The sequence below is a fragment of the Chamaea fasciata genome, unplaced genomic scaffold (genome assembly GCF_029207755.1).
Source record: "Chamaea fasciata isolate MVZ Bird 193981 ecotype frontalis unplaced genomic scaffold, bChaFas1.0.hap1 SCAF_4, whole genome shotgun sequence".
NCBI classification, from domain to species: Eukaryota; Metazoa; Chordata; class Aves; order Passeriformes; family Sylviidae; genus Chamaea; species Chamaea fasciata.
This window is the reverse complement of record NW_027094089.1, coordinates 46,024,337-46,168,515: the sequence shown is the minus strand read 5'-3', so window position 1 is coordinate 46,168,515 and position 144,179 is coordinate 46,024,337. Positions and strand designations below refer to the sequence as shown.

Genomic DNA, 144,179 nt, shown 5'->3' with positions numbered 1-144,179 from the left:
GTTTGAGAAAACCCTTTTTTAATCTTATGATAAGTCTAAAAATATATTTAGCACTCTAATTTTTACCAGTTCAAGTTACCACTCAAGCATTATAGAAATAACATTTCTTGTGTACTTCCAATCCTTTCAAGTTGTGGCCTATTTAATTATGGTAAGGCCATATGCCAAACTCTTTGTTCTCAGAGTCACAGGTCCCCAGAGGGCCCTTGGCTATGACCACCAGAAATCAGTGCTGGACCTCTCCAGATTTCCCTCTCTTGATATCCACCTAAGAGCAATTTATGATTCTGCATTTCCTACCAGAAGGCCTTCCTAATGTGCAGCTTTCTTTCCTTTTGTTCTACCTGGATGAAAGGATGCCTCAGCATTCTCTATCTCCTTTCCTGCTGTGCAAGTTACTGTAAGGTAAGGAAGCACCGACCAAGACTATCATGGTTTACGTAAGTGTTTTTTATGGTAACATAAACAATATTATTCTACCCAGAGTGCCAGCTGCATGGAAAGAGAGGCACTGAGTGAAAGAAATGAAGGTACAAGAGTGGGAAAACAATTGATTCCTAACACTGAACAATTCACCAAAAATACAACACCTAAGCTCTTTTAAATACGGGCCTCTCCGATGTTACAATATTATGAGACTAAACTTTTGATCATATTTCTCAGAGAAAGAGACATGTATTACATTTAGGGTGATTCCAGGCCACAACTATTATCAGGGTAGACATTAGGATCATCATTAGGGTTTCAAGGAGGCAAAGAAATAACAGGTAATATTCACAGGCATCCTAATTTTTTCTGTCCTTTGTGCAGATTGAGAATGCTAAGATCAAGTTTCAGAGGCTTCAGAGATACAGCATTAAGAATAAAACCAGTTGTAACTCTGCTAAGGGTTCAGGATGGAAAATATGGCTGGGATACAGGGGAAGGAAGGACCTGAAAACTGATTGGAATACATTAACATTTTGAGCTTGATATTGTAGCAAGTTTGTGGAGCTACTTTTAGGAGTCAGGGAGATGAGGAAAAACAAGAGATATAGTGAAACTGGGGAATTCAGGAAGTGTCAGCTGTGCTGTGCTGAGAGCTACCCTGAGCTTGGGTCCATATTTTCTGGTTCAAAAAATTGGTGATGTTATAGTACAATGATCAAGCATCTTAATGTGAGTTAGGCAGCTAGAACTGAGTGGCCACCTCTGATGAAAACTCTCAGGACAAGTTTCCAAAGGGACCTGAAAAGAAATAAGCATCAGTTACAGGGATGCTTTTATATCCTCCATTCTAGTGGTCTGTTAGCTATGTGTGGGGGGTTATAATTAGAATTTAGACTTCATAAAATTGGTTAACTGGGGAGACAGATGTGTTTAGAACAATTGTCCAGTTATTTTTTTTCTTTTGTGTTTATAATGGGATTGGTGTCAAGAACAGGACACTAAAAGGTTGAAGCCAAGAAGGCATTTCAAATTGCCAGAAAATCATGTTTAGAACTACTGGTAGTCACTTGGCCCCAAAATTACTTCTGAATCTGGATTTCATGTGTATGACTTGGACAAGTATCAGGTGTCAGGTGTTGGTTTAAGTAGATAATTGGAAGAAATTTAAAATAGGTCACTAGGTTTGTGGGAAATCAGTATCACCATTGTGCCCAAGGTATTATTCACTGAGGTTGATACATACCTGTGACATAAGGTTCCTGTTAGTGTATTCCTACTTAGTGTTGAAATTAGCAGTTTTGTGGTATTTGAAGGAAGAAACCATCAAGGAAATGTTGAGTTCTTTAATGTCACTGAACTGGAGTTTCACTTGCTAAAAATCCTCAGTGCAGGATGATGTTGAGGTTTGAGTTTCGCAGAGATCACCAGACCAAATGTAAAACTGTTGCTAAAACAAGGGCTGTAATTAAGGTTGAAGTTCAGGGTGGGATAAGAAACATGGAAAAAAAAGAAAAGTCTAAGAACAGTAGCCCAAGTTAGGACCTTGTGTGGTTTACTGCATATTTTTATCTCCTGGGTTTGTGGTGTGGGTGAGGCTTTGTCCTAGATTATTGGTAATACTCTGTTAGAAAAAGCAAGATAGTGAAAGACTACAAAAAAAGAACAAATTCAGAAAACACAAAGAGAAAAGGACAAACAGCTCATGGACAGTGTTTGAACCTTGGCCAATGTATTCTTCTTGCCGCATTCTCCTACTCTGAAGCCTAACCCTGGGCACCCACCACCCTCCCATTAGACCCATAGCTCTTCCCAGTTCTCTCTTGGTGTTAGTTGCCCAGGCAGGGACAATCCTGGGCTCTGCTGAGGAGCACACCCAAGGCAGATTGGAAGGGAAATATATTTAATATTCCAATATTCTCCAAATATTTATGGATTAAAAGTAGTAAGCAGACAAACTCTTGCACTATTCCTCAATTCTGTCTAATTATGTGTTCTCTGCTTCTGACTCCAGTTAAACACTTTACTTTGATTTCTGATCCAAGCTGTAAATTAACTAGCCCATCATTAATTCGATATGTAAAAACACTGGAAGACAAGTGCTGAAGAAGCTTTTATCTTAATTAAATGGCCGTTAGGTGTGATGCTGATGACACTTGGGATTTTTGTTTATCACAGTCTTAAACCAAGACATAACTCTCACAATACCTAGATACAGCTTTAGTCTCAAGACAGCCAAGAATCTCAAGCCTAAAATATGACAAAGATCCTTTTGGACATCAATCCTCAAATTCTCATTGCAGACCACTTAACATCTTTTCGTTACCAGAGCCTTTGAATAAGCAGTCCAACATTCTGAAAATCAGAGTTAAATTAACATCAACAAAAGATGTCATATGTAAAAGGGATTTGAAACAAATGTTGGGACAAATATCCCACCATGCACCCCATTTCTCCTTATCAGAAAAGTACTTGAAAGTGAATGCTGGTTAGACATCCCAGTTTTGCCAATGAATGACAAGTTTAAAACTGAGATCCGTGTTGTGATCAATCACAGATTTCCTTTTTTAACATCTTCATGCTTTACAGAAATGTTAGCCTTTATCTGGGTCTCAAAGCAAAGGAGGACAGGAAGTTTGAACTATTGCATGCACTCTTGTAAGAAACAGACCCCAGGATATTAATATAATCTTTGCATTGACTTGAGAGAAATAGAACACCGGTCTAAGGTTTTTGTTATTACTTCCGCAGTCCAATAATACCTAGAAAATCTAAGTTTAAAAATTAATACATACACCTGTTCTGCAAACAATGGTTTCTTTAGATGGCAGATGGTGCACTGGACAGGTAAAAATATTTGGGAATTTCTAGCAGGGAGGATGTATTTCCCAGCCTACGTTTGGACATAAAACCTGGGAGCTTGAAAAAACTAAACATGTACCAAAGTCCATGTATGTGCATGATCTCAAATTCATCTGTTTTATCCTGCATTAACTAGAACTCCGATTTCTCATAGACTGAACCTTAACTTTAATTTGAAGTTTAGCCTCCATAGCACCGAGACAACTCCTAAGCTTCAGGTTTGATACTTGAGAACCAGGATAAGTGAAATGCCATTACTGTTTCCGCAAACTTTGAAAAAACTTCTAAGTCTTTAAGGGAGGAAAAAGCAATCTAAATCCTCCAGAGGCAAAAAAAACCCCAACCAAGCCAAAAAAAGCCAAGCCCATAAGATGCATGTCAAGATGATGTGCAGGAGATTAAAGGAAAGTTGTGTTCCTTGGATTCCTCACTCTCATTTCTGTCCAACAAAACCAGTGAGTCCTCCACTGGGTCCCATGTGACAAGAAGCTTTCGTCCAGCCTCAGCGGTGGGGGAGTCCCTCAGTTTTGGCTGCCAGCATGGGTGACACATGCTGTGAGCAGGCATTCTCTACATCCCCACAACAAAGCGCATTCCCAGCTGGATTACTCATACTCCACTGCCTTCTGTTTTTCTTCATGTGCACTCATTTGCAAGCCATTAAACAAGAGACACAAAGCTGTCTGTAAAATTCGGTCACATGTGTGTTGCCCTGTCAAGTCATTGGGTTTGCCAAGACCAGGATTTTCCAGCAATCACAATGAATTTTTTAAAACTCCATCCATGACAAAATTAACAACCACAACAATAATGGGGGGAACGGGAGGTAATAAAAAAACAACCCATCCCCCCAATCCAAAAACCTGTGGTGCCAAGAAGTAAAGATGAAGTTAGTATCCTGTGTGACCTTTTTGATCTAGTGAAGTATTGCTCCTCACCAGGACATTTAATTTCCAATACAAGCTGATGTTTCTTACTCTGTTTAATTATTTTCTAGCTAAGATGCACGTGGAAAGACAGTTCTATTTTTGACAGAATATTGGTTATGTGCAGCAAAAAACATGTAGGCTGAACATGAACTAAGCCCTGGGATCAGAGAGTAGATAAATATTTACCCAAATCATATGTTAAACTGGCCACTGCTGACAATTCACCCAGGACTTCAGACTTTGGACGTACAGCACCTCTTCCTTTCCATGAACTGCACATACTTTCTGAGGTCAGGGATCTGTCTGGCTTTTGAGAAAACCATGTCAGGTTCAGTGGGTAAAAAGGGTTCTGGAATGGCAAATTCCCTTAGGCAGGAGAATCTTAAAGGGAAGTGAGGGAATGAAAGCTTGCAAAAAGGATATTGTAGGAATATTTTTTGTTTAAAAGTAGAAGATATTTGCCCCTGATAACAGGAAATTTACCCTGATAAGTGTGCAAATCCAGGCAATCTATCTGTGAGCACTGCTGGAAAGTGCCCCATACAGGGCAAAAGGGCAGAATGAGACAAGTCAGAGGTTGTTCTGAGACACACCTGGGAGATTTTACTTAGGGGTGAAGGAACATCCTCAAAAGGGGAGCAGCATTGTCATCCCTGTGTACAGATTTAGATTTCACAAGAATTTGTGGGGAATTCATGTGTTAATCTAATAAATACCTTAGGAAAATAAAACTTAGGATTGCTGTCATCCTGTCCCCTTAGGGTTGCTGTCATACCGCACCAAAAGACTATGAGACTAGAAGTGTGGTGGGAGCATTGGACAGCAGGACCAATGCTGGTTTTCTCAACGAAGGTAAGGTAAGAGCAATCAGTAAAAGTCTCAGCCTGCTTTGCTCTGAATGGTTATGTACTGTCTCTGTGCTGACTATGAACAACACCACAAAATTACTTTTAAGGACAGCAGTCCAGAACCTTAACACTCTGTGCCTGTTGCATTGCACTACAGCCTTTCCCCTTTTCCACCCATCCGTTGTCTCTGCTGCAGCACAAATGGAATAGGAACACAAGACAGAAACAAGTGAGGTCACAAGTGATTTATCCTTCCTTTCTGTGGTGCTGCACTCTAGCTGCTGGGACCAGCAAGAGAGCGCTCTGACAAGATCTCCATCAGGAGCATTCTCTGGAGAGCCAGAACTAGCTGTTTCATATGAACCTGGGTCAGATCACAACCACGGGCAGAATTCATCTGAAATTTGAGAAGATGTTTAGATAATTTTGATGACAGATTCAGCTGTAGGAAAAATTAAAGTCTTGCTTGGTTCTCAGGTGTGCATGTGAAAACCTGCATTGGCATCATCCAAGAAAGAGACAAAACAGAACCACCAATTTAGTTTGCTCCTCCCAGAGCATGGGAGCTGAACAGGCATTTCAGCCTAAGCAGCAAAGTAATAGTCTGTTATGAGTGCCATTTTGATGCTGCTTTACACCACAACAACACAGACTCCGAGCTTCAGAAGGCTGAAATGACTCCTTTATTTTTGGAATGTGTCTCCCCTATATATTATATTCACAGACCAATTTGATTGGTGACATGAAGGCAAACCTCTTCCCCCACATTGGTCAGACCAGAGGGACATCAAGAAGTCCCTCCTGGGAAAATAAATGAATAACAAAGTTACAGTTTACAAAAACACTTATCTTGTTTACAGGAAATTCCCTGGGAAAAGAATTTCAGAGAACCAAAACATCTCAGGCACAAAACCAAGGCTACACCATTTTAATTAGCATTAATGTTTTTTTGCCTTCATTCTACCTGTGAGATACATTTGTTCTTTTATAAGCTAAGGACATGAGCTTCAACTGGGAGATCTATGTAGCAGGACACAATGTACACATTATTGGATCTGGGTTTTGGAGGTAGTAAGTTAGTTTCAGCTACTGCAGCTCTGCCTCTGTCGCTTGTCCTAAAGTTACACTGGGATAAACTTGGGTCAGTGTTCTTAGCAGTAACGTTTACATTCCTCTGTTATATGATGGATGGGGCTGGAGGCATAATACAAGACATTTCATTTGCTCACTGATTATTATTTCATGGCTTTCCTTTGCTAGGCAGAGGTCTAGGTGGAAAAGCCAGGCAGGGCTGAGCCTACTGCCACTTCTAGCTCTCCCTGGATTTGGAGCAGCTCTGAAGAGAAGGAGTTGAGGTGGTTGCTGAATGAAAAATTCAGTATGATTCAACAATGGGTACTCACAGCCCAGAAGGCCAACCATGTCCAGGGCTGCATCCAGAGCAGTGTGAGCAGCAGGGGAGGGAAGGGATTCTGCCCCTCAGCTCTGCTCTGGTGAAACCCCACCTGGAACACTGGATCCAGCTCTGGGGCCCCAGCACAAGAAGGACATGGACCTGTTGGAGTGAGCCCAGAGGAGGTCCACAAAGATGACGGCTGGAGCACCTCTCCTATGAAGATAGCTTAGAGCATGGGAGTTGTTCAGCCTGGAGATGAGAAGGCTTTGGGGAGAACATTTAGCTTCTTCCAGTATATAAATGGTGCCTACAAGAGAGCTGGAGAGGGACTTTTGACAAGGGCATGTAATGGTAGGATAAGGGGTAATAGCTTTAAACTGAAAGAAGCTGGGTTTAGATGAGATATCAAGAAGAAATTCTTGACTGCGAGGGGCTTGAGGCACTGGCCCAGGTTTCTCAGGGAATTTGTGGATCCCCTGAAGTGTCCAAGAACAGGTTGGATGGGGCTTTGAGCAACCTGATCCCATATAAGGTGTCCCTGTCCATGTTGAGGCAAGTCCGAACTAGATCTTTAATGTCCCTTCTAACACAAACCGTTCTATAATTCTATGATTTTGGAAGGATGAGCAAGCAGTTAGGCAATACCACAGTGTACCTGCAGTACCTCTGCTACAGTCCTGATTTGTCAGACTGCTCTGGCTCTGCCACAGATGTGTGAAACCATGGGAGGATCACACACTCCTTGCTGTTGCTACTTAATTCCTGTTTTACGACACTGAGCTTTGAATAGCCTTAGCATTCACTACTGAAAATGTTTAAGGAATCCTCTGGTTGGACAGACCATTCCACAGCCATTCTTCCTTCCAAGGGAACATTTTCATTATTTCCAGTATCTATGACAGAGGTCATCTTCCCGTGCCATCAATAATAGACAACAACTTGTTTTCTGACTTTGGAGAGCCTGGAAGAAATCTTTATGTATTTCTTAGAAATCTGATAACAGAGTTAGCTTCTAAGCATGAAAATACATATGACCTTAAATGTCATTGTGGAATATCTCACAGATATTAAGCACAATTGCTGACTCCTGTGTGTAAGTATTCAAAGGGTTCCATGTGGAGCATGACCTTTCTTGGGAGTGATTGTGCAGATTGCCTGCGTTTCTGTAGTTTCCTGTGTTGTGGTATTGAAAGTCTGGAAATGTAACTAAAATACAGCAATAGATTTTTGGTGAAAGAAACCTTCTATGAGACTAAAACAGTGTCATGAATATAGCTAAAACACTTCAACAGGGCAGAAGACCTGTGTCAAAATGTCTTACTGTCATATATGTATTTTCTTTGCTGCTGCTCAGAACAGAAGCCTGACTACATGCATGCACATACATACACATATAGACATCTGAACACACAAATGTTTAATATTATTTCATCATGAAATAATAGCAAACATGCTACTCTTATCCATGGGAAGATGGTCAAATCTGTTGCCAGGAAGAGGAAATGCTTTACATGTAGGAACTGTAAGATGTACTTAGGAGTAAATCCTGTATGTCTGGGTGTATCTGAAGTATGCAGATTTCCAAGCAGATTTTGCTGTCACCATGAGCAGTAGTAAAAGTTCTGCTAATAGGAACAGGATCAGACAATGATGTCTTAGTATTTTGAGATTTACAGTGTACAGGGTCTGAAAGAAAATAGCTCATCTTTACTACGTGAATTTGGATATCATGCAGGCAAGAAAGGCTAGAAACTACCTCTTGTGCCATTTTTTTGTGTTCAAACACTAGTTAGAGACAGTCACTCCAGACAAAACACAACCCTTTTAGGATAAGATTGGAGGAAATGGTTTTGTCTAAAGTTTGTCCTCTGGTCCCCAGAGGACTATTCTGAGAATGGTTATGAGTTTTAGGGTCTCCCAAAACTGATCCAGAGAAAGGTTGATCATCGCTTGCTTGGATCTGATTGCATTTGTTTGACATTGCATAAATTCTTGGGCAGCTGATAAAATGCCATGGCTCAAAATAGAAATTTGGCAGTCAAATGAAACGGTTTGTTCCCCTGAAGCTGTTTTACAGGGTAATTCATGGTAACCATTGAGAAACCCACTGAAACCAACTCGTTGAATGTGTACCTCTCCTAGAGATAGTGTATATTTATGAGTCTGGGTCATATTTAGAATACAATTCTTTTAGTAGGATGGTTACAAATACAGAAAAACTGTCTTTGGAGAGATTCAACATGACTTGCCAAGCCAGGTTTTCTGAAACTGCAGAATGATGATGATGCATAAAATATGCCTATCCATTACTAAACTTGTGTGTGACCTGTGATGTCCTCATAAAAAAGAGCTCGATGGAGGTGCATTTGCAGAGCTCAGACACCTAAGCACCACTGATCCATGCTCTGGGAAGGCTGTCAGGAGCGTCCCAAGGCATCTGGATCTTCCAGAGGGGAAAAAAATCAAAGTTTTGTAAAGGATTTCTCAGTTGTTCTTAAGCTGATTTATAATATTTTAGCTTATTTACCATCTGCAAGTATAGAAATCTTTCTTTTTTCCTAATTTTCATATCTTACAAATTCTCCTGCTATGTTTTCTCCTGGGTCACTTGATAGTTTTTATGCCTATGGTAATTAAAATTTGCACATATAAACTTCTGTTCTGAAAATGAGAAATAATACAGGAAAAATGAACATGTAGATGTAAACAGCCATTACATTTTTTTACATTTTTCAAATAATCTCCATGGGAATTTTATAACTCATTCAGTTTTGAAAAAGTATTCCCTTTTCGTCTTCTGAGCTTCCCTCTACAATTACAAATTCAAACCAGCCATTCATAATGTAACTCACATCTGAAAGATCTTCATTTTCACATGTAAGGCAAAAGAAAATTAACACTCTTCCTTCTGGTTGTTCAGTACATTCCCACATGTATTAAATATGTGTGGCATGTCCCACCAGCCAGCTGTCTTTCACATAATTGTGTGTGTGCTTGGAGCCACTGCTGCTAAGTATGTGTTACCTCAGTGTGACTATACTGATGGTTCACTGGGAGGGGTGGCACCTCTTATTAGACAAACACATCCACTGGTGACCAAAAAACAGATCAGGTGACGGGCACACAAACTTTTTCTATATGTCTGAAACCAAAAGAACAGATTAGAAACTAAACATACGTGGAAATTAATGTTCCATTTCCATAATTAAAGACATTTTGTGTCTGTGGCAAAGAGTGATGTCAACAAGTTTATAGAACTTTTAATGCCTGGGAGGGGACACAGAAAGAGAAGGGATTAATTTTTGCCTCGAGGCAGCCATTTCTAAAGTTTTATGTTTTAATATATTTTTAATACAGACTTGGGAAGGCTACAGTAGTGTAGCATACATTCTGCCTGAGACAGTCCAGTGGCTTTTGTGCTCTGAAACACATTTGTTTTAGGAGGGAAGCTGAAACAACACAAGCCGATCAGATTATGTCTCTGGATAGATCATATATGTAGGAAATGGGCCATTAGTCATCATTATTCAATGATCTTTGTAGGACACGCCTTTCCCTTCTTCATTAAGGCTACAGGTTTCGTATGGCACATTCACTTCTGCACCGTCCTGGGGTCAACATTCCGGCAGGGTAATTGGAACCAGCTGTTTACCTACAAAAAAGACAGAAGGAAGAGGTCACATAAGTTCAGTTTTTGTAGCCAGAGACATCCCTTTGGAGATAAGGATGGCTTTGACAGTGATATTTACCTTCTATTTGTCATTAAAACTACTGAATAATTTTATTTTCCTGGACACCTACAAGGTCTAGTGGCCCTATTTCTGTGAAGAGTGAGTGCATTTAAAATGCTTTTGGCAATCAGCAATGACTTTTTTTCCCCTCCATAAAAGCAGACCAGTGTAACTGCACAGTCAGTGCAGTTAAATGATTATATATGCAATCATTTTCAGGAGAGGTTGAAGAATGGGTTAGCAGTGAAAGAAGACACTTCAAACTAAACAGATTCAGATGGGTGACAAATCCCTCAAATTGCTTGAAGCTCAGGAAGCCTTGGCAGAAATGTGCTTTTGCTTCCTCACTTTCTGAAATACAGAGACAAACAAAAGCCACAGGAAAGGTTGAAAATATTACCTGGCTTCTCCTGCAGACAACCAAGAATGCTTAATTTAGAGAAGGTGCAGTTGCACATAAACCTTCAAACCTTTCACCTAAAAACCTGAGACGTGAAGCCTGCCTAGGAGGTGGAACAGGGGCCTTAGCAAAACTGATGGAGTGGCTTTGAGAGGCAGTAGGAAGGAAATTGTGGTTTCATTGCTCTATGGGGAAGCAACGGCAATTCCACTGCAATATTTTCCCCCAGTGACTCCTTGGAACTTGCAGGGGGTGTCAAAAAGGGCCAGGATGTTTAGAGTGAGTGAAGGTGCAGTTGGTTGGTCTGAAACCCCACATCTCAAAAACCTGGGGAGAGACTCAGGATCTGGGAGAGTGGGGAAGAAATGCCTGAGAGTGGATGCAATCTGAGCTGCAGCAGCAAAACAGGAGAGAAGAGAGGTGTAGCCAACATTGTCTTGCCTGTACAGAGGAAAGCACAATGAGCCTCAAGCAGCTCTTAAACACTAGATTGGACCACTGTTGGTCAGGACTAGACCACTCAGAGCTGGGAGTGATGCTTGTCTGCCTCTGAGGCAACAAAGTTTTGGTTAACAATCATGAAATACATGCAGATGCCCACAGCATAAATCAGGAGGTTTTTCAGAGTTAGTTGGGTTCCTTCCTGTCAGGCACTCTCTGAAAGTGACTGGTCTCTTCAATAACTATGGTGGCCTCCTTTTTAATTTAGGAGGTTACCTTGTGTCCCTACAAGGGGACAAAACATTCCATGTTTTAGTGACGAAGCACCACTAGTGTGCAGGTTTCTTTAAGATTATATGATATTATCAGAGTCCTTAATGTTATGACATTTGTTCAGGAATCTTAGGAAACTTCTAGATTAGTCATGTGGAAACTTCTAGAACTCGGTCATGTGGAATTATAAAGTAACTAAAATACTGCTAGTAATTTCAACAGTCTCTGTCCTTGGCACTTTCAGCAAATTACAATCAGCAATTACTTCAGTCTTATTCAGCCCCTTACCTAGCAGGAATTTCTGATAGTCAGCACAAACTCAGCTTTAGACAAGCAACAAATTCCATGGGAAAGTTAAGAAGCCACCAAGCTTAACTAAGGTTTTTTTCATCACAGCAATACAAGCAACAACTTATGCTTTGAAAAGCACATGAGCTATGTCTCCAACAACAGGCCTGTGTTTGATCCACTTCAGATGCTGCTTGTGAACTTCAGCAAAGGTATTGATCCATTTTTGATTTTGTGGCAGCTCAAACACAGGGTATTTCTGTATCTTCTCTGCTTTTTTCCTTAAACACTTCTTACTTAGCCAAACTTCACAGATTGATATCACTCTGTAAATGAATTCTGCAATGTTTTAGAACCACTCTGTTGTCTTTGTGTGTTTTGCATGGAGAGATGACAGCTGCACATGCCTGGGACAAAATAGTTCATGCCTATGAAAAAGGCAGAAGGTGATGCCAGGAGAGAAGGGCAGTGGCCTGAAAATACTACATGCAATCCAAGCGAGAAGTTAATCAAACCAAATATAACAGTTTCTAGATGGCCCAAATATCTTTCCAGTATCACTGAGGTCTGCCCATAATTGGCCTGCACCAGATGATGAAACCATAGGCAATGACATTGAACTGGAGAAGAGGGGCTTGCAAAGCATTTACCTGCCAGGACTGGGTTATTAGAAACAGTGGTCAATGTGCCAAGGGATGCTGACATGAAACTTACGTGTTATTACTGAGTTAATGATATTTCCCAGAAATGGGAGAGTGGACATGAGTAATACCCATTGAAATCACTTAGATTATCTGTTAAGTTGACTGGTGCAGGCTACATCAGTATATTTTCTGACATGCCTTGTTGCATCTCTCTTTCTTTGAAGAAAAATATGGGATTATCTGTTGACCTAAATGATGTATGCCAGCAGTATTTTGATACTGTATGTGTATGTTAAGGAGAGGAAAAGTCTTCAGCCTGGTCTCAGCTCTGTGACACATCCCACCGCAGGAGGTCCCTTGAGCACTTGCTGATACTGCAGGTGTGCCTGAGCACAAGGGCAGAACAAGCCCATGGTAACACACACTCCCCCCTTAAGAAATACCAAGATAGTTTATCTACAGCAACCTCTAACTTAAAAGCCTGCCTGATAGCACTTGAGGAAGGAAACAATGAAAGAAATAGTGTAAAATATTCAAAGCACTAGACAGGAACTTCAGAAGTGGTTCAAAGCATGTTCCAATTACAATGGAAGTTCTAGAAGGAAGTGAATGAAAGTAACTACTCTAGCATCCTTTAGATAGTCTGCATTATTTCAGAAAAATACATCGAAGCTATTTCTTTTAACTAAAAATAATAAGATTCCAGGGAAAGAAAACCAAAACCAGTAGCATCAGCAATGGAGGAAAAAAAAAAAAAAAAAAAAAAAAAAAAAAAAAAAAAAAAAAAAAAAAAAAAAAGGAGGAGAGGACCTAAGCCTAGCTGAAGTTAAATAAACAGCATAACCTGGGCTTTGTTTGCAATCCTGGAAGACTGAACATAAGCTAATGTAATGTGTGTAATAACTGTTTAAGGGTTTCATGAAATAAGGGGTTTGGAATAAAAAGATAATGTAAGAGTAGAAGTGCAATAAACCCATGGAGATCACTTAGCTCTGCACTTGAACTGCTGAATGCAATGAATACTTTATCAAATCTGGGACTGTACTGGATAACTCAAAATGTTATTCTGTAACTAAAAATATTCCATGTGCCTCTGTGCTATGTCAGAGGTCAAAAATTATTTACTGTCTCTTTAAGACCTGTTGGCTGAAAAGGGAATTGTGGAGGTCGGGAAATGTCAGGAACTTTTCTGAGGTCAGGATTGCTCAGGCAGAAGCTCTCTTGCCTTTATCTTTCACTCTTGTGGGGAGGCTGGGATGGTGCAAGGCACAAGCCTGTTTTTCCTCCTTCTGGTCTCCCCAGCAGGTGCTTCAGCAGGCCTCCAAGCACCAACCAAGGGGCTGAATTTGGCAGTCCTGAACTGTTTCAGGCAGATTCCATAATCCCTGTCCGCAGCCTTGAGCTGGGGCCATTCCGGGCCAGGCTGCTTCTCCTTGGTGATGGGTGGGACCATTTCCTTTCTCCTGCAACAGTCCAGCAGCCCTGCAACGACGGTGCCAGCAGCTGCTGGGTGCAGCTGGCCACGGGAGAGGCACAGAGGTTGTCACTGCCATGCCACTCATTCAATGAGTTCTTCTGTCCCTGACTTCCAGACACCTGTCTGTCAGCAGCTTTTGTCAATAGAGAGATTGACAGACAACAGCTACCACCAGAGAGGTTGAGGGGGCATTTCCCTGGTCTTGGACTCCAGGTTTTCTTTCTATTTGGTCCTTGTTCCCTGTTGTTTGCTTTTGGGGGGGAAGTGGGAGTTTTTGTCATCGCTGCAGTTCATTCTCTCTCTGCTCTCTGGCTCCACTCAAGGCTGTCTGTGGAGGCTTCTCCACCACCTTGTTTTCTTTGTCCCCGGGAAGCCTGTGAGAACTCACCACTTTGTATCCAGTGATTGTTTACTGCTATTTTGCCTGTTTGTTATTTGTTTCGGATTTTTAGTAAACTCCTAATTTTTTCACTTATATCTTCTCACATTCGTCTCTCTCCTTATTGGTAAAAAGGGGAGTGGTTAAAAATAAAAGGGATGGTAAGTAATTTTGGAGTGTCTTCACTTCAATTGTATTAAACCCAGACAGGCATCCACTGTACCCTTAGAGCCCAGAAATATTTAACATGTTTTCCATATTATTATCCACCTGAATCCCTGCTATGTTTTGTGGTGTTGTTCATGTCAGATGTTTAGACCATTGCTGTTGCTTCCTTGTGACCATCAGAGAGGTCACTGCCAGATCCACAGGTGGCACAGCTCCCACTTGTCCTGCTCATCAATGTCTTCAATGCAACATTTCATAAATGGGTGGTGGTGGTTGTCATCAGGACTGGATCATGGACCTTACAAAGCTGACAGATGCTACACCATCTACCTGGGTATGAGCGATGTGATTTTGGGTTGTGTCTTGTAGTTAAAACATCTTACAATGTTTTTTACACTAGGGTATTGATAAATGCAGTGAAAAGGAGAGAGGCTTTCTGCACTACCTCACACAGGAGCCTTTTGTGTACCTGGAGTTACTTTTACTTTTCTGGTGAGCAATGGTACGAGTTGTGGGATCAGAATCCCCTGTGCTCAGTGGAAATTTCCCATTTAAACAAAGGCATTTTTGGCACTGTGACCAAAGGAAAGTTTCAGCCTGGGAGTATATGCAAATCCAAGATGGAAATGGAATTAATCCTTGGCAAATTATGTTGCCCATCATGACAAAAGCTGGGAATAAAAAAACCCAACAAACCCCCCAAGACTTCAAGAGTTGCAACAGTTTCCAAGAAGCTGTGCCTCATTGCTGTGGACCAGTGTTGAATGATGAGGTTGTCAACCACATACATTTTCTTGAAAAAGTCACTGCCATCAAGGCTTGTTACCTGTTGTGACATCAGTCAAATACCATCACCACCTGGGGCCCAAGGTTCTTTCTCTTTATTCAGTGATAATGGTTACCCCACTATTACCCCATTACTAACTAAATGGTGCAACAGGCCAGGAGGTCACACCTCACATCCCTTAACAGAGGCTCATGTGCCCTTCCAGCCATTTCTGCACTGGAAGGAAATCAGTGGCCTCATGCAAAGGACCCTTTTAACTGAGTGGTTGTAGTCAGGGACACCAGAAGGCAAGAAAAGCAGATGGCAGCTAATATGTTCCTTTGGTCTCCCCAGATTTTTCAAGTTTCACTCTATCCAACCTGCTGGAGAAGACATAATTCCAAAACACCACAAAACCCTGAACAAAAGCCTCAGGACAGCTAGATAGAAGAAAACATGCTCAACAACTTTTGGTACTATGTAGTGACTTCCTTTCTCCATTTTACAGTTGCTAGCCCTGCAGCAATTGCTTTACTCACACTTTTAGCTTTTTTCACCACCGTGAATAGTAGAAACTTTGTAAAAATGCATTTCCTGGGGCTTCATTCATGTTCATTCATTCCGTGTAGCCTCAAGGAAACAGTTGCATGAGATGGAGGATGAACAAGAGAAATACAACTATTTGATAGAAAAAAAACACAGGGAAAAGAATCCAACAATAATGTAAAATATTTCGTTTTCTTTTCATTTTCAATTTGAATTTTAGAGTACATTTATTAACCACTTTGGTCCACTGCTGTATATCATTATGAAGACAACAATGCCAGCAGCAGTGCACAGTCTTGTGCTACAGCTGCCTGTGAAGTTCAAGAAACAACTTCATGAGCGGAGATGGGCTCAGGGCTGTGTACAGTAGTCTAGAAAAGGTGGAAAACTTACTGGTTTTGATGACAGGCAATCAGCTCAGGATCACAGCACCACAGAGTTCTTCTGGTGAAATTACATCAGTCTAACCAAATCCATTTCTTACTGTGTCAAAATGGATATAACGCATTTGTGAGATATTTAACTTTCTGCAAGAGTTGTTCAAATAGATTTGGATCTAAAACAAGCCCTAAAAGAGATGTAGTCTCAGTGGGGATTCTTTTTTATGATATGATCTAGGAATTGCTGAATTTTCTGAAAATATTTCTTAACAGGTCTGTTGAGTTTTGACCAAAAAGCTGCAGGACTGAGATGAGACTGATGTCTCCTGATTTTTTTGGTGCCCCTCTTAGTTTGTGTTCAGTCTGAGACAGTCAGGACATGAATTGATGAAGTCCTGTAGTTGCACACGTGAAAATAAAGGGCACTTTTTGAGATATTGAATTTGGTGGTAAATTTCTCTAAAAGCTTTGGCTTACACAAGGACTGTCATGATTGTTTTATTACTCAGTGCCAGATTTGCTATTCCCTTAGCCCATTTGATCTTAATAAGACTCACATTGCAAAAACATCATGCAGTCTGTAGGGAATACACACAACCTTGCATGTTTATTTAAGGTTAGTTACTTCAAGACCACTTAGGATGAGGAGAAAAAAGAAGGCTTCATTCCTGCATGTGCAAAAGTATAGGCATATACAAGATGTGTTATGAGATTAAGGGCATACTTGGAATTAATTTTCTGCATTGCTTTGAGAATATTCTGTGCTGGTCTTGAGGAGTGCTGCTGCTGATGTCATCTGCCACGAAAGCACAGCTGGAGCACAGCATGAAGGGAGCAAATCCCTGAGACAGAATCACATTCTTAGTTTTTCAGCCACAGCCACGTGTGGTTTTCTGGCAACTGTGCTGTTTTGAAGAAAGGAAGTTTGTTTGGACGCAGAGACACAGATCTGCCCCCACACATAAGAGGGATTCCTGCCCAAAGGCAGGGTGGCTGTCAGAGCCAGCATGGCACAGCCATGCACTGGCTCTCATGCCATGGCCAATAGGGTCTGTCTGCACCTGCACACTGACCTTGGCATAAAAAACAAACATTTCTTGTGTCTGCATCACAGAGGTGTCTCTGTACCTGAGCAGGACAGAGGTACAAATAAAGCACATGGAACAACAGACTGAGAGAAGCAAAAAGGTGAGGAATGATGCCCACAGTTTAGCAACAGGAAGGAAAGGTTTTGAGTGAAATGGTATCACTCTAAGTCCTGCATATTTCCTTGAACCATAGGTTAGGAATCTGAGCTCTGAAGGATGGTAAAATCCGTACTTGACATATAAATCCTAAGCCAAGAACTCTCTGTGATAGGGTAGATCCTAACAAAGGAGTAGAGAGAAATACCTGGTTGAAATGAGGGCTAGCTGTACTCTGAATTTTCATGGTTTAAAACTTGGAAAAGGAAAAAAAAAGTATCAGTTTTAGGACAGGCAGAGCTCAGTATAAATCAGAATGAATTAGGCTCTACATTTATTCAGGGCAAAATCAGTGTAACTTCAATTAAAGCTATGCCACTGTAAGTGAACAGCAGTTTTCTAGTGTTGCCTCACATCTTGTTGATGAGCAGCACACACGTTTCCTCTAGCTCCCTTATGACACTGCTGTATCCTGAGTCACTGTCTGAGTCCCATCTTCTTAAGACTGGACTTCCTCTAACCCCAGAGCAATAAAGAAGCTTTGGCCCAGGAGTCTATTAATAATGAAGTGATCTTTTCAGAAGTGGGGGCAATTTCCTCCTGCTTCAGCCCTTTCATCTTCTAGAACTCAGGCTAAGCATTTTCCATACTGTAATGTGAAATGCAGTTAAATTCATGATGTTGCAGATATCTTTACTCATATTGATGCGGAGTTATGCTTTCTCTTTCCCTGTTCCTTCATAAAAGAGCAGCAGGTCATCTTTATTTACAGCTCAGCAAAGGCAATGTCATTTTTCAATTGAAATTTGACTGCACTGTGAATTGTTTTGTTCTTTTTTCTCTTTCTTTTCCTGCACAGCTGGAAATGAATTCCTCTCCAATCCAGGAGAAGAGTGGAGAGAGAAAAAACAAACCTGGCAAGGACACTGCTTGTTCTAGATAAAGGGAAATAAACTGAAGTTAAACAAGGCAGCGCTGCCTCTTCAGGGTTAAGCTGACAGTTGTGTCAATACTGGACATGTGCAGCAGCAGCTGAGGTGTGGGGAGCATTAGCTAGAAAAGTTCAGCAGTTTGGTGAGAAGGGGGTTGGCTGCTGACCAAAGGTTTGGGCACAGGGCTGTGAAATGCGCACAAACCCTCCTTGGCCTAAAATGGGGGACAGAGAAAAACACCCTGGTGTTTCACACAAACCATGGGTGACCCCTCCTTTGCACTCACTAGAGGTGGTGAAGCTGTGTCTGGATGTAGTAATGCAGCCACCTCCCACCCTCCCTGGGAACAGGGTAAAAATTACAGCTCACACAAGGCATGTGACACAACTGCAAATGGTGAGAACATACACTTGAAGTGAAGCTGAGATGCACAAGGCTCCTCCTGAAACATAGTTTGGTGCGGCAGAGAAGCTCAGAGCGTGACTCAGACCCTGCTGCTCCCCATCACCACCATTCGGGCTGCAGCACGGCTCTGCAGGCAGCAACAGACTGAGTCACCAGCTCCCCTGCCTTCATGAAGCTTGAAGGGGAAGAAATTAAATCCGACCACGAATCCAGTGAGGTTTTATTGGGGTTTTGCTTTTGGAAAATATGCTGTGGGTTTCTGTTGGGCTTGAAGCTTTTCCACAAGCCATCTCGGCAGCTTCCCTGCCTACTTCTCCAGCCCACTCATTGCATGTATACGTAGCTTGAATGTGCATTCTGCTACCAGCTCAGAAAACATAAAGATTCCAATTATGGTTTTAAACTTCCAAGCAGCAGAAGCAAAACCAGAAAAACAGAAGTACTGCCTTCAATACCTTTCGAGTAGAAGCTGTTTAGAGTAATGTTAAGTGACACCAGTTGCAAAGATTCCCAAAGGTTAACCACACACCTCGTAATTGCTTTGAAATTCTCCACAGCTACTGCAAGAGAATTCACATCTGCAAGGGCTGATAGAAAAGAATCTGAGGAGTCTAAAAGAATGAAAGGCAGGCTAACAGAATGGGTAAAACATGTAGCTTTTTAGGCAGGACATGGTACTTAACAGAAAATCCTTAAGGTTCCATAAAGCCTAAAAAATACCAACCCATACTTTCAAATGCAAAACTCTGGTGTTTTCTTCTGTTTGGCAGCAGACTACGTGGTTACTAGAACACAAATCCTCTTATGTTAAAATAGTCATAATATTGATTAGAAGCTAAATGGAAAATGCATTACAGCTCTTTGTCGGGAAAATTTCCTCACAATGAATACTTGCTCTTGAACCCCACAGTCGTGTTCTGTGTATGATGCTTCCTTAGGCTGATGGGTAGAAATGGCACAAAAAGAAAAGAAAAATAGCATAATATAAGCAAGACTCAAACACAGAGCCTTGGTTTAGCCCCATCTCTCCTGTTTGGGCTATTCCAAGCAGTGAAAGGAAAATTAGAAAGTTTAGAAGGAAGAGATTGTCCATCCTTCTTATTTAGGCATTTTCAGAGATTCTATATTGATTTACTTGTTTAGATAAAAATACCCAGCAAGTAACACTGGCCCAGGATTCCATGCAGAAAAAACATACAGAAAATGAGGAGAAATAACCAGAAGTTACAGATGCAAGTCTTTAATTAGATCCACTGCAATGCAAAACTCTTTAACAGTCAAAGAGAAGGGGTCATCAGTGAAATCTTGAAAGGGAGCGAGATTCTCACTTGAATGGATTATACCATGAGAACATGTTCCACTATACAATGCCTTCTTGTCCTTTGATACAAGTTTCTTCCCTTGGTAGAGAAGAAACTCCATTCATTCATATTTAACTTTACACGGTCATTCATAATTTCATCTACATTCTCACACTTATTTATTCCTCAACATATTTGTCTTTTTTTTTTTTCCAGAGCTTTCCAACAAACCCCTGTTTTCCATTCTCAAGTACAACAACATGCCAACAAGCCAATACAGCCATATAATGATAGCCATGACTTAGAAGAAATCTGGCAATCACTGGTAAGCCTGTAATAGGCATCACCTGAATGTCAGGCTATCAGGAAAGGATAGGTACTTGCCCCTGTGACCTGCATGTGACTGCCACACCACTTGTTTAGGGCCCAAAGAAACAAATTTACACTGCACTACTGCATGTAAAAATGACACAATGTGGTGGTTGGGGATTTTTTATTCTTCACCCATGATCTTAAAAGATCACCCAGATCCTCACTGCATTTGCAAAAGTGCTTTAGACCTATGATTCCACAACTATTTCAGTTTGTATCATCATCCAAATCAGCAGTTTAGCAGGTGAAACTGTTCAGCTGTAACAAAAGCATAAAATAAGTAGAATCACCCATGTGTGTGTGTGCAATGAGGTATTTTTCTATTACCAACTGCATTTCCAGTTTGCTGTCACTGTGTGAGGGCCTCTGGATTCACTTCCAGTAGAGAGCAGAAATCAACACGATGCTCATCTGGCACAAATTTGATATCCTCAGGTTTTGCCAGAGATGCTCAGAAGAGATGTGCCCAGCCCAAGATTTTGGATCCAAAGGTGATTTGAGAGAGTTTGGTGTTGCATATGGTGTTAAATTCAGTATTCACAATTTCTCATTCAAACATCAGCAACCTTTGGGAATGTTGCACTTGATTCCTATCATCCAGGTCTCTCTCAGCTGTACAGTTCCTTGTTTCCAGAGAACTGAAAAGCTTTTTTTTTTTTTTCCTTTTTTTTTTTTTTTCTTTTGAGAGAGCTTATTGCAGGTAATTTTTTTTTAAGTTCTTAGACACTGTGCCATTATATGGTCTGTATAGCATACTGTTCAATGCCACCTTTCAGGAGTATAGTATAGCATGTAGATCCTAACTAGTCAGAAAACAAAGGAGTTACATTTCAGAAAATAGTGTTTGTGCAAAGCAAGTATTACAGGGGCACAAGCATTTTTCATGCAAACTATACTTCCAGAAAGCAAAGTTAAAATACATATGTGAGAAACCCCAGTTTGGGAGTGAGTTGTATTTTGAAGGCATTCTTTTTCCTCTCCTTTTCCCAGGAGATCCTTTCCCCATATATCTTTGCTTTCATCTCTTGCCTACTGATGGTGACCCTGTCACCCTTGCAGCAGAAAAATAAAAAAGCCCCCCAGAAGGTGTTATTTCTACCTCCAAGAACCAGTGATGATCTCAGAGAGGCCCAAGATACTCACAAGGCAGCAAATTCTCTCACCCTGCTCTCTGAAAAATGTTTCTTCTATAATCTGGTTTAAAAATATGCACAAAGGGTAACATGTAGCTTGTAGCACATAAAAAAACCCTGAGTCTGTAAGTAAATTATATTTCTAAAAACGATCATAATTTTCTAAATTTTTGGTTGTTATCCCTAATATTGTGTATTGTGTATAATCTAGAGTCCCTGTGGCCCTCGGTTTTACTTTCTCTGTGATCTCAGTCTTGCAGGCTTCCTTTCACCAGAGCACTCTCTTGTTTAGGCTTGGAAAAATGTGGGATGAAAGATGAACCTATGCATTTGCTTTGCAACTTTAATTTGGTGAAATTCTGAACTGCATCTGTTTACTTGTGGTAATAGTGGCTGATGAAAAAAATCAATAGATGAATACTTTCAGCATCTGAGGTAAGAAAAGGCCTTCAAATAGGAAAGAGAAGAAAAAAAGCCTCTAAAATGTGTCTAAAATAAGAAGAGAAATGAACATTTTTCTGTAGAATATGAACTGGATTCCCCAGTTAAAATGAGGAGGAAGCATCACACCCTTCAATAAAAATTCTTATTTCATTATTTTATAAAATAGTTTTTTCTTACATGCAGCTAGTCATTGCATATCAGATCAGAAGTCATTATTCTCATCTGTAAACAGAGAACTGTCGTTCAACAAGACATTTTGGAAGGAAAACTGTGAGAGAGGTCTTCAGCTCTGTTTTTATGACTAAAAGCTTATTTCTGACAAGCTTGATTGGCAGTGGTGTTCAAGATCAGGATTGTCTCTTTTGAAATACTTTGCAGATGTGTTTCTGGGGGCAGCTGCTGTTTGGAAAGAGGGGAAGGGGAGGCACTGCTCCCTCACACCACACACCCTCTGTCCTTATCAATGGCCTATAGATCTCAGAATCTCCATCCTCCAATTTTGCCAGAAAAACCATAGTCAGAGGTGAGTGTGGAAGAACTCTTTGCCCACATTGATTCACTTGGGTTAGTCTACTTGTCTGCACAGAGGAGAGCAAGGGTTGAAGGTTGCAGATGAAAACATCTCTGCCTTGATATTAAAGCCCACAGAAGCCACACTGGCAGAGGAACTGATACCCAATGTGACCTGAGCTGTTGATGTCTCAGACACACAAGACTTCCCTTTGTGGTGCAAAGTCTCATGCTGCAGTGCAGCTGTGTGTGTGAGAAGTGCACTGTGGCCATGTAATAACCATAAGCAATTGCTTGGTCATACATCATTTGACAAATGAAAGCCATTTTTGTTGTCCAGTGGTACCAAGCAAATGAGATGGCAAAGTGCTTTACCAGATGATGCTAGTACATTTGGAAACTTGAAATGTCTTATAGAGTCTGAGAAAATTTACCAATTTCATGGAATGGGCTAAAGGAGGGAGCTGTGTGACATTATGTGTCTCTATCTCCTTCTGTCTCAAAGTCTTCCTTCCTGCCTTCCTGCCTTCCTTCCTGCCTGCCTTCCTCCCTCCCTCTCTCTCATAGTGGCTGTTAATATATAAGGTTATATGTGCTTAACACCCTGTGCACAGTTTTCTTCCTTGGCTCACACCAGGTAACAAACTGGTCGGTCCAAACCCACACAAGTTCTGCTGCCGGCTTCTCTTGCTTCTCTGCCCCTTCTGATGTATTTCACCCTTCAGGCTTTCTTCTCAACACAGGACTGGATCCATGGCAGCCTCCAGAGGAGCAGGACTGCCTGCCAGGCTCTAGGAGCCTTCCAGCAGAGGTTATTTGCAGGGGAGCAGCTTTTGTTCCATGTGCAGGAGCAAAATGCCTACCTGCCTACCTCCTCAGGCAATTAGCATGGCAGTTATGACAGTTGTAAGGGGGAGCTTTTTACAGGGCTAGAGTGTTCTTTAGCAGGGACAGGCCTGATGACAGCAACCTCAAGATGTCTGAAATACCACAGGGATCCTCTAATGGGATACAGGAATGCCTTTATCCTCATTGACTGGCTACAACTGGAAAGACATATGATTTTAATTTCAGCTAGCTCTGCACCATTTCAGAGAGATATTTACAAGAGTATAAATAGACAGAAGAGCTCTGCAGTCCAGTTCATTGAAGTACCCCAGAGCATAACTCCCCCCCACCCCTAATGCTACAACATAGGACCTACAATAACACCTGATGGAACAGACTAAAATAACCACAGAAAGATTTCATGCTTAACATATGTGATTTCATGTACTTTTTCCTGTCTGAGTGCATTTGTGCCTCTCCACTGAACAGCCAGTGGAAGATAAATGCTGAATCAGGCATCCACAAGGGTTTGGTTAAAAAAACAAACAAACAAACAAACAAACAAACAAAACACCACATAGGCTGCCTTCTGGCCTAATAATTTTGTTAGATCCTATAATGGATATTTTACTTGCTTGTTGGTTTGCTTAATTTCTTTTTTTTTAAGCAAGTGTTCTTGTAGGGTTGGTATGGGATTGGAACACCATGAGTATACCAAAGGAGACAGCTGAAATAATATTCACATTCCATGTGGCCAAAGAAATGATAAGCTGTCTTGAGGAAGACGGCCCTACTAGTGCAGACCTGAAGGTTTCTGAGTACTGTAATGGTAGAAGAGAAGCAGAAAGTAAGTCAGTAACATTAAGAGGATCCCAATCTGGAACAAATTGGACTTACTGCATTAGCAGAACAACTACAGAAATGTACCTGAAGGTCTATAAAACTCCCCAGGAATAGTTTGTCACTGGTGTACCTCCTGGTGACCAGAGCAGAAAGGATGCCATATGCTTTGTGAATTAGTCCTCTTAGCCAAAAACAATGCAGAAAGGGAAAGTATCTCAGTCCTGTGAGACATTTTTCAGATTTTTTTTAAAGGGTGGGGGGGTTTTTTGTTTGGTTTTTTTTTGTGTTGTTGTTGTTGTTGTTATGGTGGTGGTGGGGATTTTTTGGGGGTTTTTTTTTTGTTTTTTTTTTTTTAACTGGCTGTGTTTTGTCTATGTAGCCAAAATCTACAAAAACAATAAATCCCATTTTTAAATAACATGTTGAAAGCACTGGTCAGCTCCCTCACTGTAGGACTTTCCAGTTTTTCAGTCATGGCTGATACATCTGTGCAAATATGATATGGCTTTCTTGTTATGAACTGAACATCATTTAAAAACAAACAAACAAAACCAAAAAACAAACAAACAAACCAAAAAAAAACCTTTTAATTTTATTTTTTTTTTAATCTGGCACTGGAGAAACCCAGTGCTTCAGGGGGAAGACAAGGCTCAGTCTGAAAGCTCCTACTGGACACTACGGAACTTTGCCTCTGGCTGCTGTCTTGTTGTTTGGAAATACATTTAATTGTCCTTAAAATTTATTATGAAGAATATCTTGAAACTGTGAGGCAAGAAAAAGAACACAGCAGGAGGACATTTGGTTCATACATCCTCTAAGTAGCCTGGCATTTTGCAAAAAAATGCAAGCAAACAAGGGAAAAGGGGATTTTATTGGTCTTGAATTGTAAAGATATCCTTTTACATCTCCCAGAGCAGACTTGCCAGCACACTGTTCTGTCTTTCCTTATCCTTCTTTTACTCTTTGTCCCTGGAAAGAAGACTAAAAGAGCTATCTATCAGCCCCTTGATGCCACCCCACCCCCAAGCTTGGCCACTGCAGCAAAACTTGATCTGATGCCGTTGGTCACTGCTTTCTGTTATAGAGGTCCTGAGCCTCCATGCAGTACCTAAAGAGGATGACATGAAGATTGTACAGGGGCAAGGCACTCACCTATTTTGTGGATTTGTCTGGCAGGGCTCTTACCATTCAACATTCCCATTTTTGCCTGTGTAAGAGGGGCAGTTGTGCTGCTCCAGTGCATGTGGGGTTGTGAGTTGAGTAACATTGCAGGCATCAAAGCACTCAGGCCCTGAAGCAAGAGAGGTCACAGTGCTTCAGACAGGTCAGCTAAGTTTAAAATCTTAAGAGAAATTTTATATTGTAGAGACTGATATGGATAAATAATGAATGGCTGTAACTTACCTAGATAGGGCAGTGTCTCATGTCCAATCTGTCCATACAATAGGGAGCAAAGCAGCAACATACTCTTTGACATGTGATGTCACAACTTAGAGCTGTAACTCAGTGGGAGGATCACTGTGGGAAGTTTGGTTATGCTTTTGTTTTGTTTGAATGTGGAGATTGTGAATGTGCTGCCTTATGCCCACTGCTACATATGAGTGCATTCAGAAACACACTTGTGTTCTAAGGAATGCTGTGTCTTGTCCAGCAGAGCTTCGGAGTCCCAGCTACTTCCAGTAACCCCATTCAGCAGGCAATAAGTATACAAGCGATACTAGAGAATTTAGTTCCTGGAAGTATTGAGTTACTGTCACTTCACAGTTAGTCAAATTTACCTTCCTGAAGTCCTACTGGAAAAGTCAACAGAGTGTCAGGGGTTTGTTAGCTTGCATTCTTACAAAGGATTATTTGGCAAAGCACAGCACCAAGCAGGTGCTGCTTCCCTTAGCCCATCAGTACTGAATATCAAACAGGAAAAGACGACTGAGGTTGACTTAATATAGTGTTCTATTTGCCATATTGGTAATACTTCAGTGAAGACAATGTTCTTTCTCAACAGTTAAATTGCTCTATTATCTGAACACCAACTACTGCTAAAAACCCAAACCAAAGTCACTTTAGGCTTTCACCACTCAAAAGTGTCAACTTTAGCCACAGTAGTCACAATCAAAGAAGACCCTGAAATGAAGGCACAGTCATCAAGATATCAAGAGAATATATTTGCAGCACTCAGGTATAGGGTCCCTGGGTGCAGGGAGCTGACTGCAGAACACGTCCTGCAGCATTTAATGGTGGATTGCCAGAGAAAAGCACTGGGTAACAACAACTGGGTAAAAAACTATGAGGAGAAGTTGTTTTTGGAGGATCCTTCCTCAGTGCCTGATCACAAAGCTAGAGGGCTATCAGATGGCCATCCCTGAAAGCCATTTAAAGGAATTTAATTGTCCAAGACAGGAAGCACACAGATCTAGAAGACAGAGGACAATTATTTGCACTGGCAAAAATCTCCATTGTAACCATTGAAAATTAACTCAGGAGCCAACACAGCAGAGCAGGTTCTCATGAGAGTGTAGGAGAATAGACACACCAGATAATCAGGCGGTGAAGCAGTGGAAGCACAAAGAAGAGACCAGAACAGCCATCACCCATGAGAACAATGCCACCAAAGTATGGCAGGTCTGGGTCAAATTAAGGGGGCAGCAGTAAATCCCAGTATAGTTTTGGACACAGTAATTCCTGAAAATATTAAAAAGGAAAACCCTCCTTAGGTATTATCTACATAAGAGCGCCACTTATAAATAAACAATATATTTACAGTTTATTGAAGTAGAAGCTATACAGTGAAAATTGGACTTCAGTTAGACAAGCGACCTCAGATGTCATGAGCACTGTACTCATGAGGTTTCTTAGGGAGAAGAAACCTTTATTTTCCCACAGGGTATGTAGATAGCACCCTGTAGGCTGAGGCTTGGTTACAGAGCAACAAGAAGAGCTACCCGACTACTCAACTGACCACAGAACAAAACTCTGTTGTTGAGGATTAGCACAAACCAAAAATTGTGGTAAACACAGATTCTTCCTAGGGGAAAAAAAAAAAGGAGAAACTAATTAAATACAGCTGCTTGTGATAACACAAATCAACAATAATGATTAGACAGTGAAAAACCTCCTCTCATCTGGAAAAATGTTCTTCTGACCTCAGGTTCACTGCATGCTGAGCTTCTCATCAGCAGGTACCCTGAGACCCCTGCTACCTTTCAGAAAAAGATGCTATGGTATACAGAATAGTCATCTTTCTTCATATTTTTAAGTTTCTAGGAATTTAATTACTAAGTTTCAATTCCTTTTGTTTATAAAATTGTATTTACTAGCTATTTTTTCATTAAATACTAGTATTCAATAACTGTAATCATTTTGTTGTGCTCCCCAATTATCTTTTCTAGTTAAGATGTTTCAAAGTCAGTTCATTAGAAATTAATCATAGAGTATTTCAGGGGAAACCAAAATTAGGCTTATCAGTGAAATAATGAAGGTGTCACTGCTTAAATGATGGCTGGAATTAAGATTAATTTGCAACTTGTGAAGGTCAGGGCTGTAGAGCAAAATTAAGCGTGCCACTGCAAAGCAGATCCACATTAAGCTTACCAGAGCAGACATTAGATTTTGCAATGAAAAATTAAAGATTTTGTGTCTCTATCTCTAGGGCAAGCATAAATTTAGGAAGAGAGTTCAGGAAGAAGCAATCAGCATGCCAGTCAATAGACTTCACAGAACAAGATTTTAGGTCTTACAGTAATAAAATTAGGACCTAGGGTAGGAACTCCATTTGAAAGGTCTAGCATTAAGTTTGTAGAAGAGAGCATGCCAAATGAATGTAGTACAAAGCTGCACCATTTTAAGGGAGGAACTGCAACAAAAAGAAGCAAACTATAACACTAATAGAAATATTTAAGGCAGAAAAGGTAAGAAAAGACCAGAAAAGGCAAGAAAACAAAACGCAAGAAAATAAAAAGCAAGAAAAGGCAAGAAAAGAAAAGGTAAGGCAAGGAAAAGGCAAGGCAAACCAAGGCAAAATGAAAAAAAGGAAGAAAAAATTCAAAAAGAGGTGAAAAGGGGAGAAAAGAAGTCTACAATCAGCCAGGGAGCTTTCAAAAAATATGGAGTTAGAAGCCAAGGTAAACTCTGTACCACTGCTCCAAAAAAACCAAAGCAAAATAAACTCTTCATCATTCATAGTCTGTAAGAGTTAAAAAGCTTTCAAAATGAAAACATGGCATTTAAAAAATGGAAAGGTTACTGAAATGAAAACAACAGGAAAGTTTTGAAAAGGGATTTGAGCAAATTGACAAATGACAAATCTGTCAGTCAGCTGTATAGTGCATAGGGTGGTGCTCTGGAACATCCCTGACAAAAGCAAATATGTTTCCACACCCCTCCTCCAAAAATTTAGGACAGTAGATTTCTTCCCTAGAGTTTCTGAGAAACTTCTCAGTCTTCTATTCATCAATCAGGCAAGGGTTAAAATAAGGGCTGTATTCAGTGAAGCTGAAACAAGGGGATGTATTCATTGTATTCTGCCCTGTCCCAACACTCTCTACACTTGTAAAAGCTCCCCTCCCTGTGTTTCATAGCTCCCTTTAAGTACTGGAAGGTGCTATAAGGCCTTCCTGGAGCCTTCTCATCTCCAGGCTGAACAACACCGACCCTCTGAGCCTCTCCTCATAGCAGAGGAGAGGCTCAGAGGGAGCCTCAGAGAGCTCCTCAGAGAGGAGCTCTATCTCTCTACTCATCTTGGTGACCTCTGGACTCACTCCAACAGGTCCATGTCCTTCCTGTGCTGAGACCCCAGAGCAGGATGCAGGGTTCCAGGTGGGGTCCCACCAGGGAAGAGCAGAGGGGCAGAATCCCCTCCCTTCCCTGCTGCCCACGCTGCTTTGGATGAAGCCCAGGACACGTTTGGCTTTCTGGGCTGTGAGTGCTCACGGCTGGGTCATGTCCAGCCTCTCATCCACCAATATCTCCCAGTCCTTCTCACAGGGTTGCTCTCAATTAATTCTTGTCCCAGTCTGTACTCATGTTTGGGATTACCCTGAAAACAATCCTTCAAGCAGAAGAGGTAGAAACTTCATTGTACAGGATGCAACTTCAATTCATGCAATTCTTAGCTCAGGATTTATTTTTTAATTTACTGGAGTGATATTTAAAGAATAATGGCAGCAAAAAGGAGCAAGCAGTAAATCCACGACAGTAGATTTCTGCTTCCAACAGACAGAAATTCAAATTTCATTAGAGATCACTGTATTACATCTGAGTCTAAGCCGACTGTTAGTCCAGATACATTAAAGAGCAATCAGAATAACAATAGTAATGATGTCACAGGAAGGCAGAACCTTTGGTTAAAAGTTTGGGCTGAGAAATACAAGTGATCTATAGAGAAGACTATGCCAAACTCCTTTGGCTGACTGGTTCTCAAAGTACATTCAGAGTAAACAGTTTTTTACTATCATATGTTTACATTTGAGTTTCCATTTGAGTTATATAAAATGAAGACGTTCTAAGAAAGTCACAAAAGTTAAGCTGTGGCAGTTTCCAGGATGGTGAATTTCTGTCTGAGAATGAGATTTTTGCCATGAGAAATCCAGGAAAGTGAAAACACACAAAGTGGAAAAATTCTCTTTTAAAAAATATATCTGGGACAAATGGATTATTCCCATGGATTCCTATGGAGCACCAAATGGGTACACTGTGTACTTCCCACAAAGAACTCCCTACACCTCTTCTCTAGACCTCTAGAAGCAGTACTGCAGTCAGGTGGATGGCATTATCTACCTCGATAAGGACAAAACTTGCTATTGGTGAAGTATATCCTCAACAGAAGAAAAGGCTACACAGCTTCATAATTAAAAAATGACAAAATTTCCAAAAGGACTGGATCTAGTGTTTGCTTCATGTTTCCTGAAGCTGTCTTCCACCTCCAAAGCAAACGTGATTAAGGTGGTTATGACGTGTCTGCATGCAATTTGCAGAGCAAACTGTTCTTAGTTGCCTCTCTGCCAATCTGTGACTTCAGAAGGTTACCTTATATTTATATTTAGCTAAGACATGGAAGCTCTGTTGCACCAGGATTTACATACTCTCAATAACTCTGCAAGCAATTACGTTGTTTGCTGTGTGACTCAGAAGGTTAAAAACACAGGTTTTTCTTATTCCTGAAGCCCATTTTTTTCTCTCATAGCAAAAGCAAAATTTTTAACTCTTTATCAATTGAAACTGGTCCTTATTATATAACTAATGCCTTTATTGAGCAAAATACAATTTCTTTTGTTAGTGTTGTTTATTCTCCTCTTGACGTGGAAAATTTGGATTGGATCTTCAGAGTAATTTTTTTGATACTGAGAGAAAACTTCCACCTAGGGATTAGAATGGAAGGGCTGTATATCCAGTTTAATGAAGAGGTCCCCTTACAGTTTGCATCTAGTATCCACTTGAGTCCAGACAAGTCGAAAGGGGGGCTATTGTTGTAGAAGCTAATTCTGTTGAAAAGATTTGTGCCATACACACAGGGAAGATAATTTGGATGGAACAGATTTTTATTTTCCAAAAACCACCACTTTTTTTTTTTTTCCCTCCCCTTAAAAGCATCTCATGTGACTAGAACCCTGGCTGTGAGCTTTTAGGGCTAAATGGGAAGCATAGTCTAGAATATATTAGTCATGAAGCTGCTCAGTTGTGGATTGTGAGTATTGGTGAGGTTGTTTTTTTCCATGCCAATAGTTTTCTCAGTTCTTTTTGTCTAAAGCATTTCTTAGATAAAGGTTGCAATTCTAGAGTGCCTCCGACTGGGCAAGACTTTAAGTTAATATTGGACAAAGAGGACCCAGGGAGCTAGAGAGATTTGGACTTCTAACAGGAAGAAGAAACTAAATTTACTCAGAAACTTCTCATGCTGAAATTCTTGAACTCTCCTACAGTTTTCTTAATCTTTTGAGTAACTTCAAGATGGGGATTTGAAGATAGAGAAAGGAATTGTTTCCATTAGGCAGGAGCAATTTTTGCTTCCAGACAAATTAGTCTTATAGAAAAGCCCAATAAGGAAGGATTTATTTGCATCACTCCTATCCCAACTGCACAGGCTAAGAGATTCTGTTAGGCATCTGGATATTTAACTGCTTTTCCAAACACAACTCAAATGTATTGAGGTTGCAGATTACTCCAGACCATATACAAATCACTGAAGTCAGATGGAAACTTTCTTCATTCCCATGTTTGCAATTGCTCCATGTCCTTACGGAACTATGCAGCAGTAGGACATTAAATGGCATGAAAAGTATTTGTGGAACTGTGATTTGTTACACTTGTTACCTCTGACCTGCTCATAATTTATTCTGAAGGCATAGAGCTCACTCTTATTCATGGCCCTTTCCTGTGGCAAGAGTCTTTGTCCTGTGTTTCACTTGCATGCATGTCTTATTTTCCCAGTACATCAAAAATATTGTTCACCAGATGCAAAAATATTGGAATATCACAGTTCCTGAACAGCATCACATCCTTTACTGAGGAATCTCTCTCCAGAAATCATACCATCCTTTCTTTGGTTGGAATGTGACTTTAGTCTGGAACATGAAAGAATGTCATCTCCATTCCTTCCTGCTGTGCTCCTGGTCTCAACTTAGACTCATGTCAGGATGCTTTAGTGAAAAAAATTTTTTTTCATTTGCTTTCATTCTATCCAGCACTCACAAGACACCCAGGGTAACCCAGAAGGAGCCATCCTCAATTATTTTTTCTACCTTGCTGCACAATAGGTGCTCTGAAGAATACGCTGTAAGTCTTGGCAGTGTTGCTGTGCAGAGCTAAGAGCTGGACCTGATGATCCTTGTGGGTCCTTTCCAACTCAGCATATTCTGTGGTGTTGTGATTTTGTTACTTTGTTCATTAAAAAATCAATCAAATTAATACCAAAGTGGCTGTATCACTTTGAGATAAACAATATCCAGAGAAACAGGCTTCTAGCTTCTTTGTGCATTAAAATGTTTGGACTTGTTTTCATCTTCTCAGTTCTGAGAATATAAAGTTTTGGCTGATGCACATGCTCTTAAGATACTATCCATCTTAGCAGATGAAAGGAAGTAAAAATGACAACTTCTTTGCTGGAGGAAAATGACATATGTCATAAAGGACATAAAGCACTCCACTGAGTGGAAAACTTCTTCATGCTAACAACTAGGCACCTCTTCCTAACCCAGTTTTTTATCAGCTAAAGAAAGTATTGCTAAGACACAAGCAGTTTTAACATTTTCCTAGTGCCTTGGAATCTTCTTTTGATTCATTGATGGTACAAAGTTTCCTTGCAAATCTGTTGTGCAGAAGCTGCTGAGGTCACGCCAGTACATCAGAAATAGTTATGCATGTATGCAATAGGCAGAGCTTTGCTCTTTGGACTGAAGATAGAGGCAGAAAGGAAGGAATGGCTTCTTTCTTCATGGGATGAGCCAGAGATATGATATTACCCTGTGTGCTCCTTATGTTCAGTGCAGGGTCATGAGTGACAAACAGGGGGCTCTTGTAGTGTTATTTGCATGAAGAACAAGTAGGAGACTTCTTTATATGACTTCTGTTAGCAAACTGTAAGGAGATTTCCCTTTAAGAATCTGGGTTCTGGAAGATACAAGGAGAGGCTGAAAAATTCAGACCATTTTCTGTTCTAAACAAGAATTTCCTTCCGCTACCACTACTGACTGATTAAATACAATGGTTAAATACAGCAACCCAGCTGTTTGGAGTTCTAAGGATTTATAGGATTTAATTAATTTTGGGATAGTCAGTTATACAAGTGCAACGTATAAGTGATAATTAGTTGGTAAAAAGCAGTGAAGCAAAGCAGGAGTTGCCTTTCCTTCTCCCTCTGCTGACAAGCTTCCATAAAATGAAAAGACTCAAGGCTGAGGAAATGTCCATTACAGAATGTGCTCACCTTTCCTTGCAATACCATGCTCGTCCCACTAAAGCCAATCGGTGGTTTAGCGGTGTATAAGTGTTGGAAATACAAATCCTTGCAATGGCAGCTCTGCCTGTTGCTTCAGCAAAAACAGAGCTTTCAGTCCTAAGTGTGACCCCACTATTCCCTCAGAGTCTGCTGCCTGTATCACAAACTGACAGAAGAAAAATATCCATCAAGCAGAACCACCTCCCACAGAAGTCCATATGTTCAACACATGCCTTCCTGCCTCACCCTTTGAAGACTCTGCTGGGAACATCTGTAAATGTTTTCTGTCCATATTTGAGGAGGTAGTGAATTCTCACTTCCTTGAGTCAAACCCTGCAAACTCTGCAAGAATATCAGCCTGCTACTGACTTAGACCTCCAGTGTTAAGCAGCACAAGCAGAAGGGCAGAAATAACCTTTCCCCAAAACTATGGACTTCATTACAAATACCAGTGTGTTAATAAGAAGTTAGCTAACTTGGTGCACTGAAGTGATCACAAAGTATATAAGAGAAGCTGACCATCACATCCTATATTTGTTCACCTGTTCTGTGAATTTACAAAAAAACTACTCAGAAATGCCACATTGCAAAATGGATGAGAAAAGGAGTAGTATGGATGCAAAAGGACTGCATCTGTGACAACAGTGGTCTGTAGCCTAGCTGGCTAAAAGACAGGAGAGGAGAACCATAAGAGCCATCATGAAGTTATGGCAGCTCATCTGGCAGTGGCTTGTGACAAAGAAATCAGGAAGTGCATTTATAGAAGTGTCCTCCAGGAGAATAAGCACACTTCCATTGTTTCTGGCAGAGGAATGCAGACAACACAGTCAAGGACCAATAGCTGCAATTTAAGTCTTACTTGGATCTGATAATATTTTATAACCAGAAAATGAATCTGTCATATGAATAAGGGGGGGGCGGGGGTTACAGGACTCCCTACAGTGATACTAACTTGATGTGTGTTGCCGGTGCAAGATAAATATATTCAGCCTACTGTCAGATGCATAGATAAGGAGAGGACAGTAAGAAGCAATTTGGATGTGTTATTCTCATGGTTGTCTGCCCTTTAGCTTCTCCCAGAGGCCCTTGAAAGCATTCAGGAACTTAGCACTGCACATGTGCAGCCCAGTCAACTTGAGGGTGCATGATAGTCCACCCATTCAAGGAACTACTGGATGCTGACCACATAAAAAAGGTGTAATCACAGGTCACAGCTGTGACTTAACATCTGCTTTTCATCACTTGTCCAGAAACACTAGAAATTTTAGGATGGTTATTTTTGCATATATCCTTACATCCTTCCAAAGAACCATCGGTGTGAAGTGCATGCACTCTAGGCAGCCATGCAAACACAGGCTGCTGAGACCATCTGAATGAATGAGTTCAACAAGGCCAAGTACCAAGTCCTGGTCTTGGGTCACAACAACCCCAGGCTCGAACAGAGTGGCTGGAAAGTGGCTCAGCAGAGAAGGACCTGGGGCTGCTGGTCCACAGACAGCTGAACATGAGCCAGCATGTGCCCACGTGTCGCCCCAACTTTGCCTGCTTTTCAGAGTTTGCATTCTGTTCTCACGCAGCTTCAAGAAAACAATGTATATTTTTAGAATTTATCTATTTGTTTACATATTTCTCCTCTGGGAGGAGAAAGGTGACTCATGGTGGTCTTCACCAACGCAGTCAAAGAGGTGGCAACCTATGCGGCCAATCTTGTGCCTTCTGAAAGAACTGTATATAAGATGGAGTCAGAAAATTAAATATAGACCTTTCCTGCTGACCTTCTTGCTGCCTGCCTCATTCTTTCGTGTATCTACCGGAGACATTTGGTGACGCCGACGTGATCATCTGGTGACGCCGAAGTGTGCATTTGGTGACCCCACCGAGGAGCATCGGGTGACCGGCCCCCGACGTGGGATTTGTAAATTGCTGTGTGTCTGAGATAACAAGTGGTAAGACACGATGGATTCCTCGGATCCCCTCGTTTTGGACCTTTGGTTTGAGGTCCTAGAGAGGGAGGGAGCCTCCGTTCACAGAGAAGACTTCCAAGAATTGTTTTATTATGCTAGAACCCATGGTTTCTTTTGCAGCGCTCAAGTTGCATTTTCCACAAAAAAGTGCGAGGTTTTGGGTGAGCATTTGTTGCAGTTTTTTCCTGCTGATTGCAGCGTGGAGTTTCTGGGGCTGGTCATGACCTGGAAGAGGCTGGAAGTGCTGCTGCGTAATTCGCAGCTTTTCAGTCCTGGGGTTTCAGAGGATGACTCCAGCCTGGTCCTTTCTCCCGGGCTAGGTGCCAAGGGAGATGGCGGAGCCGTTCCTCCTGTTCCTGCCCCGCGGACGCGGCGCTGGAGTGGAGGGGATTTGCCCCCCCCCCCCCCCCGCACGCCCGCGGTGCCGGCGGGGACACCGATTCCGGCCCCACGCAGGCGCAGAAGTGGGGACAGCCTCCTCTCAGCAAAGGCGCTGAGGAGGGCGCGGGGTCCGCGGAGCGGACTCCGCCCGTGCCTGCACCCCGCAGACGCTGGAGTGCAGGAGATTTCGGGGCTTGCGGAACCCCGGAGGGGCCGGCGCCGCCGGAGCCCCGACCCCCGTGCCGCGGCGGCGGCAAAGGGAGGTCTCTTCCCCCCCATGCATTCCCGGCGCTAGCAGCGCCGAAAGCGCGTTTGGATCGGGGAGGGGGGATGGTCACAGCGGTTTGCCCCCAGTGTGACAATTCTACCAGGTATTTTCTGGAAGACGACAGCGCGACGGCCCCGGACCCGCGCGGCGGGGACTCGCAGCGCCCGTGCAGCTCCGGGCGCCGCTCCGGGCACTCAGCCAAATTTGCTCAGAAAGGCGCGGTCCCGGAGAGTGGGAGACCCGCCCCGCAGCGGGCGGGGAAGCAGCCCGCCATTGGGGGCCGAGCGACTGGCCGGACCATGCTGGGAGCGGTCCCCGCAGCCCCTCCTGCGGCTGCGGCTCCGCCGAGAGATGCGGGGGCGGGGTGGCGCTCGGCTGGCCCCCGAGCTGCCTCTTCTGCGAGTTCATCTCCCCCCGCGAGACCCCCTTCTTCCCGCGGTGCCCGCTGCACCCCCCCCAAGGCGTCTCCTCCCGGCTCGCCCGTGTCCTTGAAAGCGGCGCTTGGCAGTGCCACGGTACCGCGGGACAAACCCCTCGCAGTGCCGCGCTCACCCCCGCGCTGAGTCGAAGCGGCGCTGCGGGCGCCGCCGCCACCACCGCCAGGGCAGCGGTGGACCTCGGCTCCGCGGTGTTCACTTTTAGAGGGGACGGCACAGATGCCGACAGGCCGGTGTTCTCCCAGGGCAAGGAGTCCTGGGACGCCAGGTCGCCTTCGGCTGGCCGCTGGACGCTGCCCCCGTGCCAGGTCACGGTCCAGCCACGGGACCGTGCACGGTTTTGGAAGGACGTCCGAGCGAAGCCTGGTGCAGTGGGCGGCTGTGGTTTGGCATGGTGCCCCTTGCAGGGCAGGGGTGAATTCCCTAGCTCTGCTGGTGCTGGGAGAGCCTGTGCAAGAATAAAGCAGACACAGGTGAATGCTCAGGCCGGCAAGACCACCCTTCGGCCACCCTGGAAGGGGCAGCAGGGTGGGAAGCAGAAACAAGCAAATGCTCAGGCCGGCAAGAAAAAACGTAAGAAAGTGCAAAAGGAGACCACTCCTTTGTTTCTCAAAAAAGGGAAGAAAGTGCAAAAGGGGATCACTCCTTTGTTTGTGGACGGTGTGGAAGGCCAAATCACATGGCCAATGCTTGTAAGGCAACAGTTCATGTGAATGGCCAGCCTCTATCAGGCTCAGGAAATGGGCAGTGGAGTGCGAAGAGAAGGCGCGCTCAGACACGAGTGTCTTCCCAATCATCAGAGCCAATTGATATTGGCTGGGCAAGTTCACAGCCAGCACCTGCGGTTTGGCAGGCGTAGATGTCTGCACCGCTGAAACTTTCCACACCCACCCTCCCCTGTCACTGTCCCTGATGGAACAAAATTGCTCAACTTGTGGGTTTTTTTGAGTTTTCTGTTCACAGGACAGAGAGCTAGTGATGAGAACAAGGCTGCTCTGACACTACGGGGCTGCCTCGAGTTCACTGGACTGTTGTTCTGACCAGAGACTGTCCTGAAATGATTTGTACCCCGTCTGTCTCTGGAGCGGACACTGCATTTCTCTCCCTTGCCGTTTGGCATCTGGAATGGACCATTTTCTCAAGATGAATTAGTCGCCCTTCGTGACTTGGTTCGGGAGCTGTTGGACCAGGATCATCTGGAACTTTCTGCCAGCCCCTGGGACACTCCTGCTTTCTGCATCGAACTGAAGTCTGGGAAGTGGAGGTTGTTACAGGACCTCCGAATAGTTACTTCATTGTGAATCCAAACGATTGTCTTTATGTGATTCATTTGCATCCTGCAGGTATCGTTGGCCAATGGAAATGAATGGTCTGATTCCTTGCACGTTTTGCACTGGGTCTTTCTGCCCCATCAGCCGCAAAAGACGGCAAATACATTTTTTGAGCCCATTGCTCATTTGATAATTGAATGCAGGCAACAGTGCTTGCACTTGATGGGAGCAGATTTTGCAAAATTCATACTCTTGGTATTACGGGGGAAATTTGATTGGAGCTTTGCGAGCAGTGTTTCTCTGCCAAATGCTCTGGAAAATTTTTCAGGGCAGATTGCTTGTTATCTGCCCAGCCATGAGCTCTTGCAAGTGGCAAGATTCTTTGAAATTTCTTTGTGGCCCAAAATATAGCCAGAAGTCAGTGCAAGGACCCATTGTCTTTACTGACAGTTTGGGAAGGACAAGACAGGCCATTGTTACTTGGAAGGATGGATGCAAGTTTTGGAAGGTCATGAGGATGGCCCAATTGTTTCAACTGAGGGCTGTGGTCATGGCATTTCCAAAGTTTCCCAGGAACCTTTCAATTTTGACACGGATTCCGTTTCTGTGGCCGACATGGCACAGTGGTTGGGTCATTCAGTTTGAAGGGAGTCTGCAATGTTGTTTTTTTTCATTTGATGAAGACCTGTGTTGTCCCACTGAGACCCGGGTTCTTCAAAAACAAAAATGGGGAATGCAGGGTGAAACCTCATCCAGGAGTCAATTGGCAAAGGCTTTCTATGCCATCAAGCACCATAAGGTGCTGCAGAATTTTAATAACCCTGTCATGTTGGAAGCTGGAAACCGTGATCAAATGAAAAGCAATGAGTGGATGAACCCTGGAGTGACTGATGTCGATGACATGAGTGATCACTCCGATGGCCCTTTCATGGGAAGAAATTGAACATTGTTCATTTTCTTTTTTTCTTTTTGTAACGGTAAAAGGGTGAGATGTCGCCCCAACTTTGCCTGCTTTTCAGAGTTTGCATTCTGTTCTCACGCAGCTTCAAGAAAACAAAGTATATTTTTAGAATTTATCTTTTTGTTTACATATTTCTCCTCTGGGAGGAGAAAGGTGACTCATGGTGGTCTTCACCAACGAGGTCAAAGAGGTGGCAATCTATGTGGCCAATCTTGTGCCTTCTGAAAGAATTGTATATAAGATGGAGTCAGAAAATTAAATATAGAACTTTCCTGCTGACCTTCTTGCTGCCTGCCTCATTCTTTTGTGACTCTACTGGAGACACCCATGTGGCCAAGAAGGCCAATGGCATCCTGGCCTGTACCAGCAATAGTCTGGCCAGCAGGACCAGGGCAGAGACTGTCCCTCTGTACTGGGCACTGGCACACCTTGAGTCCTGTCACCAGTTTTGGCCCCCTTGCTACTGGAAAAACACTGGGGTGCTGGAGTGTGTCCTGAGAAGGGCAGTGGAGCTGTGGAAGGGTTTGGAGAACAGGTCTGATGAGAAACAGCTGAGGGAGCTGGAGATGTTTAGCTTGGAGAAAAAGATTCTTGGAGGAGACCTTATCACCCTCTACAACCACCTGAATGGAGCATATGACCAGGTGAGGATTTGTTTCTTCTCCCAGGTAACAAGTGACAGTACAAGAGGAAATGGCTTCAAGTTGCACCAAGTTTGGAACGGATATTAGGAAAATTTTCTTCAGTGAAAGGGTTGCAAAGCATCAGAACAGGTTGCCCAGGAAAATGGTGAAGTCACCATCCCTGGAAATGTTTAAAAAACGCATGGTAATGGCACTTGAGTACATGGTTTAGTGGTGAATATGATGGTGGTTCTACCTTTACGGCTGGATGATTTTAGAGGTCTTTTCCCACCTTAACAATTCTATGATCTAGCCGTTCTTTTATGACCACTCCTAAGAACTTGGACACTGTACCACAATGTGGCAATGAGTTGTACCTAGGTATAATTGTGCTGCCAGAAGTGTAGAGGAAGACACTCATACAGGATTAGTTTTGTCAGTGCACTCTGACACTCTCCATCCATGACAAATCCTAATATCAATGGAAAGGAAAAGCAGCTACATTTTAAGGGGTGTTTATGCTAAATCACTGTTTACTCTTTCTCAGCAGCACTTAACTTTTCTCTTCCTTAATGTTATGAATAACAGCAGGCCAGCTTCTCTAAGACCAAAGGAGTCAATAATAAAGATTTCTTCAAGCTATTTTGCAAGCTTTGAAACCAGTGATTTGTTTTGCATTTATCTACGGTGCAATAAGTGAATGTATCTAGTTTGTACAGGGCTAAGCCTATATCCAAACTGTTCACAAAACTTTCCATCCACTGCTTCTTTTGCTTCATGGAGTGCACCACTTGCAGAAAACTTTTCAGATTAGATACAATTCATGACTTGTTTGCAGCCATCATGGTTCTTTTAATCCCATTTTGAAGCATTTTGACAATAATTTTGTGCTTTCAGTATGCTCTTTTCTTTCTCAGGCATTGCTGCTGAGGTCTGCCATAGCTTTTTTTAAGTTGTGGATGTCACATACCTTTAGTATTAGTGCTACGACTTTTTTGACTGCTGCTCCGTTGTTTTCCATCCTCTCAATTCTAGCTTGTATTGCTGACATTTCTATTAGAGTGATATAAATAATATCTTGGCTAAGTTCACACATTTTACTGGATGTTATATTAAGGTGTAACTAACTCTGGAAATCCTGTGTCTTGGTTTGGTTTGGTTTGGTTTGTTTTGTTCTACACAAATCTGAGGATGCTTTGCACCTTTGTCTTCAATTCGCCCATTTCTTCTTTTTCAGATTGTCACTTGAGAGAAGGCTCTGAATTTACCCACTTCACTGTAGCTTCTGCTCAATCATTAGTTCTTCACTTACTTCTTTTGCTTCTTCACTTACTTCTTTTGCTTTGCATTTCCCTGCTCTGTCCACTTCCTCAGGCACCTCATTCCCCCACCTGGAGTTTTTCAGTGAACTTTGTAGGAGTTTTCATTGTGGTTTTTTTCCTTTACTGAGAAGTTCTCCACATCTCTCTGTTTGTCAAGTTCTTGCTCGCTAGATTGATATCTAGTAGTTCCACATAGAGCTTGATGTTTGCTGTATCTGAATAATGTTAATTTTTCTTCCAGTGTGCCTTTTCTCCTTTCTCTCAATCCATTCCTCAGTTAAGAAGGAGCTTCTTGCAGCACTGTCTTTTTTTCTCTTCCAGTACATGTTCTGCCTTATCTATACTGCATCTACTCTGCAATTTCCATGATCTGATTTTCTTTGCAGGAGCCTAGCTGCATTGTTAGCTCAGCTCTCTCTACCATGCAACACTCCTTAAAATAAAATCATGTATTTCTGAGAACTGACTGTTCCTCTTACTGTGACTGTAGGAACAAAAGTGCAACATGATGTTCTTCATCACAGAAATTAAAATGCCTTCTGGTTGAAGGACAGGAGTTCTGTTTCTGCTTTGGGGGTCCTTCTGTCATTGTTATTTGTGCTGAGTAGTGTCTTGGTCAGCTGATTCTGCCCTTGAAATCCAAAGAGGAACTTCAGAATGAGGAAGGGCAAAGGGATTGGTCCTAGTGTTATATATTTATTACTAAAGCTTTTGCTCAAAGTGCTGGACATTCTTCACAAACTTAAAAAAAAAAAAAAATACCAAAAACACTACTCCAGAACCAGGGCATTAAGAAACTGTTCCATTAGGAACTCAGCAGGAAGGTGAAAAGTTTCAACAAGTGAAAAACAGAGTAATAGACAGCCATTGGAGATTGTGGTGTAGATACACTTGTACAAAAATATTAATGAAGTATGTTGTGAAAGACATAATACCTCTAATTCAGCCATATGTAAACAGGCACAGCATAAGATGAGCAAACCAAACTTCACCCACTTAAACTATGACTTCTTCTTCATGTATGTCTGTACACAGAATCTGCATTTGAGAAAGTAGGGGGTTTATTGGTACATGTTTTGATACATATCAAATATAAAAATATTTGAGGGGGTTTTTTAATTATATTTTCATGTTCTGTAATCAGAGCTAGGCAAATTTTGGTCATGTCTAGTTTCTTCATTCTGGCACTTGGGAACTCCAGAATCCTGTTTTCAATTGCTAGCTCTGATAGCAATTACATGGACAGCTTTGAGCAAATCACTAAATCCCTCATTCCTTAATGGGGAATATACCTCTTCCATGTCTTCCAATCTCTGCTTATTTAGGGTGAAAGCTTTAGAAAGAATTGATATCTGTTCTTATATGGCACAATACAGTCCTGATCCCCTGGGGTGGAGCCTCAGAGGCAGGAGAGATGCTGCTGCAGTAGAAAGAGTTTCCAGATCCACCAGCAGAGGATGAAGATGCAGTGAAGGGTGAGCAAGCGGGTGAGCAAGAAACAAGCAGTTTAGTAGCCATGACTCACAAGAGCTTTCATGCAACCTATTGCTCACTAAGAGCACAAGGCAAGGCCTACAAGGTTTAAGATTAAACAAAAGAGCAGAGACATGTAATTCTTGGTGAGTTTGGGTTTGGGTTTTTGGTTTTTTTCAACACAGACACAAGCCTTTTAAGACTGCTACAGTCTGGTCTTGTTTACATGTTTTCAGCTATGGGTCTCCCACTCCTACTGATAAATGATCTCTTCTACCAAGGTCAGTACTAGTTGTTTCTGTCAGAGCATACCTCTCAAAGACACAAGAAGGTGTATTGTCTGTAAACAACACTGGAGGACTTTTACTACAAGAGATATTCAGTATGACAGACGTGTTTATTAGACCTAGCTTAGAAGTCTCTTTCATAGACATTTTAAACTGACTGACATTTTGAAGTAGACACAGATAAAGGAGGTAAGTGTACTTTGAAAGGAAGAGACCCAAATTAGAGGGAGGAATGTGTGTCCTTTGGCATGTACATTTCTGCTTCAAGCAGTCACCTCAGCCTTTGAAAGCCAGCCTGCCTTTTTTCACTGAAATATTCAGATACATAAACCATGTATTGATCAAATCTTAACATGAAATCTAAAATCAGTCATGCCTATAGGGCAAAACAAATCTTCTACTGCTGGTAGGAGAGATTTATGGCATCACTGATTACTACAGTTTTAAGAAAAATGAAATAGAAATATGCTTGTTTTTTTAAGCATTCATCTTAGGTGAAGTCTTCCGGTATGGTCAAAACTTAAAAAAAAAAAAAAACGCAAGTCATTTGTTCTGCCCCTGCATTCCTGTAGCATATGGATGGCTGGAGAGCATCACAGTTCTTGGACAAAATGGAAATTTTGTCTGTTCTTCAGATAATGTTGCTTGTAAAAGGAAACAATGAAACCCATGGGATGATATTGAAGACAAAAGGCATTTTGTTTTATTATTACTATTACTATTACTATTACTATTACTATTACTATTACTATTACTATTGACATTTGGTGTTGCCAACTTCAGTTTTTTTGCTTTTTAATAAGTTTTTGCTCTAAAATGTCAGAACATTACACAGCCTTCCAACATTTCTGCTCTACACCCAGTCTTTTCACTCCATGTGATTCAACAAAAGGCATCTTCTTAGCACAGTTTTTCTGGATGGCAGCAACACACTGGCAGTGGTAGAATTAAAAGAAGGTTTAATAGCCAGGTTTGCAGCTTTGGTGCTGTCCCCAGAACCAACCTATCCATGGACCAGAGGAGGAGGAATGTTCAGAGGTAACCTGCTTTCAGTTTTGCTACAGGGTGGAAGGGGAACCTTATGGGTAACAGCTGAGCTTATTTGATGGTTTCCTGACTTTCTACAGTTCTGCCACCCATGAGCCACCAAGTCTGCCATGGCACAGCAGTGGGTGGAGCTTTTACAGAGTGACTCCAAGCTGTGACATGATGATTTCAAAATCCCAGCACAGGATTTGTTTTGCTGTTGGAGATTGGACGCCTTTTGTCACAGAGGCCCCTATTTTTCCCCCCTCTTCTGTGGCCCTGCACTGCATGTCCTGCGTTCTGTATTGTTGCGAGTCAGGCGTGACATTTCCACTGCCAGCTGGGAGAGCACGGCCAGTCTTGTGGCTCTGATGTCACCAAGGAGCTGCAGTTCATGTCTGTGTCATTATGGCAGTGACACACCACTTGTCATTATGGCAGTTTACACAGAGCTGGAAGTGTGCTGCACAGACTGAAACCAGGACAATGTCTGTGTCAGTAAGAGCGTGTAGCAAGACGTGGTAAGTAGTAAGGATATTTTATGCCAAAGAGCCTTTTACATCATTTGAAACTCCAAGCCAGGAGCCACATGCTTCCAACAGCTAAAGATCTATGGAGTGGCTGCACACCAACTGCATTTTTGTTATTTGCTTTAAACTATAGCACTTGTGGGTTCCACTTAAAATGTGTTTAACTCTTCTGGAGACTGTCAAAGCCTGGTTTCTGCCTCAAAGAGTTTACAAATCCCTAGTGTTGCTTTGACTAAGTTTTGCATTGATGCATTTAAATGAAACATTTGAAATAAGAATATATCTTTTTTGACTGGAGTTATTAATTTCAGAGTTTTCTAGGCTTCCCCCTTAATCCTGTATTCTGAGGGACTCTCTTCTTGAAATCTCTGACCCTGGCATGCTCCAGAAATACTGGGAACTGTTCTGGACTGCAACAGGTGCCCAGCTCACAGATGTGTCCCAGAGCAGCACATGCTACCCTCCTCCCTCACTTCTCCTCCCCCCAGCCTAATCTTCACTATTCCATGTTGATGAGAGTTTCTAAAGATGGTGACTTTTTAGAAAGCAGATTTTTTTTTTACAGGAAACCCTTCACTATCCACACGAAGATAATCCTCCTCTAGATAAAATCCATACGCAGGTAGAAGAGAAGCAGATTCACTGTTCTTGGTAGACTCTTGGAGGCAGAGTGGAAACTAGAATGGGACAGTACAGACACAAAGAAGTATGTTCTCATCATGCAAAAGATGCTGAAAGGAGCCTTCCCTGCTCTGCACAGGCAGCATACATACTATGAGAGGTAATCTATTTCTTGTACTCAGAGTATTTTGTACTTACAGCAATGTAAAGCAAAAAAAAATTTTGGCATAACAAAGCCCAAGCTCCTGACTCAGTAGGAAGCAGAATAGGCAAGTCCTGCTGCCTTTTATTCTCAGGCTTCATCCCAGGGAGCATGAGTATTTGTTCTGCTGAATGAGCAGTGTGGAGTTTGCAATTTGAGGAGCAGCACTACGCGCAAGCCTCGCTTGAATGACTCTTCCAAAAGAGTATCTGGAAACCAGTCCTGAGTCACAAGCTACCTAGGCACGCAGACAGTGGTGTGGATACTTTCATATAAAAGCCACTGAAATTACATTGGCCCTTTACTGACACTGAAAACTTGATTTCAACCCCAAACATTAACTCATCATTTCCTGGATAACCTTTGTACTTTGTGGTAGTTGCTGATTTCTGGAGTTCACACAAATTATGCCTGTAGCTGTGTGAATGGCTTCATGGTCTTCTTATTAATAGGTACTACCTCTCCAAAAAAATTTTAACTTTTGCTTACTGTAGTAGGTAAAAGCTTGGCTGAATCATACTAGCCACAAAGAATGGGTCACAGTTCAAAAAGGAAAAAGAGAAAAATAGGGTCCAGAACAGTTTGGCTGAGAATGTATTCTTTAGTGTGACAAATTTAAAAGCTATCCTAGGAAAGTTCAGGAAGGTGTAATAAATCATGGTACTCAAAAGGCTTACTTACACATTGTACAGATTGTTATTTAAAATTTAGAGAAGGTATATAATGCCAGTCCTCTCAAATTTTTAAATCATTTTGTATCAGGATTTTTCCTATCTCTCACACAATAGGTAACTTCACTTATTCAGTGCTCACAGGATCACGTAAGCTCACCTTATCTGAGTTGAAAGAAGATTCACTACCATGCAAGTGTTCGCCCTTGTCTGGGAAGAGTCCAGAGAAGTGGATTTCACTTGACTCATTTAACTGCTCATAGTCCTAAAACACACCTTGAAGAAGAAATATAGATTCTTTGCAGTCACATAGAGGGAATCCTTTTTTTTTGTCATTGCAATTTTCAAAGACGTACTTTTTACTGTGTGTCAGAAAGTAAGATGCATTGCTGGGATGATGGATCAGTTACTCAAAATGGTACCTGGAGGATTTTTTTCTGAAAAGAAGGATTATTTCTGCTTATTTCTGCTTATTTCTTTTTCAGGCTAAGAATCTTGTCCAATAGATGCCAGCCAAACAGAAAGAGGCACAGTGATACTGCTGTTTCCAGTGATCCAAGCCTTACTCCACCTGCGTCAGGAGACATTTCTTTGATCAAGAGATTGGGTCAAATCCATGGCTTAAGCAGTTCTTCCAAACTGGAACAAGTTCAACAGACAACAGTCTTAACAGGGCAGATTTTTGAAGCTTTGATGTTACATAGCTTAAGAAAGTGGCCACAAGTGTGTGCAATTCAGCAGTAAGGCTCCCAGTATATAGAGACAAACAACCTTGCACCCTGACCGATTTCTTCCTGTTCAACCTCAACATTTTGCAACTTTTTTTGAGAGTTTCTGCTGAGAAGGGAAAACCCTAAATTTCGATATATGTGTGTAATTGCTAAAGACCAGATTTCTGGTTGACCACTTTAATGTATGGTTTCAACTCCCCTGTAAGGCAAATGCCTCTGCAGCTCCCATTAACCTACACAGAGCACGTGCACCTACCTCAAAGAAAGAAAAAGTCTTTGTTTTCAGATTTCATGCACAGCTTATGATCTGGAGACTGAATTTTGGCCCAGGATCTTCTGTGGACAGGTTCCAGAATAATTGGAAGAGATCAGTCTCGGGTGTCGCTGGTAGGGACACGAAAGAACCACGCTCAGGTTCAGAGGTGAGCAGAGAAAGAGGAAGTTTATTGTCATTTGGGATTTAAATAGGATTTGGAGTTTGATCAAAGATTGGTAGATGAGAGGAACACCTTTGTGACCCTAGTGGTCAGTTCACCAGTCCATCACAGACTGGTATGAAAACAATCTACTTGTTTATGTTACATTCGTGAGAGACTCCACTAGAAATATGTAAACAGTCATCAGAAGGCTAAAGAATCAGGGTGACATCTCACCCTTTTTGCATTAGGAAAAAAGAAATAGGAAAAAGAAAAATGACAATGTTCAGTCTTGTTGAAGGACCATTGGAGTGAACACTCGCATCGTCTGCATCTGAGTCATCACTCCGTTATTCATGCACTTTGCCTTTCATTTGGTCACAGTCTCCAACTTTCAACATGACAGGGTTATTACAATTCTGTGGCACCATAAGGTGCTTGATGTCATATAAAACCTTGCCAATCGACTGTGTGCAGGGTGAAACCTGCATTCCCCGTTTTTGTTTTAATTTTTTTTGTTGTTTTTTTTTTGTTTGGTTTGGTTTGGTTTGGTTTTTGGTTTTTTAGTGTGTTTTTGTTGTTTTTTTTTTTTTTTTGAGCAAAGAAAGAGAGAGAGTTTATTGACATTTGGAACTTAAATAGGATTTGGAGTTTAATCAAAGATTGGTAGACGAGAGGAACACCTTTCTGACCCCAGTGGTCAGTTCACCAGTCCATCACTGACTGGTATGAAAACAATCTACTTGTTTATGTTACATTCGTGAGAGACTCTACTAGAAATATGTAAACAGTCATCAGAAGGCTAAAGAATCAAGGTGACACTCAGGTGGTAGAATAAAGCTTTCCTATTCCATTTGATTACCGCATCCACTTAATGGTCATTCAAATGATGTATGTTCCTCTTCATTAATTATAAAATAATTTTTGAAATCATGTTCAAAAAATTACCATTATTCTGCTGATGTTAAGCGCAAGTATTCAATTACAGGTTTGTCTCCATACTCCTATGGGGAAAAAAATTAATTCCCATTTTAATCACTCACTGTTAAATTTCTGGTTGTTAATTCAATCCCAAAACTAGTGAATACGTTTGTCTATTCTACTCTGTTGAATAGTAGTAGTGGGTAAAACCATACAGCACGGCCTGTTTCTAATTATACTCTCATGTTTCCTCTTAATGAACAAAAAATCTCCATTTGGTACGTTGCCTGTTAACCTCTGTAGAGGTCAATGCCTCGTTCCTGTAATGCAGCACACCTTTTTCCCTTCCATTTAACACAGTTATTACTTTCTGGAAGGCAAGATGTTTCTTATTCAGACTGATGCACAATCAAGCTGGCCCTTTTCATTCAGTATATTACATACTTCTGTATTTGAAGGCTCAGTGAAAAGTAAGTTACCATCTCTCTTCAGAACGGTGAAATCTTTGTTTGCTTCATATTTTCCATTGTTTATGATTGTGGGCACTTTATTTGTTAAGTAAATAGTTTTTTCCACTTTTCTCCAAGAAAATCTTTTCCTGAACCACTTGAAGGAGAGGTCACTTGAATTTGCTATTCTAAAGAGACTCCATTCAAAGATTTTCTCCCAAATTTGCCCTAAACTAGGACAGTAATTAAGTCTGACCACAAGTGTAATAGCTGCCACAGAGGTTGCCTTGGCTACTCATTCTTCCTGTGCGAAATTGATGACTGAAAACACATGTTTACCATAAAAATATGCTTTTTGCTTGAAGATCTTAAGGCATGGTAGAGCAAGGACTTGAATTCAAATATGTCTGGTCCTGAAAAACCTGATATCCATTACTAGTATCAACAAAACTATAGGTATCAGCAGCCCATATTCTTCTGCCTACCAAACAGCCTATTTCTGTCATGGTCTAAAAACCCCACTTCTGTGACTGGAAATCTCAACCAATATACTCTATTGCCAATTAACAAGCTGCTAGTTACCAACCCTATACTGAGAAATAAATAAACAAATAAAAAGAGAAGCATCTCAGCTTTGCACCTGACATCTCTCCTCCTCCCTTTTTACTCCTTTTGTTGCACTCAGCCTCTTCTGACATGTGGGTGATGACACAGGGGACATGGTTGTTCCTTTACTTTTGCTTTTCTCACTCCTAACTTCACTGCCCCAGTACAGAGTCCTGTAGAGGCTATGCGCCCTCCTGAGCCTCCTCCCTGCCCCTCCTGGGTGACTGTTCTGTGCTGCCTGAGGGCCTCCTAAAGGGAAAAATTATAAACCAAAATCTGATGAGGCGCCAGGTTTGTTTTATGGCACAGCTCAAAAGCCAGAGCTGGAGCTATTTTTTGTTTCTCTTAGTGCTGAAGAGGTCAGCATCAGGGCAAGTATGTCTTTGAAGAGTTACTATGGAAATTGCCATGCACTTTTAACACCTTTTTCCTACTGAAATAAGAGCTGGGCATCTAGAAATCTTGGGAAATCACAGTACAAGCCAACCAACTTCTGGCAGCTAGTCAAAAAAGAAGATTCTACCAAGAAAAACATGCTCATCTTTTAAAAATATGGGGTTGGAGTTCCATCAGGTTTTAAGTGGCTTTAGCTGATGATGTCAGGGACTCTGCCCCCACACTTTGCTGGCATTAAACAAATGGCTTTCTACTTGTTTTCCATTGTAGCCCTTACTCTGGGCTTACATTGTAGCCTTCCCAGTGAAAGAAACACAAAGGAACTACAAGAACAATTGCAAACAAATGCTGTAAATACTACATGTGTGATTGTAAACATAAGCAGTGGTTCAGCCCTAAATGGCAAAGGGAGTAGCAGGCAACCAGGCCTTCAATTATTAACTAAGAAGGCTGGACTCACCCCAAGGTCTTCCTCTGTGCTTGTGAGGCAGAGCAGCGGCATTTCACTGAGTGCACAGCATCAGTGTTGTTGGGAAAGCAGTGCTGTGGCAGCCAGCCAGCAGAGCCCTCCTAAGGGTGCAGCCCAAGGATTACCTGGGCTTTGCTCCTGTGAGGCTGAGAAAAGCCTTCAGATATCTTGAATATACTAGCTTATTCTCTCTGGGTGGGGAACTGAATCCAATCCTATATATCTCTTTCCACCTAGGGTGTCCCAGAGTGTCCTCACCCCCTATTCCAGAAGGACACAGAAGGGTTTCCTTCAGCTTCCTTGTGTGCCCAACACCTACAGTATGGATAACCCTAACACTGTCTGTGGAACAAGTAATGAGATGGTGTGAATACCATTCTTATAGCTGGAGATCATCCCCTGTCTTTAGTGCCCCTGAGACATGATGCTGAAGTTCAGGAGTAGCAAACCTGACAGAGCATCCCAGGAAAAACCTAGGATGTTCTTCTCAGGGAAATGGAGTGCCTTGAAAAGTGGGCTTCCAGCTCTGTTATCCGGTATCCATGTCTCCTGCCTTCATGCTAAGGAGGGTTGACATGAAAATTTTCCCCTGCCACCTGAGCTCTGCTCCATTCTTTGTGTGGCCCTGTCCCAAAAAGAAGTATCAGAGATAACTAATCTCTACCAACACCATCAGGAGTTTGGAGAAGCTAGGTGAAAAAGGAGGCAGAGGAGCCCCAGTGAAGACAAGAACTTGCCTCCAAGTGTCTTGTGAGCAGTCTGCATCCACACTTGTCTACTTCCACTTTTCGCCTCCTGGTTTTTTTCACTGGTTTTTTTGGGGGGTTTTTGGGATTTTTTTTTTTGGGGGGGGTTTTGGGGGGGTTCTTTGGTTTGTGGTTTGGTTTTTAGGTTTTTTTTTTTGGTTGGTTTGGGTTTGTTGTTGTTGTTTATTTTTTTACTCTAATTTTAGCTTTCTTAATAAGTGCAACCTCAAATGGACTGAAATGGAAGTAAAATAAGAAATAAGAGACCTGTTGTCACTTCTGACACTAAGGATTGGAATCTTTCCAGCCTCTCAAAGACAGGTGTATAGCAGTTCTGCTCTGACAAAAAACCTTTGCTCACTGCTATATTCTAATATTCTAGATTTGATTTTTTTTCTTTTTCCCTGTCCATTAGGTCTGTTCAGACATGAGGATCAGCAATAAGCCACAAAGGACAGAAATATGTTTGTCACCTAACTACATCAGGCCTTTTTGTGACAATAAGTGTCTACAGAGCCACAGTGAAGGTAAAGTCAGTGTTGGAGTTGAGTATTAGAGCAGAGGGAAAATTTACAGAGGAGCTGCGTAAACCAGAAAAATTAATCTGCCTATGGTAACAGACTCAAGAAGTGGGTTCCTAGACTGTTCATTAATTAAGCTTGGAGACAGGAAAGATTATTGCATTAGGAATTATGCTTAATAAAGGAGGCATCTGCTCTGGAGGAAAAGTGTATCTCCTAGTGCCTGACGTTTTTCCTGTATTTGTACATATCTGGAAGGAATTCCTCCCCACGTACCTACAGCTACGATTTTCTTTTGTCCTACATATCCATCACAGGATAACCCTGTGATGACTATAATGGAGTGTCACCTGGAATGCATTTTCCTGTGCCTTGGAAGAATATCTTATGCATGGATCCTGCATACATTATTTAAATGGAGGAACTAAGAAAATGGCATAAAATGTGTTCATCAGCTTGACTGACAGAGGTGTTGCACACCTGCAGGTCAGTGGAAAGTGGGGACAGAGGCATCTCCTCTTTTGCATTCTGAGAAATTCTAAGGTTATTGAAGGTTTTTAATGGTGCAATCAAATCATTATAAGCAAAAAGCTACAAAATCAAATTCAGAACAATGAATGCATCAGTTCATCAATGGAACAGTTCCAGCCATCTGGTATTCATATGCTCTACACTGGGGCTGCTATTGTACAGACAAAAATGACCCAATCTTACCTTCCAGCAAGAGCTTTCATTAGCTAAATATATCCGAATTTTCAATTGTTCAGCTAGTATTACAGGCTCTATCCTGTGTTTTGGAAAGGCTGGGGTTTGGGGTTTGTTTTTTGTTGTAGTTGTTGTTGGTTTTTTTTTTGTTTTGTTTTGTTTTGTTTTGTTTTGTGGTTTTTGTTTGTTGTTGTTGTAGTTGCTTTCAGTTTTGGTCAGTTAAAGCTTCAGTCCCACAGTACTTCCCCTTTGGGTTTGTGTGTGTGTTACCCATCCCATTGTGGACCTGGCATCTCTTGGAAAACATTTAGTGACTTCTGCTGCTGAAGCTCTAGAAGAGAGAGAAGGGGCCAAAAGTAAAACTTAAAACATTAAGACTCTACTAAGAAAGACTGTCTCTTGAAGGAAAAATTCCACTGTAGGACTGAGTTTTTCACTTAGCATTATTTACTTTTTTCAAATGATAACTCCAGCAGCTTTTCAAAGCCCACATAATCACAGAATGGGTAAGACTGGAAAGGACTACAGCAGTGCTCAAGCAGGATCATCCCAGAGCACATAGCATGGGATTGTCCAGTCACTTCTTGAATATCTCCAGTGAGGGAGAGTCCACAACCTCTGTGAGCAGCTTGCTCCAGTTCATAGTCACCTACAGAGTAAAGAAGTTCTTCCTCATGTTCAGGTGAAATTCCTGAGCATCAATTTCTGTACATTGCCTCTTGTCCTATTGCTTGGCACCACTGGCACCACCAAGAAGAGCCTGGCTCCCTACTCTTGGCACCATCCCTTCAGATATTTATAGATGTTGTAGAGGTCCCCTCTCAGTTGTCAGTTCTTAAGGCTGAACAGGCCCAGCTCCCTCATCATTTCCTTGTAAAAGAGATGTTCCAGCCCCTTGGTTGTCCTCTGCTGGACTCACTCCAGGAGCTCCATGTAAGACCTGACATTTAAACAGACCAAACTGATGTGCAAAGTTATATACAGTACAGATGCATCCATGTGACTTTTTCTGAGCACTTTATTTTTTTTAAGCCTGTGAATGAGTATGCCACTCAATTTACTGGTGTACAAATATCATCCAGTTCAAGAGGAAAGGGCACAGACAGGCTAAATTATGGATTTCAGATGCTGTCTATTGACTAAGGATCACAGCTGGATCAGGATTTTATAATCTTTGGACCTTGCAGTTATAGCCAAAGCTATGGCTGGAGCAATGGACCCAATGGCTGCTGCCGCAGTTGCTGGAAGTAAAGCTTTCCTTGCTTCCCTGTATCCTCATGAGAAGAGGGATTCCAACCATTTCATGGCAGACCAAAGCTCTGTGCTTGATGAGAAGACAAAACAGAACAGCATTATCTATCCGGTCATCCCTTTACAGCCTACAAACAAATGTTTTTTCAACAACCTGGGAAACAAAAGGCTGAATGAGTAGGAGTGTTCAGGCAGCATAAACGTAGAGCTTCCCTGAAGCAGCGGTGCTGACCCAGCCCCAGGCTCCAGCACAGGTGTTCCATAGAGCTGAAGGGCACGTAGGAGTGTTCAATGCTGCAGCCATCCCATGGGAGATGCCCCTGCCACCTTCCCTTCATGGAACGTGCAGCCACCCCTGAGCCTGTGTGTACCACAAAACCATGGCTCCTCCTCACTGTCTTGCCTCCCTCACCACAGTGAAGTCACAAACATCAGCTCCCTGGCCTCCCATCCAGGACCCTCCTGGCAACCTGCTGCCCCCATGCTTGTCCCCGACAAACCCCATGTACTTCACAGAGCCACCAACTCTCTTTGATGCATCTCACAGCGTGTGATTGGTAAGATTCTTAACAGTAACACAGAGGCTTATGGTTCAGTATGGGTTGTTACTGGATTAGTGACGAATGCACTGAACTCCTTTGCATCTCTGGCAGCATTTTGCAAACACTAGTCCAGTCATCTCAGGGCAACATGGAGGTTACAAGTGCCAGGACAAACCCAAAATTTCTTTCACAAAGAGCCCTTAGACCTGGTCACTCAGACAGACATTGCTCTTATTTCTGGTGCAGGGATTGTCTAAACAGCCTTATCTGACTTAGATTTTGCCATAGAGGCTATGGTAATCAACCATCTCCTCTACTTTTGTGGACATATTCCTAATCCTCAATATGCTCAGGCAGCTATGGGCACCCATTTTTCCTTCAATCCTGGCCTTTCAGTCCTGCTGTTAGGGGCTGGGCATGGACAGAAAGCCATGAAGAGCCAAAGCTTGGCTCCCAGGAGCACTATGGCCACATTAACTTTGCAGCAATCTGCTACACTTCAGAAGGATTAGGATATCCTCAGAACCAGACAACAGGAGGCTGAAGCAGAGAGAGAGAGTTTCCATGGAAAGACCTGCTCTTTTGCTTGAGAACTTAGAGGAGTTTGTGGCTCACAGAATGCAATGAACTGCTGCTGCATCATAGCAGGAACCCAGAGGAGACTGAACCAAGGCAGAAGCACTGCCACAAAACAAAGATGACATAGCTTTATGGATAGGGATGCTTTCTTTCTGTGAGATTTCTGATGTGTCTGAATTTTTCTCTGGAAAACAGCATGTTTTCTAACTGTAGGTAATGTTATTTGCTCAGATTCCTCTGCATCTGTTCTGAACAGAGATGCCCAGTAAGTGAGCACCAGACTTCAGAGTATGTACGTAACAAATGAGCAAAAATTAAACTCCAGAGAGTACTTTATTGTTTGTGAATTGTTGAAGCTGTTCTTTGTAATGTACACATGCATTAGCAATCTACTACAAATGTTGGGACTCTAAGAAATAAAAGCTGATCAATAAAAAGTGAAAATACTATTCAAGGTCTCTAATAATTCTTATTTCAGATAGTGCTGAAGGATGCCATTTTTTTTTTCACAGGAATTAGTAGTGACTCATAGAATGTTTCAGTCAAAGCATCCATTGCACTGAAAATTTCATCACATTTCCAATCCATAATTAAATTATCCATTGCTACCCACACCTGAGTATGTTGCATAGAGAAATGACAGAATTAAGAGACATCTTAAGTGTAAATTCCCAGATTTATTTTTTTTTTTTAAATTAAAAGCATCAGAGGTACTTTCCAGGCCTAGACTAAAGGAATTAGATGTTTAACTTTTCTGGGTTTCCATGACTTATCTTGCTGCCACACAGTATGAATGCTGAGAATTAAATATAGGTATATTAATGTCTGCACATGTTAAGCATAGTTATTATTTGAATCAATTCAGTAAATTGAGCACATGAAACTTACATGGTTTGTTCTGGAAACAGAAGTTTTTCCAGACTGAGGGATGTGAAAACTACTCCCCTATCTAATGCAATTCAGTACATCTGTCTGTGATTATATAAACACATCTCAGACCACAGAGTACCACAGCCAAGTCTCATAGCAGTTACATTCATTAAACATGTGATCTTCCCTGGACCTTCAATATTTGCCTGTTTGTAAGATTTACTGGATATTCCCTATATTTTCTATTTAGAGCAAGAGTGACTGATGGAGAATTAATGACATTATCCTTGAATAAATGACAAGTCAGTATTTCAGGACTGAGTGAGCATGCCTGAAGTCACTAACAGAAAACAAAAACTGGAAAAACATTGCTGCTTTAACTACATCAGTTTGCTGAAAGTGGACTCAAAACCAGTTTTCTTTAAAATGTTTGCTGTCGTTTTACCTCCATATAATTCCATCTCAGCCTTTTCCCATGGACTCAGGTCTGCTATTTTCCACTATTTTCCTTCAGGGGTCAGTAGCTAGAGTTGCTGCTGAGGACATCCTAACCAGCAATTTTTGAGTATAGAGATACTAAGCAGCAGTGATTTCCAATTTGCAGATGTAGTAACTCTTAGCAGCAAGCACTGTCTTACTGAAGAAGACTCTGCATTCCTGAGGTTGTAGGTCTCACCCAGAGATATGCAAATCTTGTCAGGTCACCCTTTGCTTGAAGCATTAATTGCTTTCAAGTTAATCTTGGTTCTTATAGTGGTATCTGGGCAACTGGCTGAGGACAGGACAGGTTTTCTACACATGTAACAGGCAGTTTGTATCCCCAAAAGATGAGTAAAACCTGGTTTATAATGAAGCTATAGCAGATATACTGCCTCCGGACTGGAAGAATCAATTTTGCATTCTGAAGACCTGCTCTCTAATCAGTGATTCATGTATGTCATCCCTTTTCTGCCACCAGGGGAGGACACCTGCAGTTTGAGCACACCGTTTCGAGACTGCCAATGCCCAGCCCAGATGTGGCCTGTGCATAGGTGAGAAAACTACCAAGGCCTGTCACCATAATTGGTGCATAGATGCTAAACCATCTCTAAGAGCTTGTAACAGAACATGCTTTTTGGTCACCTCCTGCAAACACTTGGTAGCTTGCTTTGAACAGGTAGAAGATGAAATCCAGCACTTTCCAAAGTTAATAGCCTGCTGAATACTTAACAAAACTTTCCAGCATGTTGAAGTCTAGTCTCAGAGCAAAATTACAATGCTGAGTACAATCACAAGGTATGTGTTGTGACAACTACTTCCTAAAGAGAAAGCATTTCACCAGCCACGGCAGCTAGAGACCTGCTCTCATTGATGCCAAAAACTTTGTTAATAACTATACCTGTGGTGCAGCAGATATTACCAGGAGCTATGGTAGACAGTGTCATTACTGTGTGGATGACACACAAGCAAAGATCAGACTTGAGTATTGTCTCCGATGCTTTCTGGTTCCTTGAGAAATATGAGTGCTTTAAGTGTGCTTGGTGCTTCATAATGGGCTTTTGTGCTGCTGGAGGCCCTCATGGCTTGTATAGCTGTAGGAAACCTCCCTAGAAATCTCACTACAGGGGTTAGAAATGCTTAGCCATTTCAACCACTGAACTCTTAAGTGTTGTGTGCAACAATATGTCTTTTCACTTCATGTACATGCAAAAGTGGCCTGTAGATGCTTCAGCAATTCAATTAAATCAGCCTATTTCACAGTAAAAACTTATGGGGGCAGGGGGTGGGGAAGAAGCAATTTGAACCTGGTTTTGTATAATAAAATAATTCTTCTAATCTGGAAAACTATTGTCCAACCCTGTCCCTTTCCACGGATGTGTGCTCGGTGAACCTCCAAATTGAGTATTCCTATGACTGCGGGTCCCAAATGGCTCTCACCGACATCGGCGAGAGATTCGAAAGTTTCACGGGACGAGAACTGTGGCTGCTCCAGGAACACCTGCATACCACCGCCACGCACCCAAACCCCACCGCCCCTTCCCAAGGCAGCCTCCGCGGCCGGCCAAGGCGCGCGGAGGGGAACGAGCAGCCAACGCGTGGGGTCGGCGGGGCGAGCGGGCACACCTGGGCCCCGCCCGGCGGAGGCGCAGGCGGAGTGAGTGTGGACGGAGCCAAGTCCGTCCCGGCCCGTCACTCTCCTCCCCGTCCCGTCCCGTCCCGTCCCGTCCCGTCCCGTCCCGTCCCGTCCCGTCCCGCTCCGCTTCACTCCACTCCACTTCACTCCGCTCTGCTCTGCTCTGCTCTGTCCCTCCCCGTCCCACCCCTCATTCCTCCCTCCCTCCCTCCTTCCTTCTCTCCCCTCCTCCCTCCCTCTCTCTGTGCGCGCCGGCGGCGGCGGCGCCGCGCTCCCTCCAACCGCGCCCGCGCAGCCCCCGCAGGTAAGTGCAGCACGGCGGGCTCGGGGGCGGAGCGGGGCGGGGGGGTCCAACCATTCTCGCCCGCGAAAAGGTGCCCGCTTCCCATTCCCCAAGGGCTCTGTGCCCACGGCGCCCTTCTCTCTTTGGCGTTTTCTCTCGTGTTTCCGAACCTGGTCTAAGTCCCGAGGCGCGCAGTGGTGTACGGGGCGGCGCGCTTTGTCGGGGGCCCTCTCCGGCCAAGAGCTCCTTCGGAATGGGCTGGAGCGGGTTCGAGGCGTCGGGTCGGGCTGCTATTCCTGCTGGACTAACTTGTCCAGGGCTGCCCTGGAATAAGTAATGGACACTTGTTTGATTAAGGAACACGAACAGGACTTACTTGGGGTCTGCCCTCTCCTTTTTTTTTTTTTTTTTTTCGTCACCCCTTCCCTCCCGAAATCTCTTTGGATTTATTTATACCAAATTAAAACAGTGGAAAAAGTCCGAGATAAAAAAAAATGGTTGCCACCTCTGTCTCCTGACTTCCTCAGTCCTTCGAACGAAGAGCCTGCTCAAGTCCGGTGGGAGCAGTGTCAGTGTATCCGTGGTATTAGCAAAGCTAAAGGACGGGGAGAAGATAGATGAATGAAAGCATAAGGGTGTGATTTATTAAAGAAAGACCGGGAGCGGGGGAACAGGAGGGAAGCTAGAGGACAAAAGCCGTTAGCAAACTGAAGTGAGAAGAGAGAGGTGGAATTAGAGGCACCAAGTTTCTTCCTCTCTCTTCTTTTCCTATGGTCTTTTTGAATAGCTCCGCAGTGGGAACCGTCCCAAAAAACTGCTTCCTGTGGAAATATGTGAAAAGTTTTCATTATCACAAAAATGTTGGAATGTCTGAATTTAATTTTCTTGGGGTTATCTCTGTGAAGCAAGCTCACACCTTCATGATTTCAGTTGTCTGTGAATGTTAGAGGCTGCCTAAATCCCCCCCCCTTTTTTTTTTCCTTTTTTTTTTTTTTTTTTTCCATCCCTCGCTCCAGGTTTGGGTTGGTTTTCGGGGGGGGGGGGGTGGCGGGAAGTTTAAAATTGGAGTTGTTTGCTTGTTTGGGCTTTTTTTTTTTTTTTTTTTTTTTTTTTTTTTTTTTTTTATTGGGGTTTTTTTGAAGTTCTAAAGCAAAGTTACTTGGGGGAGACCCTGTAGGCATCTTGTGTTCTCAAAGTGTGGGTGAATTGGGTTAGCTGCAATCTTTTTACTGCTAAGAACTGCTGCAACTCTTATCTTTTCAAAGAAAGTTTTTGCATATTAGGTCAGGTTTGGTGTGTTGTACCGTTTGGTCTAAAATGAATCACTCTCAGGTCAGGGAGTCATGTTACAATTTGGCGGCCAGGGCTGTGTGTTACTCTTGTGCGAGGATGGGCCATACCGCAGTACTAAAATAATATTTCTGGCAATTTCAGCAGTGGACTGAAGCAATACTCTGTGTGCACAGGCGTAAGTGAAGATCTGCCCTGCAGCTTGCTATTACAGGCTATAGGCGTGCCACATGTTTTTCCTTAACTGATATGTGCTCAGACTTACAAAGCAACTTGGTAGGTCTGCGTTTTACTGTTGTTTTTATTAAATATTAACCACACAAAATTAAATGCTGTTTTGCTCCAGAATAGCTTGGCACTTTCTCATCGTGTGCAGTTGTATATGAGTGGTGGTTTTCCTTTCTGTACGGCAAATAGCTAAGGAAATGTTACTTAGAAATACTGAGAAGCACTGCTGCATGATCAGTGTGGTGTCGTCTTTATCACTCCCTATTACGGATTGCAGTAGTTAGACTATTGGCTGCGATAAACCTTGTTCTGAGAACTTAGCCGTAGCAGTGCTGGTTGAAGAGAGGAAAACGTTGGCTGATGTCTGCTTTCTCTTCCTCCGCTCTTCAAAACAAATATTGAAGGTGGAAAGGTTAAATGGCTTTTGGGACAAAACCCATGGAAAATACAAAATTAAAATAACGCCACACTGCATGCCCATCTTTAATATGTGAACTCCACGTGTGAGTAACAGACCATCTTATCACTGTGAGCAAAAAATACTTTATGGTCATGGGGTTTTCATCAGTAGTTCTGGAAGATTTTAACTGAAATGTAATTCCTTCTCTGCTTAAAAATGGGAAGAATTAAAAATCAGTCTTTAACTTGGTCTTATATTGTCACTCAATTAAACTCTTTGGGGAATCCAGGAGAGGCTGTTGAAGAAAGCGTTTTGCTCTGCTTTGTACTTACATGGGATTCACTTTGATACCACTGTGATGAGCCCTTAATAACACCTTAATGGATAGTTAGCTGTTTCTCAGTGGCCTCTCCATGTTGAGCTTGCTTTATCTCATATTCAGAGGTTTAAATCAATAGGCAAGTAATTCATTTGACCAGTGTATTCCTTTTGGGAGACCACCACCATCTTCTCTTTGAGTACCCAGCAGTTTGAGCCATCTCAGAGGTGAGCTGCCTTCTCTAGATGTCAGAAGAGCTGGCTTTGAGCACCTCTAAGTGGTGACCTGCCTGCACTTACTGAGTACTGTTGCTGTGTATCTGGCTTTTTTAATCAAATGGATGCAGAGGAAAATTGAGTGCAGCTCTTTTGCTATCAGGGCTGAGTGGGGAACTCTTCACAGGCCCTCACTTATGGTCTTGGTGGTGCTTAAGCATACATGGACGAATTTGAGAGTGGGAACAGGTACTGTGTGGCAGTTGTCCATTTCACTACTGTTTCCCTCACAAAATTAGAATTTGCTACGTAAGTTCAATTTCCTCCCTTTCAGAAAGAAAAGTGCATGTAATTTAAGGGATACTTAAAGTCAGTTTAAATTCATAAATGGGATATTTGAAGAGTGGCTGCTACATATAATGCCAGGGGAAAGATGCATACAACTGTTTTGCTGAAAGAAGGATGGATCAAAATGTGAGCCTTTAGTTAGTGGATTAGTTCTTTATATGTTGTGCATTTCATTGCTTCATCTTTCACAATGGGCTGTATTATTTTTTCCATCAGTTCAATAGAGTGAAAAGAAAACCAACTTTTGAGAAAGTAAAGTGTGTCTTTTCTTTTTCCATCTTCCCATGTCGTTTTCTTTAAGATTGCTTTCAAATTTGGTATGGTCCTCATTTGTTGCCTTAGGAGTTTTGATAATTTGAAGGGAGATTGCTGGTCTACAGAAATGCTTGATTGTGAGGTACTTGAGGCAGTAATGGCTTCAACTGGCAGTGGTTATGTAGCATCTGATGTGTTTTTTGACTTTTCTCTTCCAGGTGTCACAAGTTGAAACTGTAGAGATGTGGCACTCCTCAGCAGTGCTGCATTTGGGCTGGGCTTATACACTTCATGTTTTCTTCGATGTGTTTTCCTTCATAGCTAAAGCAAAAGCTGAAGGCTTCGTCCATGGCCCATAGATGTCAATGGCAAAATCTGTATTGGCACTGAATGACTTTGGGTCAGGTGTGAGGCTGATGTGTTGCTTTGACAGAAGTACAAAATTATTCCCAGGGCAGACCAAAGTTCTGTCAAGGAAATGAGAGCTGCTTTTCTACTTACATGTAAGGGAACTTGAATTTTGGTTTTCTTAATTTATATTTCAAGCTTTGTTTCTTTAAAACGTGGAAGAATTGCCTGTGCATTCTTGCACTTCCATTGATGTACTGATGCATATGACAGTGAACATCTGAATGTCTGGTGCCTTGGTTTGGTTTTTGTTGATAGTAGAGGAGAATTCTGAGAAGTGCCTATCCTTCTCTCCTCCAGTGGTGTTTCTTGAGTGCCTGACACTCTTTCCAAGCTCCTAACTGATTAACAGCACACCTGGCTTGCAAAATTTTGGTAATTGTTTGGCTGAAGTTTGCACTCTAGGATCGGTTTTCATTTCTTAATGACTGGCATCAAACTGTTGAAAGTACTGTTTCTATTTGTGCAGCATTGAGCACCAGAAAAGAATGGAGCCTATGTACTAGTGCTGGTTTAGACAGTGTATGTGTGTCCACATATCACATGGCAACTCCATGACCATGGCATTTCCCTTACATGCTCCTGTCAAAGAACTTTGAGGTGGTTCTTAACCATTGTATTTCTCTGCATAGGGACAGTAGCCTTGCTTGGATTAGTGCAAAGAGTCCAGAATTTCCTGATAGGCACAGCCTGGAATAGTTTGTTGACCATGGTTTTTTTCAGTACATTATGTATTTCCTACTGGGTCTGGCTCCTTGACCCAGATGCTATAGGCAGTTAGGTTAGCGCGCATAAAGAGGAGAGCCCTGGTGCATTTACCCAAGAGGTAAAGAAGTATTTCTTACTAAAAAGAAAGTGAATAGTCCTCCTTTGCTTCTGGCAGGCAAAAACAGCCACAGACTTGCAGGGCTGCTGTGGTTCAAGAAGTCTTGGATAAGGCATGCCTGCCCCTGCCAGCAGCACAGCCTGAGAGGGGGAAGGAGCCACATCCCTCCTCAAGCCACTCCCAGGATAAATAGCCAGGAGAGGGCTCTGGCCTGGGATGTGTGCAGAGCGCTTTGCTTTCCAAGTGCCTTGAAGATTTGTTCGGATGGGCTTTGTGATGGCCTGGCTGCTGGCTGTGCTGGGAAAACAGGAGCAAAGTGTTGTGCCTTGCTGTTTCCCACTCACAGACTGCAATGTGTTCTGCTGCTGAAATGATGGTAGGTGGTGTGGATCAGTGGCACCTGAAATGCCTTCAGTTGCAAAAGTGGGGAGGCTGGATCTCTTTTAGAAGGAAACGTATTTTGGGAGTACAGATATTGTATTGCTGAGAACCGTATGAAGACTTTTGTGCCAACTGAATAATCTTTATTTGAGATTTCTTCAACTTGACCGGCATTGGAATTTCTATTTTAATTTTTTTTTTTTTGGCTTCCCTGTGATATACTCTAGATAAAATTTGGAGGTCCTCTCATTTTCTTTTTAAAAATACAAAGGTGTTATGAGAGCCCAATATTGTCTTTCTGGTTTTACTTCTGACTGTGACTAAGAGGCAAACACCTCCTGAAGTAGATTTTTGTAACTGCTGAAGAAAATATATGAGAGTTTGATAGTCATACGTGATAATCCTCAGCTGTAGGCCTCATGTTGCCGTATTTCAGACCATTCTGGCTTTTCTGTAGGAATTTACATGCCACAGTGGCCTTCGGAGCAGGATGGATTTCACAGGCACTTCATGCTGTACATCCATTTCTTTGCCAGCTAGAAAATGTATTGCATATTGCAGTGCTTGCAGGAGCAAGCCTGAAAGCATTGGATTGACATCAAAGGCAAGATCTTTCTGTGCAGAATGCTGGAGATTTTAAGAGTGGTAAAAATTTGGCAAAGGAAATGCATACTGTTTTTCATTGCAAGCCCCTTTCCCTCCCTCCTCCCCGTCTTTTTAGGATATGTATGGCAGATATGAAATAATGCTGGTACTTTATTTCTGGGAGCAGGAGTTTTTCTTAGAAGTTGTTTTGCCATTTGAGGGATGATTATTTTCACCCTGGGTGGAAAAGTATAGCTGCAGTAGTATCCATTTTTTATTAAGAAGTTAGCTACAGCAATAAATGTTGGATGAGTATTGAATGTTTACAGCATAGAGAAATTTGTATCTTCTTTCAGTAAGTGGGTGATTATTTAATAGCAGTGAGCTGAACATGAAATCTAGCAAAGACTTACTGGAATCCAAGCAGTCAAGGGAGATGCTGTACAGGTCAGACCTGTTTTTAGAATAGTTACACTTCAGGTTAGCGTTTGTAGGAAAGGGGAAAGACTAATAAACTCTCAAGCTTTCATATCTACATAGCTTTCAAGTGTGGCAAGTGTTGTTTTGTCTGCTGTGAAGGGGTGTTGATAAAGGGTCTGTAGTTGCTGGATTTCACTAAATGTTTAGTCTTTGATAGTGCAGTCTGCTTTTGACTTCTTGTGATTGTCAGATCTGCTGGACAGTGTTCTGAAGCCTTGGGCTGCTGCTGGTGACAGAGCAAGGGAACTGAGGTGACATTGCACAGCTGCAATGTGTGAAGGGCAGCATGCTTCCCGGAACCACGATGTGGGTGTCCACAGCGAGGGTGTAAGTGCAGAAGAAAGCTCAAATTTGTTTGCTGCTCAATTCTGTATCAGCTTTGCTGGCATCAAGTGAGGTGGAAGGCTCTGGGGATACCACCAGTGCAACAGTCACTGTCCCTTCAGCTCACAGCACAGAAGCCCAGAGGGTGGTGAGCACCCATACCCTCCTGCTGCTTTGGATCAGGGAGAAGCAAATTGTCAGAGTGGCACCAGCTGCTTCTAGTTGGATGGCTGGTGGCAGGAGACCTCGGTGGAGGACTGTGGGTTAGCACCTCAAGCCAATGGCAGGGTCAGGAGAAGGTCACCTTGGTCCTGGACCTTGTCTTGCACTGGGTGGTCATTATTGTGGTCAGTATTTTTTTTGGTTTGTGTGCCTGCATTAGGTGCTCACTGAGTCTCTTGGTGAGATCTGTTTTCTTGTGTTTACTGTGTTTTTTTACATTCTCTTACTGCAACGGGGTGTCGCTTCTTGGGTCCTAAAGCTTTCAAGGTTTCATGGTTGTGTTACTAACCATTTTCACAGTTACTTGTAGTGGAATATGAAGTAGCAAAGGGAGGCAGCGTGTAGGTTTGCTTGATGTTCTATCTGGACACCTCTGAGCTCTTTCGTTGATACTCCAGCTAACAGAAGTAAATTATACACTTTTGTGCATAATTGAGTTGTTGTTTCAATGCCTATTGTGACAGGTGTGTTTACAATGACTGCAGAGACTGGACCAGTAGTTTTACAAGATATGTACAGTCTTCTTATGTGTTGCAGTGGGAAGGGTTTCATGTGGTAGTGAAGCTGTAATGTTGGATGTAAAGGGGAAATTTGGCTCTCTTGCCTACGGCTGTGCTTATAGGAGTAAACTTCGTAGCCCATTTCTAGTTGTATGCTAACTTTGAATATATAAAGCTAATTATTGAAGTAAAAAAGCATTCAGGAAATTGGTAGGGCAGCATTAGATAGAAAAGCATACATTCAGACTGATAATGATAAGCTTGTAAGTCCCAAAGGAGAGTAAAGCACAGAAGGGTGTGTATTAATACTGTGTTGCATCACTGACTATTGCACTTGGCAGGTGTCTTTGCAGATGTGTACGCAGCCCTGCTAGGGTGCTCTATGTTGCATTGGCAAATTATCAGTACAGGAGAATAACTTGAACGTTCCTTGCATCCATCTGAGAATGTCTCCAGGCATTCCTGGAGTCTTGTCAGGATAAACCAGCCAACTAGTCAGAGCCTGTTGTCCTATATGCCACAGCAACACAAGGGATGTACTAGGAGTGGTGTTTGGGCATATGCTAACCATCCACATAAGCATTAGCTTTGGTTGAGGAGCAAAGCCTCAGTGAAGAATTCATTGGGATTTTGAGCCATTTCTATCCACGTCTCCCTGTTTGTTGCTACATTCCCGCCGACACAAATCCAGTGCATCAGTAGGTCACTGCCCCTTCATTCCTCTTGTTGAGGAAATGGAATTCACCAGTTAATTTCCTGAGATGCTGCACTGGGACAAACGACTTTAGGGAAATGGATGTGTGGATAGGTACCCAGCATTCAAAGAGTCTCATCTTGAATGTGACTTGTACTTGAAAGATACCATTATAAATGTCTCAAGTTTATTGGTCTTTCTGTCTTTCATTTTCCTTGCTGTCCCTCCCAGAATGTGTCATACGTGGAGAGCAATTCTGTGGAGATGTGGCAGGTATCTTTGAGCTGCCCTGGGCATGGTTTCTGCACAGAGCTTTGAGAACTGTTCCAAGGTGGCCAGCAACATATCAGGATTGTTTTGCTACTCCTAAAGCTTTTTATGGAACTACTGAAAACTTTACTTCAGAGCTGTGTATTTCTCTGTACAGAAGCCTTCCAAGCAAAAGAAGACTTTTCTGAATTAGTGTTTGCTCCCCTAATCTTTTAGCTTCTTGTTTGCAGTAGTTATAGTGTCCTAGTGGGACTGGAAACTGACTGAGACTTCAGAGTATTACTATAATCACAAAAATCCTGGTATTTAGTGAATAGACTAAAAATAGGTCTCTGGAATTATTCAATTTTGCAAACAGTTGGTAGGAATAGCATAGGTTAGTGCCTGCTTCTCCATGAAGTACAGTGTTTCTGTTTCCTGCCTTGGATTGCTTAAGTTTCATATGCAAAAGCATCCTAGGTTCAGCCTAGAGGAGAAAATTCTGGAGGAGATGTGTAAGCTGATGACAGTTTGATGACAGAAGGGAATTATATGATTGTAGAAAACATAAATGCCTTAAAAATAATATGCCTGAGCAAATGCCTATGCCATGATCCTGCATATTTCCATCCCCAATATCTCTTCCACAAAGTTTCTTGCAATCAGTTGCCCATATTTTTATAACAAATTTCTATTTGAGAGACTTGTTTACTGCTTTTTCAGTTCTTCTTTCTAAATTGTTCCTAATATGCTATGAATACTCTGTGAGGGGATCTTTGGTATAATTTTTGTGTGAAAACAGTTACTTTTTCCCTCAGAAGAGTGGCACAAAATGCAGAAACAGCTTTGGCAAAGAAGCCACACCCTGCTCCTTTGTGCTTCATGTGAGAAAGGAGAGGGGGAAAATCCTGACTTTTCTTGGAGCTCCCAAGATGAGGTGAATTTCTTGGTTGGTAGGAAACCCGAATGTGCACTCACCATGCATCTGCCTGATGCAATTGGGCCAGAAGTCATTCTGTGCTCTGTATATCCCTCTGTCAGTTCCTCTTGTGGTTTGACTGACTTTCCTCCCAGAATCTTGCAAGTGTCATCTCCTCCTTGTATGAACTGTGTCTCCACTAGAGGGGGGTGCCAGTATTGCTGTAGTGGGAAACTTTGAGGATTTGGCAAGTTGTGGTGCTTTACTCTTCCTTCTTGCCTGGCACTGTTGCTCGTTGGGTTAAGTGGAGTATCCTTGGAAGGAGGCCGCTGCAAGGCTGAAGGCGCAGCTGACCAAGTAGTAGGCATTGGGTTTCTCCAAAACAATGTCAGTTCTGCCAGCATGCCATAGTGCATTTTTGTATAGAATCATAGAATAATTTGAGTTGGAAGAGACCTTAAGGATCAGTCGGCTCCCAAACCCCTGCCACAGACAGGAACCCTTTCCCCTAGACCAGTGTTCAAAGCACTGTGCAGCATAACCTCAGATAGTCCCAGGGACTGAGGTATCCACAGCTTCTCTGGGCAACCTGTTCCAGTGTCTCATTACTCTCACGGTAAGTGATTTATTCCTAATATTAATCATCATATACCCTCTTTCTCGGTCAGTTACCCCCTTGTTACGTACCCTTGTCCCTTTCCAGCTTTTTTTATAAGCCTTCTTTAGGAAAGTGCTATAAGGTCTTCCCAGAACCTTTACTTCTCCAGGGTGAGCAGCCCCCCTCCCTCAGCCAGTCTTCATAAGAGAGGTGCTTCAACCCTCTGGTCATTTCTATGGCCCTCTCTGCACTCGCTTCTTCTTCTGTTCAGAGATTCAGAGCTGGATGCGGTACTCCGGGAGGGATCTCCTGAGAGTGGAGTAGAGGGGAAGTGTAAGATTGGCTGACCTAAGAGAGGCTGCTCAGTAGCAGGAGGTTGAAAATCAGACCCAGCATGCCTAAGTGGCCTGTGTCAGGGATGAGAGTAGCTGTGCATGGGCCTCAAGCTTTAGTGTCATGGACACAGCTGGTGTGTGCAGTTGTGGGATGCCGAAAAAATCTGATTTGTGGGTGGATTTCAGTACATTCTCCGTTTGTGGCCTGGATCCCTTGAACTTTTTAGTTTATTTGTGCGGTCACAAAAAAGTCTTAGTGGTTCCTGAGTAATGCTTTATGGCTTATGCTTTTGTTACAAAACTGTCTGAAGGAGCCTTTGAAGTGTGTATGTGTTCAAAGTTTGTACCCATGCTAATGTGCACCAAGTTGCAACGGAAGAGCTGGAGGCAAACTACTAGTTAGTTTTCATTTTCTTTTTTCTTTAAGAATAATCCATTGATATTCAGTTGTACTTTTGTCCAATAGGATTGGGTTTTTTGCCTTTCTTACTCTTTAAAAGAGGTGAAAAAATTGATGTTATTTAGAAAATGGTGAGTCAGACTAGATAGTGCTTGGATACTAACATTTCTGTAATCATATATGTTAGAAGATAGAGTTTTTTGGTTTTGTTGTTTTTCATCAGCTCCATTCTGGTTCCTGGGTTTCTGTTTTCACTTGAGTTTGTGACATCTCCCAAATATTCTGATTGGAATATTTGTTGTTTAACTTGGGTATTGTATTTATTGAGGACCTAGTCAGAGAAGCTGAATAATCACTCAAGTATGGCGTGGATTTACAACAGCCTACTTAATTCGTGTGACCTTTTGTATCCCCCAAGTGCCTGTCTGCTAAACACAACTCAGAGTTAATCCAAGTCAATTCTTAAAGTGAATTAGTCAAGCTGTGAGCCAATCTTCTCTATTTACCTGCTTGTTCAGATAGGCAGCAACCTAAGTTGCTTTAAACTTGATGATTGAAAAGGGGAGGGTCAAAGGGAAAGGTGATGAAGTCCTGGTGTTTTCTTCGCATCTCTCCTTTCAGGGTATATTTCAGTAGTGCTTTGCATTTATAAATCGTGAATTCATAGAACGATCAGCATAAGCTACCCAAAGACAAAACCCAGTACTCTGATGCAGTTCTCTACCAAGCATCCCTGACAGCTGCTGCTGCTGCTGTTCGAAGGGTATTTTGGGGAGTGTGTCACTTCTTGATCATCCATGAAAACTGTTCTACAAAAGGTCCAGCCATTTGAGTTGGCATACTGTAGACAGCAGGGAGCATGATGCAGACTGTGAGGGCTAGGAAGCCCTGTTGACCTCTGCCAAGAAAATAGTTACCAGCCTCAATTTTACAGCAGGGATTCACAGATTCTGGGTGTATTGTTCTGAGCACACCAGATACTTGCATGATGGACAAGAAGTAATTACCTTTCATTTGTCAGCATCAGGATTTTTTTTGGCTTGAGCTACTGAGTTTGCTCCCCCTCCATTTTGACAAGAGGAAAGGTAAGATCTTATTTCTGGGTCGCTGCTGTCCATCAGATAAGTTTGTTTGTGGCCTTGAGGTAGAGCAGTGACATGAGAATAGGGAGTTTAAATCCTGTCATTAAGATAATTCTTTCTTATTGTTAATTCTAAATTCTTTCAAACTTCTTTCAGGATAACTTTGCAAAATACAGCACTGCAGAAAGTGTCTGGAGAACAGTCAATTGAACCAATGCAGATGTTGCATAAATATTTCTGAAGGAGCATGACTGTTAGTTCTGGTTTCAGGGATTGATATATAGTTCCTGTGTCTGCATTGGTGGTGGCCTGCGCTACATTAAGCTATAGCCTTCTTTAATGTATTTAAGTCTTTAATGTGTTTTCAGGAGTGGGGGAAATAGGTGGCAAATTTCTATTTCAGACAAACTAAATTAAACTCCTGTTTGTGTATCACTGGTCATGGTGCATGTAGATCTATATTGAGGTGGTGCCTTTGTAATTTGGGGTTGGGTATGCTTGATTGTGGACTTCCTTGGCTTCAGCATTTCCAGATTGTTGTATTTTGTGGTGTTTTATTCTGCCTGAAGATTGAACATTTGTTTTGTGGATGTGGGGTGAAAAGGAAGTAGTCGTTTTAAGGCTGGCCCCCCTCAAAGCTGCTTAAAAATTTGTGACATTTTGTTATCATTCAGATGGGGTTTTTTATCTAGCAAAAAGATATTGTTAAAAGAAATGTTTAAATACAAGCTTGTTTTAGAAGAGTGCCAGCCTATTACTGCTTTTCTGAGTTTAAAAGAAAAGGTGCAGTTTGCAAATGGAGTCACTGTTGCTGATCCCTGGAAGTCTTGAATTGTATCACTTTGTTATTTCTTCTTGGAAACAAATACTAATTTTTTTTTTCTAAGCTGTTGGGAAGATTAAGTTCTTGTTGCTTTTTCTGCTGAGGAGTGATAGTTGGAGAAAAGCATCCTGTTTTCTGATATAGTGATTTATACTTCGTTAGAACCATAATCATAAAATGGCTTGGAAGGGACCTTAAAGATCATCTAGTTCCAGGCCCCCTGCCATGGACAGGGGCGCTTTCCCTAGACCAGGTTGCTCAAAGCCCCATCCAACCTGACCTCAAAGATTTCCAGGGATGGGGCATCCACACCTTCCCTGGGCAACCTGTGCCAATGTCTTACCACCCTCACAGTAAAGGATTTATTTCTAATATATAATCTAAATCTATTTCATTTTTAATCCATTCCCCCTCCTCTTGTCTCTATATGCTCTTGTAAAAAGTCCCTCACTATATTTCTTGAAGGCTCACTTCAGGTCCTGATAGGCTGCTATTAGGTCACCCTGCAGCCTTCTCTTTTCCAGGCTGAACAATCCCAATTCCCTCAGATTTTTCCTGTAGGAGAGGTGCTCCATCCCTCTAAACATCTTGGTGGCCTTCTCTGGACTCAGTCTAACAGGTCCTTGTCCTTCCTGTGCTGGGACCCCAGATCTGGATGCAGGGTTCCAGGTGGAGCAGAATTTCCTCCATCCCCTGCTGGCCCCTCTGTTTTGGATGCAGCCCAGGACACGTTTGGCTTTCTGGGCTGTGAGTTCCCATGGCTAGGTCATGTCCAGCCTCTGATCCACAAGCACTCCCCAATCCTTCTCACAGGGCTGCTCTTGATTTGTTTGTCCCCCAGCCTGTGTTGATACAGGGAGTGCCCTGACCCAGGTGCAGCAACTTGTCCCTGGTCTTGTTTAACCTAATGAGATTCCCATGGGCTCACTTCTCAAACTTGTCCAGGTCCCCCTGGATGGTATCCCTCCTTTAGGTATGTCAACAACACCAATGAACTTGGTGTCATCTGCAAATTTGCTGAGGGTGCACTCTATCCCCGTGGCTATGTCATTAATAAAGTTGATACAAAAGTCTGCCCACTGTTGTCTTCTTTAGTGACATTGATTAGTAAGCAAAATAGTCATGAGAATGTATTTAGAGCTACATTCTGTCCGCTACCCTTTCAATTCCAGTGTTCAGAATAATTTTAAGGAGCAGCTCCTTGCTCTGTCACTCTTTCTCTCTCTTTTTTTTTTTTTTTTAAATAATAATAATAACAGAAGAGGACAAAAGCCCCTGCCATACTTGCTTCTTTTATACACACATGTGCACGCAATGCTGGCAACAGTTAATAATGTGTCTTAAATTATGAGCTATCTATCCATGGTTGCTTTGAACTTTTCTGCCTCTTAGTTACCTACTTCAAATTTCGTCTGTCAGTAGAAATAAACAAATTTAAAAGAGTTTCACAAACTCTTTTGAAGAAATTACTTCTTTTAGAAGTATTTGTTACTCTAGATGTCAGTACCTTGACAATGTATATTTTGAAAATACAGTCATATGACAACAGCTTCATTGTGGTTGAGAGACCAGCCATATTGTAGTGACTTGTTTACATAAACCTGAGCAAATTGGCATTATTCTCCTGGAGTTGGTGTCTAGATGCATTTTTCCTCTTTATTTTCTTGTGATTCTGGAAGTCTAAAGTAGTGAGATAATGTTGAAATTAGATGATTGCATGAATTTTTAATCTGGAGTCTTACTAGATCATGTTGCTTTTACTCGAAATGCAAAAACTAAAAATTCACTTTCAGAGATATCTTACTGTTTCAGTACTTACCAGTTTAAAAAAAATCATTATAGAGCCGCTCCTGAAGTTGTTTTTTGAAGATGGTGCTGTGGCTAGTAGAGATGTTTTAAGGCAATTTTCGTGAGTCTGTGTGTTTGGTGTGATTGTTTTACACTGACCTGTTCATTGTGTTGAAGAGGCTCCTAATACATCCCAAGAGACATGCATCTACCAGCCAACATCCCTTGCATTCAGGCAGATGCTCACTCTTTTCCCCCAGAGAGTGGGAAGAGGCTCTCCAGCCTTAATCAGTGGCAAAGGAACAATCATCTCTAAGCAATTCCTAACAAGCAAGCACTGATGGAAGTCGTTAGGAAAAACTAGATAATGACTGAAACAATTCTAGAGATGCTGGATAGTAATGGGATGACAAACTGATGTGTTGGCTTTAAAGGGCAAACTGCAAGAAAATGGGAAAACTGAGGAAGCCATGCAGAATTGTTTTGAATTTTCAGACAAAGCTCAGCTTTTCAGAGAAGTAGGAGGCTTCAGGAGAAGATGAGGCATCATTCTGGGTTAAAAAAAAAAGCAATAAAATGCTCCCCAAGAGATGGGTGTGGAATAGATACAATGTGGAAATAATCAGGAAAGGAGGTTTAGCAAGTGACAGAATTGCACAGGATGGTGCAAACTGACCTAGGTCAAAAAAGTATGGAAAGGATTCTGGAAAAGGACAACTGAATAAAATAAGTAGAAGTTTTGTCTGACTGCAAATCAGATTAAATGCCTCAATCTGTAGCAAAGAAAAAGCTGTCCTGTATGTAGCAAGGAAAAGGAGTATGATTCAGTTTTGGAGAGAACAGTCATGACAGTTTTAGCAAAAAAAGAAGTTGAGATGTTGATAGAAAATTACGAGTGTGTCTTTTTTTTTTTTTTTTTTTTTTTTTTTTTTTTTTTTTTGTAAATTTCTTTTCATCAGTATGCAGAGAAACCTGATGTGCTGCTGCATCCCTCGTGTATTAGCCTCCTGCTGATGTAAGTCCAGGTTGTATCACAACAGACATGACTTAGGGTGAACGTGTTCATGATTTCACGTTACAATGCCAAATCCTATGGGTTTGTCCTTTCAAAGTATGCTTTTTGTCATTTAATAAAATGTGACATTTCTTCTCCCTCCAAAAACCCCAAAATAACAAAAAAAGAAAACCCCAAAACAACTCCAAGACAAAAACAATTCCTGAAAGAAAGAGCAGCTTGTAATTTCAGGAACAGTCTACTCACTTAAGATCATTTAGAGGTTCTTTCTGGGGCTAAACCTCAGAGCAGGTAAAGGAGAAATGTAAACGTGTAGTTTAATTACAGACCTTTGAACTGTCTGTCCTTTGGTGGAACCCAGTGCATGATGGTGGTCAGTCTGCTTTTGTCATCCTCAGAAGGCAAATTAGAGTGGCATATGGAAAAGATTTCCCTGCACATTAAAGGCTTGAGGATATTATACTCGCTACTGGTTTGTTTGGTTATTTTCATTGAAAATCTGGGAAGAGAGGTTTTTGTCCTTTTATACATTCAGATTGGTCTTTTGCTTTTATTTGGGGGTATGGGCAGGATCTCTAACCTTGCCTTGGTGGGAATCACTGTGAAGGTATCTTTGCTGAACCATGTTCTTTGTGACAGTCGATTATTTCTCTGAGGGAGCGCAGCTGCATGATGGTACTGTTTTATTGTTGTAAATTAATTCTGTGCATGATAAATTATTAGGTGACAGATATCTCCCTAATCTTAGTGGGGAAAAAAGACAGTTTCACGCAACACTCCCTCTGCAGAGTTCATGAAAGTATTTAGCTTGGTTAAGGGGGCTCCACCTGGGGCATTTTCACTGAACTTGCAGGCTCTATTCTGTCATGGGAAGCCTTAGCAGCAATCTTGCAGTACTTTTAGTAGTGAGGCCAGAACAATAATCCTCCCCAGATTAGCAACAGAGCTTCTATTCAAAAAGGTTTGACTGACGTAATTATTTTTTTTGTTTGAAGCACAGACTGCACTGTGAATGCAAATGACTTAGATTTGAGATCCTCTGTGGAACCTTGTGTTGTGGAAGGGTCCTACTGAATCTGATGGAAGTTTTTAAAATTTCTATAGTAATAAATTTCTAGCCTCAGATCACTGCTGAAATCTTCATTTTTTTTTCCTTACCTAAGAAAGGATAACAGCCTTTTGAAAGTAAACAGTGTTTTGAAAGGCTAACAGTATTTTGAAAGTAAAGACTGAAGTAATTTAAACTGGAAGTCTCTTTTAGACCCAGGAAGTTGCAAACTTCCCTGCAGCAGCTTTTAAAAAGTCTAAAAGTCTTAGACATTTATAGGTGTGATTTGGTGGAAGGCAGAATGGAAGATAGGAAACATGAGTTTCTTCTTTTTTTTTTTTCTTTTTTTTTTTTTTTTTTTTTTTCTTTTTCTTTTTCTTTTTTCTTTTTTTTTCTTTTTTTTCCTGGTTAGTAATACACTTTGAGACTTCTGCTTTTTAGTTTGACCTTTAAGTGAGCTCATGTTTGTTTTTGTTTGTTTTGGTTTGGGGTTTTTTGTTGGATGCCTTTTAGGTACCTGGGGATCTTGAAGTAAAGTTTTCCAAGGTGTTGTCTGTTATTTTGTTTTGATTTGCTTAAATAAAAGTTGAGTGCTTTGGCCAGCTGATGCTGTTTCAGTAAAGCAATCTGCATCCTGATACCCAGCTAAACATGCTGCTGTCCTGTTTTTAATGCTGTTCATGGCTAAAGAGGTGATTGCACTTAATATTAAGCTGAATGTGTGCTTTGGCTGATAAATTGCAACCAAAGCAGGCATCATACCAACACAAAAATAAATGTGTAGCTTACATAGAACCATAGCAGTAATAAAATCTCTGACACTTTGTTATATCTTTGTAACACTGAATCACTTCCAAGACAATTGTTCAGGGCATGATGGTTCCGAAGGGGTAGCAGTGGTGTAGGTATTACCTGTTTTGACATGTTCAGTGGTTGGGTTTGATCTGTAATTGGTTGAGGTTTTTGTCCTGTTTTTCTGGTTGTCAAAGTCTCAAGTGCTCAGATTGCTGAAAACAAAGAAAAAATCCTACAAAAACACATATGCATATAAAAGCCCCAAACCCAAAACAAACAAAAAAACCCCAAGCCAAAACAACAACACAAAACCAAAAACAAAATCAAAAACAAACAAACAACCCCCCCCCCCAAAAAAAAAAAAAAAAAAAAAAAAAAAAAAAAGCCAGAAAACAGATTATGTGCATGGGATGATAAAAGGAAAGTGGTTTTCAATGACTGGAAGAGCATACTGCCATTTTTATGATCTGATTTGATCTTGGCTGTCCATGCCATTTTACCCTGTTCTCCCCTGAGATTTTGAGGTGGGTCAGGTAGCATGCTGGAGATCAGATGGTGGGTAATGATTTGCTGTCCTGTTCTCTCTCAGTGCTTAGGCAGGAGGCTGTCTTGCTGGCCCCACTGACTGCCCTCCTGTGACCCATTCCCATTGCACAGGACCTCCTGTGAATGCAGGTCTGGTAGTGCTTCTGCAGATCTGCTACAAAATGTTGTTTTGCTTCATAGAGCTAAAGAGTAAAGTCAGGAGAGAGGGTTAGTACCAATCAATTCTGGGGTTTGGGCCAACCAGCTCAACTACCCATTGTAGCTTCCAGTTTTTTGTTATTGATAAGTCATTTTTTGATGACAATGAAACATTTAAAACACTGCATTATTTTTGTTGCAGGTCTCCTTCCCTCTCCTTCTGTTCCTTCTAAGCCTTAATGATATTTTGTTTAGCCAGTTTCTGCGTTGTTCATTTTTTGTGTCAGGTTGGAAAATGATCCTTTTTAATAATTGTTGTGTATGTGTTTGTGCTGAAACTGTGCAATGCTTCATCAACAGCAGGAGTTCTGTGAGCAGAAGCAGACTGAATTGAAATTGATGCTGTTGGATTAACATTCTCAGACTGAAAGAAAATTCTGATCTCTTAAACGATACCTGCAAGGAATTGACATTTACTGTCAAAGTGAATTGAACTGTGGACAACTGCAAAGAAATTGCTAGGCCTGTAGGGATTTCCTCCACAGGGACAGAGATTTGATGGAAAAATGTTTCTAGATATAAATTGATTTCCAGTTGTGGTTTTGGTAAATATATGCACTGTGTTTTGGGGATGAGGTAATATTTATATAAGCATCTTTTATTCTGTATAGTTATTGCCTATATTTAGTGCATATGTAAGAGCTTTTGCCCCTATATAGCATACTAATCCCAACAGCAGCATGAAAAATTCGTCTTGTTTCCTGTGAGCATCTCTGTTTCTTCTGCAGAAGTGAACAAATAGGCTGAGTTTTGTTGTACCTTCAGTCTGTCTTTGATCTTTGTTCTTAAACCTAAAAATGTGTCCAATTTCTTAGTGCTGTTTGTAACTTTCGTTAGTTTTGTAACTTTTATCACTCTTGATACTGGGAAAGGGTAGAGTCATGTATGTTTTACTCTGGGTTTTGTTTTGTTTTTATTTCAATATTTGCAAGGTAGATATTTCCTATGGTTGTGTCTGAACCTTTTCATATGTTAGCAAATTCCACTCTATTTTTCTATACAGTGAAGCTAGACTCAAGAAATGTCTGGCTTTACTGACAGGGACTGTTTCCAGGGGGGTTGATGGTGCAGCCAGCACAGGAAATATGGTGAACTTGTCCCTTGTTTTTGGCACTCCCCTTCCAGATTTCCATGACCCCTCAGTAATACTTCAGAACTCCATTTTCACAGTGAATTATTAATTCTTATGAAGAGTTTCCAAATGGGTGAGAAGGTGTAGCTCTGTAGTTTTTTCAAGCACTCTGGCCAGTGATTAGAAACAGCATACAGGAAGGCTTTGTGGGTGGACATACTTGTAGAACTGGTCTTCACTGGGACGATGGTGGTGTTGCATGTGCTGTAAGAACAGGTGTAACTTGGCATTTTGTTGGTAGCTGTACCAGTTTGATAGCAAACCACTGAGAGCTTTTCCAAGTCAGAAGTACAGTTTAGTAGGAAAATTGAAATAAAGACAGAAAACACTAGTTTTAACTAGAGTCAGAATACAACGTGACACCTGATTGGTCAGGGTGGTGATAGCAGTCCAGTTAAATGGTGGACGTGGTTTTGTTGAAGTGGTGATCCATTAGTAAAGTCTGGTCCTTCTTCAGAGGTGATTGTCAAGCTCTTTTCCTCGGGGAATCCAGTGGTAGACACTCTGGTGTTCTACACATCAGATTATATCCAGGTAGGAATGTGTCATGGGTTTTGTAAAGAGCATATTATTCTATTCCATCTGAGTGGAGCAGAATTGCTTATCTTTGTCCAAATAGGTCAGTGTCACTTATCAGATGGTAGAGTGCTACTTATCTCTCTTCATTGTTTCACTACTTCCATGGGAATGTCTTCTGCTAATAGACCATTAAGAGCTCATCAATGACATTACACATTACACTGCACTATTGTAAGCTGCTCCACACAGGGAGGAGGAGCCAAACCATCTTAACCAAAATAAAAAAAGAGCCACAGTCCCACTAAGTATCCAGTTTTTCCACCAGATCCCTGAAGGAAAACCGGACACATCTCACCAATACTGGGTCCTTTTTCTTCAATGAGACCATCTCTACTCCAACAGAACCGCATCTGCCACTCCAGGAGGGCTTACTTTGGACTGCTTCCAACACCCTGACCAACAGGGTGTCAAGTTGTATTTCTGACTCCGTCAGGGTTTTCTAAGATTTCTTGTTTGTTTATTTGTTTGCTTATTCTTCTGTACTACAACATCTGTATTTTTATATCCCTAGTAAAGAACTGCTATACCTATTCCCAAAATCTTTGCCTGACAGCCTTTTAATTGCAAATTTATAATAATTTGGAAAAAAGGGAGAGGGGCTTACATTTTAAGAAAGACTCCAACCCTCCCTGGCAGATACCTGTCTATCTAAACCAAGACAGAATGCTTGGTTCCTCCCAGTGGGTGGAGCATCTCACAATGGGATGATGTAATTTTATGAGTCATGCCTTGTTGGCCCATGAGCGGAAGATACCACTTGGAGGAGTTATCCAGGATGTGTCATGGAAGAGATAAAGAATGCTGACCCCCTGGTTTTAGCAGGTTATGAAAATGGTGATAGAGTACATACTTTTGGTTGCATCTTACATTGTAACTTAAGACAGTAGTTGGTCTGAAGGTGTGCTGATTAGTTGCAGTCACCACTATTGAACACATTTAAACAATGCCATATACAAGATCTATTTCAGTACTTATTGCCTTGGTAATAGATAGTGGATGTGATGACACTCTTTATCCTGCTTTCTGGAGAGGAGTGTCAGGTGACAGAGCTGGGCTGATACCAACCAATGTGCCGAATTTGCTCTGTTAAACATGTGTATTCAAACACACCCTATCAGCAAAGTTTGAGCAGGACTGTTAAATTTGTGCTAGGTTCCAAACTGTTAGTGCATCTGCTGAGGCAGGAGTAACGGTAGTCTCTTTGCTGAGACATCAGAATTTTGAGGGGGAGATAGATGGTGGGGAGTCTCATTACATGGTAAAAATTTGCTCACTGTTGTTCAGAACTTTAGGGCAAGGGTACAACAATGGTCTGCACCATCTCTCTGGAAATCTTTTATTTCTTTTCAGCTGCTTTTGCCCAATACTGAATCACAGCTTTACCTTCTTGCAGCTCTTTTAAGTACTGAACAGAGTGCAAGGGGTTATCCTCATTTGGATATACAACATCCCATGTAAAAGAGAGAGGGCAGAATTAGGAGGAAATTGTAAAGATCATATCCACTTCCACTGAGGAACACATTAAATGCAGGTAGCTCAGCTTGCAACCTGTGCACACCGAGCTGCCTGTATTAACTATATTTCTCAAAACAACTTAAATTAGTTTGGCTTGTCCTTATGCTTTGGTGGTATCCTGGTTTTTAGTGAAGTAATATCGAGGGATCTGCCCAGGAAATTCAGTTTTTAGGAGTAAAATGACAAGATGGACATTGTCAGTTTCCAATGGATGAAATCAGCAAAATAGCAACTATGTACCCACCAGCCAGTAAGAAGGAAACACAGACTTGCTTAGGTATTGTGGGTTTTTTGGAGGATCCATATTTCAGAGTAGAGTCAGATTGGAAGCCCTCTCTGTCAGGTGGCATGGAAGAAGAATGATTTTAAGGGGGATCCTGAACAACAAGAAGCTTTTGGACAAATTAAACAGTAGATTGTTGATGCAGCCCTTGGGCCAGTCAGGATGGAAGACGATGTAAAAGTGTGCTCTACACCACAGCCAGGGAGAATGGACCTTCCTGGAGTGTCTCATAAGAAGTACCTGGAGAGACTCAAGGACAACCCCTGGGGTTCTGAAGTCAGCAATACATAGGATCCAAGGCATCCCACACCCTGGCTGAAAAAGCATATCTGGCAGCTTATGAAGGGGATCATTCTGCTTCAGAAGTGATTTGCACCAAAGTATGGCTCCTCCTGGCACCCTGGCTGCCCAGTGCTGGGCTGGATATTCAAAGGGAGAGTCTGTTCCACACTTCGTGCCACTGATGTTATGTGGAGTAAGTTGCGCTTAATCACACAGCAAGCTCAAATAGGAAATCCAAATCACCGGAAATCATCATGGACTGGTACAAAAGCAAAAAATTCATATTATCATAAGGGGAGGTGGAGGTAATGGTGGCATGGGCTGAGGACACCTTACCATATAATCAGCTACCTGAAAATGAGAAGCTGTATTCTCTCTTTACTAACAGTTTGTGCCATATCTCATGGCTATGTCAAAAATGAAGAGGTGCTGTATGGAATCCTATGCAGCAAGTTGCAAAGCCATCGAGGGAAAAGTTGGATCAAGTCAGGTTGCAGAGCTTAAAGCCGTCCAGCTGGCTTTGGATATTGCTGAATGAGAGAAGTGGCCAGCACTCTATGTCTGTCCTGACTCGTGGGTAGTGGCAAATGCTCTGTGGGGATGGCTGGAACGATGGAAAAAAGGCAGTTGGCACCACAAAGGGAAACACATCTGGACTTCTGAATTGTGGCAAGACACCTCTGCCTCCATAGATGAGTTGCTGTAAAAGCATGTGTCGTAGATGCACATGCATCCAAGAGTCAGGCTTGTGAAGAGCATTGCAACAGCAGACAGGTGGATGAACTGCCAAGGGTGAAGAGTCTTGGGTGGATCTGGACTGGCAACAGGAATTACTTCTGGCTCAGTGGGCCCATGATGCCTCTCATCATCAGAGAAGAGATGCAACACACAGATGGGCTTGTGATCTAGGGGTGGATCTAACCATGGAAGTATCTCCCAGGTTATCCAAGACTGTGAGATGTGTGCTGAGATAAAGCAGGCCAAGGGGGTGAAGCCCCTATGGTATGGTGGGAGGTGGTGGTCTAAATACAAGTAGGGAGGCCTGGCAGATTGACTACATCACCTTTCCCCAAACCCGCCAAGGCAAGCGCTCTGTGCTGACCATGGTGGAAGCCACCACAGGATGGTTGGAGACCTACCCTGTGCCTCATGCTACTGCCTGGAACACCATCCTGGGCCTGGAAAAGCAAGTCCTGTGGAGACATGGCACCCCTGTGAGGATTGAATCTCACAACAGGACTCATTTCAAAAATAGACGCCTGGCACAGAGAGCGTAGGATTGAAGGGGTTTATCATAGTCTATGCACCAGTCTCTGGAAAAATTGAACTGTGCAATGGACTGCCAAAAACCACATTGAAAGCAATGGGTACTGGGACCTTCAAACTTTGGGATCTACATTTAGCGAAGGCCTATTGGTTAGTTAACACTAGAGGCTCTAGTATTAGAGGCTCTACAGTTTGAGCTGGCCCTGCCTAATCCAAACCTCCACATACTGTAGAAGGGGCTAAAGTCACTGTACTGCATATGAGAAATGTATGAGGGAAGATAGTTTGGATTAGTGGTGCCTCAAGAAAAGGCAAACACATCCATGGGAATGTTTTTGTTCAAGGACCTGAGTGCACTTGGTGGGTAATGCATAGGGATGGAGAAGCATGATGTATTTGCTTTTTGGGTGAGAAGAGTCTGTAACGTTAAATTAAATAATACTGGTTGCTGAATGACACTACCAATGTATGCCATAACTACCAAGGACAATGAGTATGGATGCTCCAGATACAGCAGTCATGAGCTTCTCGTAGAGCCCATAGTCATGAACTAAATTAACACAACGAACGCCTTGGAGGCATGGCCACTGGCTCTGGAAATTATACCTGTGTTTATATGTATCTGTATATATATGTGTGTGAAGCTAGAAGGTGTAGGATTAGGGCATGATATAGATGGCATAGAATAAGGGGTGCATAGTGCTTGTTTTTTGGCCAGGACAGAGTTAATTTTCTCACAGTGGCCATGAGAGGTCAGAGCCTGGAGCCCTCTGCCTAGGTGGTTGTTCTATGCCACGCACATCACCACAGGGGATTGGTTGGAAGTAAGGGAATTTTGTTTCCGAGAAAGAGGGAGGGCTCACAGTTGAGAAGCAAAACATGGGCACAGAGGGTCTGTGCATGGTTCATTGTCTCAGGGGCAGCATGGCACCAGGTCGGTCTTTGAGCACTTCTGCATGTAAATCACCTTCTTTATGTATACATAATGTAATTAATATGTTGCTGTTAATGTTCATATTCTTATAGTATTGCTGTTTCCTGTGAATTGTTCTTATCTCAATTTGGGACAGCAGAAAAACATTTATTATGCTCACAATCACTTCAACAAGTACTAAAATGAAATGCTAGGCAGGACAAGCCATTGCTGTTGCTCTTCCCTGGATAGCGTTAATTTTTCTTTGTAACTGGTAAGGCTGCCATGGTGGGGTGATGCATTTACTTGTGAGCTGAATGAATTAATTGCAAGCAGGATTGTTTAGTAAAGGCTGCCAGAAGTGAGTGATGCCAAAGGAATACTTTCAGATGGCAAAAAATTCAGATGTGATATCTGGAAGTGTGACATTTGTATTAAATCTTTTTCTTACTTTCTCACCTTTTTTACATGGTATTCAAACGTTTTTTCTTTGATGAGTTTACAGGACATACCCATCTGGGATCAATTAGTACTTTACACTGTAATCTGAACAGACTTCAGAGTTTTTTTCTTACTTTTTCAGGGTTTTTTTCTCTATGATGCTCCCTAGTAAAAATGTTTGGTTTCTCTCCTTTTTGTATAACAGACAGGATTCTAAGCATACTTTTGGTTTTGATTTAAACAGTATTCCCTAAAGTCAGCTTCAACTGTAATTTTTTTCCCACCTTCATTATCCAGAAGTGGCAGCATTTCAGGATTAAGAGAAAAGATTTTAAAAGAAAATAAAAATGACTTGCTGTAAAGCTGATGCAGTGAAACCGCTGCTTTTAAGCATGTCTTTTGAGATCTTATTTAAGTTACAGTTGCAACAGGTCGCAAGACATAATTGAGATATGTTGGTTGAGGATTTTCAGGCTGTTCTAGAGTTTTACTGAAAATCACTGTCAAGTTGCAGAAGCTTCCCTAAGTCGGAGTTCCAAGTTGATGCTATCTGTTTCCCTCATCTGGCCATAGAAAAACTAGTGGATTTCAGAAAATTAGTTCAACTCTCATATTTGAAAGAAAACAGGAAGCCTGAAGGTTGCGTTTGTTCTTTTACTTTGTGAAGACTATCTTGGAGAGATGCTATATCTCCATTTTCTGCCCTTCCCATGAGTATAGGAGAAGAAATTTGGAGCAGTGAGTGAAAAGAATGAAAGGCTACTAGCAAGAACTGAGTAGGAAAGAATAGGGGTCACTGGTAAGCTATATAAAGATGGAAAAAGTGATCCTAGAGCTTGGAAGATGAGACAACTACGTAAGGCATGTGGGGATGTGTTGAAATGTGAAGCAGGCATTTCAAGATGATGCTTTTTAAGAAGGAGGAATAATTTCCACAGTGGCGTGCAAAGGCTGAGTTTAAATTAACAAGATGGAAAAAAAAGACATAACTGAATCAGAAAAGCATGTGAAGCATAACTTTCCTACAGCACTTATCGTTCTTTCTTGGCCTGCTAAATGTTGCCTTTGAAAAAATGAACTTATGGCCAGGAAAGTTACTGGTGTTGTCTGTGTAACTATAGCATGGCCTAAGTTTGAAAAATACCACTGAAGTTTGGAGTAATTTTTGGTATGTTTATTAGATGCTGATTACACTTTGCATGAGTAGATTTCTGCCATGACTTGCAGAATAAGTGATAGATGAAGACAGCAATAGGTGTCTCTCCAAAATCCTTTCTGTGGTGACTAATTTGTGGGTCGTGTTGTATTTATCTGGTCTCACTAAGGAAAAAAGCCAGCAATAGTCTTAGTGTAGAATTTTTTTATGAGATTAATATCTTGGATGTTTACAGGGGGTTCCCCCTCCACCTTTTTGTTTGTTTGTTTTCTTTGTACACAAGAGTAGAAAAAGAAAAGAACATATTTGAGGAAGCTGGACTGACCTTGATAAACATGGTAGCTATGGAGATAACTTCATTCAATTGAATATATTTAATCAATTCTATTGATTACATTTTACAATTCGGTATATTCATGTGCTGCAAATCTGTGACTACCTGGAAAAAAGGAGTGTCACATTTTTAAGTGTAAGTTGTTTTTCTTGACAAAGAAGAAAAGTTCATGTGATCACTGAACTGGGGGAATAATTGTATCCAGTATTCCAGCAAGTAATTCTATGAATGCTCTTTTGTGGGGATTTTCTTTTTTCTTTTGTTGTGGCAGGAACACAGTTCCAGAGATCATAGTTCTTTGCCAAAGAAAAGCAAGTCTGTGCATTAGCCTTCTTGCTGATTTCAGTTTATGTGAGTCTAGTTTGTGTTGTCAAGTGAATTTTTTCTCCCTGTTCTGGATCAAATTCCAGTATGCCTTTTGAAACTTCTGCAAATCTGTTGTGAGTGGCCATGTCAGCAATTGGAGCTGTACAAACTCAGACTGGTTTTGCAGCAGCCCAGGGTCTTGGTTGTTGACTGACTACCCAGTTCTCTTGTTATTCTAAACAGGTTTTTTTCCTCTCCTGTTAGGAGTAAATATCAGTATGACTAGAGCCTGAGGAAGGGCTTCTGTGTTACTACCAAGAGCTTGCTGCTGCAGAGGAGCAGTGCAAGGACAGCAGGGGCATTTTGAGCTACCATGGATATCCCCACCGATTTGGTGCCATCGTCCATGATGTCCCAGCCTGAGGTGATTGAGGTGAGTAGACCACAATGAAACTCTAGCAGGTAACTGATTAACTCTTTCCTATCTCCTCATTGAATCCTGGCTTTTTCTCTTCTCTCATTTTAAGTCATCAGGGGAATTTTCTGAAAATACTACATTAAAGCCACTCATCACTTACTAAGAGTGTTGTTATACTTTGACACATGACATTGATGTGTTATAGTACTATTTGTAGAAGAAAACATATGGCAAAATATGATCTTTATTTACTCCATTTAGATGATCACTGTGCTATAGCTTGATTTTTACTGTGTTTAATAAATATGAAATAGAGGCTGTAATGAGTATAGGTTGGAATAATACCAAAGGAAATTTCAGGTTCAGTGTTCTTATCAGAGAAGTTCTAAGTGAAAAGCAGTAGTAAAATTAATAACACATTTAGCATTACTAACACACTAATCTTGCTTTCATGAAACCACTGTGTTTCAGATGCATTTATAAAAGTGATTTCGTAGCTTCATGTGCTGAACACCAAGTACTTGAGTATTCTGTTAAAGTAAAAACTACAAACAGAAAAGGAGATGCTCATAACAGTCAAGATTTCATTTCAGAAAAGCATTTTCAAAGTCTTTTTGACTTCACAGAGGCCCAAGTGCCTGTTAAAACATTTAAGGATGTGTCTTTTACTGAAAAAGGTACCACAATAATTAAGGTAGATATCAGAAAAATTTGACATCCAGTATTAATTTTGCTTTTTTTTTTTTTTGTTATTCTTGTTTGCTGTAGATTATTTGGCTCAGGAGACTATAGCTCTCAGCAACAGGCACTGAGAAGTGCTGTATTTCAAAGATCCCTTAGACTCTGTGAATTTAGGAAAAAACATCTCCACTACTGGGTGATGATGTGATATGAGCTAAATCCAGAGTCTGCTTTTGAGAGACTTCCTAGCACTACTCCTCCTCCTGTGTTTCAAATGGAGAACTAGTGCATTTTGGTTACTTTTTTGAGTCTCTCTTAAGGTTCCAGAATGATTTTGGTTTTTTACAGCACAGCAGAACACCTGGTAGGAGGTGAATGCTGCACACTTGTGTCCCAGGCTGCATAGCTACTGCCAGACTCCTCTCCCTTTGTGAGGGAAGGTTCCTGTAGGCTATCACCACACATTTTCCCCCCTGTCTTCATGGGTTGCCTCTTCAGAGCCTTCTTTATGTATGAGTGTAGTGGGTTGATCTTGGCCGAGCACCAGCTGCCCATCAAGATGTTCTATCCATCCCCTTCCCAGTGGAACAGGGAAGAGAAAAATAACATGGAGAGCATCTTGAAGGTTGACATAAGGCAGTTTACTGAAGCAAAAAAAGAAGTGAAAGTTTGTGTGTCTGCATAAGCAAAGGGAAAAATAAATTAATCTCCTTCCCATCAGTGAGTGATGCTCAGCCACTTCCTGGGAAGCAGGGGTTCAGCATCTGGAGTGGCTGCTCTGGAAAGAAAACACTGTAAAATAACTAATGCCTTCCATTCCTCCTTCTGCCCTCACTCAGCTTTTGCATCTGACCTGACATCATATGCCATGGAATATTGCTTTGGTCAGTTTGGCTCAGCTGGCCTGGATGTGCCCCTCCCAAGATCTTGCCCACCCCCAAACCCCTTGATGGAGGGGGGAATATTGGAGAGACAGCGCTGATTCTGGGCCAGTGCTGCTCAGCAATAGCCAAAACACTGGTGTGTTACCAGCACCTTTCTAACTATTGATGCAAAGTGCTGCAGCACTGTGGGGGCTCTTATGGGGAGATGAACTCCTGCTCAGTGAGACCCAATATAATCTCCACCCCTTATTCCATACCATTTATGCCACACTCAGCTGTCACATAATTCATGTATTTTCTGACTGTTCCTTTGTATTTATTTCTCATGACTGGAACCCCTTCTTACCCACTTATACAACTCAAACTACATCCTTAAACCATCTCTCTCCAAACATACATTTTCATTAAATACTGTCCCCTGCTCGTTCCCAGATAGATATTATTTTCCAGTTTCATGGGCTTCCTTCATCCTTCCAGATCTCCAGTCCATCAGAATGAGCAGTCAGGACAGGAGAAGTGGTATACTTGTTCATTGGGTACCAACACCAGCCTGGCCTGGGTTGCCATCCCATTCACCTTGCTCCTCATAAAGTTCATTCTTAATCAGTTCATGTCACTCCTGCTACTTTGCTTCCTGCAACATACAACTTACACCACAGTATGTTTTTCCCCCAGGATTAAATCTCCTTGAGGCACACACCATATCTCCCCATCCTTCTGTATTCCCCACCAAATCATTACTCACCAAGTGCTCCTAGGTCCATGGGCAAAGACAGTCCCACAAATGGGTTTGCTTTAGTGGGTGGAAAAACCCACACTGACTTCCCCAGCCACTTACTTCCCTGTGTAGTGCAGGGACAGTATCTCCTCCCGCAGTCTGAAAGGATTTTGTTTGGGCAGGACCAGGACATCCAGCAGATCTCCTAGTGTTAACCAGCCAAATGGCTTCTGCTAGATTTTGCATCCCAGTGCTTCCATGCCCCGTTACCTAATGCTCTTAATGTGGTCTTCAGCAGTCCATGACACCTCTGAATCTTCCCAGGAGCTCATGAGTGATAAGGGACGTGATATATCCACACAATGTGGTGTTTCTTTGCCCAAGACTTCATGAAGTTATTTTGAAAATTAGTCCCATCCATTGTCTGATTCAATTCCCTCTGGTGTACCATGTCACTACAAAATGTGTCTCTCAAGGCCTGAGATTGTGTTCCAAGCAGTGGCAATGGTTTACAGGGTATGTTTCCAGACAGACAGTTGTTGCCTCTACTATAGTATGTAGCTCTTGCTTTGGTGTATTTGTGGCAGTCGTCCAATGCAGTCAGTTTATCAACCCTTACCATATTGGAAACGCAGCCACCATCCTCTATTCCAAGGAGATTTCACTCACGTAGTTTGCTTGATTGTAGCATGTTTCATATTTGTTTGTGTCTAGGGATTGTTGTTCAGAACAAATGCCTTCTCAAAAGGAGAATAAGAGCAGCTGTAGTGTGAGAGTGAGCTGAAGAAAAGCTGTCACTTGTAAAGGACTTGATGATCAGCACGGTCACCTTTCTGTTACGTTGAATAAATGCACGTATCCTGGGTCTGCAGGGAGTTTTTGCTGAATAAATTCTCCCTGGGCTTATATCACGAGGCCAAAGACTAGAAATAAGTACATGATTGTGGTCATTGATTAGTAATCTAGAGGTCTCCCTCCACACTCAAGTTTTAGAAACTGTGCTTCAATGAGATTTGTCTTGGGAGCCAAAAAGAAATGACAACAAGAAGCAAAGGAAAGACTAGTATTTCAGTGTAGAAGATTATGGTAGAAAAAATACCAATTTCTCATCCTCACGTTGTAAAAGTAGGCTCAGAATTTGTATGTTTATGAGAAGACTTAAATGCTTGCATGAATTCCCACAGATTTCAGTAAATATGGATATGACCTATGTGGATATGACAGTTGATAAAAGTCTTCATATATAAAAGAATATCATCTCTAGACAATCTGCTGGGACCCATCTGTATGTTTCTGAGAGTAAGGAAGACTTTTTCACAGACAAGGACATAGTCAGAAATGTATGTAAAGAGACAATCGCTACATTAAATACTGAAGTAAAGCACTTCTCATACTTGGGCTGGATGGGCTTTTGCCTTTCACGTTTGGAATGAATTTTTGGATACAGTTTAGAAAACAACTGATTAAAATATTCTTTTCCCCAGAGGACATTATTTTGCCTTTTGAAATTGAGGAGATGCCACGGTGTGCTGCAGAAGTAATTTAGAGACTAGTGTTTTAAGGAGGGATTTTATTTTTTTGTAGACTTGGAAGTAACTTTGCATGAGCTAGATGGCATCTTAGTTGCAAAAAGAAGAGTTTTGCTACTTTGCCTTAAATTTTCTTTTTTTTTTTTTAATCCTTAGCTTTGAATTTTCCTTTGGCATTGCCAGCATAGTTGGCTTACTTCACATTTGGTCAATTTGTACTCAGAAGTAAATACTATCTTATTTTGTACACCTGTATATGTATATGCATAGATGTTTATACATTGCAGTAATAAATACTCCGCTGCTTATCATGAGTCTTTTAACTGCACAAGGATAACAAGGTTATTTCCCCTAGGAGAGAATCTCAGACACCTCAACAAGACCTATTTTTAAGCCAGAGCTCCTTCTGATAGGTTTTTGCTTGGACTTAATCTTACAGCTGTTCATTGTAGCACCACAATAAGAGAAGTTCCTGTTAATTTAGTGGCAAATGCTATTTTCCCAAGGTTTATACTCTGAGTCAAGCAGCAAAAGCTCACATTTTGAAAAAAGATTTTGAAAGTCACTCCTGGGTACCAGATGTGAAATTGCCAATACTGTCTTAAATATTCTTACAGCTAGTGTGTCAGCATAGGACCTGCTTCTGGTGCTTCTCTACAATCATCTATTGAAGCAACACATTTGCCACAGTCGTGTTTCTTCATACCCTCCCAACGCAGTAATTTATTCAAATTTTCCCTCTTCTTTTCCACCCCCAGTGTCTTGTTACCAGGCACAAGAAGTGGTGATTAGGAGCGCAGGCATCCTGGTCATATGTGAAAGTGAAGGATAGTAAAGTTTTAAGGTAGTTTGCCTGTCTGTAGTGATGTGAAATAGAAAATAGTTAGGGAACAGCGTTCACAACTTGAAGTGAATGAAGTCAAAGTCAATGAAACAAAAAAATTCCCAAATACGCTTTGAGCATATTTTTGCAAGGCAAAAAATATCTCAAATAAATCACAGTCTAGTGATTTCTGATTAGATAAACTTTTCTGTTCTTAAAGAGAGAGAAATAAAACATAACAGATATTTTTGATTTTTAATTTGGAGATATTTTGTATACATGGTGTGACTTCATGCCTCAAATATGGATAAGTAAAATGATCTCATAGAAACCTGACTAGTCTGAAAATGTATTAAACAAAGTTAAATAATTAAATAAGAAGCATTTAGCATCCCAGTGGGCTTTGCTGTTCGCAAAAAAAAAAAAGAAACATCACAAGTGGTGACCCATACTGATGAAAGTATTCTCTGAAGTGATTAGTAGTTTCTCTTTTTGTGAATGGCATGAGATGAATTCTGTTGTAAAAGCTTTGAAGAACTAATGATTTGAGCTCCAGTTACTTAATGAACCAGGGACTTCCAACAGTGCCTCAGAAATGCTTAAAACAAGAAAACAAAAAAAATATGTCGTTCTCTCTTTGCTTTTGCCAGCAGTGGATCCTACCAGCCAAATACTAGAAGCAAATGAGTACATTTAAATAACTGCCTTGCAGCTGTTCCAAAGAGAAATCCAGAGCAGTTTCCATTAGAATGGCCTTTCATGGCCAGAGCCAAAAACCACTTCTCTCACTCTGTGCCTTTGAATACATCTCTGTTTTCTCCTCATTTTGTTTGAATTGGAGTGGAAGAGATTTAAACCATCATTGCCACAGAATGGTTATCCTTCTCATAATATGCTTCAGAACAGGCTGCTGTGGGCTGGCATAGCTGTTGTCACCCCTTTCCCCAGTGAAGTGCAACACCATTTGCATTTTGGATTTGGTGCCCGAGTTTCTGCAATCAACAAGTGTGTGGATTTTTTTTGTCCCCCTTGAGCTGAATAAACAAATTAGCCTTGTTACCAAAACAGGCCTCTGGTTGTGATAAATTCCACAGACAAGAGAACTAAAGGAAATGGTGAGTCTGGAAAAAACAATTTGTGATTAGAAGTATATCCACCCTGTTACAGACATCATAGGTAAAACTAAAAATACTAGTACACTTTTTTTTTAAAATTATTTTACTTGGTGAGATTACTGGAGGTTCAAAATCCCCATTTTTTTTTAAATGTAAACCAATACTGCCTTAAATGTGTGAACAACCTAGTTATAGAGCCCCCACTGTTTCTAAAGCACTAAGACAAAGATTTTTCTATATTCTGTTTATATATTTCACAAATGTTTCAATATATCAAAGCAAAAGAAACACAAATTGTCTAACATATATTTAATGAAAAAAATGTATATGCAATAAGAATAGTCTTCTTATTTCCATCTGTAAATCTCTATTTCCAGTCCCAAAATGAAACTTGCTATGCTCATTAACATAGACATTTTTGCTTGTAGGCTAAACTCTCCCAAGTGCTCGCCTTGCTGGTTTGCTTGCTGAGGAACAATGGGAGGTGTGTCCTGGAGGTGGAAGCAGCCCTAGTGTAGCCCACAGCAATTTTCAGCATAAAATTGCAGTCTTTGAGCTGCTGTAGCCAATAATTAACTCCCATCTTGGTTTACTAAATGGGCCTAAAGGACGCATGTTGTAAATCATTATGCATAAAACTCATTCGGGAGGTTATAGGTGCAGATTTTTTTTCCCCTCTGACCGCTTTCACTCTGGCTTTTGAAGTACACTGATAGGACTCTGTGTGCTGCACCTCTCTCCAGAAAACCCCTCCCAAGGTGGGGGTATTCAATAGAGGTCTGTCCTGCACTGCACTCATCCTCACAGCAGCATTCAGGGACTCACAGCAATTTGGATGTCTGTCTGTGATGTTCAGGTTGAGGGTAAAGCAAGTGGGCAATTGAGGGTGAACAGAGCAATATATTGGAGCAGTCCAATCAGCATCATGGCAAAGACATTTTCTGAAGGCATAAGAAGTGGAATAATTCAGTCACTAAGTGAGATGATGGAGTATAATTCTCTTCCTGTGTCCCCCACAAAGTCACAAACTGTTGAGCCTGTGCCCATGTTCAGCTAGTGTTTGTGAAGCTCTGCTTGTCATGAAAGCTACTCAAAAGGAAAAAAAAAGTTCTAAGAGCTTGCAGAAGCCCTTTCTATACTTTGGGCACAGGTACCCCATTTGGGCTACCTGCACCACAGCCAATTGCTTTCGTTTAGCAGTATCTCGACATTACAATGGGGATCTCCCTTTGAAATGAGCTGGGAAGGCAAAGATGAGGTGGCAGAGAAAAGTAAATCCTTAGTAATTAACATATATAAGCCATTCTGGGAATGTTAGTGAAGGTCTGATGATGCAGAACTACGCCCTGATTCAAAGAGTGTTAATTTCCTCCTCTATTGGGAAACTTTCCTATGAACATTTATGTAGGACTTGTGAGGGACATAGCTTATGAAAATTCGTGGAAAAGGAGCAACAATACGACAGTGAGTGAATTGCTGGCTAAGGTATTGGACGGATGAAGTCACTCTGTCTTTTTGTTTTTTGGGTTTTTTTTGGGTTTTGTTTTGTTTTGTTTTGTTTTTCAATTCTTCTAGCTTTTAATATATTAAATCCTCTATTGCTTGCAGAATTTTGGAAGGTCAACAACTTCCCTGGTTTTATCGCCAATCTGTGAAGGTCAAAATCATAGCTAATCAATGGGATCTGTGTCACTTGTGAATTATACCTTCTAAGAGTAAAGCTGCCTCTTTCCACACTATTGCTGGTGACTGAGTCTCTTTAATACACTCAGTGAGTAGATATATTGAGTTGCATTTCCAGGTATAAACTGTAGGAGACAGAGAAATTAAATTCTCAGTTCAGTTTCTAGTCATTGGGACATTTGTCAGCTCTGACACTCTGGTAATACAGTCTGCTACAAAAAAATCCTAAAAATTATTGGGTCCACTAACTATTGCCACATGATCCTTAAGTAACTTTATGCTTTAGGATGTTTCAATAGCATTAAAACAGAGATATTAATTTCCTCCAGTCTGTCAGCTTTGGTCATTTTGAAGGGCAAAATGAATCTAGTGAAATGAAGTATCCTGCTGTGGCAAAAGCACCCCTTCTTATTATACAGGTTTATCCTTAAGTCTGTTGAATGGTTACTTTGGGGGATGCAATTCTGAAGAGGAGGAGCCATTCTGTGTTGGTGCTAGGGTTTCATACTTCAATTGTGCAGATAAAAAATATGTCTGTGCATAAGGCTATAATGGATCAGGACCCTTGTCTTGTAAGTTCATGATTTTTTTTTACTTCTACTTTTATCTTTAAAGGAAACACATCTTTTCCACTTTATTTTTAAAGCTTTTCTTTCATGTTCTGCAGCTTGAAAAGTAGTCTGTGTTTTTCATTAGGTAATGGACAGCTCTTTTGCAAATTGGGTTTTTTCCCTCATCTGTTACAACTTTACTTTTGTAAACTCCATGTTTAGCAGTTGTGGGTTGATGAAGTATTTGCATATTGATTCAATTATGCCTATACTTACTTGCTTATCCTTATTTTAAAGATAGTTTTAATTTATACCCTTCTTTGGGGATTTTGAAGTTGGTAGTTCCCTAATGTTTTTCGACTTGACTCCTGGTATGTTGGTAAACTTAAGGTATTTACCTAAGCTGAAAGCAGTGGTACTGATTTCCACTCACTGTTGCACTAAATGTAAAGATATAAGACAGTGATTACGGTTTTGTAGTCTTAGTTTACCACACTTAGTATTCAAAGAATGTTCCACTCTGTTTCTCTTGACAAGAGGTAGATGCACACATGGCTACTGAGGGTGGGGAGATGACGGCTTGCCTTTTTCTGTTTTGTGGGCCAAGGAACTCTCCAAACTCTGAGATTGCAGAGGGGTCTGTAAAGTGATTATCTTCCCCTCAGGCACCTTGTGCTAATTGATGGTTTGTTTAGGCAGGATCAATCTATGGTATTTTAAAACCTTCTTATTTTTTTTCCACCCTAAGCATCTCTCCATTCACAGCCCTTACCAGGTAAGCAGCCCTCACCAGATGATCTGTCATTCACCATGGAGCTGGCAGGATCCAGAGATCCCCTCTTACCTTCTGCTCCAGGCAGACAGTGTGTTGTTCTCCACTCCTGTCTCTGCCCCAGGAGGGGCAGGTAATAGTGGGCTGCTCTCCCAAGGGCATCCAGTGGTCAAACTGCTGTGGATCCAAATCCTTACCCTATTCTGTCGGGTGTGATGCAGAGGTGGGGCAGTAGCAAGATGAAACAGGCACAGAACTTGGGAAAGCTTACATGGGCTCTTCTTCCCAGTGTTCCCACTGATGCCCTTGTGGTGTGATCCCATACAACCAGAGGAGAGGAGACGATGAGGCAAATAATGCCTGGAAAGGCCAGTGCCCAGGTGAATTGAATGACTAATTGCTGAAGAAGAGTGAGTTTTGTTTATTAAGGCCTGGCGACAAATTTTATGGTCTGTGTGCACCATGCTGTGGTTATAACTATGTCTCATGATTTTAAGAGATTTAATTCCATGTACTTGCGATTTTCTTCTTTGATTTTGGGACAACTGTGTTTTGGGTCATTTCCATATGGTGAGAGGAGACTTTGCTTTTAGTCTGCTTTTGCTCCATTTTTCTTTATCTCTCTTGTTGGTTTTTACAACTCAATGTTTACTTCTTTCGAACAGATACATCCTAGAGGTTTAGTTAACAATGGGCAATTTGCAGCTCACTATGTTTTAAACTTCTGTTGAGAGATACTGAATGGTTGAGGTAAACCTCCAGGCACCACACATCTGGCTTACACAGGCAGTGAAACACACTGAGTGAAACTTCAGGAAATTAAAATATAAACTTCCCTGCCCCTTTTCCTGCAGGGGCAGGAGAGGGGATGGTGTCTGCCTGCTTGCATATGCCTTTGTGGTATATTAACACTTTGAGTACTGAGAGATACAGTGCATTTCTTTGCTGCTTGAGCCTTTCCACTCAGCATCACAGCTAAATGTGATGCCTTGGGATTTTTATGTTTGTGACCTGGGAGGTCAAAATTTTCCTTTAAGATATACACTGGCATCCGAAAAACTGTTCATCTGGAAGTCACCTGTTTGAACTTTTGCCAGTAAACCCTATCATCTTCTTCTCTTCTTTCCCTTGGCGGGGAGGGGTGGGGAGGGAGGTGTGTCTGAAAAGATTACTTTTCCAGGAGTTCCCAGATTTTAGATTAGAATGCCTTAAAAACAAAACTTCTCCAAAATCCCTTGCATTCTGGTGAATGAATACAGTCTTTGGTTTTTCTGTCTTCAAAATGAAAGAAGCAGCAAGTGAGCCTCATGCTAACTTCTCAGGGATTGCTCAAGTGCTGTCCAGCTTTTAAATTGAACAAATCTGGCTCTGTAGCATTTTACGTACTCTTGTGTGTGTACCTACGTTCCACCTTGGCTTGGCATTTTGTGAATAAGTCATATTTTTTGTCAAATTTTGTTTCAGATTTCAAACAAAAAGGTAGGGTAGAATATTGCAAAATCAGGGAATATTTCACATTTTAAGCCCATGTGCAAAACAAAAATACAAAGAAGGAAGGAAAGAGAAAGTAAAAAACATAATACCTGCCACATTTTAAATTTCTGAATTAAAAATATATGTTTTTCCAGGTGTAGCAGGCCTCTTTCCACAGGAGCAAGAGTGGAGCAGGAATCATTATGAGGGCAGCAGACATCTGAAAGAAAAAACAGAGTGACAAATACACAGGCAAAGAGAATTTATTCAAGATCACAAATATCCATTAGTTCCTGAATCCAGATATTCCTACAGACTAAAAATCCTGTGCATTACATAATTAATGCAGATGTTGGCAAGCTTTTATAAGGGCCACTAATTCATTCATATGACTTCCTCTCTCCCTCAAGGGTTCTTATAGTTGACCTGTTATTACTACAAGGTCTTTAACCAAAGAATTAAAACCAGATGTCTTGTAGCTAGGTCTCCTTTTGTTAAACGTCCTTTATAAATATTTTTTTTAATATACACAACAGATCCTACATGAGAACTTTTAAAATTTCTTAAATAATTAAGGCTGAAAGGCTTCAAATACAAGAGTTGATGTATCCTAAAGGAACAATAAAAGTATTATACTCAGTGTGCTGAGAAATACTATTTACTATAACTTTTTATTATCCTCGGCCTGCAAATGTTTCTGATCAATGTTTGGGTTGGAGGTAAAATCTTTCTTAAAAGACCTTTTTCTTTAACATAAATTTAAATGTCATGTAGTCCATTTGGGATGTAGGTGGAAAGTTTTGTATATTGTTTTATTGGATTTGGCTTAATTGCATTGACAAATGTAGAAATGAAAAGAAGCAGAAACAGCTTTGGGTAATTCTAAGGAGATCTTTATCAGATACTATTTTCACTTGAGTCAAGTTACGAATTCTGTTTCGCAATTCTGCACATTTTTGTTTTCAACAAGAAGGTTAAGTTACCTGCAGCACTTCCTGCAGAGTAACTGTAGCTATCCCAAACATATGGTTTACTTTGTATGTTTTTACCAGAAGAAATTACTGTCTTTTAGTGTTGTTGATCTATTCCTTGATTGGGCTTCTTACCTGCCCTGTTTTTGTAAAAATTCAAGTTTACTTGATAGAGTTCCAGATCAATAAAAGCAGAGAGGCAAAGGCAGGTCCTATAGACAGAGACTTTTTTTGTTATGTGTTTCTTGGTTTGATTTTTTTTTTAATTATTATTTTTACATCTTTGTTGTTTACCCATGCTAAACAAGGAATGAGGATGTTATTCAGAGGGGTTTCTTTTCTTAAGGTTTGCCTTTTGGGAATTGCTCCTTGAGTAATTGAATGGAACTGAGAAAGGAAACTCATTCGGCATTTTCTTATAAGCCAACCGTTTTATCCAAAACTTCCACATTCTGGTGGAATATGGGCTTGTTTTTTGCCCCCCTAGCTGTTCTCAGTACTCTGCAAAGAAATTTAGTCATGTGTTCTCTGCCATTGCCATGACAACATTTAATGCAGGAAATAAGGTTGGATGCTTTTAATACTAGTTAAGCCAAATACTACTTTTCTTATTTCTTGGCTCACTCCTATTTCAAATTGGAATAAGTCAGTTCTGGTGAGTTATATTTAAAAGCATTGTGTATTTCAAACCATTTCTAGAAATGTGACTGGTGCTCATAGAAATGCTATATCATGCTTCCTTTAATGTTCATAAAAGCACTTTTTGTGGACATACATCATCCCTGGTAATTCATTGTCTCAGAGCATACTGACAGTCTTTATTTAGGGTGTTCTTCCCACGTTTTAAGACAGGACAGGAAGGAATACCCATGATGGAAAATGGAATGAGTTAAAACCTGCTCAGAAATGTAATGCACCTTTCCTTCTCTTTGAAGAGCTATTCTTCCGCTACAGTAAAACAACAGTTTTATGCACTGATAACATAGACAAGGTATCTAGCAGAGTTAATTTTTCTTAATTATTAATTGCATGCCTTTCCCTTTAACTGAATCTCTCAGCTGGTCTGCTTGGCCAGAAGCTCATTTTCTATGCAATTTACAACTACACCAGAAATCATGCTGGCTCCCAGAGCAGATGAAATTGTTTCTGGTTGTTTCTAATCTGGTTGCTGTTACTAGATTCTTCAGAGCAATTGTTTGTGAGTTGTGGAATGCCATTTGGTCTGAAAAATAAATTTGTTCTGAAGCGTGTTCCTTTCCTATCCCCTCCCCGCTCTTTGTGTATGTCTCATCCATGAAGGCAATCATGTGTTTTCAGTTCTGATGTCATTCTGGTTTTTTCTCTCTCTCTATTTTTTTTTTTTTTTGCTCTTCTTTCAGTCCACAGCCATGAGCGAACCACAATGCTACTACAATGAAACCATTGCCTTCTTTTATAACCGAAGTGGAAAATATCTAGCCACTGAATGGAACACTGTCAGCAAGCTTGTAATGGGACTGGGGATTACTGTCTGCATCTTCATAATGCTGGCCAACCTCTTGGTTATGGTGGCTATTTATGTCAATCGCAGATTCCACTTTCCTATTTATTACTTAATGGCCAACTTAGCTGCTGCGGACTTTTTTGCAGGGCTGGCCTACTTTTACTTAATGTTCAACACAGGACCCAACACTAGAAGACTGACTGTAAGCACCTGGCTTCTCCGTCAGGGCCTCATTGACACCAGTCTGACAGCCTCTGTGGCCAACTTGTTGGCCATTGCCATTGAGCGGCACATTACAGTTTTCCGAATGCAGCTGCACACTCGGATGAGCAACCGCCGGGTGGTTGTTGTGATTGTTGTTATCTGGACTATGGCCATCGTCATGGGTGCCATTCCAAGTGTCGGATGGAACTGTATTTGTGATATCACTCACTGCTCCAACATGGCACCGCTCTATAGTGACTCCTACCTGGTCTTCTGGGCTATTTTCAACCTCGTCACTTTTGTGGTCATGGTGGTCCTATACGCTCACATCTTTGGGTACGTTCGCCAAAGGACTATGAGAATGTCCAGACACAGTTCTGGACCCCGCAGGAATCGGGACACCATGATGAGCCTTCTCAAGACTGTGGTCATTGTTCTTGGTAAGTGCTTACTTTGCCCACCCTGTTCTCCCTGCTCTGTTTCTTATTAGGTAATTTTGGTAATGGTCACCTCCTGGGGGTCAGCAGAATTTGGAAGACACTAGAAGAGGTGCAGACAATAAGAACACCCAGAGTTCACTACTATGACCACTGGGACTATCAAGCTTATATATGGAAGTTGATGTAACATGGTCACTCAGCCCTATAACATGAAACTGGTGAAAATTCAGATGTAATGTGATTTTTTTGCAGCAACCCATGGTTAAAACCTTTTGTAGCAACCTATTATACACAGTGTTTGTCCTTTAGCCTTTGAAGATGCTGAACTTAAAATAGTACAGGGAGGGTTCAGTATTCCACTGAAGGACCTGTTGTCTCCTTTTTGCCGCCTGAAAGGTGATGTGTGTATTCATGCAGTGTTCCAGTATATGGAGAACAGTGAGGGGCTACAGGCTATTCACAAAAAGATTGAGTGTTAAGCAGGACTGCATGTACTCAGTCCAATCATGGTTAGTACATATCAGTATCTGACCATGTGCTAATACAGGAAAGTAGCATGTGAGATACTGGTGTGCTTCAACACATTGCTCAGGAGGTGCCTGGGTGCTCTGCTTCAGAGCTTGGCATGAGGGAAATAACACAACACACTTTGGATTCAGGGGGTTCTTGTCATTTTGTGAATGGTTTTACTTGGGGTTTTGTCTAGGGCTCCCAGTTTCCTTATGCAGAAGGACAGCCTAAATGCTAAGTACCATTCCCTGGTGATCATTGCTGTTTGTTCTGGTTTTTGTTGCTGAAGACGATAGTGAGCTGAAGGCAGCAAGGATGGTGCAGGTTTTCTCCTTGTCCAATATGTGTTCTCACCTATTAGGTCTTCCAGTACAGTACATGGGTCTTTAGGTATCCCAGTACCCTACTGCATCAGATGGTTGCCCCAATATCCATAAATGGAACTGTTAATGCAATTAACAAATGCAGAGCCCAAAACTTAGGCCCATTTCTCTCCTTGACATTATGGTTCCCACAGGTTTATGCTGCAACTTGTGCTTTCTATCACAAACATGGCAGAATGGTTGCAGAGATTCAGTGTGAGTCACTGTGTCAACTCACTTGTTAGTTTAAGAATTTACATGTTGTACTCTGACCTAGTGATCTGCTTTTTAACCAGAATATGAATTGTGCGGTTAACTGTTAAGCTATTGATAAGATGTATTTCTCCATGTCCTACTCTTCTCTTGAGGGAAGGAACTTCTGAGTTTTGCAGGGGAGACTGTAGCAGCTGGTAAAACCTCTCCTGACTTCCTAGTGGTTCAAAAATCTGTCCCTCCCCATCTCCTTGATTTTCATGGTAGAAGGCAAGATGAGGTTAAGAATGCAAAGAAAAATTAGGTTTTGCAGTCCTCTTTTAGGAAACAGTTCTCTTTTTTTCCTTCCTGAAGCCAGTATTGTTCATACAGCAGTGTAGTATTTCCTACAAGGTGAAAGACTGGCTCAGACTTAAAAAAAAAAAGGCAAAAGACCCCAAAAACAACAACCAAAAAAAAAGTGGATGGAAAATAGTAGCCACTTCTACCAATGCAGTGTGGAGTTATAGCAATAAACAGTAATTGAATAAATAGCAAATGTCAGCTATTGTATGGTACTAGAGGTATGTGTATGCAGCAGGAAGGATAGGTGGTGACAACACTGTCCTTCCTTCTCCTGTGAGAAGAGGTGAGAGGGAAGATGAAGAGGCCACTCACTGTGGCCACAACAGTAGTGATGTACAAGGAACATAAAGTGACCCCTTTTTCCCCTCACGGGTATATTTTTTTCAGGTATTGTTCTAGAAAGAGTGAAACAACTCCAGAGGTTAAGGGGCATTAGCTAAACTTAAGGTAAGTTCAGTTTAGCTGCAGATGTAGTTCAGTAATACCTCTGATTCCTCATTAAGGTGAGATTTTTCAGGACTGTGCAAGTGGCACATGTTGTAGCTTTCTTCAAAATTCAAACAGGATCTTATTTCGTGTTACTACTGCACTTCATTCAGTGTTTTGCACTCACTGTACTTAAGTATCTCTTCTAATCTGCTTAAAATACTATTTACAGAAAACAATAACCAATTATTTCATTAAATCTGTTTTAAGGAAACAAAGGCACTTGTAGGTTGTGACACTCTTCATCATTTTTGCAGCTCCCACCTTGGTTTTATATTACAAAATGTTTGGGTTTTGGTTCCGTTTAGTTTTTTTCCTAAGCAATGTAGTTTCTAGAGGAAAGCTAGAGGATGTCAGTCATAGGCCTGTAGTGTAAAGAAGCAGCAATGCTTTCACCTCCTTACCACCTGTGAGGCACAGTTGCAAGACAAAAATGGTTGGGAAACAGCTGTGGGTTTGTTGTGTAAATTCATTTAATTTAAGAAATAAATAAGTAAGTATTAGACTGAAGTCAAGAGGTAGGCTTTAGGGTAACCACAGAGACTTTTGAGGAGCTAAATATTTGTGGATCAAGGTGTTATCAGACTGCTAGGTGCACCATGAGTAATGTTCATTAGTTGCCATCATCTGGGGAGTACCATCCCATATTGCTGAATTTGCGTTTCTGGGGAGGGTTGTTTTGTGGTTCTAAAGAAGAAAAGCTAAGCATCACTTCAAAGCACTTCTGGGCAACACGTATCTCAGATATCAGCAGATACTCTAAAGCAAAACGGTGTGGTCAGCATGTTGATTAGACAGGTGTGCTGATGCTCCATCACTGTTGGCAGCCTACTTGGAAGTCTGGCCTAAAGTTTTCTTAAACAGAAGATTTAATTTCAGGGGCCATACATCCTGAGTGCCTCGTTGAAAAGGCAGTGCTGTAAGTTTGTCTACTGGAGCTTTGGGGAGGGCAGAAAAGCTGAGTGTCTTAGGCTGCATGGGGCAATTTGCTGAACATTTATCTCATGTTATCTGGCTTTTTCTACATCTGTGAACCTCAAAAACATGGGGGAAAAGAGCCCATGCTTTTCTTAATGGTGCAGATCAGGGTAATAATGCTAATAATTCCTCCATACATTTTTGATTTGAGGCAGAAGCCAACTTTTTGCAGGAAGTGAAGATGGGAAAGAAAGCAGATCTGAAGATCCCTCTCCCTCCTCTCCTCCTTCCACAGCTGACTGGGGAAGGGAGCTGGTTTGTGTCAGTCTGCTCTACCCACAGGAAGACAATTCATTTTAGAGGAGAGAGAGGGTACCCTGGGATTGAAAGGAAAACAGAACTGAGGCTCTGGGTAAGCTTGTGAGCATTGGCATAGTGAGGCAAACCATTCCTTATCTTAGAATCTTTGTTAAAATGCTGCCCAGCCGTAAGTAACCCCATTGTGAATTGGGCAGCAGTGAACGGTTCGTTTGACTTTTGAACTTTCATAAACGGGCGTCCTGGAGTTGTCCTGCTGGCTGTACTCCCAGGCAAAGCCATGCTGCTGCTGAAAGCAGAAGAGCGTCTTTTCCCCTGTCTGCATTCTCACTGTGGTGGGCAGGAGGGGGAGGGAATAACACAAGAGCTTCTTGTTTATTAGCTGCCTAACACGGCCTGCCCTCCTTGTGCCTTGCTGCCTTGCTCCAAGAGGAGAAGAGCTGGCCCAAAGGGGTGCAATCCTGCAGGCAGTGGTGCTGTCAGCATGTGTGGGGAGGGTGCCAGCTGCCTCTGACAAGGGGGTGATTGTGTGGGGAGGGCTCTGGCCGCTTGACGCACTGACTGGAGCAGTCGGGATCTGGCACACTGCATCATCCCACAGAGTGGGTGGGATACTGAATCCTAGGAACAAGTCAAAAGCAGAGAACAATTTTTTTTATGCCCTCTTGTTTTTTTCCTTGAGTAAAATAGTTTAAACAGAAGGAAGTGATTTCATAGCTGAGCCCTTTCTTCTTTTAACAAGGCTGCTTTTGAAATCTTTCAAAAGTAACAAGAAACATAAAGCTCTTTTTCTAAACCATGCCTTTCCTTTTCACTGAAACTAAGGAAGGACTGATCTGTGTACTGCACAAAGCCAAAAAATCATGTCTGGTTTGGCTTGCAGCTCAGTGACACTTTGCCTTTCACCACCACCATGTGCTCCCTTTAAATGAGCAATCAGGGATCAGGCAGAAACTGAGCAGATACATCAGCTGAAACTTGGCATCCTCTCTTCTTTTCTCCACTTTTTCTCCTGTTACATTTAGAAGCAAAGCTAAACTGGTTTTCTGCTGGGGATCATAGTTAGACTCTGAAAGCGTTTGTCTGGGCCAGTTGTAGGTTTGGCCCAAAAATAGATTACAGTATCTAACTATTGTTTCAAGAAGTAGTGAAAGCACCAAATGAAGGATTTCAGAGCCGGGGCCTGAATTAGCTAGCTCTGGTCTGGATTCCTTGGCCTGGAATCAGTCATGAAAGCCTAGGGTCTTTCAGGTATTTTCAGGTGCATATCTGTATTTGTAGAGAAGTACTGGCTTAGAATGTTGCTGTGGAAAGTCAGCCTGTATTTCTCCTGCCTAAAAGCTGATTAAATATCCATTCTAATTTGTCACCACTTGTTTTTACAGTGTGGATACCTCTGCCGTATACCTCCATATTCAATTTTAGGCATTCCTCTCTATTTAGAATTTAGACTGTGAGATTGTGATACTGAGGGTTTATAACTGAATTTCAAATAAGCACAATACCAACAACCCTTTTTATTTGTATTTTACTAATCCTGATGATTAGCCTTCTATGTTGGGTGAGTTCTCAATATTGTTTGGCCAAAATTAGGCATGCCTTTTGAGCCAAGAACCACAGCTAGCCCACAGGATGTAGGGAGACCAAACAATAAATTCATAATTGTTTACCCTTTATATTCCTAGGAAGTAAAAAGACACTTAGGACTTTCCTGCCTGTAGAATCATCCGCTTTGTTTGCAGGAATGTGATTTACTCTGTAAGGCTGGTAATGTTGGCACAGATAAAAAAGATGTCTATTCTTTTTTCTCAAAGTTTAAACTTTGAGTTTGTATAACTTTTGATTTAAAGGAGTCTCACTGTGTTTGAAGACAGTCCTTTACTCACTATAACAAAGAAATAAATGTAAGAAAAAAAATCTGGAAGTTCGGTATAAACTTCTGGAAGGGCAGAACTGCTCAGCACCAGCATTTTTCCTGCCCTCTCTGCTGCAGTTATGAATTTCATGATATTTATTTTGGTACTCTTGTAGCTTTTTTTTCACATCTAGGTACCAAACGGGTTTGGAAAACAGCAAAAAACTGTAAATGTACGTGAGTGTTCACATATGCTGTAGCTATACCATTGAAGCAAATAAAGTGCATTATTGATAGCTTTAACCTTTCTGACTGGTTGTTTTGACATGCAGTCTGCATCTTCGCTCCCTTTTTCTTCTTATGCAGTAAAAGCACTTGATTATCAGTAGAACAGAAAAAGACTATGGAATAGTGCTACAACCTGACTGAAAGCACATGGTGTCTCAACAAAGGCATGTCTCATGCAGTGTCAGGTAATTTGCTGGAATGGTTTGTCTTTGTTGGCCTTAAGGCTTAAACAGTAGGAAATATATTTCATCAGTTAATGAGGCTGTGGTCTTGGACTGAGATGAAGATGATTGTGTCTAGATAGACCCTTGGTTATGGTACCACTCAAACTTTGACAGACCTTCCCTGCCTATGGTACGTTATTCCTGCAGGCCAAAGGGAGCATTAGCCCTCTTAGCACAATGCAGCTTTTAAGATGATCTCCTGGAGAAGCCAAGATTTAACTCTAATCCCAGTGACTGTAAGAAGACAACTTCACATGTTTACCTCCTTCTTGAGGAGTTCTGCTGCTGTCAAGAGGCATTGTCTTTGCAGCAGCATTTTTCCTGAGATGAAAAATTGAGGATGCTGTCTTAACTTGGGAATGTCCTTCCATCAGGTAACAGTGGTCTCATGGGGAAAAGAGCATCATCCAGTCAGGTGTTTTTCCTTGTAATTATTACATTTTCCATAGAGAGTTGGGCTCGGCAGTAACATCAGTTCAGGTGAGAGCAGCTTCTTCTCTGGAAGTGGTGCAATGTGAAGCCATAAATACCATGTTACCCTGTGGTCTGCACAGAGGGCCAGTTCGGAGTCACCAACCCTGCCTGACCCCTGCATCATCGAAATGTCGCTTGTGTATTGATTTAATCCTGACAGAAAAACAGGGCAATAAACTCTGTAATTAGTGCAGGCAGTAGTCTGAGCATCAATGACTTTCTGTTCTAGCACACAGGTTGCAGTTTTGTGCAGTTCGAGTGTTTTTAGATAAGAATGTTTTGAATGTGCGTAAACAGTGAATTTAACCCTACAGTCAAGTAAACTGGGAAATTGTTGCTGATGACTGTAGTCTAAATGGAGGGCTCATAGAGTTTAATGGATAAAATCTTATTGCACTGTTTGGAGAGTGAAGGTTTGTAATACATGCCTTCAGAAATGCAGTGTGACAGCAGTACTTTCAAGCTATATCATCAAATATTTGCACAAAAAAGTGAAATCTTCATTAAAATTATTATTTATAGCACACCTATTCTACTGGATTTTGGATGACTTGGACCCCCTCGGCCCCCTCATCCCCCTCTTCCCCCTCTTTTGTTCTCCCTAAGCCTTAGGAGTAGTTCTGATTGCTCCTCAAAGGCTTCCTTGCAGAAAAAAGGTGCAGTTTAGGGAGTTGGTGGTTTCTGGGCCTTGCCATGTCCACTTATTATGTATTATCTTTTTGGTTTTGTTTTTTTGGTTTTTGGGGGTTTTTTTTATTTCCGCATGCATCTTAATGACATTTTAATATTGATTTAAGTAATGTCAGTATGCTTTTAGTTTGCAGTAGATGAAGGGGAATTAAAGTCTTCATATTATTGCATATATTTGTTAGAAAATTTAATTCAGATTTGATCTGGAATCATTAAGATTTAGTAACAAGAATTTTAACTTTTAGTCAATGATTAATAACAAGTGTAATAATATTTTTATGTTTGTAAATGTAAATGTGTGTATTCTATTTTCTTGATAAATACAGCTTGATCATTATATTATACAGGTCTAGCACTTTCTAACGGAATACAAATTTTCACAAAGAATTATTAAAAGTCAGTCAGGTTTTCTTTTTCCAGTTAAAATAATGGAGGCATGGAAACTTGCCAAGGATCTATGTATATAATTATGCAGTGATTGTAGTGTGTTTAAAATTTAACATGCTTTGTAGGATGTTTCTTGATTGCTTGTTAGATTTCATGCTGCTAGTAAAGCAGTACTATGTGTGCTCTGTATCAAAATCTCAGCCACTGATCATTTTTATTATTTATAGTCCTGCAAATGAATTCTGGTGGATTTTCTTGAATTTTTTCTGGCAGTCCAAAACCTAATCTTTTCCTGTTACTGGTTTGTTGGTGAGGATGCCAAATGGAAAAATAATAAGAAAGCACAGAGTCTGGAAATTACAGTATGGTGAGTTTGTTTGTGTGATAAACCTCATAAGTAGCTTTCTTTTCCAAAACAAGCCCATGCAAGCTCCACTTGATGAAGCAAAGGTTACTGGTGCCTTGTATCCAGGCAACTCTCTCTGAACCCAGAGTATGGCTGGATGTGTAGAAAGTCTTATTCTAAGCGTTTCTTCACCAACTCTCTCAGTTGATTTTATTGCATCCACAGTTAAAGCTGTTACATCCCTGGTGACTGTCTTTTCTCTAAAGTATTCCAGGTATTCCTACGGTACTCAATGCTTCCTTCACCCTGGGGAATCCATTTAGAAGTTTTCTCCTTCTTTCCCCTTTCAGTTAAGAATAAGAATTATTTATTTTTATTCAGGATCCTTTGAAAATTCTCTTCGAGGACCTTCCATCATTTCCCAAGACAGGAACATAGTTTTATTTTATTTTATTCTTGAGAGGGAAAAATGTCTCAAGTAAATACATTCCTTTAAGTATGATGAAAATGAGGCCTTGTTTAATAGAAGTCTTTCCCGAGTTCAGTATAGTTTTTTACCTTTTCAGGGGAAAAATAAATTAAAGGGCAGCTGAAAACACTCTTCATTTTTCCAGGAATGGCCTGAAAGGAGTGAACCTTAAGTAGATCTTGCACTTCACCTTTTGATTAAAAAAAATTATAAACAAAAAATTAATTCCTGTTGCTTGCATATGTTTTGTCCTTTTACCAAGAAGCTTCTAAAAATTAATTGCAATAGCAAAAGTAGGTATATTTCTCAACAGGCCCTGAGAATTTATTTTTATTTTCCTTTAATAATAGGATTTGGAAATCACACCTTGACCTTGAAAAATAGAATCCAAGATTTTCTCTTGGATTTGCTGACTAAGGAGAGATGTTCGCTTACTGAAAAACCACACCAAATCAAAATTAATTGGTAACCCATCTTGTTCTGAGATCAGACTCCACTTAGCAGTGCTACATTCATGAGTGAATACTCATCGACCTGGGCTTCTCCAAAATGGAGATGGGCATGTTTTGTGAGACTTTTGCTCTAAAACAGAGGCCTTGTTAAACTTTGCTGAATACCCAGGGCAAAAATTGTTACCAAGAAGTTTTGAAAATCAGTATGTACAGGAAGGCTTTCTCTAAAATGCCAGAACATGACCAAGTCCTACTGGTCTCTCAAAATTTGAGAATTTTTAATTTTTTGGAAGAGAAGATGGGAACCCATCCTTTCTTTAGTAGAGGCAACAATAGTGCTTTTACAGAATGGCTGCTCACCACATAACATTTTTGTCCTCTAGAAAGCACATGGTTGCATGGAGAATTTGGTTCTAAATGTTTTGCTTATTTTGTTCATTGACTTTCCAGATTATATTTCTTGTCCCCCCAGCTGAAACTAATGCATCCTTGGCAACTCTTAAGGGAAAGCATTTGCAGTGTGAAGGTACAGGATAAGGTCCATGTCCAGCCACTGGCTTCTGTTTTCACCTTTGTGATACCATTTGTCTTTCCAGCATTTCAGCAAACACCACTCAAGTGCTAAGTCAAATTTACACCTAGACCTCAGCTTCAGAAAATATGTGAACAAAAATGCCAGCTGTTAACTTGTCTCATTGTAAAACTGCATTCAATGAGGCACTGAACTAGTGTTTGTTTCCACCAATGGAAAGCACTGACAACAACAGACCATGTTGTGCAAGACAAGCAGTGGTGCTCCTTCTGCATTGCTTCATTGCACATGAGCAGTGTGATTAAGTATTCTGGGTTTGTTTTTTCTGGGATAATCCATGAAAACAGAAGAATAACAATTTTCAATATCAAATTATTTTTTCCTTTATAGTTTCAATGAAACTATGGCTCTTAACATCAAATCAAAGAGTTATTGCAGATGGCAAAACTTGCTGAGATATCTGAGGTACAGCAGCCAGTCAGTGCAGTGGGAAATGGTCAGGAGTGATTGACATCTTTCAGACAGCAGCCATGCTTCCATACTTCTAGCCTCAGCATGAAAAGAATGTTCCTCAAAAAGGCTTAGTTTCTGTATTTTTTTTTAATGAATGTATTTAGGATCTGATTGTGAAAAGAAAATAAGATTCTGACTTCTTCTGGTGGGAGCAGAATAGCTTCCTATTTTCGTGTTTCATACTCATGGCATGCTGTCACAGAGCTCACTGATGGACTGCTTTTACTTTCTTTTTTTCTTTCAAAGATATTTTTAGGTTTTTTTTCCTTCCCCTTCTCTTTTTCCCAGCCAGTCCACTATAAGTTTCTCTCACAGACTTACACATTTGATAGCCTTCTTTAAAACTGGAAGCACCAACAACAGCAGAAGATCCCCATCCTTTCTGTAGTTCTCATTTGGGAAAACTTTGTGTCAGACTTCTACTTTCCTAAGGATAAGAAAATGTCTCTGAAGTTAATTTTCCTGGATCCATATGGAGAAGTGCTGATATTATGTCCAAGTGTGCTGCTTGTGTAATGTGACAGCTCCACTGCTGGACACTGGTCCTTTTGCCATCAATGCCTAGAGAACAGCAAGGGTTCACAGCTTGTGTGGAAGGTCATGAGACTTCCAAAGCTGTGGCATTGTTTGTAAATCTGAGGTATTTAATTTCCATGCTCTGGTGTTGTCCATCACTCTGCACTATTTAGTGGCTTACTGGAGCAAAGAGAATTGCTTTAAGTGATAATCCTTGATTTCCAAACTCACCAGCAAACAGGAGGAATTTGAACAGAGATGAGTGCTTTGAAGTTTGTGGATAGGGGGATCTAAAGTTTTGCAACTGGGAAGGTGAGAACTTGGTCTGTAAAACTGCCCCAGACATATCTGCCATGGGGGTGCCATGTGCTGCTGTTGGGAGAGTAGCCTCCTGTGTGTTGCAGAGGTTGAAGTAATTAATCCCTTGATGTTGACATTAAAAGCCTATGAGGTTACTGTAAAGAAGAAAGGTTGAGAATGTTTGAGAGGAGTGAGAGAGTAATTCTGTTGCATTTTTTTGTGTTTGAGTAAGAGCTATCTGCCTGGGTCTTTCTGTTTTAATAAAGTACTTGGTATCTGATTACAAGATTGTTAATATAACCATAGATACGTGAGAACAGTTAAGATTTTTGAAATATCTTCCTTCATGAAAGAAGTCATCTCCTGAAGAAAAGGGAGGGGATTTAGCTGTTAGAGGAGGTAAAGCTGCCAAGCTCCCCTGGATTCAGTACCTTCCTTGTTCTTCTAAAAGCAGTTGTGAGGGAGCTATTTTACATTTTCTGGTATTGATACAACCTCAGAAAGAATTTGTTCTGACATATGGCATTGATAATTCTTATCTTCCCTTGTTTTAAGTTGCTTTAAGATGCTTATTTTTTACTTTTCTAGATAAGTACAAGGAGTAATTTCAAGATGAATTTTCTAAACAAAAGCTCAGTATATAGAGAGTAAAAAAAATATTGTGTAAAACTATTGTGGTTTTGTAGAATAGTTGCCACTTCCTTCGTTTAAAGAGACTAAAATTGAAAACTGGACAGATCCTATGTTGTAGGACATAGCTGCAAGGATGCTGGCTGCCCAGGGATCATTTCTTGCAGCCTGCTTCCTGCCCAATGCTTAGCCTTGTGAACACACTTGGCCTTCCAGTTGCATTTTGTATTTACCCTCCTTCAACAAGAAGAGAGTTATACCAGAGTATGTTTACTGTGGCTTAACTTCTTTGCTATTGTCACACAAACATGCAATAAAGGTAAAGGGAATGCATATTGGTTAATAGACCGTAATGCCCCTGTAGACCATGAAGACTGAAAATGGTCCTTTTTTGTGGGTGATCTGCATCTGATCCTTGCCTATTTAGGTAGAGTTCTGCACAAAATAAGTTGTGTGGTTTTCTGTCTTTCCAAGCAGAAAAGCTTGGTTTGGTTCACTCTGTGGGGAGGAGGGATCAATTTAAGTAAACAAACCAAGCCGAGTACTTAGCTTGAAATATGTAATGTAGCATTCTTTAGATGAACTTTCAGCCAATTCACCCATCAAATACCTGACTACTGCACTCACCATGTGTAGTCCTGTTATAAAGCAGAAGGCTTTCAGGTACACTGGCCTTGCTACAGCAAGTAGGGTGAGAGGTGTGGATAAAGCCATATGCACTCCAGAAATAGGAGCTTTTAAGCACATTCCAGAGAACATAGTACTGATTGATTCTGTTTCCCATGAGGTTTTCCTTTTCTCTAATTTTTTTTTTCTTAACCCTCCTGCCTCTCATTTTCCTTTGTTCCCATCTCTCTGCTCACTTTATTTGTAACTTTCTCTATGTGGTCTTGCCCCTGTTTGGCTGGCAGGCAGAAGCAGCACCTCTGGCAGCCAGGCAAACTGCCAGGATAATTCATGGGAGCCTGAGCTGTCAAAAGATGTTCTGGGGCCTTCACAATAGAGATCATCCTGTCCTGGACCACCAGTGGCCCCATCTCACATGCCTCTGAGCTAGGCTGGACTGCCAGACTGTCCTGGCTTGTGGCAGGGCATAGAAAAGCAATTCCAGGCCTATTTTCAGAAAGCAAAGTGTAGTCACCTTTCTGCAAACCACTATCATAGGCATAAATATCCAGTGTATAGACATTTACTCTTAGAAAGAAGAGTAAATTTTTTTTTTGCCTGAATTATTGGAACCAGGTTGTGAAATGACAGGCCCATCTGTTCGATTTTTACCCTGCCAGTTCACCATTTAGCCTTCTGATTGATTTATCTCTCTGATTGAAATAGAGAAATACCTCACCAGGAGGAGTATTGTGTACTTCGCCTTCTGGGTAGGCCGCCATTTGCTTCCCAGCTTCCCTGACTATGCTGATCCAAGAAAGGGAAGTACCAGGATGCAAAAGAGCCTTCTGTCTTTGGCCACTGGCCAGGCACAGGTCAATTTACAATTGCTGCTGAGATTTTGTGGTCTAATTTTTGAGCTTCTTTCCTTGGGTAGCTCCGTCTGCATCCACAAGAGCTCACAGAAACCAGCCAGGGCTGAGACACATCCTCTGGTTAAAGGTGCAGAGGATACAGGACTTTCGAAGGCTATAACCTCTCCTCAGTGCTCTGGAAACTCAGCATCAAAAAGATACTTTTTTAGATTTGATTTGATTTCATTTTAGTAGTTGTCTTGTACTTCCAGTTCCTAAGTCCAGGACTTCATTGATCATCAGTAATTGAAAAAGTAGATTTTACAGAAATAATGGCCAGTTAAGGTTTGATCCATAAGGAAATTGCACCTGTTTGAGTATTTACCATTGGGAGGGATGTACAGCCACAGATGTAGCAATTTTCTAGGATACAGTGCATACAACAGTGCCTCAAATTCCAAAATCTCCTGCATTTAAAATTAGTTGAGAGAGCAGGCAGAAGCAGAAGTTCTGCATTTGTCTATATAAACACGAGGATTTCTCCACAAGTACTGTTGAAATCTTAGCAGGGACACCAACCAGATTTCAAACCTGGCCTTGACCGCAAAGTATTCATAACCTTTGTACTTTATGCACTTCACTTTGAAACAATTACACCTTTCTCCCCAAAGTTTGCAGAGTGGTCTTCTGCATCCACAAGTTTCCAAGAATTACCCTTGACTCCTACAGTACAGGGGATCTTGCAAAGTGTCTCTTATGGGATGTCTTCATGGCATTATTGCACTGTTGAATGCAGATTTCCCCCAAAAAAACAAAGAATATTGTACTTGCTAGAGGCTGTGTTAGAGAAGCTTGACATCCTTTTCATTTGAAATTTAAGTTCACTGCCTCCTTTTGCTGCAGTTGCTTTCAAACAGAAGAGATAAATGTCCAATGGATGCAGCAGTTTCACTGAGCATCTCCTCAGATGTATGTAAGAAAGCAGAAAGCACAACAAATAAAAATGCCAGCCCAAGCAGAAAGCTTCTGATAACTGTTGTAAAGAGTTAAGTTGGATTTTTTAATAGAAAGTAGTGTCAATACAGTGCACAGCTCTAGCACCCTGATAGAATTGCCTAAATACCTGCAGGTACGCAATTCTGAAGGCAGCATTTTGCAGAGGTGTATTATAGTGGATTTGTGCTGAAATCTGTGATAGTAAGAGGTGTTTGTAACCACAAACATTGTCTCTTATCCTCCACTTCTGTGACACAGTCTGACCGCTTTTGAAAAAAAAAAAAAACAACAAGAAAAGTCCACATACTTGGAAGATGGGTAGTGTAATTTTTGGTGTTTAAACACCTCTATTTCTCATGCCTCAGAAAAATAAAACACAAAGTTCTTGGAAATACCAGGCACATTGCCAGCTTTTTAAAGACCTCTGAAAAGAGTTGTTAGGCTAGCAGTAGGTTCGGAAACTTGATGAACCAACATGAAAGGTATCAGTAAGAGAAATGTTTAATGATTCAGTAGCTCAGTTCAGGTATGGATTGTTCTTTAATTCAGATGGTGGACTTGTGTTAGAATATTTTCACCCTTTTTGATTAAAGGGTGTTGTATGCATATAGTAGTCTGTGCCCTTGGTATGAGGGTTTTCCAGGAGACCCCTTATTGCTGTGACCACAGCTGCCCTCTTTGTGGCACTGTCTTCTGGTTCTAGGACTTGCTTAGCATTCAGAGCACTCAAGAGCTGATAAAGACACCTCTGTGATGTCCTCACATTAAAAGTAAGGCAAATCTTCCTGACACAAGAAGAGTAAGGAAATTTAACAGGAAGATAAATGCTCTTGTGTTTCAGCTGGGCCTCAGATATCAAAGGGGCTGGTGGTGGCTGTGCTCAGATTCTGGGTCATAGACAATTCCACGCCAAGTGGCAGAAATACAGAGGCAATGAAGCACTTTAAATCCAGCCATGTTCAATAAGAACTACTCTGATTACAGACTCACAGGTAGAACAAAACCATACAATACACTGTAAGCCTCGTTATGCCCAGTGAACCCTCACAGCCAGATTGAAAAGATCTGATGGCATTCAACAGCTCTCACGGCCAGGTACAAAATAATGTCATTTTATCAGCACCAGAGATATGGGTTCTTCTTGGATTGCTCATTAGCAATACACACTCTGTGAAAGCATGTGTGAATACTTAAAATGTGGATAATATAGATGGCAAAAAATGCATTAAGTTGCAAGATGAATATATGCACTAGAAGTGTGATGACAACATAAGCTAACTTTCTGAATTTCCCTTAGTTATAACACTTGGTATAGCTGAGTCTGACCCAAAAGGTGTTCCTGCGGGTGAGGAGATGTGTACAGCCCATTGACTATCCCTGGATACATTGAGAAAGGACTGCTAGGGATAAAGATGGAGAGGTGTCAAGTTACAAATGGCTCTCTTCTGCCATAAAGCAACTCTTGAGGTTGTCTCTTTCTACCTGGCTGACAGATCTCAACACTACATTTCTCTGGAAAAGACTGAGTTTTAAGTTGCATCCATAAACTTTAACATGTATCTGTTGTGGTGATATGCAGCACTCTTGCAGACATTGCTACCTCTGCCTCTCCCTTTCTCTGTGCTCATGGACAGAGCTCATATGGTGACCCCTGTATATTGTCATCTCACTGCTTATCTTAAAGCCTCCTGACAATGTCTACTGCAATTAGCAAACCAGCTCATTTCCTTACTTATTGATGAGTTTGCTCTTGCCTATGCACTGCACCATCTACTGTGAACATCTGAATTTTCCACTCAAAAAAGCTTGCATTGCAGTAACATTCAAGCTCAGATTTCACAACTAGCAGCAGGGTTTTACAGCCACAACTGAACCTTGGGAGATCTCTGCATTCAACCCTTTTCCGTCAACCCTGAACTCCTACACAAAGTAACCCTTATGAATATGGGAATTAGTCTGTCATGGAGAATAAGAAGGAAGAGATGAAGAACATCCAGGCTGTGGATCAGTTACAGGTGCCTTTTTTGTTTGTTTTTTTTTGTTTGTTTTGTTTTTCTTTCTTTTATGAATGAAACATATAGCCATAATTGCAGTAAACATGCTGCCATAATTGCACAAGCATAGAACACATCAAAGCCAGTGAACATCAGAAAGTGTATTTCAACAGTTGCAGTTTTAGTCTCGATGGAGCTCCCCTGGCCCTCAGAGAAAACATGAGATCCAGTACCATCTGAGAGAATAACACTGTTTATAACTTACTGGAGCAAAAATCTCCTGTTTGGGGAGGGTAAGAGGGAATACTGCGTCTCCCATTCTCATTCATTCCCTTCCTCAGGCACACGCAACTTGGGTTTTATAAAACCCCATGGTTCACTGATACTGATAGCTACTGATGCAAGCTTCTCCAGCCATAGGTCAGGGGGGAGAAGCGCAAAGTTCACATGAAAGCTGTGTCAATAAGAGGAAAGGATGACTGGATTGTAACCAGGATGGTATCTTGTGCAGTGGAGCATGAAACTCACCAACCCAAGAGACTCATATGGCATCCCAACACTGCTGGCTTTACAAAGTGCTCAGCCAGCTTCGCACATGACCTCCACAAAAAATGGATTCAGATACCAGGGTGTGAAAACTGTTCTGCACAGAACATGTTACTTGCCCCACACCTGTAGCTTAGCCACTGATGCTGCAGTCTTAAAGAGATTCAAGCTGGTGAAAGTTGAATAAGCCTTCTCTAATAAATACAATTAAAAATGAGGACAGACAACAAAAAATATGAGTGAGTGCTTGTTTTCACAAAAATATGTGCTGAAAATACTGTGAAATCAACAAATGTGCAGTAGGCCAGGCTGTTCATAGCTACATATTCTCATGCTCATTGATAATGAGCACAATTACAATATCAGGGTTTGGATGGCAGTACAACAGCGGGAACACCAATGCCAGAGAAATGCTTGTGTTCTCACTGGATGCCTAAGGAAATTGAATGCTCATTATTTTGGAGGGCAAATAAGTGGGCTCATACCTCGTCGCTTGCCTCTTCTAGAAGATACCAGGGACAGAGAAATTTCTGCTCTTTTTTCCCCCCTTTAGTTTGCAGAACAGTTAAAGCTCAGCAGATAGAAAGCTTGCAGTCATGGTTGGTTTAGCTCCTTATTATTTTAAGCACAGCTGTGATCAATCTCCAGGCTATAAAGTTAAAAAGAGAAGGGGCTGGAAGCATGGGCTTTTCCTACAACACTGAACTGGCCCCTCTGTCCTGCATTTGTCCCTCATTTAACTAGCCTGACTTTGGTATGGCCAGTGCTCTGAGCTCTGTAGAAAAATGAGGAGAAGCCAGCAAGTATCACCAGGAACTTCAAATGAAGTCCAGCAAAAGCTGATCTGAGTTTGCACCATGGCTTTTGCTTTATGCACCTTCCCTACTGCTGCTGTGTTGGAGTTTACCTCAGTTGCTTAAATATTCCATTGCTAAAACATTTTAAAAGAAAGTAAAGTCATCTTTGAGTGGTGCCCTTCAGTGCATTGCTGAGTAGTTAGGAGAGTTTCCATTTCTTCTGAAAAAAAAAAAATCTTTGTATTTCGTTCCGAACAGCAGAATTACTTCTTAGAAGCAATTAATTTGCTGAGTAGAAGGATTTTGCAAGCGATTTTCTTACCATGTACTAATTGCTTGTATATCTCTTTTTTTTTTTTAATTCAAAAATTCCTCAGTGGAGGGCCTTTTTGCCTGGAAGGTCTCATTTTATCTCATGCAGTTTCCTGTTTGCTTTAGGCACAAGCCTACAAGTATCTGCCAAAACAAAATTAAAAAACACAATCCTGGAGAAGTCTTTCAGATTCATATATCAGCATGTCTGTCCCAAAATATGACTTGAACTGCTGTGAGCAATGATGAGCTAAAACATCAGAATGATCCCACAGGTACTATTTTGGGGGGTGTTGGAGGAGGAGTAGCCAGTGGAAGTGTTTTGATTAGTTAGCGTTGCAATAAAACATATTTGCTGTGTCCCCAGGTTCTACCTCCTGGGCATTTGCTGGTGGGCACAGCCTTTCTGCATGGTGTGGTACTTTTTTTTAACATGAAACAATACAAAAACTGGGAGCAGGGGATTTGAGGAGGTGTCTTTTTTTTCAATCCTCTCAGCCCTGTTTCACCTTGTCTGCTAGTCTGTCAATTTACTGCCTCCTCAGCCCATGGGTGAGCTGCAGACATGTGCAGCTACTGGATGTAATGCAAGTGGAAATCGTCTTTGTGGTTTGGTAGCAGTCTTGATCCCTTGGTTCCTCTTCCATCAGGCAGCTACAGCTGATGTTGTGCTAGTTTGGTTTTCTATTTCACAATCCTGCATCCACTGTATTGTTTAAAGCAGAAGGACACAATACAGTAGATGGCCTAGGCATACTAACACCTTCTTCTGAGGACTGATAACTTTGCCAAGATATCTTGTGGGTTTCCACAGAGTCTGGAGGAGTCTTTTGTTTTCCTTTCAGAGGCTAGCTTTCAATGTAGCTGTAGTGACTGCAACTGTTTGTTTTTGCAATTGCTTGTGAGAGTTAGTGGAGTTACAGTTTCTTTGATGGCTGACTCCCTGCTTGTATGCTGTCCCCTCCCTTGGAGCAGACATCCCAGCCCTGCACCTAGAGCCTGTTCACACGGAGAGGTCAGGGCAGCGTGCTCCACAGACATGCCTGGTGATGGCACAGTATCAGTCAGAGGAGATTAGACAGCTATAAGGGCCGTCAGATGAGACAGAACAAATTAGGCTTGCTTTCTGGATGCTTCATCACTGTCTGCATGAAGTCTCAGGCATTCCAAATGTAAAGCAAATGCTTTCACAAGTATTTTCTCTCCCTGGCAGCCATTGATGTGATCTGCATTGTACATTGTTATCTGCCACATCTGGTGGAACTGTTATTAGGGGTTATTTTTAAAAGTAGAGTTCTACCCTGCTGTACAAAATAGTGATGAGCATTTTTACCAGATCACCTTAGTCCACATCTTAAAGAATTATTTAAGCTGTCTTCTGTTTTGAAATATTCTAGGTTGTTTAATTTTCAGCTGGCAAAGATTTTACATTGGATGGCATATAAATCCCTTATCACTTAAGGACTGAAGTCCATGGCAAGCAGAGAGTGCTAAAAGGGAAGAGTTTTCAAGTTCTTGCCCTGCAGAAGCAGCACGTTCACTGGCAGGTCCATGGGGAGCCCCTGTGTGATCACAGCCATGTGCTCTGCGCTGGCAGCAGCTTCTCTTCTCTGTGTCACTGTGAGAAACAAGTTGGCATCACCCTTAGGCTGAAAGCAGGTGGCAGAAGAGAATGATCACTGCTGTCTTTGACAGTCTCCTTAGAGAGGCCAAGAGTTCAGTGAGAACTCATGCTTGTGCCCAGCAGCAGAAAACCCAGGATAAAGCCAAGCATTAGGCAAGGCGTGCTACAGAGAGCAGCAATGTTAACACCTCTGCTTTCCTTGCGTGGTAGATAGGGGCTGGATCTAAATGATCTTTGTCTGGCACTTCTCAAGAATACCCCTGAAAGAGATGAAGGTGGCTGGGAGTCAGCCCAGTTTTGGTACAGTTATTTCAGTTTTCTGCTGCCATTCAATTGCTCTTTCATGAGAGGGTGGGAGTAAGGGAACTGAAAGTTAAGAGACTTGGGGCCTCTTTTTTAAACTTCATCATTGTTGTCCCTCGTTATACATAGCCAAAACCTACAGTCTTTTATAGGGACACTGTAGCAAACTATCTGCCAGATGTCAAAGGAGTCACCCCCTCAGAAACATGCATTGAGTAACGTTCAAAATAGCATGATAGTGTGGTTTTGTGTGGTTTCAGAGGTTATTTGTGTGGCAATCTTTAAGCCAAGTGACCAAGAATGTGGTGCTAACACAGTCCAAGCATTATTCTTGGTCACTTTTAGGTGCCATACTTTTCTTAGCAGAGGTTAAATTTAGAACAGGAGAGCAGACTGCCAAAGGTAGAAGACTGTTCCTGTAAGCCAATGGAAACACAAGGATCTGTTCTGGATGCTGAATCAAGCTCACATCTACAATAAATGCAGTGATTTTGGGGAAGGCTAGTTGTAGGGAGGAGGGAGAAGTCACAGGGGGAAGACACATCACTTGTCTAACCCAGGAGCAGTTTTAGTGACTAATCCTCTTAGTGAATGAGACTGGGATGCCCTCATTTGTAGTCATGAGGGTGTGGCTACATTTTTGGGGTTTTACACCAGCGTGTACTGCTGAGAGCAGCAGCTAGCTGAAGATGCACCTTTTCCCCCAGATAATGCATGACTTGGCAGTATGATTCTTGATGGTATAACTTGAAAGAGAGGTTAGATTTTATTAGCGCTCTCGTCTATGTTTGGCTGAAAATTTTAATCTAGATTCTGCTATGGTAGATTAAAAATATTACAGAGAAGCTGCCCCTGGAATCCATCAGCAGCATGAAACATTTCCAGTCTGATTCACTGAATTTCTCATTTGAAGTTTGGGAAATACTGTTGTTACCACACTGAAATTATATGCAGCAGCACATCAAGCATCCTAATGGGGAATCCAGAGGAATCAGTGAGAGCCAAAAGGTAGCTGCATTCCTTTAAACAATGTTTCATCTTTACAGTGTGGAAATGCAGAACAAAACCTATATTTCCTGCCCTAGGATTTCCCCAGCCTCACCTAGATAATTTTTAACAGATACATGCAGAATTAAGTGCAAAAACCTAGAATTTACCCTTTTGGTAATCTGTAAGTATATACTCAAAACATGGGTGGTTCTTCACTCAGTGCTTCTCCAGTGACGTCCAATGCCACATCTGTCTGCTCCTCTCTGTTCTAGCAGTGCCATTTGTAGGTGCCTCCCTGATGGGCTGATAGCCTGGGTAATGTCTGAATGACCTTAACACTGCTTGAGTGGTGAGCTGTGCAGGCAACTCAGTATAGTGCCACTTGTGCAGGCTATCCAAGGATGCTTCTGCTTTAATGCAGTAGTTAGACTTGTTACATTAAGGTGAGGAGTAGAAAGGCTTTTCTAACTTTTCTAAACTAACTTGTCCAAAGAGAGGCAGATTTTTCCAAGCAGACTTATCCTAGAGTAGCATTTCCTTATCCATACGGGCTTATGCTGTTGCCCACCTTGTTCTGGAGCTTGTGCTCTTCGTTTTCTCAGAGAGGCGCAGCTGTTGGCATGGATTCTGCGTCTTGGGTTTTGTGTGACCGATCTTAATGTAATTCCTTCAAAGGATGGCACAGCTTAACCAGATAGCTTTAATCAGGTAGATCTTTGTATGGCTATGTAAATTAAAAGCACACACAATTTTCTTGCAGTTGAGGTAGAGCTGGTAAGACTTCATAACACTTCCTCCTACTCAGAGTTTGGTATTAGCATGAGTGAAACAAGTTTTATTCCTATTAAGGAAACCAACGGAGGATAATATTTTTCTTTTAATATTATTAGTTTAATCTTATGTAAGAATCAAGGCAGTCCTTTACATATTAAATTGTATCCACTGAGGTTTCATTTGGAATTTTGTGTTGCAACTGGAGCTTATCCAAACATAATACCAGTAACACTTAATGTCCTTAACAACAAAGGAAAATACAATTAAACAATCTCATGTAGCAGTTGTTTGATATCTGCTAAACATGCTGTGTTGTTTGAGCCTAGCATTCTGACCATGTCTGGGAAAGTAGCAGAGTACTGCAGAAGGTATATGGATTTCTGTAGGAGAAGTGGGCAGAACTGGGCTTTTTCAACATGGCCATGAATTGTTTTTCTATGATTGGAAACTGCAGCTACTAGAAAAGCAGCAAAACACCCAAGTCCCAAGCACGCGAAACATACCTTGCAGAAGCAGGCAGAGGAGAGTCCAGTCTGCGAGCCCTGCTTGTAGGGTGCCAGCTGTCCTGCTCCTGCCTCACATGAGCTCTTGCAGTGAGCCTTCACTTCTGCAGAGGCATGTTCATGTTTCAGGAGACATGGTGACCTCCAGCTGCCCCACATCCGGGACCTAAAAGCCCCACCCAGACCCTTCAGACAGGGTTCTCTTGCAGGTCAGGGAGAGGTCTGTTCCCCACCTGAAGTCCCAAGTCATTCCTATGAGCATTTAGGGCCCCTAAAGTGAATCCTTAGCTGAGTTTGGACTAGGGGGGGTGAAAGCACGTTGCCAGGTATGAGCTAAAGGTTGCTTCCTGAACTCATTAGAGCAGATTCAGAGGAGGGCCAAGATGATCAGAAGGCTGGAACGGAGGCCGAGACCATTTGTCTTGTTCAGCCTGAAGGAAAAAAGGCTCTGAGAAGAACTTACATTGGTTCTCAGTACCAGAACAGGGCCTTTAAAAACACTGAAAAGGGACTTTTCACAAGGGCATGGAGTGATAGAACAGGTGGGAATGGCTTTAAATGGAAAAGGAGTAGATTAAGATTAGAAATTTGGAAGAAATTCTTCACTGCGAGGGTTATGAGGCACTGGAAAGGTTGCCCAGAGTTGTGGCTGTTGCACTGAAGTGTTCAAGCCCAGGGCCCTGAGAAACCTAATGAATTGAGTGACATCCCTTCTCATGGCAAAGGGTTAGAACTAGATGATGTTTAAGGTCCCTTCCAACCTAAGTCTTTCTAGGATTCTATGATTCTTGCTTCTAGTTTTCCCAGACATCTCTTGCCTGCTTTTCTTTGTTCTGTGACCAGAAAGACCAGTACCAGGAGCCCCTTATCAGCTGTGCTTACGTGTTCATTTTCCTGCCAAGCTTCCAGAACTAATTTGGTACTGTAGGAGTATTTGTTTTCAAGTTAGAGCATAAAGACTTGTCGAGAACACCCAAAAATTGAAAAAGACACCAAATTTCCTCTCTGTGACAGGTTTTTTGGCAACAGAGAAACTCCACAAGGACTACTGTTTGTCTTTACACAGAGATAAATAATCAGATTGCTTTGGCAACAGCCAAGCTTTTATTCAGACATGAGCTTCACATATCTTTAAGAATTTAGAAATCAGTCAGAATGCTGACCACTGGCATTTAATGACTTCCTGTTTTTGTCTAAAATGCTTTCTATAGATGAAGGCCTTAGTTTCTCCCTTTGCAGAGGGGCAGTGCACCATCTCTCTCCTGCAGTTACTAGATCAGGAGCAAATTCCGTTTTTCTTGTTTTGAGGCATTTAAATGGATAAAGTTAAATTGCAACAGGATTAAACTTCGGCTTTTATTTTTGGAATGCATTTTGCACATTCCTCTTTTCAAGTTGTTTTTTAAAACCATTACAAGTATGTTCTAAAATGGGGCAGTTCAATCAACTTTGGTTTGCAGATGTCAGTTGAGAAACCCTCCTGGCCTTCTCCATTTGCATTAGCACTGGAATTCTCCTTCAGAAATGTCAGCTGTGGAATACTTGTGGAATACTGGATCAGCTGGCCAAAAACCAGTACAGTCATTTGCAAAACTGCAAGCATCAGGCGGGGAATTACATCAAGTATTAACCTGGGCTAGAGTTTGGAGAGCACCCATGAAATAAGCAGATCAGTTCCAGTGACTTGCTACTGCCCAGTTTCATTTTCTCTTCAGTTGGTTTTTGTTATTGGTCCTCCCCAGGCTTTTCTGTTAGTTTGCTGTTTCAAACTTCCAAAGCTTTAGGTGCTCCAGGGATACAAAAGTGCTTGGAGACCATGTACTATTGGAAACACCAATGTCTGGTGCCAGGCTCTGTGGGAAGCCCGCCTAAAGATGTCCAGGTGGGAAGACATGCAGCCGATAGGATCTCCAGAAAGCAAGCTAGGAGTCCAAGTGTCAGCATGCCCTGCCTCCAGCACTTGGCAGTAAGGACTTGAGGCAGTAAGCACAAGGTGCTGCAGAGAGCAAACTCCCAAAGATTCCCACAGCTGCCACTGGTGACTCTGGCTGAGGGAAACCTGCTCTTCGTCACCTCTGGTCTGGACTTGCAAAGTTGAGCAGGAAAAGAAGGTGTTGGTCCACACTGAGATAAGGGAAGGTATGGTCACTGTATATGCAGCCCTACTGACCACAGGCATTTTTGTGTCTGAGTATCTCCATGCTCAGAGACAGTGGTCATGCAGCTAGTGGTGCCAGTGGAATTGTTGGCTAATGGTTGCTGTCAGCTCCCTGTGAAACACCATGATAGGTCAGATGTTTCTTCAGTTGATACTTTGTGTAGCTGGTGTGGATGCAAAAGTATGTCTGGTTTCAAAGAAAGGCTTTGACCTAAGGCTTTCACCAAGATATTTGTGTGTTTTTCAATGATAAATTGTCAGGGGCAATGTGGTGCTGTGAGTATTGGAAGAGAACAGGTGGAACAGAGGCCAGCCTGTAGCAAAGGAGTCTAGGTGCCAGCAGAATTATCATTGGTAGTCAAGATGGTGTGTCCCCTTAGAAAGAGTTTTACATTATTTTTTCTGAAATGAAAGAAGGTGATGAGGATGAATAGGCATGCATGAAATACTACATATAAAGGCCCAGAAACAGGTGTTGCTAACATACACAGGACTTCACTCTTTGGAGTCAAGGCTTGCTCCTCCCACCCCAGCCAGAGCACAGGCAGAGCCCCAAGGCTGCTTTCATGTTAAGTCATTAACATGTTTTAAACCAGACAAAGGTGTGAAGGTGGAAGCAGATGGATTCCTCAGAGAAGGGATGATTTGTTGACAAAGATAGCCATGGCTTGAACACGAAAAAAATTCTATGCACCTTCAAAGGTGAAGACAGATGTTTGAAGCAGACTAGTTCTGATTTCCTTCTGAGAAGAGGAAACACTTTTTTGAGCAAGACATGATTTCTCTGTTGCTGCACATCCAGCCATTATTTTGTACAAAGTCTGGACAAACTTGCTAGCTGAAATTCCCAGAACAAGATTCAAGAAGAGGTTGGATTGTGTCTGTGCAGGTAGCTGTGGAAAAGGTAGGAAATCAGGGATCTGATGCAATACTCGCAGAACCAGTTTATTCTAAAATCTCTTTACAAACCATGGGTACAGCAGACTGAAAAATCTCCCAAACTTGTCAGTTAAAGAATTCATATGGAGTTAAGGTATTTGATAAAGGTGAGGACAGGGTTTTATCTATAACTTGCTGTAGTGGTTTGAAAGCAAAACAAATGAGAGGCTCCAAGTCAGAGATACAATTTAATAGGAAAAAAAAAGGAAAGAAAGTAAAATAAAATAGATGCAATAATACAAAAGACCACTGACAGAGTCAGAATACAACCTGAGTGGAGTGATGGAAGCAGTCCAGATGAGGTGGTCTTCCTGAAGCAGTGATCCTGTAGAAAGGTCTGGTGGCTTGGGTCCTCTGGGAATCCAGTGGGTAAGCGCCCCTCTGGTGTTCAGAGTCTCAGCTTATATCCAGGCTGGAATGCTTGGTTCCTCCCTCTGGGCAGAGCATCTCACAATGGGATGGTGAGTCATCTGATAAGGCCTGATGGGCCCATTAACAGGAGGTAGTCCAGGAGGGGGTTATCTGTGAGTCATGTGGCAAAGGTGCTGATGGCCCATTAACAGAAGATAAGCCAGAGTGGAGGAGGCAGGGAGCACTGCCTCACCTGGTTTCAACAGTTCATGAAGATGGTGATAGAATATACTTCAACCCAGGACACTTGCACATTTAGAGCTGCTCAGCTCCCAGTAGACTAGAACACATATCCCTAGGAATAAGGCATATGTTGTGACAGAGAATCTGGTGGCTTGTATCACCCAGCTCCTTTCATATGCTCTCTAGTTGTGTGTTCTCTCTTATGTGCTCACATCCTGTTGATTTAAGTCATCTCAGAGAAGTATATGTAGGATAGTATTGCATGAATATGAATGTAGATTTTATTTACCTTTGCATTGTTTCTCATTTCCTGTTTTACACTGCTATCCTCTCTTTCTTTCTGGAGACACAGAGCCCCACCAGAAAATTTTTGGCTTGAAACACAAAGGCACCCTTTGTGTTTGAGTCTCCCAGAGGCACATCAGAGAAGGCGGCATTTTACAATCAATCAAAAACTGCAGAAGGGCTGTGCTATGAATCTCTCACACTTTCAGAATTCATACAGCTTCCTTAAATAAAGGCACCTTGAATTAATGAACCTGTTCTTATGGCACCTTTTTCAACATGGACATTCTTACTGGTACCCTGTGGGCAGCTCTCTCCTACCTGGGGTATTTTTCAAGGACTTTCCATCACTCTTATCCTCCTCAAGTCGTTTGGAGTCTGTGAATGGAGAGGCAAGCATACAATTATTTTAAATTTATTAATCAGATGCAAATGTGGTAGTCACATTTTATTTCTTCATACTAAAATTCCATAGATGGAAACAAACATTACCGCTATGTTAATTATTTCAAGCAGAAAATGTGAAAAACAACAGTGTTTTCATCCACCAAGAACTATTAGCTATATTGTAGTGGTGTTGTGTCAAAATTGGGAAAAATTAGGTCAGACTAGAATTAGAAGAATCACTCCTACACTCTGAATGTTTACAGCATGATAAATGTTCTTCATCATCTTTGGAATCTATAATCATTCATTCATTTTAGATTGCATGCTGTCATATTTGTGTCAAGGGAAAACAATACATAGCTGTAAATAAGCACTATTGCTTGCAGTACTTATCTCTGTTCATGCTATGGACAAGATAATGCTAAGTGTGATAAGGAGGATTATTGATACAGTATACAGGTGGCTAGGACATGAAGAAGTGCAGTTGTGTTGCAGCTGATGAGCTTGCACCTCACCTAGCGTAGCAAGTGGTTTTCCCTGTTGAGGGTGGGATTATATCAGAACATGGAAAATGCCAGGCATTTCTGCAGCCCTTCTTGGCAATGGTTTTGTTAATCAAAACAAATCATTCACCCAGAGCATTGCTTTTAGCCTGCACTAGGCACAGAAGGACTGTTCTCCCTCTTGGTAGTTGTGATAACAGTGATAGCAGTGATGTTCAGTGTCTTTCCCCTCTCAGTCACCTTTGTCCCAGAGGAAGGCAGCTGCCTGTCACAAGTGCCACTCTGACGACAGGAGAGGATTTGGAGAGCACAGCTGGTGGACAGGGGTAGGAGGGCAACAGCAGCAGATTCTAAATGTTCCTGCAGTTCAGCTGGAATAGATCTTTTCTGTCTTTAGTGTGCTAGTTCCTTATCCTATTCCTGTAATCTTAAAAAGCTGCAGACACAGGAGATTTTTTTTTCTTCTTCTCTCATTCCCTAAAAGAGACCTTTTCAGTGTTTTTCGTCTCCACAAAGACTGAGGAAATTTGCAGGGTGAGTGTGAGCCATGCCAGATATCAGGGTTAACACATAAGATGAATAAAAGAGAGCACATGAAAAGGACACAGTGTGTTAAGGCAGAGAAAAAGGGTGTTTCAGAATAGGTGTGCATTGACAAGAGCTACATCCCACTGAGCCTCTGAAGGATAGCAGTGTATGACTTGGCAGAAGAAGAAGTGCTTCTTTTATTTTGTTCTTTTGAGTTAGAGGAAAACAAATGTTTGCAGAATAAACACAGACATAGGCTCTCCAAGGAAACACTTTGCCTGCTAACACAAGTTTCATGAGTAGCCATCCAGACTGGTATCCTAGTAATGAGTTACTAGTTCATCAGTGTTTATTCTTGTGTAGCTTATTTCTTTTTTGTTGCTGGTTTTTGGAGTTGTTTTCTCTGTTGTTTTTGTACTCACTGATTTTTGTGTGATTTATCATGGCTGGTTTCATATGCCTACTGCCTTCAACAGTTTTTACTCTCTTGCAATCAAACCTTGCTGTGAGGCCTTGTCTTATTTACCCAAGGGTTTCCAACATCCAGTTACCATGGAAACATAATCTGCACTTATGCACCAGACAAGGGTTCAAGACAGTTGTGATGTAGTCATATCAGGGTCATTGGAAAGCCTCCAGTGGACTTCTACAACAGCTCTGCAAGACAGACAATGCACAAGGAGTTGGAGTTTCATTTCTTACTGGGATGAGAGATATCACATAGCAGCAGAAAATTAGATGAGGTCATAAATGCTTTTTTGTAACTTGTATTTCCTGGTGTAAAACATGCTTCTCAGTCCATAGGGACCCTTCAGTCTTTTAAGAAGATGTGCTATTTCTCTGGTTCTCTCAAGCTTTCCTGTCTAATGGCTAGTCATTAACCCCTCAGCCTGATGGGAATTTCTTCTTCACCCAGCCCTCTGTGGCCTGACTCTCAGGACAGACCTTGGCCATGCTCCATGGGAATGTTCCTTCTGCTGCAACTGAAGAGCTCATTTAGCTTAGTGCCATTGCCTTCAAAGAACTTCCAGGGCTGGAGGTAATATCCCAAGGTGCTCTCTGTCCAGGCAACAGTGCTCTTCAGCCACCCAAGGACATAAAGCCTGCACTTTTTTCCAACTACGTTGGGCTCTCCTAGTGCCATGGAATGACTATGGCATATCCTCAAAGGTTCAGATCACTGAATACAATAGATCTGCTTTGCATGTCATTGTAATTTAGGTTTGACTGAGTTTGTAAAATGTTAAGATGTGCCTGGAAATTACTAACACTGTACCTTAGACTACTCTCAGTCCTGTTTCTGAGCTGAAAAACAGCAATATTTTCGTGTATGCTTAAGGCTTTGCAGTATATGGCAGCAGGAAGCTTTTGGATGTCACTGTTTTATTAAATGTGATATTTTTAGATCTTCATTCTTGGTGAAGTCAATTCACAACAGATTTCTGGGAGGGGAAGAATTTAATCTCACTTCCAGCTTACTTCAACAAATATTTTAAGTAAGAGGGGAAAAAATGAAATTCCAATCCTTGTTTCCCTTCCAGAAAAAGAATTCCATGTTTAACAGATGAATTTTCCTAAATCTGAAGTATTAAGAGCCTGACATTTATGTTTTCCTTTGTATGTAACTCAAATACATCCTTACCATCAGTGATGCTTCTCAGTATTTCCCAGCATACCAACAGTTAAGTAAGAAGTGAGCAAACCTGAGCCATTTTTGTATCACCATTTACAGGTGCTTAATAAGCTGCTAGAGCTATGTCATAAGTTTTAAAAAGAGCATATTATTCTATTCCATCTAGGTGGAGCAGAATTGCTTATCTTTGTCCAAATAGGTCAGTGTCACTTATCAGATGGTGGAGTGCTACTTATCTCTCTTCATTGTTTCACTACTTCCATGGGAACGTCTTCTGCTGATGGACCATTAAGAGCTCATCAATAACATTACACATTACACTGCACTATTGTAAGCTGTTCCACACAGGGAAGAAGAGCCAAACCATCTTAACCTAGATAAAAAGGAGCCACAGTCCCACCAAGTATCCAGGTTTTTCCACCGGATCCCTGGAGGAAGACCAGACCCATCTCATCATTACTGGACCCTTTTTTTCTTCAACGGGACCATCTCTACTCCAACAGAACCACATCTGCCACTCCAGGAAGGCTTACTTTGGACTGCTTCCAACACCCTGACCAACAGGGTGTCAGGTTGTATTTCTGACTCTGTCAGGGTTTTTCTAGGATTTCTTGTTTGGTTATTTGTTTGCTTATTCTTCTGTACTACAACATCTGTATTTTTATATCCCTAGTAAAGAACTGCTATAGCTATTCCCAAAATCTTTGCCTGACAACCTTTTAATTGCAAATTTATGATAATTTGGAAAAGGGGGGGAGGGGCTTACATTTTAAGGGAGACTCCAACCCTCCCTGGCAGATACCTGTCTATCTAAACCAAGACAAGCTATTAGCATGGGGGTGTGTTTTGCTAGGAGCAGAAGGATGACAACTTGCACAATAGTGACTTCCTTCCATAGCTGGGTGGGATGGAAACTTTTGTTTTTATCATTTTTCAGTTTAGTTTAAGCTGCACAGAGCAGCTAGTTGGTTGCTCAACTGCAGTCCACTTTTTCTTGAGTGCAGCCTATTGAGCCTCAGCACATAGGTTATCAGACCTGTCTTGAGATACTGAGGAGCCCAATGAGGCTCAGAAACTCCATCTGAGACAAGTGTTCAGTGCAGTGGGCTTCATGTGGATTTTTCTAGAGGTCTTTGGGGCTTTCTCAGGAGCAAATTCCTGTCTGCCTTACCATAGAACTTCTTGTTGCTGTTTATAACGTATCAAAAATAATGCCAACAGTATGTTCTGCTGTTTCTCAGTAGCAGATTAAAAAAAAAAAAATTGGAAAATTGAAAGCTTTCAATCGCACTTTGAACAATGCTATGAGAGCTTTCCTGCTAGCTCTATTGTTTCTACCTTGGACTTTTCTGCTACAGGCCTGGTGAGAATGCTGTCATTGTCTTTTGTCCTGCACTATAGATGCCATGACTTGCAGTGTTCCTCTCTCTGATGTTGTTCTCCCAAGGCAACCTATAATGAAGAAAATACATGCTTAAGCTAGAACAAAGTCCACTGCTGCTTTACTAGCTAGGAGGCTTAACACAACATCCACAATTTCAACAGTGAGCGGTTGAATTTGAATTATTGACTTGGTTTCTGCAAAAATCAGCTCAGCAGAGCTTTTCTGTGCAGGGGGAAGATTCTATGAGCATGGACAATACTGCAAAGAAAGAGATGCAGTTTTCTACTCTTACAGCAACAGGTACAAGGAAGGGATAGAAGCCTGTAGTCCTTTGCATGGGTTTCAAGTACTCTTTTCTAGGACTGCTGGAATCTAAAAGAGCTGCAGACAAAAGCTGTGGAGTGTGTTCATGTGTTTGATGCCACCTCAGTGTGGGAGAGTTTCATGCCCTTGTTGTCAAATTGCTGCCAGAGACCCTAACAAAGTCATTTGGAGAAAGGGCTTGATGCTTTGTACTGGCAATTCACCCCCCAGCTTCTTTCTGTTGGTGAGCTTTGTTGGTCTGCACCATTAACTAATGGTTAATACAAGCAAACTCAGTTTAGGGATGTTTTTTCATGTGTAAAAAGCCTCTGTGTGTGGTTTCTTGGTTGGTAATCAGTGTCTGTCACCTGGTGTATATTGCAGGCCTCCAGACCTCTTCAGAAAATCTTCTTCTATTCAATCTAGGTAGATTTGCTGTCCAAACAGAAAGGTGTCCAACAGAAAGCTTACAGTTGCCACTGCCCAAGCTGGAAATTGCTTGCACCTTCTTGGCAGACATGGCAAAAAGTCTGCATGCTGTGGGAACTGACTTAGCTGCTAGTTCTGCAAGAGACCATCACTCAAGAAAAACCAGGAGCAGTATGTAAACAAATAAATACCACGGTGTCAGGAGAACCATTTTGAAAACAGCCCTCACTTGGTAGTGGTGGGAAGCCCTTATTGCTGCTGCCTGTGCTAATCCTGCTCAGTGATGAAAAGACATTGGTTTCCACCTCAGTAAAGGAGCCTGGAAAATCTCAGGAGCCCTGTCTTAGTTCTGACATGATTGGTGTGTAAGGGTTTCCCCAGCAGTGTTTATATTTAAAGCCTCTCTAATCCTGCAAGGAGTTACAATTTTCCTCTAATTCAGTACTCCCAATAAAATACAAGGCATTTTATTTAATTTCTGCATTGGGCTCTGAATTTTGTTCTGGGCTTTGTTTTTCTCAGACCTTTGGAAAACAGGGAAAAAAGAGGGGAAGCATTTCAATCAGTGTAAGACTCTTTGGCTTTGACACTGTTGAGGCCTGATGATCCTCTGAATTTCAATTGAATTGAGCCCTAAGAAAAGAAGTAGATCCCTTGAAGGATGGCATTTGTGTGCAAGAAGGATGTGTGTTTAGGACTTTCCATTTCATAATGGGGCTGAAATGGGTTAACAAGACTCAAGCTTTCTTTTTCTTGAGAATTGCTGCCTGCTCCACTCTTTTTCTATTACTGATGCTTCAGTCACAGTGCTCACAGAAGAGTTTTCTTTGTTGTTATTCGTTTGAGAAGTAAATTGCAGTATTGTTTCTCCTGATCAAGAGATTGATTAGTCAGAGGTCTCTAGCTGAAGGAAAAAATGTTCCTCATTATCAGCTTTAAATGTAAATGTATTTTCCAAGCAGAGTTTCAGATGGTGGGGAGCTGGGGCTTGGGGGCTTGTCTTGCTCTTTGATGTGCTGCCCATAACCATTTACAGATTTTTGAAAGGCATCCCTCTCACTGGGTCAGTGAAAAGAGAGTGTGAGAATGCTCTTGGAAGAGAAAATTAACCATTGCTGCTTCTGTCTGGATGGTTCTTGTGGTGTTTTGATGAGTGATGGTGCATTAGTATATTTGTGGACTTTGTGTTTTGTCCTTTCTTTCTCTTTCTAGGTGCTTTCATAATCTGCTGGACCCCAGGATTAGTCTTGCTGCTTCTTGATGTTTGCTGTCCCCAGTGCAATGTCCTGGCCTACGAAAAATTCTTCCTGCTCCTGGCAGAGTTCAACTCTGCTATGAACCCCATCATCTACTCCTACCGAGACAAGGAAATGAGTGCAACATTCAAGCAGATCCTGTGCTGCCAGCGCAGCGAAAGCACCAATGGCCCCACCGAAGGCTCGGATAGGTCGGCATCCTCCCTCAACCACACCATCCTGGCTGGCATGCACAGCAACGACCACTCCGTGGTGTGACCCCCACAGCCAGCCGCCACACCGACAGAGAGCAGCGGGCAACGCTGTGGGGCAGGGCGGGCGCGGGGCCCCAGGGAAGGTAACCCACTCACGTTTTCTCAAACACTAATGGACTACAAGTGCCTCTTTTCCAGGGGTCCTGATGTGCCAGCGCAGACTGCCCTGTCCACAGGATTGGCCGTGCTGCAAAGCCTTTGATTTCTACTTTGAGAAAGTAGAACATAATTGCTTTGCAGAGGAGGTCATCAATAGCCCATGGAAAGCCTTGCTGAGACTTTGTTGGACTTTGCTGCATCTTGGTGCCAGTCTGAATCAACTCTGATTAATTAAGCTTATACCTGCTTCACTGCATTTACATGTAGCCACTTAGTATTTTTAAAAAGGGAGTAAAGGGGATAAAAATATGCCTATCATTTAATAGACATGTAATATGTATCACCATCAGCATGCTTGTGATGAACGTTTTCTGTGCAGGGAGTAAAACTGTCCTCTAGTCTTTGTATCCTTAGACACACTGTCATAACTACAGTAAAGCGAAAAGGGTTTTTTTCTAATACAGGCAACAGGATGATGAGGGAAACTGACTCTTCTTACCTTCTTTACTGGCGTTAGAGAATGCATGTTCTGTGTGTATGCAGATTGTTTTAATTATGAAAAAAAAAAAAAAGCTCTTTGTAAAGTCTGCTGGAAAGTAGAAAAGCATAGACTGTATTCCAGTGTTTTTTTAGATTATGAAATAAACAGTACATTAGTCATAATGTATATAAGGTTCTTCTTTGAAGTGCAGTATGAAATTTGTAACATGAGGGGTACCAAGTTTTTTATGGATAAGTTCTTAAAGTAGGACACGTCCCTAAGGCTCTTAAAGGGCTACAGTCAGGTTGGTAGGTTGCAAAAATTGTATTTATGGCATATTCTTGGAATGCTTTGCTTGTTAATGGCAAAAAACATATGCATTTTTAATGGGAAAAAAGGTATGTTTTTATGGAACTTTTCTTGTAACTGAATACTAAACACCTTCTGCATTTTTGCACTGAGAAGTATATGTAGAGTACCATTTAAATGATGCCCCCTTCATTTCAAAAGCATTGGGCTACTAAGAACCAATTTTATTTTGTAAAGTCAACACTTTACAAGGTAGTCATCCATTGCAAATGACTGGACCATGTTACAGGTAGTAGTCACACATGTACATTGTTATAAATACATAAGGTAACAGGGTTTTTTTTATGTGAGACTGTTGAAGAAAAATGTCACTCGTGTGAATATCGGTTGCCAAGAATCACTGATAGCAAACAAAACTCATTAACAGGAGTACATGCGAGCAAAGGTGGGATCTTGCTGATAAAAAACTTGGAAGCTCTTTGCAGGAAATTATGTGTTCTCCTAACAATATGAAATATATCAACAGTAAATTCCTGGCACTGTTTTCATCATTGTAATTTGCCTCTATAACAAAAACAAACAAACAAACAAACAACAACAACAACAACAAAACAAAAAAAAAAAAAAAAAAAAAAAAAAAAACCACAAAGGCTCACAAAAAAATAACCCCACAAAACAGAACAAAAAAACCCCACAGAGATATTAGCCTTCATTGTACCATACTGGAATGTAACTTAAGGGATGATATTCTCCCATTTGGGCAGGGAAAAAATGGAGGGTAGAGGGTCAGCCCAGCAAAATCCAGTGTTTTCAGCATCTCTTGCTTTGCGGAGATGCTTGGATTTTATGCTTCCAAGCATAAAACTGCTTGGAATAGGCAGTTTCTTGCTGAGAGAGAGAAAAGAAACAAGTGAACAAAACCTGCCTCCACTGAATAAAGTAAGAGTTTTGACACTGCTGTCAGTAAAACTGAAATCCACCTGAACTGTCGAGCTAGTTTTGTGTGGACACTGTGGAAGGTGGAGTAGACAGAGAGTAAGCATAATGTTGTCTGCCAGCTGACCTAGGTTTTGAATATATCCACTTGCTTTGAACAAAGCCAATCTTTTTTTCTGACTCTAACTGAGAGCAAGTGACTGTACAGGTTGATTTGGTTCTATTCACAGAACCGTACTGAGAAACAGAAGACCAGGCTGTATGAACTTTTTCGTTTAAAAGCATCTGCTTGCTAATCCACTCATAACTTCTCCCAAGTTCCTGCTTGATACTTGAACTAGTGCACATAAGCAGAAGAAAGGAGAGGGTTAGACTGCCTCCAAAGACAGGAGACATCTGACAGAAAAACTATTTCCTTTTCTCAGGAGTGCTTGGACTTCCTTTTTTCCTTGGGTCCAGCAAGAGCACTCTTTCATAAAATCTCCACAAAAGTAGAAGGTCATAGACACTTTATTCTAGGGTTTGGGAGGTTTTGGGCTGGGGAGCTGCCCTTTCCAAGTGTTCTTTTCAATGCTTTTTGCATGCTTTTATTGAACCTCATCTGGATAGGGTGGGAGGATGATGTTACAAAATAGCAGCAAATCATTCACCCTAGTTTAACCTGCTAGAGGTCTGTTGGGTTTTGAGAAGCCATGGGCAAATAACTTGAAAACAGGGTTGGTGCGGTTGTTTGAGACATGGGTGGGTCCAGAGGCTTCTTGTGAAGACAGATGCCCAAGGGGATTTTCTGTTGTCCTTGTGATTGTGACAGATGGGAGTTGCTGTCCAGGTACATTGATCCACCCAAGGAGGGACTCAACTATTTAAGAAACTGAACCTTTTGAACTCTTAGGAGCAATTAAATCTCAATTGTCAGGTATGTTAATCCAGGAGCATGTCTAACAACAGGTGGCTTTTCTTCTAAAAGATGAAGTGCAATTCAGACCAAATGCAACAGGAAGAGCATTGCTTGGAATTTTGCTAGAAGAACACACTGAGCTGCTGTATAAAAATTTGATTAGTGCTTTGTGTTGTTGATATGCTTTTCCTATATCCTTAAGAAATCTGATCTGTGAATTGAGTAGTTCTTTGCAAGCTAATGAAATTAAAGCTCCTGTGAGCAAAGAGAATAAAAACCAGATCCTGGAATGGAGGGATTCATTTGCTGTGTTCCTTAGAATGGTTCCAGCCATTTGTTTTCATCTCAGAATTTTTTTAAGTTTTGCTCTTCTATTCAGATTTTCCAGCCTCATTGTGCAGTTGTAGAACTCACTTCTGCTATGTGAAGACATGGTGCAAAGTACTTAGGGAAAAAGATTGCCCCACTTATTTTTACTTATCTCAAATTCTTCAAAAGGTTTTAGAAGACTTCTTAAAATACCAACGATCCTCCCACAGTCATTAAAATTCTTTTGTTGCTGATTGCCTCTGGTCCAAGTAAATCCTCTTGAAGTTCAAATGTAATGGTGTTTGTGTCAGCAATTGCAGTGGTGGCGAGTTGTGTATTAAAAAGAATATTATTTGCAGATCAAGGAAAATGTGTTTTTATATTTCATGTGTTATCAGTGACAGTATAAATATGAAAACTAATTAAAAAGATGGCCTTTAAATTTTAATTCCCTGTTACTGTGAGAGGCTAGGTAACTTATTGGTCAGAAAAAGCAGGGCCTTTTTATGAAAGATTGAAAATATATTCTATGTATTTTTGACACATTGTTTTTCTTGTCAGCACCGTTTTTTGTTCTGAGTTTTCTGGGATCCCTTGGCAGCTTCAGGTTGGCTTCTGACTGAGATACTAAAATCTGGGCAGATAGAAGGGAGGGCAGACCAAAAAAAGGCTTTGTAAGTGATTCCTAAAACTAAGCATAGCTCTCTGTCCACAGTGCACCAGTAAGGGAGTTCTTTTAAATAGTTGCCACAAGATTCACCCTTTTCTCTCTCTCTTTTTTTTTTTTTTTTTTTTTTTTTTAAACTCTACCTTTGCCAAATAGTCACAGGTGTAGCAGCATTTAAACAAGCGGGCAACAAAGGTTTGAGAGTAGGCTACTCGGCAGAAAGGGCAGGCCTGCTGTCTTCATGGGGCAAACTAAGCCTTGAGTAACTTGGATGTCAGAGAGGAAAGAACGTCTTATGTCCTGTGTCTTTGTTCTCCTTCCTCTGCTAAGAACGTTCTCAATATCAAGATAAATTTGTCCCAGTATGGGATTGCACTGAAATGAAACTTTTTGGGTCACTCCATGGACTATCTTTTGATCTGTACTGGTGTAGTGGGCTGGGGTTTAACCATGGCTAGTCTGGGTCCCAGGAGCAGGTGTCTGGGGAAACTCAAGTGGGCTCTGCTTCTGAAGCAGGTTTTGTAGCTTTTTCTGACCTTTGTGTTGCCCCAGAAGTATGCTACCAAATACCATACTTAACTACTGTAAAGCCATCTGGGGTTTCTGTCTGTGGTGCTGCTGCAGCCAGATCTGTCTGCAGTGGGTTTCCACAGAAAAAACACGCAGATTTTCTGTGAAAGAAATAAAAGTCTGCCCTGCTGATTGCTCTTCCCAGGTGGGATTAAAGAGAACACCACCATATGGGGAGGCTTTGATGCAAACACCCTTGGTCTGTTTTTCAGTCTGTGTGAATCAAGGTGATACAAAGCAGAGTGAGCAAAGGCGTTTCTCTAGGGCATTGCCCCCACCCCGTTCAGAGGCCTGACCCCATTCCTGGTGTCCCTGTCATTGCTCTGGGTCCCTTCTGACTGGGTGGACTGGATGTAGCTGGCAGAGGTCAGTCTTAGCAAACTGGCTGTTTTTTCCACTTGCTGCAGAGATAAGTACAGGCTTTTCCTTTTTCTGGTCCTGTTAAAGCTTTCCTGTTACTGCAAGTGTACCTGTCATGTCCTTTCAAACCAGTTTTTGCTGTGAGGCATCAATCTGTGCTATACACTGATGTCTTCAAGGAGGGGATTTGCAACTGCAGTCTCATTTGTTCAGACAAATTGCTTGGGCTTTACCATTTGGGGAAAGGCCACTACCAATAGAGAGTTATATAGTGGGAAAGGCCACTACCAATAGAGAGCTGGCTTAAAAAGTACTGATGCCCACAGCTGTCCAGCCACAGCTCCTTAAGAAAATGTGCCCTTATCTTTCCTTCCATTTTCCTCTCTTGGAGGATTTTCTAAGAAGCTATTCACCCAGTTTCTCCTTCCTAAATCTATCAAGGAGAAAAAAATGAGGTTGATATTTAAAGAAAACAAACAAAACACACAAACCAAAACAAAAAAATTACAACAAAAACCTCACAAAACAAACAAACAAACAAAAAAAAAGGAAGAAAAACACAGAGCACAATTATATTAAACTAGGCTGCTGTCTTCTGTGGTACATGGAGATCCAACACACTGATAGCTGCCAGCATTTTAACAAGAGCCTCCATGAAATGTTCCCATTTGCCTGTGATAAAATTCTGATAACCAGAAGTGTATGTGGGAGACTCAGGAATCTGTTAATTTTTCCTGTTTAAATAAAGCCGTGTTTGTAATTCAAAAGTATTGAGAGAGCCAATGAGCTTTGGCAAACAATTTTGTTACTAAGTGCACTTACTGTAAATGTTTAGAAGCTGTATCTAGTACAATAAAGTATTTGGCATGTGTAATATGGAGTGTGAAAGAAATAGCCTTTTTCGGGAGAGCTGGTATTTTTGGATATGGAGGGGAATTTATTAAATACTGTATCGAGGGACAGGCTTGTCTCTTCCAGGACATAGCATAGGACTAAAACCCAAGGACAGCAAGGGGACAGGTTATTTCCAGTATATCACTTAATCCATTCTGTTTGTGATTCTTATATGACCTCCTTTTTTTTCTTTGAAGTCCACATTTGCACCATTTAACCTCAGACTTCATTTTGTTGCTATAGAGAAAACATTTCCTGCACAGAGAAAACAAACTTACTGCTTCTTTTCCCACTTCCTATTCCTTCCTTTCTCCCTCTGCTTTATTCCTTTTCCTTTTGCTCTTCACCTTCCTTTCATTCTCTTTGTGCATGGACATGTTTCTCCTACAGTGTGTCCCCAGTTTTGATTTAACCATAGAAGGTTAACTAAACCAAATCTGCTTGGCTTATGTATAGAAATGGATGTGTCCACACATAGATCTGCCATAGGAAGGGGGCAGAAGTGAAATAAAATTATTCTGTCAGTGCTTCAGTGTTTGAGTATAGTTCTTTAAGACTCTATTTTACTGCTAAATCCTATTTCACATTTTGAAAAAAAGAGGACTTAGGTAAAGGGTTCTTTAGCCCCCTGCCTTTTGTTAGAGAAGCCAGTCACACACTGATGGAAGCCAAGTGTCTGTTTCAGCAAAATGACAGAAAAAAAAGTTGGTGTTCCTAATCACTTCAAGCATTGTTAAGTACGAAGATAAAAAATGAGAAGAGTTCAAGTTTTTTCATCTGCCCACATCCTGGTGATTCATGACTAATGCCTTGGTGCTGGGCTTTCCATGGCATGGCGTGTGTAATGTAAAGCAGCCCCACAGAGCTTGATTGCTGGAGATAATGAGCAGAAAGCCAAAACACACAATTGCAAAATAAATCACGTCTCATGAAAATGTACTGCAATGCCTCTGGGATTTTCTGCTTAAGCCCTGGATCACCATTTGCTGGGAAAGCCAGGCTGTTTATATGGCGATCTGTTAACATTAAATACACAACACGTGCAGCGCCACAGCTCACAGCCTCAGCACGCACCAGAGGCACAGGGCAGGAGCTCTGAGAGCAGAGATCCAGCACATGTGAGATCACAGTGCCCAGAGCATGCACTGCGCTTCCCTGCCCTGCCTGGGCCAACCCTCCCTTCCTGCTCTGTGCCTTCTTGTGCCTCTTCAGAACAGGTATGTCTGGGTGGGCAGCACTGCCTCTCATGAGCCGGACCCAGCAGGAGCAGATGCAAGTCAGCCTCCTTTGTGTTTATCTAAAACCTTTCTCCCCTTAACTGCCTAGGCTTCACATGGTTACAGATCTGCTGCTCCGTCCTCTAGCCCTTGCATGCCCAACCTCTTGCCAATCATTCTTGTCACCCTTCAGAGTCCTTCCAGTTCCTCATTTGTGTTGCCTTTCTCTGTGCCTTCTCCAGAAGACCTAAACCCTTTTTGTAGTAAGCTTCAAGGTGACAGCCAGGTGTTTTGCAACACAAACGCAGTTTCTTTTTAATTCTCTGGAGGACAAGGTAGAAGTGGAGTTAAAGTCAGTAGGCAGCATGTCATAAGTGGTGTTCCCCAGGGCCCAGTTTTGGAGCAAGTTTGGTTTAATATCTTTATCAATGATGTCTGAAGGGTGTCACTATCCCTGGAGATATTTAAAAGGTGTGTAGATGTGGCACTTGGGAGCATGGATTGCTGCTGGGCCTGACAATGATAGGTTGTTATAGCCAGTGGTCTTAAAGATCTTTTATAACCAAAATTATTCTATGGGAAATTAATAAATATAATATAGAGAGAAAAAGGAAGTGGAAAATTGTGAGAAGTAAGGGACAACGCAGAAGAGACTCTCCTACCTTCTGTGCAGAATTTGGTTTATAACCCTTTCTAAGGCTTTCTGGCAAGTTCAGGAAAGAATTCTTGGTTGTGTCTTTTGTTCAAGAGGAAAGAATAATGCCCCTTCCATGGCACTACTTTTTTTTTTTTATTATTTCTGATTAAAATCTTTGTTGTTTTAGGTGTATCTAACTTATTAAGACATCAAAAGGCCAGTTGAAACAAGGAGACGCCTTCCCATTTACCACCTGTACTGAGCACAAAATTAAACTGTTTTTATATAAATGCTGGTTTACCACTCAGAAGATTGAAGGATTCTTCAAGGATCACTGATATAGGTTGGAGTTTTTCTATTTCTCTGTTTTTCCAAAGTTCATGGTATCTGGATGTTTTGCTGCTTATTCTGCCTCAGATTTTTGAGTTTGTACATTCTTCTTGTCCTCAAGTGTCTCTTTGCAATCCTGCTTTTCAAAATATGTAAACACTCTTTAGTTCAAGGGAGTTACTCAAAAATGTGCCTGATTTGAGCTAATCCAGCTGCTACTGCCTTCCAGACCCCTATCCTGTCTGATCACAGTGATGTCTGAGTCTGAGCCACAAATGTATACCAACAAGTGACAATTATTTTGTTTAGAAATTCTTGTGTCAGGGAAAATGTCAGTATCATATATATGTCTCTACAGCTAATGCAATGTTCTTCAGGCAAGCTGGCTCCCCATATGTTGATTCTTAAAGAGACTCATCAGGAAAACAGACTGTCCTGAGCTGGACTGGGTTAAGGGTTTGAAAAAGGTGACTGACCTTTTTTTTTATTTTTGAAACATCATTCCTACATCTTTGCATGAACATGCATAGAGGTGAGCTGTTGTTTAGTCTTGAGATCATCTGTCCTATTTCCTGCTGTTCAGACATATGCACGCTCCTGTTTGTGCTCCTGAAGAAGCCTGCATACTTTCTATAAAGTGTAAAACCTGTTTTTCAGTCCACATGCTTAAAAGCACAAGACATCCACACCTGATCTACCAGACAGAGTGCACAGGAGAGTGGAAACTCTGATACTTTGACTGTCAGACCTTTTTTCTTGACATCTGGACATATACACAGTCTGTGTTTTGATGTCTCTTGGTCTGAGAACACCAGACATGTTCAATGGCTTATTCTAAGGGCACACGTAAAACACAGTCGTGACACAGGCAATGATTTTGCTTAGCCAAACTCCATGAAAACTTGCAGGATTGGAAAACTTTCATTTGAAAGGTGTATTTTTTGATTTCTATTTTTTACTTCTGTGCAGAACACTGGAAAACAGTGGGAAGCATTACTTTTGTTTTGTTTTGTTTTGTTTTGTTTTGTTTTGTTTTGTTTTGTTTTGTTTTGTTTTGTTTTGTTTTGTTTTGTAAGTGGAACATACCCTGAATCTAAGTAAGAGTCCCAAAATCCTGGGAAAGAACAAAGAACAAGACTAAAGGGAGAAACTACTTTTTCTGTTTAACAGCAATCCATAGATGACAACTTCCTTTTTCAAAAAAACCATGTTTAACATAGGTGCTGTAGAAAGATTACTGTGCTTGAAAACTGTGAAGCTGCCAGGTTCTGAACCTGACCTGCACCCTGTGAGCTGAGGGAAGGAGGAGCAGTCAGGGAGATTCTGTTCACCCTCCTCCCATGGCTGCATTGTGTAGAGGGCAGCAGGGATCAAAGGGGCTGTGGAGGGGGAGGTCACTTGTCTCTCTGAGATGTGAAGTCAGCCCAGGTGTGGGCAGCTGTGCCAAGGCAGCCCCACCAGGGGCAGCAGCCACAAGCAAGCCACAGGGCCGCATTTTATGAGGGACATGGCAAAAAATGTTTGCAAGTAGTTGCATGAAATGGAGACAAGATGGACTACCATCTTGTCTGCCTCTAGCACTTTACAAAGAGGTAGAATCTCTGTGGGGATACAGCAGAGCACCACTAAATGGGTTTGAAGGAACTATATGCTTATAATGAACCCATAAAATGGATTGTAAAGATTCAAGACCTGGCCCAGAGAGCAGGGATATAAATTTTATATGGGATAAGGCTTGTTGTCAGGAGGTATCACAGTGCTCCACAGTGAACTCAGGATGGGATCCTCTGCACTGTTCTTAAATTGTGCTCCATGGCTATAACTCAGCCAAAAAGGACAGGTCAAATAACATACATGGCTTTGAAAATATGAGAGGGTCCTTCCAGGTGTGTGCTAAAAATAGCAGCCTGCTGGCCTCTCTGCCTCTCCAGTGAGTACTGAATAGCAGACAACTCTGGCTTGCACTGCCTGGCCCAACGGCTTTGCTGTGGCAGTGGAATCCATCTCACAGCAGGTACTGCCAGCAGGATGTGTGCATCTTGCACATAGAAGCAGGGTGTGGGATTTTCTTTCTTTCTAGAATTTGAATAGCATTTTTAAAGTTTCTTGCAGCACAGTAACAGCCACAGTAGGCATTTTGTTCATTAGTGAGCACCAGGCAGTGGTGAAAGAAAAAACATCTAATTCATCTATGCAAAATTCAAGTTATCACTTTTTCTACTGATGTTCTAATGAATAGTGGTATAAAAGGAAGTCTTTATAGCCTTGTTGGGTTTTTTTCTTGTTTTTTTTTTCTTTTTTTCTTCTTTTAATGTCTGTGCTCTGTTCTTTTACTTGCAAGGCTAGCATTTTCTTCAGCTGTGCAGCTGAAAAAGCATCAAGTTTTATTAGAGTAATTTGGCTCTTAAAAAGTCAAAACCACTTTTCTTCACAAGTGCCTTAAATATGCACAAAGGTGGCTGCATCCTTTTTATTGAGTTTGCTGGAAGAGACACAACTCAGTTTGTGTCAAGATGTTAGTCTCCTATTGCTTATGCCAGTCCAGGTAAATCTGATTCAGGAGCTAAAAAGTAAAAGGCACCTTTGTTTCAGTGTCTTGAATGTCTATCTGAAGGTACAACATTGAAGGAAAAACATCACATCCAGTCCAACATGTGCCAGTGAAATTTTTCTGGTGTAAGCCATGGTCTCCTGAGTAGCTCAGACACTTATGAAAATATTGCTCTCCATCCAAATAAAGTAAAAGAGCAGCCAATATTCAGAGTAAGTGGCTTTACTAGTAATGTTGCTTAAAGCAACCCCCCACATGCTTCACCCTCAGTGAGTAACTCCATAACTGAAACGTCTGGAGATGGTCCGAACAAAACAATGTGTTTTCCATTAAGAGTGGGAAAAAAAATTACACAGCATATAAATTTACAATGAAGTCATGTTGTTTGATGTGAACTAGCAGTGACATACATGTGATTTTAGCAAGAAACTCCATAATTTCATTAGTTACCACTGTGTGCATACAATGAAAAACAAAGCAGATCCAGTCATTAATCAAAGAATTGTCCATCAATAAAGCTCCTGAGCCTTTGCAATCCCACCACCGGTCTGGGTGAGCTTTCACTCAGGAGGAGGAGGGCTGTGGCTCTGGTCCCAGTGCTTGCCTCTCTCCTGGAGCTCAGTGCCGATGCACAAGGCTATCTCATGGTAGGATGCAGCAGTCCAGACACTGTGCCACCCCATGCTTTCCCCTCTGGTCTGCCTCTAATCCAGAGACCCAGGACACAGTCAAAATATACAAAGAATAATCACAAGAAAGAGGAAATACAGCCAGATGAATAAAATATTGTGCCAAGAATCTGAACATAGAAATTATGCCTGGCTCTGCCACACATTATATACAACTAGACAATTAGCCCTCAGTATTTAAGTATTCCATTTCAGTAAGGGGTATTGGGTTTATGCCCTCTGCTCCCTTTCCACCATGAGTTCTACAGTATGGGAAATATGTCCTTGTAATGTGTTTTTGCAGAACCCAGAGCAATAAATTATTATGTTCATGGGAAAACATTTCCAACAGCAAATGAGACCATTTCTACATCAGGACTTGAGTCACTCTGTTAAACAACTCTGTCACCCAGCTGACTCACTCTCAATTTGGGCGTGTGCTGGTTGGTAATCTTTTTACCTCATTCTTGGAGGAGAGTTTGGACAAGAGAGAATTACATAAGAATGCAATTGGACACCAAAAAGTAGTAATGAAGGAAGAAAGCAAAATATATTTTCATGGATTATAAACTAAAAGGAGAATTGTAGAAAAAATAAAATAATGGATTAAATGTAAAGGTGGAAAACTCCTTGTGATGTGACTTTGCTGAACCACAGACAGAAAACTAATGGGCTGCTAAGCTTGATTTTCTGCAGGCCTGGAAATGAGGAAGCAATCAAAGGACCTTCTGAAAAGTAGGATGCTGAAGTAGAATCCGTCAGGAAATGGCTGTGTTTCCTGAAAACCTGGAAGGGTTGAGTTAGTCAGCAGGTTTATAATTTAAACAAACCCAGACCCTTACAGCTGCTGAGGAAGGTTATGAAAAATCAACGGGACCATGTAGGCCTGTGGAGTGGTGTTGAAGGGAAGCCTGTGGTGCTTGGGAGGAGAGAAATAAAGGAATGGGCTTTGCCTGAAAAACAGGGAGCAGAGACATTCAGCTCCAAAATACAACTGAAACACAGAGCAGCATTTGTTAGAGCAGACATAGGTAACAAGAGATCCATTATCGAGGATCTTGGCTGGAACCTACAGCATCAAACTCACTAGTGGGTGAGATGGCTGCTGGATGGGAGCATGAATCCACAATACTCTATGAAAAAACATGACCTGAATTTTCTCTGGTTTTATCCCCTGGGGTTGTGGTCCTTTCAGGCATGGTGATTCCCCAGGGGCAACCAAGAATTTTCATTCATAAATACTATGATGAAATGGGGAAAAAAGGGCTCTGGTGACCATGTCAAAGTGACCCTCTGTGTGCCAGCTGCAAGCTCACTGGGACTGATTTCCACCACACTATGTGGGTTGGACGCCAAGCCATCGAGCTGCCAGCCCCAGTTTCCTTTTGTGTTTAGTTCAGTTAGACTTATGTCTTTCCTCCCCTTTTTGATGGCTGGAAACATGTTCCTTGCTTCCCACACCAGAGCCAAGGCCACGGCTACAGCTATGTTTTGCCGAAACAATCAATCTGACACTCTCCTCCTGAATTTTGTTGTAACTATTAAGTTCAGAAGGAAGATAGTACAGTCGCTCAAAATAAGCCTTGTGACAGAGTGCTTATGTGTCTCTGTAGAGACAGACAAAAAGGCAGAAAGGATTTTCCCCTACAAGTGCAAACTTAACTGAATGTGGACAAGGCATCCAAGACAGACCAATTCGAAGGGATTTCCTTCTAGCATAACCGAAATTAGGAAATCCTGATGGTCTCAGGAGACATGAAAACCTTCTCATTTAAATTGTTTTGCAAGACCTTTGACTTCAGAGGTCTGCTACCTTCTCCCAGGACACTAAAAGTGATGCAATAAAAGACTTGCTGTCTTCAGGGACTTTCGGGTGGGAATATCCCTGCCGTAAAAGGAAGCAGGAGTCTCACCAATGGTTCCAGGGACTGAAGCCAGGACAGAGTTTCCCATAGTTCCCAGCACCAAGCATCTGCATGGGATGTTCAGGATGCTCAGGATGTCAGTACTCACTCAGTCCTTGGACATGTCCCTAGAAGCAGAAAAGGAAGTATCACACCAGGGGTTTAATTGGAATGCACAATACCAACCATTCATATCTACTTTATTAGCACAATTTTCTGTTAGGTCAAACAAATGCTCTTCAGGCAGGTCAGTGGCCCTTTTTAGAAAGAAAAATAATATTCCTTTTTTATGAATTCTCCATCAAATTTGCAGCACTGTTCAGTGCACAGGTGGGAACTACTTCTTCAACAAGATCATTAACTTGTTTGCACAATTTTGCAGATGGAATACCCTGGAAAAATCAATTGTCACAGCTTTAAATTCCTACTAAAATAAATCTTTTAAGCTGTTTGCAGAACCATATGAGATGAAATACAGGAAGTGGTGTTACTGTCTACCACACAGTCATGGTCTTGTCTCATTTCTCTGGACGTGCCAGATGATTCTATTGCAATCAGAAAATCAAGTCCAGGTGTATGTCTCTAAGACCAAGATCAAAACCTGGGCACTGCCTTCTGCCCTTTTTTAAGTAGGAGTTATACCTGTCTTTGACATAATCTCTGAAAACTCATGAAAATAAAAACAAAGGCCAAAGTCCATACAAATATTCAGGACAAGTTTCTTTGTACCAAGGACTGGTATTAAGATTCTGAGCTGTCTCCGTGACAGCAAGTGATCAGGCTGTGGAAGGCACAAGTGTGGCTGTGGGTCACTAATAGTAACTGGGCGAGTGTTGGCCTGGATCCTGGATTTCCTACTGTCCTAATCATGATCCTCATAATATTTTTGAGACTTTATTAGGGTAGAGATGAAATCTGTAGTTTGAAATAATACCAGTGCAGTGGCTGAGATTTCCAAAGAAAACCTTTCCACATTATTTTAGATAGAATTAGTGCTAACCTTGTCACAACCAGTGAGAATCTTAAACCAACAGCACAAATGTGTTTCAGAGAAACTTTTTCACCCTACTTCACAATCTCCTGCTGCCACTACAAATTGTGGACCATTCATAGCATACATATTTTGGAGACTTTTCAGAGGCAGGAGTGGTTGTCAAAAAACTGGAGCTCTGAAGTCAGGTAGTGATCAACATCCAGTGGGGATAGTGCCTGTTCCCTGGTACATTATCCTCTTTGGGGAGCAAGTATGTGTTTGGAGACCCAGTAACACAGTGGCACCCTTAGCAAGAGACAGAGGCACTGTCGATATTATCAAAGGTAGGTTTCAAAGTGGAACAACCTGCTTTTCCTGTAGTTGTTTCAATATATTGTAGATATTTAAAACCTTGTGTGCATAGAACCTGACTATAGAAATGTATTTACTTTTCAGTTTTTCAAAGGTGTTTGTCTACTCATTGTACTTCTAGAAATCTAAAAAATACCTGAGGATAACACTATTAATCATTTTGTTTAATATTCACTGTTTTTATTTGCTACATAGTCAGATAACCACCTACAATAAATTTTGCACTGGTATACAGTGATTTTCTTTAATGTATTTATTATTCAGCAAATAAGTCGGCATCCAAAAGTAAGCTGAAAAGAAGAACAACCAGAAATACAGATGCAATATTTGGCATGTAAGTTCCTTCTTCAGCTCAGTTTGACCATGTGGTGAGCTGTTCTCAGGAGGCATTTCCAAAGTTCGTACATCTGCTGAGGGGCGACTCACTCCCTCATGTGAAAATCCTCACTGTGTTGTGATGTTGATTATAAACAGAGGTCATGGGGTGGTGTGGAGAGAGGAAAGCTTTGGAAATGTATGAGACTGGGTGAAGGATACTTTTGGTGTATGCTTTATTTGCCAAAATGATGATCTTAGTCAGCTGAAGAATGCTCACACCTTTAGGCATAAAGATGGGCCATCTTTAGAAAATACCTAGAATTTCTTGCCTCCAAGAATTATTTGTGGGAATTAGAAGGCTGGTTGCAGTACCTCACCAGCACTTGCAAATCCCAGAACGTGCCTCTCCCATCTCCAGCTGCAGCAGAAGGGATGAGGAGCCAGAGCTTCTCTGTAATGACTTGCCTTCAACAAACTCTGAAATAAAAACCAGCAAACTCTGACAGAGTAAAGAGAAATAATGCAGTTGAATGAGGAGGGGCTGCTGGAGATCTTTCCAGAAATGAACCATCATCCATTGTCACAGACATGTCAGGAGCACTGACTGCATTTTCTGTTATTTTGTAAATGAGTGCTTGTTCTTGCGGTAAGGAGGGAACTTAAATGAATGACAACTCTAGGAAAGGGATGTCATGACAACTTTTATGGTATGGAGAGGTGTTAACAGGAGGAAGGGAGAATTTTTTGGAAAAAGGAAGTGTGGGACCTATAAAGAGGAAATGGAAACAAAGCACAGCCTGCATAGATGGAGGGTTTTCTGTCTGATCCAGGCAGTGGTGTCACTACGCTGTAGTTTGAGAACCACTGCTTTGGATATTCCAATCCAGTGTGCACTGTTTTCACTCAGGAAAATGTCTCTTTCATATAGTTGTTTAAAACAACTTCCTCATGATTTCAGGGGTGTCTTTTTCCATAAGATGTGGCACTACCCTGTTTCTGAAATTGGTGCTAGAATGCCACTAGAGGTGAGGAAAACAGCAAAACCAGTACAAAGAATTTGCTAGTTTGGAGTATTATTCATCAACTGCTGTGGGATGGAAATAGCTTTTAACTCATATGCTGACACAACCCAAACACCAGCAGGCAGGAAATGCTCATGAACCCAACTGAAATCTGAGCTACCAGCAGACCTGAGAGAGGGAAAGGCAGGCAGACATCTGTCCTGAGGCACCTGAGAGGAAAAAAGAAACATTGCTGCAGCAAGTAGAAAATGTCACCATCTTCCACCAAGTGGTCCTTGCATACCAGAGAGCCTCAAAGCGCTTTGCAGAACACCTGCCAGCCCCCCAGGATGACTGTGGACCTTGGGAGAAACAGATCAAACCTTGTGGGTTGGCACAGGAGGATCTCTTCTTCCACAGCTGTCATTTCTCTGCGGTGAAATGGGAATATGGAAATCCATTGACATTGCACATCATAGCTCTGCATCCAGAACAGGCAGAATAATCATCTAGTCTGTCTTCTAAATTATCTTAAAGTGAATCAAAACATGTGCTCCTGAAGAAACTGCACAAAGCACCATAGGCATGTGAGCTGAGCTGTAAAAAAACTATCCCAGTACTTGGGGCTGCTCATATTGACAACTCTCTTCCTGCAGCTGGAAAATACATATTCCAGCAATGTGATGGCCAAGGGATTAGTGGAAATTCTTGTGGGATGGATTCTTGCAAAAAAAGGGTGTTATTAAGTGACCTTTCTTCTATAAAAGTTTAGAAGTGGTCTGGAAATATCTAACTGCCTGTAATTACTCCAGACTGCAAAAACTTAGTTTGACTACTGCAGAAGCAAAGTGTCTTCCTTAAAACCAAGGAGAATTCCTCATTTTCCACCACCTGGAGATGTTGATTCCTTCAACTCTGCTGCCACATACCAGGGCTCTTCTCTCTTTACCTCTTCATCTTTTCATTTTTCTTTGACCATGCTCCTCATCTTCCGAGTGTTTCCTGACTCAGCAATGATCTGCCAGTCAGTTCTTCCTCCTGTTTATTACTTTCTTTGACCAGGACTCCTTGAGTTTACTTTCCATTAGAAAATTTCTTCTATTTCTGGGTCATACTATCTTCAATAGCAGAACTTGAAGATGAACTCAATCTTTCTATCTTTCAGAAGTTTCATTTAAGGTACACATCTCTCTGGTTTGAGCTCAACTCTTA

The 144,179-nt window shown here is 41.5% G+C and overlaps 1 protein-coding gene across 1 annotated transcript; it reads left to right on the top strand.

Annotated features, from left to right (window-relative positions):
- Positions 1–56,424: 56,424 nt before the first annotated feature.
- On the top strand, positions 56,425–129,011 carry LPAR1 (lysophosphatidic acid receptor 1). Its single transcript, XM_066181453.1, has 4 exons — positions 56,425–56,491; positions 82,213–82,381; positions 94,946–95,693; positions 127,176–129,011. Exons 2-4 carry the CDS (start codon positions 82,322–82,324, stop codon positions 127,475–127,477), a joined length of 1,110 nt encoding a protein of 369 aa, XP_066037550.1. The 5' UTR covers positions 56,425–56,491; positions 82,213–82,321; the 3' UTR covers positions 127,478–129,011.
- The last annotated feature ends 15,168 nt before the right edge of the window (positions 129,012–144,179 follow it).

Excerpts from the sequence above, each read along its gene's own strand:
- LPAR1 (XM_066181453.1), top strand. The coding sequence starts at position 82,322 with ATGGATATCCCCACCGATTTGGTGCCATCGTCCATGATGTCCCAGCCT. Across the intron at positions 82,382-94,945 it reads CCCAGCCTGAGGTGATTGAG|TCCACAGCCATGAGCGAACC; the intron begins GTGAGTAGACCA and ends CTCTTCTTTCAG. Across the intron at positions 95,694-127,175 it reads GACTGTGGTCATTGTTCTTG|GTGCTTTCATAATCTGCTGG; the intron begins GTAAGTGCTTAC and ends TTCTCTTTCTAG.